Below are 144,179 nucleotides of genomic sequence, written 5' to 3'. Positions count from 1 at the left end.
ACCATTTTGTTTAGCAAAAGAATCCAGGGCAGAATCAAGCATTGCATTTGGTTGTCATGTCTCTTTGGTCTCCTTCTGTCTAGAATAGTTCTTCTGGCTTTCCATGATTTTCCTGGCCTCGGTTTACCTCACCTTATTTTGTAGAATGTCCCTCAATGCGCTTTGATGTTTTCTTGGGATTAGATTCAGGTTATGTGTCAGGTCATGCACACTGCCACAGAGGTGATGCTGTGTTTTTCTCACTGCATCCTCTCAGGAGGTTCCTGGTGTCAACTTGTCCCATACTAATGATGTTCCCTTTGGTCAATGGTCTAAGGTGGGGCATGCTAGGCTTCTCTTCTGTGAAGTTACTGTTTTCCCTTTGGAATTAATCAGGATTTGGGGGGAGTATTTTGAAACCATATAAATATCTCATTTTTTCTCAGAGGTTCAAATTATTAACTTGTTTGTTTATATCTGTATTGAAAAGATTTTCTGTTTTACTCAAAGGGCTATAATCCATCATCATCATTATAATTTTGAGGTTGAATCTGTGCCCAGTTTCAGTGTGGCCGATGGGAGCTCCTTTAGTGAGAGTCCTTTTGATATATCCCCATCATTCTATGAGCACTTCCTTGATTTCTGGCACGATGGAATGTACCAGAACATATCTCTACGTAGATACTTCCCTCATGCCACCCAATGTGGAATCTGAATCCCATGTTGGGTCACCACCTCTCCCTACACACACACACACAGACTCACTTCGTACCAGCTTTGACACCGGACACTTTGTTATTGGCTCCCATCCTCCAACCACAGAAGTCCACCATGCTCTGCCCCTCCCTAATGGCTAAGGACCAAATGTACAAGAAAGAGAAGAGCAAAAGCAAGAAGAACCTGGCTTAGAATTTTTGAAGTTCTATCAACAGAAATTTTGGGTATTCTTGCTGTATTAGTTTGCTAAGGTTGCCATAACAATGTACCACAGGATGGGTGGCTCAAACAACAGAAATTTATTTTCTTACAATTCTAGAAGTTTGAAGTCTAAGATCAAGGTGACCACAGGATTGGTTTTAATTCTGACATCTCTCTCCTAGGCTTATAGATGACTGTCTTCTCCCTGTGTCTTCACATGGTCTTCCCCTTGTGCATGTGTATATCTTAATTTCCTCTTCTTATAAGGACAACAATCATATTGGATTAGGGCCTACCCTAATGACCTCATTTTAACTTCATTGCCTTTTAAAGACCCTATCTCCAAATATAGTCCATTCTGAGGTATTGGGGGGCTAGTGACTTCAACCTATGAATTTGGGGGGATACCAGTCAGCCCACAAAACACGGTTAGCCAATTCCAAGATATTTTATGGCTTTTGATGATTTTATTAAATATTCTCTTCTATTTTAATTACATTTTAGATGATTATTGCTAGTATAGACAAATGTTTGATTTTAAAATGTTGACTAGCAACCCTTCTGGAACTTGGTTATTAAATCTAATTCTTTGTTGATTGTTTCCTTCACCATCAAACAATGATATATTTATCTCATTATCTGCCATCCCCTATCTCCAAGGGCTTTACTTCCCAAGGGCTGCCATTTCCTGGAGGTGTCCTCTCACCTTCATTATTTAGATTCCCATAGATAACTCTGTACAGCATGTATGTCTACCTACATAGTACGTATTCCTAGAGGAAGACACAAGGTCGAGAGTGGGATTTTTTTTTTAAAGATGGAACAGATTTAAATGGCTAAAGGAAAAAAAGCACTTGGTGAGAAAGAAATTGAAGATATATGAGAGGAAGGGGTGATTTGGTACACTGGAAATCTGGAACGGGATTTTAGTAGAGATAGCAGGATTAGCTTTGGAGAAGAAAAGAGAGGGAAGCGAAGGTGGATGGAGATGTGGAAGAAATAGGAGATTGGAATGTAGAGACACGTTGAAAACTCTCCTCTCTGATGGCTTTACCTTTAAAGACATCCATTTGAAGACAGGGGTGTTAGGCAGCACGAGGAGGTTGGATTTGGATGGAAGATTGAAGGACAATTGTACAGGTTTGTTTTAATCACAGTTTTTTTCTTTACCCACCATGATCTGCTATACATGTGTAACAGAGAGTAAACCACTCCCTGTTCTTACCCCTATGAAAACTGAGAGCAAGAGCTCTTGGCCAAGAATTTAGTCAAATCCCTTCCAGAAATTTCAGGATGTAAAAGAACACCCACTAAGAGCGACATGGCTCCTTTCTTATTCCTAGTGGTTATACTGTCTCTGAGAATTCATGTTCGTCTTTCAGTATGTGTGCATATCTGGGTCTAGCAGATCCAAAAATCACCCCCTGAAATTATTGGGAGAATGACTATTCATCCTGGAGCTACACCAAAGGGAAAACTTCAAAGTCAGCTCAGCTTAGTGAGACCGAGGCTGACACTTTTGAGTTACATAAGCAGTGGGTGTCTCTATTTTATCTGGTATCGAATTAAATATTAAATTGTATTGATTCACTTATTCATTTATTCACTCAAAAGATATCTAATGAGTACCTATTATGTTTTAGACACTGGGGACAAAAAGTGAAAAAGCAGGTGGAACTCCTTGTCCCATGGGGTTTCGAGTCCAGTACGTGAGATGCATTTGCTACAGGCTTATGTGGCTAGAAGAAATAGTTTTAGAATATCTTAACCTCGGTGCAGCCAGCTCACATTGGTTTAGCTACTACAACATGGGCTTTGAGCTATACATGTAACCCAATTAGTTCCCTTCTCTACTTCCCTTTTGAAAGGAGTAACTTGCCCTGAGTTCCTGCTATTTGACAAGCACTAAAACTACATTATTTTTTAGTCATTACAAAATCTTTAGCGTGGTTAACAGTATTCCCATTATACACATGAGGAAACTAAGGTGAGAAAGCTGAAGTAATTGTCCATAGTCATGCAGCTGGGAAAGACCTGGGATTTGAGTGTACAGATACAAAGCCCTGTCTTGATGAACCATATTGACTCCTCAAGGAAGCTTAGCATTACCCCGAAAGATTCTAGATTAAAAGAAAATATTCTTTAATGTCAGCTAACTTTCTGGTGCAATGAAAATGGTAGTTTCTGGGTATACTTCTATGACTTCGTCTTTTGCTACTAAATAAATTCATTTTTTTCTGATTCATATTTCATGAGCATCTGTGGTTTAAACCAACTAGAAATTCTTCGATTGGCTGTTGATCTCAGAACATATAATCCTGGTTAGTTCTTCAAATTTCTTGCCCCAAATCTAATCCCAAACCCCACTCTAAAACAAAACAAAACACAGCAGAAAACAAGTGTTTGCAGAATAACAATCTTAGAAGTCAACATAAATAATCAAAAGTTAAAGATGTTGGCTCTGCTGCCCAACTTTGGAACAATTTGAGCATTAAAAATAATGATAATAAAGGATTATTAGTGTGATATTGTGATTTATAGGAAACCAAATGCAAAAATGCAACACTTGATCCGTGATTGGATTGAGGGGGTGCTTTAAAATATATTTTTGGAACTGGAAAAATCTGGACCATATTTTAGATAATGCTATTTCACTAATGTTAAATTTTGTGGGTGTGATAATGAGATTGCGTTACACAGGAAAAGTCCTTATTCTTAGGAAATGTGCCAGGAAGTATCTAGAGTGAAGCATCAAATTGTTTGTAACTTACTTTCAAAAGGTTCGTTATGTATGCATGTGTGTAGATAGATAGATATATTAGAAAATCTTGAAAGTGCAAGAGGAAAAAAAAGCTAGAGATAGAGAAAGCAAATGTTAATAATTGTTAACCTAGGTGAAGAATCCACAGATTTCATCACTTTTTCTTTCAACTTGATTGTACATTTGAATAAATTCAGGAAAAATAAATGGGGGAAGAAAAGCAAAAGATGTTGGAATAGATGGTGTCTCCATTCCTTACCTTGCTGGCTTTTGGGAAACGCCAAGATCTGAAATAGCTCATCCTTAGAAGATGCAGTCCTGTCTGAAGCCTGGGTCAGGCCGACTGTTCTCACTGCAAACCCACATTGAGCATCTGGCCTTTACGTTTGGCACACTCAGGAGCTGACCGATGGGCCACTGGCTTCCCTGCTCCTTCCCCCAGCGCAGGACATTATGGCGATCACGTGCAGCTGGTTTTGATAGACCAGAGGATATGTGTGCATTGCTGAGAACAACTGAAGGGTGAGTCAGGGAAAGACTGGGAAGGAGATGAGGGGGCAGAGAGATGGGATGTTCGCAGCTGGGAAACTGCGACTCAGGGAATGTGTGGGAAATGTGGAGGACGGGAGTTTGGAAGAGGGCGAAGGAGCGGGGGCTTATCTAAAAACGCTTTAATACAAAAACAACAGGGGAAGGCTTATTTGGTCTTGTTTATTTACCTGCCACAGTCGCCCGCTGTGAAACAGGCAGGCGGCACCTGTCTCCTGCATTTCCTCATGCTGCAAGTGAACACAAACTTCCTTCATACTCTTTCATCGGAGCCCTCCTTTCCACGCAAACAGCTGGTCTTCTTTAAGTTAATGTGCCCAAAGGAAGGAACAGCGCCTTGTAGGCTAGAATGTGTGCGAAGTGAAATTGGAGGAGAGCAAGGTTAGAAATAGGAAGACCAGTTTGGAAGATTTCGTCGTCGTCCCAGTGACCACGATGGTGGCCCAGACCAGGGGGTTACAGAACCGACGGTGAGGTGGCAGCCGATTCTGAATGCACCCAAAGACAGAAGCCAGGAGTGTTTTAACATTGACGCCTGGCCTACAAACATTACTGGCCCTCCGATTTTCCTCGGCATTCCGTATCTCTGTGGGTTTTATTGTTTAATTGAAGGGCTTGGTTTCTTTGAGCCACAATGTAAGTTGGACTATTGACAAATGGCAAATCCATCCCTGATTCTGGAAATGCTATTCAAAGGGCAAGCCCTCCCGATAAGATTGGTCAGCAGTACTAAAGGAAGTTGGGTCCAGCTCTACGTTACACCTTTTCTAGGAATTCTTACTTCACACAGTGTGATGTCTGTCTCCTATGAACTCAAGGGCAGTCTTATCTACTGTAATAATATCATACTGACATGGGTACAGTATTTTACAATTGTTTTATACTGTTTGGGGAGGTCTTGTGTGACCCCTAGACTAGATTATGCTCCCTGTTCTATGTTCCCATGGTATCTTGTTCTTCTCCTTTTGTAGATTCTTGTTTAATTATCTTTCTTGTTAGATGGAAAAACTTTTGAGGAAAAGACGATGTCATACCCCTGGTTCCTAACACAGTGCCAGCTTCATTAAAGGTATTTGGTACATTCCTGCAACTGAATGAATCCGATGAAAAGTAACTCTTTAAATTTTAAAACAATTCTTACAAGATGAGTGTTATTGTCACTATTTTGTTAATAAGGGGAAGGAGCTGCTGAGATTATGGTCACAAAGCTAATTAGCGGAAGAACTAACTGGGAATGGTACCCAGACCTCAGCTCTTTCCACTGTGTTCTACCTGGAACCTAGAAGAAACATCCATTCATTTCAAGTGTCAACAGACACTTACTGATTATTTCCCACATGTCAGGCTTTACTGTGGGGACATATGTTCATGGGGGAGGGACATTCAAAAAAGAGTAAGATTTGCATTTAGATGCTGGAACCAAAAGCAGGGAAATGGACATGCAAATACATAATCGTGTTATAGTGTGGTAAGTGCCATAGGAGCTCCTAGAAGGAATGTCTTAACTGCCTGGGTGAAGGAGGGCTCAAATGGGTCCATTTGATATGAGTTTGATGAAAGGAAAAAAAAAAGTCTTTTTCTAGGAACAGGCAAGGAAGGCTGTTAAAGACTGATGGCTGACACCTCCAAAGCTGGATAACTTTATATCCTGTTCTGTTGCTGACTTTCCCATCCCAGCCAAGCCCCAGCAGCTGGCTTCAGGAAAGAAAGGAATCAGTCCCAGGAACCCAGGCTTGCTTCACTCAAAAGCAGTCAAAGCATTAGGAGGCCCACACTGTGGAGCCAAGTTGTACTGTAACAGCTCCTCTCCCTAGGCTACCATATACAGACTGAACTATCACCTGTATGAATGCAGTTTGTTGGATCTGGGCAACGCAGCTCAGCTCTCCCTATCACACACAGTGGCCCCAACATGTCATTTCAATCAACATATAAGATCTATTTTTGCTATAAATGAAAGAACACTGACAGTCATCTAACATGGAATAAAGTGAGAGCATTGGAGCAAGGGAAGACCACTAGTTTACTGGAGCCTGGAAGAAGTTGCCTCCTAACACTATAGCCAACTAGCCAGGACAGTCAACAGTCTTCTCACAGAGACATGGCAAAGAAGGGCAGCCAAGAGAGGAAGGTTATTGTCATACCATTTTAGGAATTTGGGGAAGAAGAGATATTATCATAAGCAGTTAAAGTGACAGGAAATTTTTAAGTAGGGAGATATGGTGATCATATTTGCATTTTAGAAAGATAATGGACAACAGTATGTATTTGAGGAACAGAGGACAGACACAGGGAGATTGTTTAGAGGGTTAATGAAAAAATACCAGTGAGAGATGATGAGGCATCTGTCTGGGTAATGAGAATGAAGAGGAGGAAATGGATTCAGAAACTATTTAGGAGATGGAGTCATCAAGACCTGGATGACTAATTGCATGTAGGGGGTGAGAAAATAGGAAGAGGAGAGGATGACTCCTGAGTTTCTGACTTGGGAAAGTGGTTGGATGGTGGTTGGAAGAAGAAAGAGAAAGAGAATATGTATGTGTAAGTGTGCATGTGTGTCTGTCTATCTGTCTGTCTGAAAAGAGAGTTCAGCTTTGCAATTGCTGAAGTGACTGACCATAGGTACAAGTTGGATATGTAGTCTGCAATCAGCAATTCAGAAAATTCCAGGCTGGAGGTAGTAATTTGAGAGTCACCAGAGTTTAATGGTGAGTAGGAGTGAATGAGGTAATCCAAGGAGACTATAGGAGGGAGAAGAGGGCTGGGGACCCAAACTTAGGAACATTAACATGTAAAGTTAGTTGGAAACAGTTGTCCATGAAGAAGACTGAGGAGTCAAGCCACACAAACTCTAAACTCTAAACACCACCGGGAACCTTAGATGTTTTAGCTCAGTTGAAATTGCATTTGGCTGCATATAACAGAAATCTGACTACAGTGAATTAATCAACTTATCCAGAAGGCCATCCAGGCAGGGCTTAATGCAGTCAGCAAGACTCATGCTCCTTCTAGCTCCTTTCGTCCTATGGTCATTAGGTGGCTGTTCCATACCAGCCATTAAGCCCTCATTCCAAGCAGGAAGAAAGGCAAGGACAAGGAGCAAAAGGCATATGCCAAGCCTCCCCCTTTTTATCAGAAAAGCAATAGTTTTCTGAGAAGTCCCATCTGTTAAACTAAAAACTGCAATTCATTGGCCAGGATGGGGGATATGAATATCTCACTGTGTGGGTACCTAGAGGAGATGGTGTTTTCTTTCTTTCTTTCTTTTCTTTCTTTCTTTCTTTCTTTCTTTCTTTCTTTCTTTCTTTCTTTCTCTTTCTTTCTTTCTTTCTTTCTTTCTTTCTTTCTTTTAAACTTTTTGTTTGGAAATCATCTCAAACTGACAGAAAACTTGCAAAAATAGTACAAAGAATTCCTGTTATACTTTTCACACCCAACTCCCAGATATTACCATTTACATTTACTTTATTGTTTTCTCTCTCTCCCATGCACATTTACTCCTACATATATCAGTGTATGTTTCCTGCAAATAAGGATCTTCCCTTACATAACCATAATACAGTGATCAAAATCAGAATATTTATATTGATAAAATGCCATTATTTAATCTACAGCTTTTGCCAATTGTCTCACTAATGTCCTTTATTGTAAATAAATTCATTTTTTTCTTTTTTTCTTTCTTTTTTTTAGTCTAGGAACTAATTCAAGATCACACATTGCATTGCACACTTTGCACACTGTTCTCATGATTTTTAAATCTGCTTTAATCTAGAAAGTTCTTCAAACTGTCTTTATGTCTCATGTCATTGACATTGTTGAAGAGCACAGGCCAATTACTTTGTAGGACATCATTTATTTGGATTTATCTGATGTCTTCTCATGATTCAAGCGATGTCTTTTTAGCTAGAATACTACAGAAGTAATATGGTGTCCTTCTCAGGGCATCATATCACGGGGTACGTAATTTGGTTTGTCCTATTACTAATGATAATTAGTAATTTTGATCACTTGGTTAAGGTGGTATGGTAGTATTGGTCAAATTTCCCTACTGCAAAGTCACCATTTTACCCTTTGAAATTAAATTAATAAGAATCTGTGGGAGGTGCTGACAGACTATATAAATATCATGTTTCTCATCAAACTTTCAGTTTTAGCATCCATTGATGATATTGCCTGAAATAATATGGTGATTGCAAAACGGTGATGTTCTAATTCTGTCATTCATTCTATAATTTATTAGTTTGCTTTTACCATATAGAACTTTGTTTCCTCCTCCATTCATTGTTTGTTTGTTTCAGTATGGACTCACAATTCCTACTCTATTCAACGGGTTATAATTCACTGCTATCATTATTTTGATGCTCAAATGGTTACAGACTGGCCATTAGGAGCTCCTTTAAGCTGACTTCTGTGTCCTTTCGACTTATCTCCATCATTCTTTGAGCACTTTTCTTGAGATGATTGATTTTAATAGAGCACGTGACCTCCTTGATCAAATCGGGCTTCTGTTAGTAAGAAACATAAGGAGAAATTAAGATTGTGTGCACAACCAGTTGCTCTACCACACCTTGCTCTTCACCAGCCAAGAGCAGGTGGCTTGAATCCAGGCTTACAGCCTTGCTTTGTTCTAACAAAACAACATTGTGCCCACATTCCAAAAAGAGCCTCGAGGCCATGTAGTTCCATCCATGCCTTTCCTCACTGTAATCTTTTATCACCATCCAAAGTGAGTGCTCCTAGAGCCAAGTCCCCTGTGTTGCACAACTCCTGGGGGTGCCATTCATATAGTAGACTATGGATGATGTACTAGAGAAGGGGCTGGCAAATTTTCTCTATAAAGAGCCAGATGGTCAATATTGTCAGCTGTGTGGGCCATTTGGTCTCTGTGGCCACTATTCAACTCTGCCACTGTAGTGTGAAAGCAGCCACAGATAAAACATAAATTAACTGGCATGGCCAGGATACAATAAAACTTTCTTTATGGATACTGACCTTGAGTTTCACATTATTTTCATGTATCATGAAATAGTCTTACTTCCAATTTAAAAATATCATTTAAAAGTATAAAAGCCATTCTTAGCTCGTGGGCTTTTCAAAAATAGGCAGCTGGCTAGATATGACCATAGTTTCCCACTTCCTGCCTTGCTCAGCCTGAGTTGTCATATATGGTGGCCCTGCCTCCAGCCAGGTCTCTTCTCCCTCCCCCTAATCTCCGGTCTGCCATCTTGCTCTGAGCTTTCTATCTTTTGCCCTCCTCTTTCTCAGGTCTTTTTTTTGTGCCTCAGAAACCCCAATCAATTGTAAACTTCCTTTCACCTTTAACCCCCTAGCTCCTTCCTTGCTTGATTTGCAAAGTAAATGTATTCCCTAAGGAACTTCCCTTGCTGAATTCTAGAAAGGATGCTATTTTCTCATGCCCCATAACCATGGGCATGGGAAGTGGTGTTGACATCCTCCACATTCCTTAATCCTATTTCTAAACCTTTACTCTTGCACCCTCTTGCAAAACCCCTTTCTCCTTTGAAGCTCTTATCATCAGGACTCTTTGAGCAATTAGCCAACACACATTGAGTGACATCTTCATAACCATTAGGAAATATGTACCATTCCTATCCCCATTTTGCAGAGAGGCACAGAGAGGTTGAAGTCACACAGCCAGTAAATGGCAGAGCCAGGATTCTAATGCAAGCAGTCTATGCTTGTTACCAAGATGGTATATGGCCTTTTCTGTATGATTATGTCCCATGTGGATAATTATTCTCCATCCTAGTTTCACTATCCATTATCAGTTAGGCACGTGGGCAGAAACATGCACCCTCAACTTGAGTCCTTTGGAGACGATTTAATAGGTGAACCATTTATAAAGGTATAAGGTGGTCTTTCTCAACCGTTTTTCATTACCATCTACTCTAAGGAGGAAATTTAAATTAATTTACTAATTAATTTTATTAATTAAATTAATTTAAATCAATTAATAAGACATCCAGTTCACTCTGACCCAATCCCCTCTTCTAGCTGTAAGTGGAAGTCTTTCTAACTGCAAACAGTGGGTGCCTCTGAGACAGGGAACTGGATGGCTGGAGGCGGGCAGGAGGATGACCTTTCCAGCTTTTGAATGTTGTACAATATGCTTATATCATCTAATTTTAAAATAAAATGTAACTTTAAAAACTGACCTAAAATGCAAATATGGTCATTCCTTCCCATGCTCAAAACACTTCAGTAGCCCATCTGCCACCAAGTTAAAATCCAAATTTGTTCACATGTCACCCAAGGCCCCTAGCATGTTTCTTTAGCCTCATCTCCACCACTTCTCATCTGAAAGCCTGTGTCCAGACATGTGAATTACTGAGAAGTGAATGCATTCCCTAAGCAACAATCTTCCTTTGCTTCCAGTTTGCCCATAATGCCATTTTGTATCAGTTCCCTATTTTTGTATACCTGCAGTTTCTACATCCTAGAATGCAAAGCCTCTCCCTCCTCTCTTCTTCCTGGTGAATTCTTCATTCTTCAAGATTCAATTAAAATAACTTCTCCAAATTCCTGTGAGATTCGCAGCAGACCTTCTCTGTGCCATGACGGCACAGTGTAGTGATGAAGAGTACAGGCTGTGATATAAGACTGTGGATTTAAATCCTGGATTTGCTACCTAGCAGTTGGTGACTTTGGGCAAGTTATTTAACCTTCGTGCTTCTGTTTCCTTATTTGTAAAATGGAGATTAGAGGAGTTCCTATCTTACAAGGAGAGTATTCATTTACCAAATATTTACCATCGATTGTGTATCAGAACAGACAAAAATTCTTGCTCTGGCAGAATTTATATTGGCTCTGAGAGCAGGGATTGGCAAATGACAGCCCTTGTGACAAATTTAGCCACGTGTTTTGTAAATAAAGTTTTATTGGAGCATGGCCACGCCCATTTGTTTCTGGATTGTCTACAGCCACTTCCATGCTACAGTGGTTGAGTTGAGTGGCTGCAACATAGATCACAGAGCCTGCAGAGCCAAAGAGATTTACTTGAAGAAGATACTTACCTTTAAGGAAAAGTTTGCTTGCCTCTGCTCTGGTAAGACTGAGCTCACACATGTAAAATGTTTAAAATTTTAAGACATTGACTGATACTTGGTAAGCACTCAGTAGATGCCTGCTTTATGATTATTATGACATACCCTTATGATAACACTTTATACTGGTACTCAGTAAAATTTTCTCTGAATAAATGAGTAAGCAGAGGTAAAAAGGAACCAGAAGCTGGGGTTATGGAAGCCACTTGAGGAAGAGTTTTAAGAAGGTGGAAGTGGTCAGCTATGTTAGGTGACAAATCAATACTGAAGAAAGACTGTCAGATTTGGCAATCAAATGAAGTGACCTAGCCAAGGAACAACTTGTGCGAAATGGTGAGGACAAAAGCTAGAGTATGGTGGATTTAGAAGAGAATGGAAATGAGGAAGAAAGTAGATTACATATTATATTTATAATGTGATAGCTATGTGACAGCAAGTATTGAGATAAAAATGAACACATTTGGTCTGCCACTTGAATTTTTAAAAATCTGCTAACCCAAAATGTCAAGTTTATTGAAATATTGAGTTATCTGATGGATTTTCTGCTTATCTTTGGGCTGTTTAGTGTTGGGTAAAATGTCAATGGTTAGAATTCAAGTCCAGAACTAACAGAACTTCAGGCTGAAATTTCAAGTCTAGAACCATTAAAAGATTTATGATGATGTTGATGATAAAGCAATGTTTGTTTCTTTTGTGATCTTAATCATTGGGTGATCTTAACTGGTTTGAAATGAAAATTTCCATGCAAACAACAGTATAAATTTGCCTGCAAAACATTTATTACAACTGAAAAAAAAACCTATACAAGCATATATTTTGTTCATTCCATAAACTTTTGCATGCATTATACATTCTGATAGATATAGATATGGGTGTATAGAAAGAACTTGGTTCATTTGGTCATTGCTTTCCCATCCCCTCCAGAAATTTATGATTTAGTTGGTGAAGAAAGCTAGTTGAGCAAATAGGGTCAATATTTGTTATGGACACTAAGGTAGAAGTTTGGATGGGTTACAGCACAGGCACAGAAGAATACAATATTTTCTATGAAACTGTTTTGCCATCTGTCACCTATTTGCCAACTTTTTTTATATCTACGAATGTGTACATTAAGACTAAAGAGAATGTTATCAAATCATAGCTGCTTTCTAGAAAACATGTATGAGACATTTAGGACTCTGAACACATGCATATTATTACTGAGGATTTTTTAGGGGTTTACAAAAGAGTATGTTTAATATTATCTTATTTTTATAAAATATACACTGTATAGGGGTGCCTGGGTGGCTCAGTGGGTTAATCATTCAACTCTTGATTTTGGCTCAGGTCATGATCTCAGGGTTGTGAGATCAAGCCCAGCATCAGGCCCCGTGCTGGGTTTAGAGCCTGCTTAAGATTCTCTCTCTCCCTCTCCCTCTGCCCTCTCCCCTCACATGTACATGAGCTCACTCACTCTCTCTTTCCCTCTCTCTCGAATAAATATATAAAATTTTAAAAAAATAAAAAATTATAAAATATACACTGTGTAACATTACATTAAAATATATACACATAGAGGAAAAGTCTATAAAGATACACATTGAAAATATTAACAGGTTATATCTGGGTGATGAGATTACTAGGATATTATTTTCTTCACTATGCTTTTTTAGACTTGAAATGTTTGTACAATGAACAGGGCTTACTTTTATAATCATGACTAACGGTGGAACAAAACCACTGAGCTTTAACCATCACATGTTATAAGCATACAACATTTGTACTTGCAAGCCTGCAGAGGCTAGAGGTTCTTATGTTTTTGTAAATTGTCCAATGTTTAGTTGTTACATGAATAGCAACAAAAATTTCTCAGTCTACAAATGTCAGCAGATAACATCTCAAAGAGATGTGTCTAGAAGTCAACTCTTTTGGTTAGTTCTCTTCTGCAAGATGGCAAACCAACCAAGTACCTGCCATTGAAATACTGGGATTTACTTAAAACAGGGTGAGTATACAGTGAGTGCATACTGCATGAATTACTTAGTTTGGCTTCAAGTAACAAGGCATTGGTAAAAAGTGGCTTAAGCAATAAAGATTTACTGTATCACATAACATGAAGTCCAGAAGTAGGTGGGTTCCAAATCTGGTTAACTTAGTAGCTCAGCAATCTCAGGATTCTGGGTCAGCTCTCCTTTGCCTTTGGTGGGTTTCTCCTTCTGGTTAGCACTGAACGTCACTGCCTCACCCAAGAACTTCTGAAGGCGGGAATAGGTGGGCATTCCCCCCTCACCCCATCTCTCTTTTTCCCAGGGATTCAAATATTTCCCAGAATTAAATTTCCCAAGCAGAAATCTTCCTACATTTTATTGGCTACACTGTGACAATCCAGTGTAAGGAAAAATAGGGTAAAAAAAAAAAACTATAGTTGAAAGAAAAAACCAGGGGCACCTGGGTGGCTCAGTCGTTAAGCGTCTGCCTTAGGCTCAGGGCGTGATCCTGGCTTTATGGGATCAAGCCCCACATCAGGCTCCTCCGCTGGGAGCCTGCTTCTTCCTCTCCCACTTCCCCTGCTTGTGTTCCCTCTCTCGCTGGCTGTCTCTCTCTGTCAAATGAATAAATAAAATCTTAAAAAAAAGAAAAAAAGAAAAAACCAGAGCCACCCCTAAACTAAGAATGGAGAGAGGGATTTCCATTATTTCCCTAGACCAACAGTGTCCAGTAGAATTTAATGTGAGCCACAATGTGAGATTATATATATACATTATATAAATATATAAATACATATATACATATATACATGAGTGTGTGTGTGTGTGTGTGTGTATATATATATATATATATATATATACATGTTTTCATTCCTGAGTAGACTTTGGAAAGCTAAGAACAAGTCTTCATTTTCTCTTTCATGAGTGAGCTACAACATTGATAAGCAAAATTGCTTCCCATGAGCATAATTAGAAGTGCCAAGGGTACATCTGGTAGGATTCCAATAAAGTTGCCTTAGTTATGGAACTTGGACTTTGAGCTCCTGAGTTATGGTTTTAGATATGATCCTGACTATCTGTGTGGTCTTAATGAAGTCACTTGGCTTATCTGGACTTATCTATCCCAGCTTCCTCATCTTAAAACAGGTGGTTCTTTAAAATATCCTTTGAACTGTAGTACTACAGGATTTTACACTGCTGTTCAACTGCGGACTTTCCCAGCCCCTTATCTGACACCAGCAAGTTGGGCCAGTGACACATGGAAAGTTATTCCAAAGGCTACTTTCTCTGATGCCACGGGGCAAAACATACTTTCAGAGGGAAAGAAAGAAGGCAAGCCATAGTGGCCTGTCACTCATTTACTCAGTAAGTATCACAGGACACCCACTATGTGCCACAGTGACTCTAGATTGAATAAGAGAGAATGAGAAGTAGTCTCCGCTGTCAGTGAGTTTACCATCTAGTGGGAAGGTAATATAGCTAGTAGATACACAATTGCATAATGTGCAAAGAAGCCTAGGACAGGAAGATGAGGCCGTACTTTGGAACACTGAGCCCCACTGAGGGGAGGTGACAGATCCTCCCCGGGGGAAGTGATACCCAAGGGAGGTCAGGTGGGAAAGAGGGCCAAAAACTTGGTTGGCCCTCCTGGTACTGTGGGAAATTGCCTGGCATACAGGGAATCTCACCCTACAATGTATTCGCTTTTCTTCTTTTCTCTGACATAGCGTTTTTCTATTCCTTTCTTCAATGTATTTGCCCAGATGTGTGTATACCTGGGATCAGGTGAGAGGGTAACAGAGAAACTCTTGCAGCGAACTCCCAGATTCTATTTCCAATCTTTCCACCACCTCCACTGCCATCACCTCCAGCACTGCCACCACCACTTCTCCCTTCATTGTCCCTCTCACCACCTCCATCATCACCAGCAGCAGCTGCACGACCACTTCTCAACACCTTCATCACCATCACCATCATCATCACCTGCAGTACCATGAGCACCACCTCTGCCACCAACAAAAAAGTATACAAGTAAGCCTTGCTTTAACTAATCCCAAAGCTGTGTATGAAGTCTGATTTAATATAATAAACAAATTAGGGGATGGTTATTTGCTTTTCCAAATTACTCAATCTGTGTCAAACTTAGTTAAGTTTCCCTGGTAGTTTTTAGTTGTGCTTTGGTTTACAAACATTTTAGTTGCCCAGATCTCTTTAGGAATATACTTATATTAAGAGGCAAGGCATATCAGAGACAGGATTTTCATGCTGAGAAAGAAGGACAAGCATCGTAAGTTCATAAGTTCTCTTTGTTCATTAAATTATGGAGAAGAGTTTTATAGCATGCACAAATCTAAACATTAGCAACTTTAGTTACTTGGTCATAAATCAGTGGCCTGAAAGGTGGAAGTTAATTCTATCAAGAGTACTCCTATATATAAATAGTAACCTAGGGGCACTTGGGTGGCTTGGTCGGTTAAGTGTCTGTCTTCAGCTCAGGTCATGATCCCGGGGTCCTGGGATTGAACCCCATGTTGGACTCCTGTTCAGTGGGGAGTCTGCTTCTCCCTCTCCCTTTGCCCCTCCTCCTACTTGTGCTCTCTCTCTCTCTTGTTCAAATAAATAAAATCTTTTAAAAATTAAAAAAATAGTAACCTATATATAAATATGATACGTAAAAATGTGATTCATATATTTATATACTTATACATGTATATTTTATATGTAGCATATATTTGTATGCACAAATATACAATATTTATAAATGTGATTAATACATATTATTATAAATATCCTAATATCCTTCCCTAATTGTGAAACTTGGGGTAGAGACCTAAGTAGGTTGTAAAATTATTACAAGTTCCTCTCATCCTTGTGTGCACATCCCTTACCATATGACTGTGCCACTCTTCTTATCAAGGAGAGTCTAGGAGGCCCTGGTGGCTCAGTTGGTTAAGCATCCGACTCTTGGTTTCGTCTCAGGTCATGATTTTAGGGTCCTGAGATCAAGTCCCACATCAACCTCTGTGCTGGGCCTGGAATCTGCTTAAGATTCTCTCCCTCTCCCTCTGCCCCTCCCTCTCTGCTTGCTTTCTCTCTCAAAAAAAAAAAAAAAAAAAAAAAAAAAAAGGAGTGTCTATTTCCCCACCCCTTGACTCTTGACTCTGGGTTAGCTGTGTGATTTCTTTGGCTAATGGGATATTAACAAATGTGATGCAAACAGAGGCTTGAAAAAGGCATGCACTTTGGGGTTTGCCCTCTCCTGCTGAATTGGGAACCCCGTTACCACTGCCATATGACCTAATCTGGGCTGGCCTGCTGGAGGATAATGGATCGTGGGGAGCAGAGATGAGCCAGTCCACCTCAGGCCCTAGTAGATCAACCAGCCCACCAATCACCAAGTATATTAGAGACCATCCTAGACCATCCAGCTCCAGCTGAGCGGGCCAAAGCCGAAAGAGCCACTGAGTCAACAGATCAGAGACTAGTGAGAAATAATAAAATGTTTATTGTTTTAAGCCACAAAATTTTGTGGTAGTTTGTGATACAACAAATCTAACTGATATAGGAATCATATATTACTGAGTTTTGTTTTCCTCTTTTCTCTGTCTCTCTTTATCCATTCCAAAAAACTTGGTAATATGGTTTATTAGAGACAGAGTTGCCACAAACATACGATTTTTCATTTTATTCCAATTCTAAAAGCTCTGATTTTTTAAAAAATTCTCTTTCATTATTAAACTTCCTTTCTCAGTTATGGTCTTCATAGAAGAAAGGGGGTGGAGAATAAAGTTAGGAAAAATGAGGCATGATGCTGGAAGTGAGGAAGCAGAAGATGTGAAAATTATGTGACGGTGGGATGGTGACATCAAAAAGAGAGGTTGCTACAATTCATACAGTGTTGATTAATTTCCTGGGTGAAGTTCATTCTATAAAATCAAAATCTCTATGAAACTCCCTGGCGTTGACCCCAGATGTCCCTATGTTAAATTGCAAACACACATTCTAAAATTCCCCTTCTGTTCCATTCCTTAGTTCCTCGCAATCTTTTTCACTATCCAAAATATGACTTTCTATTTTGGTAGTTAGAATTTTTTTGGCTGTAAGTGACAGAAGCCCAATTTGATCTTAAAAGTCCAGATCATCCTCAAGCTCCAGGCAAGATTGAATCCAGTTGCTCAAATGATGTCCCCAGGGAACTGTCTCTAGATTCTGCTCTCCTCTGTGCTGGCCTCACTGTACCCCTAAATTCCAGACGTATTTTGTAGGTTCCAAAGTTGAGTGGTGGCAACTGTCAGTGTGTCTCTCCATCTTGGGGGACCAAACCCTCCTCCCCTTCCCCACCTGTTACCCTAATCACATTAAAGGAGCTAAGATTCATCTGATTTCCCAATACAGAGTCTTGGGGCAGGAGACTGGGAATTGGTATCTTTCCTCCCCAAGAGGCCCAGGGCCCCTGATGCAAACTGCTGTGCCCAGTGACAAGTTCTGCCTACCTGAGGTAGGGCCATGATCCAGTCATAAAAGAGTCTTTCATGTAGAGGTCAAAACCACAAATGCTTATAGGAGCCAGAAGCCTGACAGATAAGGCAGCGGCCACCCAAAACAATCAACACAAAGCAGGAATTTGGCGCTCACAGTTGCCACCTCTTTGGAGTTTTTTCAGGAGCCAAAAATCTTGATTTTTTTTTTTTTTTGTGAAATATTCTGATTTTAAACTGTTAGCTTGATTTTTATTTATTTATTTTTTAAGCAGGCAAACAAAACTTGTCTGGGGCCTTATCTGGCCCAGGGGCTATCAGTTCCTGACTGTGGTTTTGTGCCCTAAATCCTAGGACAATGAATATCCACTCACCCCATATTTGCATAACTATGGCACCACCACACAGAACTGGGACTGACAAGGATCAGCTGCGAACCAGCTACAAAGGTTCCATGACTTCAGGACAGTTTAGCAGGACCTCTGTGGCCTCCCTGACCTGGCTCCTAGCCCTCTCTAGGGCTTGGCTTGTTACTCCAATACTCCCCCACAGTTTCACACCTCAAGGCCTTTGTGTTCACTAGGCTATTTCAGAGGCCCCTACTCCCAGTTATCTGATCACCACTCTCACCCTCCTTCAAGATCCAGCTCAAACATCCCTTCCTCCAAAGCCTTCCTTTCCTGGAGCTCTGGGTTCTCCACCGCTTACTCCATATTTTAGAGGGGTATCCCATTGCCCTAAAGTTTTCTTTACAGGCCTGTTGCCCCACCCGACCTAACCCCTAGAGGGCAGGACCCCGGGTTCATTCACCTCTGTATCCCCATTGCCTCACAGAGTACCCACACTTTGCGTGCAGATTGGAGGAATGGGCATACAATTTGAAAAATAATGAGCCTATTTATTGCCTTTCACACACCAGAAACTTTGGCAAAGAACTGGTAATTTTTACTTTGAGAAAATAAGTTGAAACCTGTTTAAGAGAAGGGGGAAAACCCTCTGCATACTTTCATTTTTAAAATGACCACATACTTGTGAAATATTTGTTGCAAGGAATAAGTTTTTATCCTTCCTCCGCTTTGGACACAGCTGAGTCTTCTAAGAGTTCTAGAACCAGAGAATGGTTAAACTGACTCGTTGCACTAGCCTTTCTCTCGAACCTCAAAGGTCCCCAGGGCTCTTACAGTGGGGGTGTCAGCGGCCTCAGAGGGGAGAGGGAACCAGCTCTTCCGAATGAAACAGCACTTCTAAAGAGGCAGCGGCCTATGTAGGAGAGGGAGCAGCCAGCAGCCACAGTCGAAGGACCCTTTGAATAATCCGCTCTGAAATTGACTTGAGGCTGGTAGAGGTGCAAACTGAAACTCCAGAGGCTAACCCTAAGCGGTTACATTTTCTCGACCAGAAGGTTTCCCAACCCTGTCGCTCATTCCTGCTTTCTCCCCCACCCCAACGCGCGCGCACACACACACATTTTGGTGGACCGCTGCACTTGACATTGAGCCTGTCTCCTACCTGAAGTGGGGCACCTCAGAAAGCAGCGAGGTTGGCGTTTCATTCATAATATATGACCTCAAGGGAGGAGGGAGGCAGGGCCAAGAGCCTTTCATCTCCGCTACTTAAAATCCCAGCAGCGCAGCAGAAAGGGAAAATGAGCTGGGAGTGAGCTGCATCGGGGCATGAAGTATGGCACGATAACGGTACGAGCGAGAGCGTCAGCGGCGCGCCCGCCGGCTATTTATACCATGTAGATTATGCAATCTGGCTCCAGCCATTCATGCCCCGACTGGGACGCCCCGCGCCGGGGGCGGGGGGCGGGGGGGGGCATCATTCCAGGGCGCCGGGTCAGTTTCTAAGTTTGCATCATCCCCTTTATTACGAGAGCTTGGGTTTCCATTCCTGCCGGCCGGTCTTGGGAGAGACAGCTGGGCTACTAACTCGCTTGACACACACTGGCACACACGACCGCTTACTTAAACATAATAAAGGCACCGGGACGCCGAGGCGCTGCCGAGCGGCGCGCAGGGCTGGGCTCCGGGCAGACCGGAAGGAACTGATAAACCGAGCGCTAATGATACCCGCTCCCTCCCCCGTCGGAAGTGTCCTCCGAGCGCCGGTCATTGAGAAATACCGTAGGGGCAGAATGGGGGTGAGGTGAGGACAGGCCTGCGCGCAACTGCGCGCGCCTTGCGGGGAGGAGAGAGAGGGCGCCGCGGCAGTGGGGGATTCTGTCGGCCTGGCCGGGCCGGGTCGCACGAACCTTAGGGCACAGCTTAGTCCTCCCCAAATCACCCCCGCTTGGCGCGCGCCCCTGTGGAAGCTATGGGGAGTGATTTATCAGACCCCACTCCCAACCGCACCTCGGGAAGATCTACACTCGCGGCCCCTACCGGACCCAAATGAGGTGAGAGGACGCAGAGAAGGGGCGAAGGACACGAAAGAGAGCCAATTGCCGAGAAAGATAAAATGTCCGCTTCTCCCCGCGCCCGTGCGGGGCGGTAGGGAGCGGGGGCCGCGGCCGGCCTCCGAGTGAAACCAGACCTGCGGATCTACTGAGCATGCCCATTCCATGGCCGCCGAGGGTCGCTCCGGTTCCGCGCTCCGGGCTTTCCAGGCGGCCGGCGGAAGGACCCGGGTGGGGGTGCTTCCCCCGCCCGGGACTCCGGCTCGACGAGTAGGCGGGGGTCCTGCTGGGGGCTCCGCTGGAGGTGCGTGAAGTTGTGAGAAGATCGACTCTACTTTTCAAGCTGTACGATCTCACTCCGAGTCGACACCCTTGAATCGATCCTGTTCAGAGCTGCCCGCCCCGTTTTACTGATTGTGGGGGAGAGACACGGATGTGGGTATTTAGCTCTTTCAGTAAGGCCATTAAATTAAAGCCTTAAATCCGTGAAAGCCGCTATTTTGCTAACAATTCAGTAGACTTTGATAACACCCTGATATTCAGATCAATAAACATATCCGAGTTATTCGCCCAATATCGCCATTTATTCTGTGGAGCTGCAGGAGTCGCAGTAATTGATGGGGAAGACCAAGTAGTGACCTGCTAAGAACATTTCCATTAAAAAGCCCCTTTTGGGTGATGAACGAGGCAGAAGAGAACTGGAAGGGTTTCTTGAAAGGAACATGAAGGAACGTGCGTGAAGGAGGGTGGCATTTAGTAATACAATTGGCTAGAGAGGGAAAGGGTTGCCATTCATCTATTTGCAGCGTGCTGCTTAACACAGTACGTTCTGTAGCCATTTATTCTTCCCAGCAACCCTATGTTGTGGGTATTATCCTGACACTACAGGTGTTGTACCAAAGGCTCAGAGAACATAAGGACCTGCTGGAATTTGACATCAGGACATCCAACGGGGGAGCTGGCGACTCCTGGACTTCAGAATGTTTTCCTTTGCTCCTCTGGCTGCCTGGTCTGCCATCTGGACCAGTCATTCACTGCTATTAGCAGGGAGCTGGATGAATGAGTGGTGATGACACCGATTGCCTACCTGCAGAAACTAATAATCATCTCATCTGCCACCTTGCCATTTGGGCACTCTGAAACTGGAGGGTGGAGCCATAGAGATGCCCATTGGGTGGATAATTTTGACATGGACAAATATCTGTTCCTAGAAGTTCAGGAATGACTTAGTGGGATCTCTTTCAGCACCTCCAGGAGAAAACCAATGACCAAAGGTGAGAGCTGGATAGATGACTTAGTCTTATGGGGATTTAGAAAACAATGAGATGCTCCTTTGTTCATTGCTTTCTCATAGACTCTCAATGGCCTCAAAACCTGAGAAAGACAAGATTGTCCTTGTTATCCCTGTTTTATAAAGAAACTGAAGAATTGTTAAAAGTCTCACTCAAGGTCTCAAGGCCGCTAGGAAAAAAATAAACCCAGGTGTTCCTCCCTTACCTAGTTCCCTTTTCAGCACTGCACACCAGCACTCAGCATCAAAGGTGGGTGAACCCCAATCCATGTCCACAAAGATCATGGTTGAAATAGGCATGAAGCCTAGAGTAAACCACTAGTTTCTCGATTCAAGGTGATACTGTTACTATCTTTGGAACACTTGTGGCTCTCCAAATGCGTACATATACCCTTTAGGTATACTACCTTTGAGGCATATATTTAATCTCTTAATTTGTTCAATGGCTGCTATTTGGTTAAAATCTCAGCATGTACTCTTGGCACATTCAGTAGGGTGGAAAAGTGTACTGTGCTTGGAGAGCAGGAAGGCGCAGGGACTGTACCTCTTGTTCTCTAGCAAGACCCCCTGAAGGAAATACTGAACAGCTATGTAATTTGTGGGAGCCACTGCAAAGGAAAAGTGTGGAGCCACTTGTTTCAACACTATAAAGAATCTCAGAACTGCAACAGCAGAACATCAAACCAAGTAAAGATCCCTGTGCAACTGCACAGGTTATATGCCAAGGAAGCCAGTCTTATCCATCGCCCAGACAGTGCTGCTTTGGAGAGCACGGGCCCACTCAGCCCCGTTGTCCTGGGGCCAAGACAAGAAAAATCATTTAAAGACAAAGGGTAGGAGGAGGAGGGATCCAGAAGCTCTCTGTCTCCTCATCTGTGCCAAAGCCCACTGGGCTGGTAACCTCTGGCCCAATAACTATGGCCTTTAAGGGCCTGGGACAAGGCCCATCCTACCAACATGCGAGAGGTTTACTAAATAATTTGGGCTCACCTTTTAACCGTGAGAAGTCCATCATTTCTACTGAAATGCAAACGTTTCTGGGCTGTGTTGGTTGGTTGTTTTTTTTTTTTTTAATGTACAAATAATGATTCCTCAAAAATGCCCACTCCGCTACCAAGACAAAAAAAGATCACAAGATTCAGGAGAAATTGAAAAGCCTCTGCCATTCAGAACCTTGGCAATAGCATCTGTGTAGTCGCCACCCTCCCGCTCCACTGCGGAAGGTAGTTGGGTCCTCTGAGCCCAAGCACCTCTCTGGGCCTCCCCTTAACTCCGCGTCTCCGCCCCCGCCCCCCACCATTTTTAATCCAGGGGTTTGGATGGAGGGAGGGAACCAAACTGGAGCCAGATGTGTGCGAGTCCCCGGCTCCCGCCTCCTCCCTCCTCCCCTCCTCCCCTCCTCTCGGGCTTCTTAAAACCCGGAGCGCAAGCGAAAAAGGATCCGGAGCCAGCCAGACGCCTCGCAAACAACTCCACTCCGCGGCTCCTCCGGGAGTGGAAGCCGGGAGGGAGGGGGAAAGGAAGCCGGGCATGCTCAGTAGGCGGGACAAAGTTTTTTTTTTTTTTCTCCTTTTTTTTTTTTTTTCTTTCGGTCGCAAGTAGGAAGCTTTTTGCACTCCACCACCTCTGGCCGCTGGGAAGACGTCATCGCTTCCGCCCTACTTCCTCCTCCTGTTGGCGGCGGTGAGAATCCAATATGGAGTAAATCGGTGGAGTCGAGAGATGGGGCTCGGACGGGGCGCCCTGCACCGCCTCCCAGGCGCACCTCCCCCGGCCGCCGACCGCTCCCCGGAACCGTGATTGGCCCGGCCCCCGGGGGCGACCCCGGACCGAGCCCCCACCCGCGGCTGGCCCTACTCTCCTCCTCCTCTCAGCAGTCCCCGCCGCTCCACGGCGCGCTTGTTTTTCTCCTCCTCTCCCCCACCGCCGTCCCCTGCCCAAATCTCTCCCCCTCTGGTCGCTGCCGAGCCCCCGGAGCCCTTCCTGCCGAGCCCCGGGCTCTGCGGTGTTCACTCCTCCCGCAGCTTGCCTTTGCACCCCTTCCCCAAACCTCACCCCGCGCTCCTATCGCCCTGCTTCCCCTTCTGCCTTCTGCGGCGCCCCTTCATCTCTCGCCGCTCCCCCTCCCCAACCAAATCAGGCGATCTCCGGAGATGTGAAGAAGGGGGGTGAGCGGACAGGAAGATGAAGGGAGCAAAGCTGCCCGCCGCGGGACAGGCGTCTAGGTGAACAGGAAAATGACCGAAGAAACACACCCGGACGAGTAAGTTTGGCCGCGGGGTGGGACGAGGGTGCCCCGCGGGGGCAACGTGGGGGACGGGACTGAGGACGCAGGCGGAGACGCTGCTTGGGTGAACTTGGCGTGGGGTGCAGCTACTAGCCGGCCTGTGGGCTTTGGGATGCGAGATTTCCCCCCTTGTTGGTTGAAGTGAGGAGGGGGCAAAGACTGCTGAGGGCCGGCGGGGGCGCGACTTGAGTCGGCGGGCTGGTGGCCGCGGCGGGGGCCAAGGGCGCGCGGGTGACCTCGGGGCGGTCCCCGCTCCCTCTCCTGGGACTCACAAACACCCCCTCCCCCCCGAAATCTTCTGCGGCCGGAGCGATAGACCTGATACCCCCGCTCCGGCTTCCTGGGGTCGGTGGGTTTTCACATAGTGACTTTGTGACTCCTGCCCCGCCGCTCGCCCCCCGATCCCTTAGGGAGCCCACTGGGGCCCAGGCTCCGCCATTTCGTTTTCTTGAATCGCTCTCATTTGCATACCACATTTTCATTCATAAAAAACACGATGGAGCGAGGGGAGGACTGGGCGCGGGCTGCGCGGGGGTCTGCGTGAGCCCGGATCCCTAGGCAGGTCGCTGTGCGGGAGCCGCCGGAGGGGTCCCGCGGCGCGTGTGAGCGTGTGTGCACGCGCTTTTGGGCTTGGGATAGGCGCCCCGCGGGATCGGGGCCTCTCGGGGGCGGATCCGAGTCGTGTGCTGCGGGGGCGGGCGGGAGCGTGCGGGGCAATGTGCTGCGGGCCGGTGTGTGTGTGCGTGTGTGTGTGTATGTATCTGTGTGCGCGTGTGTGTGCGCGCGTGCACAGGCATGCGTGCCTGGCCCGCGGGCCCGAGGGGAACAATGCTCGGGGCGCTCCGCTGGAGGGGCTCCCGGGCTGACCCGCCGCCCTCCGCGGGATGCGTGCTGTTTTCCAGCCCCGGGCCAAGGTGAGGCTCCCTGCCGCCTCGCGGTCGCGGAATTGGGTTTGGCTTTCTCCCACCCCCGCCCGAGGCGTTTCCAATCCCGGGAGAAGGGGAGGCAGGGCTCCTGGGCCCGGCGCCTGAGGTCGTCGGCTTCGGGTCCGAGTGGTCACCGCACGGCGTCTGCCTCCGCTGCTCAGTGGCTGCGCCCGCCACCAGCCACTTTTTTTTTTTTTTTTTTTGTGAATAAGACGCTCTCCTTTATTGTCACATGATATCCCTCCCCTCCTCCCCTGCACATTCATAAATCCGGAGCCTGCCTCGGCTCCTTTCATTCAGAGCTGCCATTAGCTAAGGTAGCAGTGGCGCTGGCTTGGGCTCAATGAGCCCGTCGGTAGCCGCGGGGATGCACCCTGGGGGAGGCCCAGAGAGCGTATCTGCGGGGTGGTGGGGGCTGCAGGTATCTGCTCAAGAGGCCCAGGGTCTTTTGCCCCTGCGAGCATTGATAGCCAGTGCAGAGAGGGGAAGTGACTCAGGGCTGGGTGACGGGGAGGGCTTTTCTTGGAGCAGGTGACAGAATGCTACTCTTAAGAATCTACTTCACTTTTTTTTTTTTTTAATGCCCCTTTATCCTTTGGCGTCTGCTGTTGCCAGGCTGGACGGGAGAGGGTGTTGAGAGGGTTGGTGTTTGGGAAAGGGAATTTCCTTCCTGTGGTCCCCGGGGATCTTTGACTGCAGTAACCCCTGGTCTGCCAGACACCCGCAGCTGGAGAGCATCCCGCCTGGTGTGCATGTCGCTGCCATCCCACCACCTGTGCTGGTCTTTTTAAACATTTTGCTTTGCCTTCATAGACTGAAACGGTAAAATGGGGGGAAAAAAGTTGCTCTTGTGGGGAAGAAATATGCTGCTGGGCCTTGCCCCCATTCGGACTTGACTGATAGACAAGTGTTTTTATAGGTCCTCCTTTGTCCTTGCACACACAAATAGCAGTAGTAGTGGGGAGGGATGGTTGCCTTGCTCTGGATTTAGGGATTCTTGTTGAAGATAGGTTCCACTTGCCCTGCCTTGGATTCCTTGGCTTCATCTCTTGGGAATACTGGCCCGGCCTCTCCCTTTCACCGAAGCATGTCAGCTTTGCATCCTACCCCATCTGATAGCGAAAGCAAAAGGATTTGGGGTGGGATCACCAGCAAGAAATGACTAGGTCTATGTCATGCTTTCAGAGCAGTTCAGCATGGAACTGGCCACCCCCACTGCTGTCAGAAGCCCCGTTGAGACAATAGGTATTTGAGGACAGGTTCTGGTTTCAGTTAGAGAATCAGAAAACTGTGGCGCCTTAGCCCAGTGCAGAAATGGCCTTCCCGGGATTACTTTTAATGTAATGACCTTGGCATGAGACATGAAATGCAAGCCCGTAAGAACTTGGGCTGCATGGGCTGTAAACTGCCATTTGTGGACACTGTCCATTATATTGTTCAAGTTCTTATGTAATGACCTATCTGAAAAATTCCTTTTAAATGTTAGTGCCTGGAAGAAGGTTTCTCTCTAGGTTGCAGAGCTTGCTGTGATTGCCTTTTTGTTGTTGGGGTTTTTTTTTTTTTTTGCAACCGCTGTCTGGAAGCTCAGAGCTAAAAGTATTGCTTGATTACAGTAGTCATAGTTGGCCTAGGCGTTTGCTAGATTTATTTAGCCCTCCTCTAGTATGAATTTTGATCTTTTATTTTCTTTTCTAATGGCTTTATGTTCGAGGTCCTACAGATACCTTTTGGAAGTAGACAGGGTGTGTTACAAATAAAGTGATTTGGTGACCTCAAATTAGGAGACCTATGGGAGAAATAGTTATGCCTTAGGTAAAATAGATTTTCTTTAGAGTCCATATATATTTAAGGTTTTTATTAAATGGTTCAGATATATAATAAATGTGTTTAGCATCAGAGTACAGTAAGTCATAATCTTGTAACTGGCAAAATTGTGCCTAATTAAAAAAAATAGTAAATGTTTTGTCTTCTCATGCTCTTTTCCATATCTATTTAAAACTTCTCTAATAAATATATGATAGTTTAGGAAAGCTTGTCTGCTTTTTTTGCTGGCTGCCCTAAAAAAGCTTCCATATAGATAATACTCTGACCCTTCTCCTCTGATCCCACTCCAACTACAAATGCGTGTTAAGATTTACAACTCTACAGATTTTTTAAATAATTTAATAGTAAAAAGCATCAACAAGCTATTGAAAATGATCTTTTGTACAAAAGAGTGGAAAAATTTTTTTGATTGTATGCATTTTTTCTGTATCTTTAAAGCATTTGATTATGGTCATGAATGATTTGGAAATTTGTTGACAAAATGAGGAAACCCTTCTCAAGTGAGCTTAATGCAGGAGACGTAGGCCTTCCATTTAGCTATTCTGTTCCTCTCATAAACTCTTCTCTGCAACACGTATCTTGCTGAGAATGGACTTGTAGCTTTGTCCTTAGTCATGTTTCTCCTAATGTTGAAAGATTGTCCATTACAAAAAAACTTAAATATTTTTGCTGAACCATTTCAAAGACATTAGACATCAGAATGTCTTATATCTAAATACTTGAGCTTACTTTCCAAAAGATGAGGTTGCTCTTCCAGGAAACCACAATACCATCATCACACTTTACAAAATTAAGAATCATTCCCTGTTTTCTTTAACATTTAGCCCAATTGACTGAAAAATGTCTTTTACAACTGTCATTTCAGCCAGGTGCCAATTAAAGATCCTGAGTTAAATGCATTTAACTTATACTTAAGACTCAAGGCTCAGCCATTTGCTCACTTTCTGATCTAAGGCAACTTACCTTTCACTTCGGTTTTATCTGAGTGAATAAAATGGGAGTGAATGTTAACCAATTTCATGGAGTTGCTGTGAAAATTAAATGAGCTATCCTATATAAAAGTTACTGTGAGCACCAAGCATAAATCAGGTGTCTGGTGTTGGCTCTTTGCAGGGCACTGGGATAGGTTTCTTATAGGCTCAGCTTCTTAATTTTCAAATAATCCTATGAAGAAGGAGTTACCCCCATTAATTTTACTGTTTTTTAAAGATTTTATTTACTTATTTATTTATTTATTTAGAGAGAGCGGGAGCACGCTGGCACAGGCAAGAGCAGTGGGGAGGGGCTGAGGGAGAGAATCTGAAGCAGGCTCCTCACTGAGTGCAGAGCCCAGTGCCATGCGGGGCTGTATCCCACCGCCCTGAAGTCACGACCCTGAGATCACGACCTGAGTTGAAATCAAGAGTCAGAGGCTTAACCGACTGAGCCACCCAGGTGCCCCAGAGTTACTCCATTTAACTGATGAAGAAGCTTAAATAAAGATGCTTGCCTAAGATAGCAAACATTTTTAAATAGCACTTTACTCATTTAGTCTTCTCAACAGTCCTCTGAGATAGATAGGGTATTATTACCTCCATTTATAGATGGGGAAGCTGAGGCCCAGAGAAGCTGAGTAACTTGTCCAAGGTCGTATCATTAGTAAATGAAGGAGCTAGGATTTGACTCAGTCTGGCGCAGGAGGGACTGTTTTCAACCACTGTGAGGTACCCTCTCAAAAGAGGACAGGCAGGCCAGCCTTAGTCATTCTGACTTCCGAGCTCACACTGTTTGTCAGTCATGCTGTCCTTAATTCTGAATTGATGATAGTCTGTCATTGCCGTGATTTTTTCCACTTCCTTTATCTTCCCTGAAATTGCTATGAGGCACATACTGAATTAAAGTGAATTTAAATAAACTTGAGCTTGAGAATTCTATGATACACCTTAACATAATAGGAGTGTGAATTCAGAGTTGGTTATTGGAGGTTAGCTGTACGTTCGTTGAAATAACAGTTTTTGGAAATTAGACCTGGTACAACAAATATTGATCCAGTTTCTTTGCATTAGCTTTAAAAAAGGGATGTTTCTACTCCACATGAATAGAATCCTTAAATGCATGGAGTTGGCTATGCAGAATTGGAATCTTGGTCCATTCTGGAAAGCAAGACAAAACAAAACACTTGGAAAGACCTTAACAAAATTGTAAGCAAGGACGTTGTCATTGTATAAAGTTAAGCACCTTACTGCAAGGCCGTACATCTTTCTAGGCGGTGGGCTTGCACTTCTCTCCATCTGCTAGGCTTGTTTCCATGAGGATTTAGCAAGTGCTCCCTCCTTTCTAGCTATGGCTCATCCCATCTGCTTTCCACTTCCTTTAACCAAATAAAATATATAAAAGTGCATCAGTACAAATATCAAAACTACTCTGCCTCGACAGTCTGCTTACTCACGCTCTTTATTCTGGAATTTTCTCTCTTCCTTCCCTGCAACAAGTGAATTTCTGCTCATTCCCCCTCCCACCAGTTCTGCGGCCATTCCTTTTATGAGGTCCTAGTCTTTCCTCCCCTCTGCTCTTCACGTCAAAACTGAGAACTGTTTATAGCATTTTTTCCCCCCATGCTGTATGGTATTTCTCATCGTTTAGAGTTGGGCTTATACCCAGCTAGATTCTTAACCAGAATATGAGCTTTTTGGATTTAGGATTACCTCTAATGCTTAATTTTCTAGTTGTTGGCCCAATACCATTGGGCACATTATGGATGCTTAATAAATGTCTGTTGAGTTAAAAAGTGGATTTAATTATTTTAAAGCGCTCTGTCCCTACCAACAAATGCAATAATTACAGTCGTTACATTTGGTTAACTTACAGTGTGTATAAGCCCCCTCTGAGAAACTCTGCATTCATGTGAAGCCCTTGGCACATTTTGTGGAACTTGGGTGCAGAACTATCTGGTAGTGATGATCTGTGATTGACAACTCCAAACCATTTTGATTCCAATCACTGTTGTGGGAGTTGGGAAGTGGAAGATCTTGAGTGCAATAAGCCAGGGCCTGTGTTTCTGCCTGTGCAGGAGAATCTCCGCGGAAATCATATTAACAATTTGCAGTAGCCACGGGGTTCTGATGGAGTCTCAACACTCGAAGTTGGAGACAGCGTGCTGATGAACACCAGTATTGGCATAGTTCCTGTATTACCGGGCTGAACACAAATACACGATCTGACAGCGAAACCCTCAGAAACTGAACAAGATGATAATAGAGGCAGAGCAGGAAGTTTTGGTGTGTGGGGTTTTTTTTTGTTTTTGTTTTTTTTGGCTTGTTTTCTCAAGCAAATTGGGCTGGTTTTCTTTCTTTGTTTTGAGACCCAGTCATATTGATAAACTCTTGTAAATGCTTCTTTTTCATCGATATGTAAGGCTAGGACATTGATGATTTTTTAAGGCATTTTCTAGGGCTTATCGTCGCTGGAGTAGAAGGAATATTTTGCACTGACGCACACAGTGCCCTGTGGAACAAAAAGCATTTTTTGTGTGCTCGCCGTGGGTGGGCATGAAGCCTTGTTAACTGCAGCTCAATATGTGTCTTATGTCATGGGAAGGAAGGCAGGCCAGGATCTTAGTAAAATACTTGGTAGTAACTGGCACAGGAGTTCACTAAATTAAGTAACAACTGTTTTATAACTAATCTCTCTGGTGAGCTTTGTTGGCGTTATGTTCACACGTGGCGTCCTGCACGCAAGATAGCAAATTGCACGCGTGTTATTCATGCTACTCTCAAAGGGTAGTTTAATATTTATTTAAAAACAAAATACCTGCTTTTGCGCTCCCTCAGAGCACAGAGGTGAAGAAATGGATTTTGACTTCATCCTAGCATTTAGAGCTGGCGATGGCAGGGATTAGAACTAGGGCAGCTTCTGAAATGTATGGCTTTGGCTCCTCTGTGTACCGATATAATGATTTTTAGAATCTGGTTGTTTTCATTCTTAGATATATTCCCTGTGGTCCATTCGTAAGTGCTTAAACTTAATTACCAGGTTAAGTTTTTAATTGTCTTTCCTAGTTCATCTGGTAAGGACATCTTTGTCTCTCTGTTTTCATTACTTACTTCTGTTATTTTTCTCCTTGCATTGCTTTGGCTCTGGCTTCCAGTATTGATTTTTCAGATAATCACTACTTATTTTGTATTTGCATCCCACCCTGAGAATGCACAAAGAAGGTTAGCCCTATCTGCCCTTCTAGGTTTTGGGAATAATAGCTTGTTACGCCTTATACTTGCAGTCTTGCAGAGTGCTGAGCCCATAGTAGGCTTTCTGCAAACGTTCTTTGATTGGTTAAAGCAAATATTTGTTAATTGAAAAATAATTTTACCTTATATCAAAATATGAACTATTAGTCTTACTGTACCTACATCCAAAAAGACTTTGGGGCTGCCTTTTCAAAATGTCCAGGAGGGGCAGGCTGCTGTGATGGTAGCAGAGGAAATGTGGGTTTTGGGGTCATACCGTGCTTCTGTGCTCTACTCACTAAGGGCCCCTGGCAGGTGTTTTAAGCCAGGAGTCCTGGGTTAATGTAAATGAAGCTCACTCTGCTATCTAATTCATCATAGGCTGTTAAAAAGTGGAAATGAAATCATGAAGGTAAAGCATTGCAGCACAGAGCCTGATAAATTGGAAATTCAGTGGGACTTACCCACCTCCAGTGTCTCATATCATGTGGCAAGGTATGATTTATTTTCAGAATTGACAAGGTGGAGGATATCCATTCGTAATATTTTACCTTCACAGCAACCTTTTGAGGCAAGGAACAATATTCTCACGTTATGCCTGTGAGAGCTGAAGTGACTTGCTCAAGGGGGTTTCTAGGAGGAGAATTAGAGCCTAGAAGTCATGTTCTGCTTTTTATTTGGCTTTCTGGTGCTGTGCTGGTAGGACTGAGAGTAGCACTTTAGTTTTGGTGCTGTAGTATCAGTAATGCCCTGCTGACTGTTGGCCCTTTTACTCAGTAATCCTAGTTGGCTGTCTTTTTGAGAGTTCATGTTTTTTTTTTTTTTTTAAGATTTTATTTATTTATTTGACAGAGAGAGACACAGCCAGTGAGAGAGGGAACACAAGCAAGGGGAGTGGGAGAGGAAGAAGCAGGCTCCCAGCGGAAGAGCCTGACGTAGGGCTCGATCCCATAACGCCGGGATCACGCCCTGAGCCGAAGGCAGACGCTTAACGACTGAGCCACCCAGGCGCCCCGAGAGTTCATGTCTCATGGAAGCTGGCCTCCTCTCTTACCGGCAGTGTACTTACCGATAGTAGTAGCATCCTTGGCTTTCTTGCCATTCCTGTCTGTGGTCCAGAAATCCTATCACCAATGTCATTCAGATTGTTTCTAAGAGTCAATAGGCTTGGTATGGGTTGGGTTGGTGGGGGAGGGCTGGCTGAAGTTTCCCTTAGGAGTGAGTTGGCTTATGACTTGTTTTGTCTCTTGCATGCTGTGTTGGTGTTTATGTTTTATATTTTCAGCCAAGAAATAAAGTGAATGTTAGATCAGGAGTTTAATTTAATCATCAGCATCCCAGTAATTTTACTCATTTTTACAGATCTTTTAAAGTTGCAAAGTGTGAATATAGTCTTAATATGGTAGTTAAATCTTTCTTCTTCACCTAATAGGTTAAATTGAATCTGTGATTTTTCTCAGACTCAAAATTCCAGAACAGGTCTGCTCTGCCAGGGTAGTATGTATTGGCTCAGTGTTACTTCTGGGCCTGAAGGCCTAATGGTTGCCTTTTCATTAATCTGTGTATAAACAGGTTTCAGATCCGGAGTCTGCTGTTTTTAAACTAGCTTTAAGGCCCTTTCCATCCATTCTTAGACGTCTTATTTATACTAAGGAGAATCAGGGGGGTACTAGATTACAGGTGTCCATTCAGAGCATAATAGACTTTGAATCTAAAGAACTTGACTTGAGAAGACACTTGGACCCTAGGGATGCCTGGGTGGCTCAGTCGTTTAAGCATCTGCCTTTGGCTCAGATCATATTCTCAGGGTCCTGAGATCGAGCCCCACCTTGGGCTCCACGCTCAGCAGGAAGTCTGCTTGTCCCTCTCCCTCTGCCTCTATTCCTACTTGTGATCTCTATCTCTCTTTTCTCTCTCTCAAATAAATAAATAAAATCTTAAAAAAAAAAAGCAGATACTTGGACTCTAATGCAAAGCCATGTATTAATTATTTTATTGGGTAAAATAAATACCCAGGGTGGTGAGGCTTGAGGAAAGAGAGCGACTAGCTGTTGAGTGCCAGTCACTTACTGTGTCTAATGCACCAGACACCGAATCTGCCAGACAGTACCAGCGCTGTGACTCAGAGAGAGTCTCTGGCCTTAGGGAGCTTGGGTTCTAGGGTGCTAGCCACTTGCATATGCCTTAGGGGTATGAGGACAGCATCATCCTGATGATTGACTCTCAGAGTTGTTTTTTCTTTCTTCTTGTTTCTGTAGGGTTCCTCCTAGGGCTGCAGGCATTGGAATTCCCAAATTTAGGGTCAGGGGAGCTCTTCATCTGGAGCATTCTGCCCTTCCCAGAATCCCCTAACAAGCTCTTCAAGTTATTTTGGGGGTGTGTGTGTGTTGAGTGTACACTCCCTTGTGCACTCACACATGGATGGAATATGTCAGACAGGCAAGGAGAAGATTCAGAGAGGTTAAGTATCTTGTCTGAGGTCACAGAGCAGTGTTTGTTATTTTTAGTCCAGGTCCTTTAATTTCAGATCCCATGTTTATAGAATATTAACGTGTCATAACTTTGTAGAGCTTTAGTTTTCTTATATAAGAAAACTGTGTTGTGCCTACAGCTTGATTTATATTACTGTTGAGCAAATGAAATTAGAACTCACTTCGAATCCTGAAAATACCTCAAAACTATGAGGTGACATTTCTTTCTGCATTCCTTTTCAGCTCTGTGAAGTAGGAAAGCAGTGCCCACAGAGGTGGCCTTTTCTGTACTGATACAAAGAGCAACTTTAGGGCGCCTGGGTGGCTCAGTCAGTTGGGCGTCTGCCTTAGGCTTGACTCGAGATCCCGGGGTCCTGGGCTCCAGGCCCTCCCACCCCCTCCCAGTCAGGCTCCCTGCTCAGTGGGGAGTCTGCTTCTCCCTCCCCCTCTCCCTGCTCCTATCTCTCTCTTGCTCACTCTTTTTCTCTCAGATAAATAAATAAAATCTTTAAAAGAGAAAAAGAGCAACTTTACAGATACCTCTTTGGGAAAAAGAACTAGCCACCGTATCCTTGAAAGTCTGAATGAGCGGGATGGATAACATTGCACACTATTCTGGACCTGTGTTTTAGCCTAGCTATTTTGAGAGGAGGATCAGAACTTGAACTTGAACTTGTATTGGGAGTCTTGCAAAGTGAGGATTCTGATTTAGTAAGGCCTCCGATTCTGCATTTTTAAAAAAGATTTATTTATTTGAGGGGGGGAGAGAGAGAGAGAGAGACAACACAAGTGGGAAGGGCAGAGGGAGAGGAAGAAAGAATCTCAAGTGGAATCCACACAGAGCACGGAGCCCAACTCGGGGCTCAGTCCCAGGACCCTGAGATCATGACCTGAGCTGAAACCAAGAGTCGGACACTTAACCCACTGTACCACCCAGGTGCCCTTTAGATTCTGCATTTTTAATAAACTCTCAGGTGCTGCTGATCGATGGATGACTATTTATGAGTAGCAAGGACCTCTCTATGGTTGTGATGGTAGTAAGCTCACAGCTGTCAGGTTTTTGTCTTCTAAGTCAGCTTCACATACTTGGCATTTGGAATCTGTTGAAGAAGCTCATCGGATGAGAACGTGGTGCTTATACATGGAGAGTTATCAAGCAGCCCCTTCTCCATCCCTGGCAGGGTTTCCAGCATTGAGATACAGCTTGACTTTAGATGGGAATGTGCTGGAAGAATTTTTTCTTATGGCTTAAAGTTCTTGGTGAATGCCAGGAAGCCCAAGAAATCCATCATTTAAAAAGAAACACAAAGTCCCAGAACTTTGTCAAGTCTACAGTCAGCTGGCATTCTGCACCTTCCAGACAAATCAGTCTTGTATAGAAAGCCTGCCGCCCTGGGAGGCAGGCGCACACAGCCCTAGAAGAAATCACAGGAAGTAATTAAACAGAGAAGGTCAGAGAAAGAGGAAGTGGTTGTGTTGTTTCTGATGCGAATAGCATTGTTGTTCCTGGGGATCCAGATGATGGTGTTTAAGTCTTCTGGAATGTGACTGCTTGGGGATTTGATTGTATTTAAATTGCAGCCCTTTCAGTTTATTCTTTTAGACAGCAATCTAGTTAGGAAATGAATTGCTTTTAGGTCTTATCAGGAATACCCACGTGCCTAAGCAGAAGTTTTAAGCAGGGAGTTGCTTATAGCTTGGCAAATTGCACCTAAATGAAATGAATGTCAAGACTATTAGAGGTTAATTTTAGGTGTCTGGAGTTCTCCTTAATTCTCCTGATTAAACACTTTAACATAATAGTTTCCTTAATTGGAATAATGATGGCATATTAGCATGCATATTAAACCATTTACCCAAATTTGAATAGGGTTAAAATGCAAATTATCCATCACTTGTCAGTGCTTACTCTTTAGAGATGATTCCTGGTGAGAGATGGAGAGAAGACTGGAATATGAATCTGGATGGGGCTTTCCACTTGAGGCAGCATTGCTAGGAAAACCAAGAATAGACCAGAGGACTGAAGTAAGTGAGAGACCCTTTGTTCCCCCAAAACAGTGGTACTAAAAATACCCCAACGCTTATGATAGTAAAACTGCAACATGGGGGCGGATGTGGTGGGAAATCTGAAATGAGCTGATGACCCTCTGGTTGTGTCTTCACTAGCCCGTCATGTTTTTCTTTGACAGGAAGGTGATGAGAGACTAAAGACCCCCCTCTTCCCTAGCATTTAGATACACCATCTGAAGTCTCCCAACTGAGTGTCTGAGAACCCACAAACACTCCCAAGTGTCTGTGAACCAAATACATAATGTCACCCATTCGTATCTGTTACTCTCTTTCAATGTACAGCTGCATTTATAGAATAATAAACCGTGATCTCAATAAAATACTACACAATTCACAGTGGATGTTTGTTGTATATTTTTCTTAACTCACAGTTACTAAATAAAACTAATCTCTAGGGAGGGGAACTGGTATCCGAATTTTCTCCCTTTGAGTCTTTACACTTAGAAAATTGGGAATCCTTGTAGCCCTCATTCTGGATGTAAGGATGTAAGTGTGGTCATTCTGTAGGGGATACATATGCTGGAAGGTGCAGATTGGTTGGAAGGTCTGAGGAAAGTAGGGGCCAAGTTTAGTTGGAGGAGGAGGAGTTGAAAATGAGTCAGGACATCTTCCCTAGAGACTTGGCATGATGTTGGGTCTTCTGATTAAAGGAAGGAGTGCTGGGGGCATGAGTCTTCTCGGTCCTCAGTTCTTGCCCTTTTTAGCTCCCACGGTCAGGATTGTCCGGTACCTGTGCTGTGCAGCTCTGGAGTGGATACCAAGCAGCAAAGAAGATGGCTACCTTGTTAACATGCGTATAGTGCCCTGGGAGTCCGGAAACTTAGATTTGCATTTCCTTCTTTGCCACTAGCCTGCTATACGACCTAAGATGTCGCACTTCTCTGGACTCTGCTTTCTCAACCCTAAAATAAAGGGGTTGAATAACATAACAATATTGAAGGACTCTCCTAGTTCCAGATACTACAGGGAGTTAATATTAAAAAAATTTATTCGTATTTATTTATAAGCATAATATTCTTTTTTTTTTAAATTGAAGCATAGCTGACACACAATGTTTCGTTAGTTTCACGTGTGCGACATAGTGATTCAACAACTCTGTACCTTATGCTATGCTCACCACGAGTGCAGCTACCATCTGCCGCCATACAACACCAATACAATACTATTGTCTGTATTCCTTACGTTGTACCATTCATCTCTGTGACTTACTCATTCTGTAACTGGAAGCCTGTACCTCCTATTCCTCTTCACCCTTTTGCCCATTCTCCTACCCCACCTCCTTCTGGCAACCACCATTTTGTTCTCTGTGTTTATGGATCTATTTCTGATTTGTTTATTTTGTTTTTTAGATTCCGCGCATGAGGGAAATCATTTGCTATTTGTCTTTCTCTGTCTGACTTATTTCACTTAGCATAATATGCTCTGGGTCTGTCCATGCTATTGCAGATGGCAAAATCTTCCTTTTTATGGCTGACTAATACTCCATGGTGTGTGTGTGTGTGTGTGTGTGTGTGTGTGTGTGTGTGTACCACATATTCTTTATCCGTTCATCTCTTGAATGAACACTTGAATTACTTCTATATCTTGGCTATTATAAATAATATTACAATGAATGTAGGAGTGTATGTATCTTTTTGAATTAGAGTTTTGTTTTCTTTGGGTAAATACCCAGTAGTGAAATGACTAGATTGTATGGTATTTCTGTTTTTAATTTTTATGAGGAAACTATACTGTTTTCTACATTAGTTGTACCAATTTACATTCCCCCAACAGTGCATGAGTGTTCCCTTTTTTCTACATCCTCGCTAATACTTGTTATTTCTTTTTCTTTTTCTTTTTTTTTTTTTTGGATACTAGCCATTCTGACAGATGTAAGGTGATATTGTGGTTTTAACTTGCCGGATGATTAGTGATGTTGAGCATCTTTTCATGTGTCTGTTGGCATAATATTATTTTTTATTTATTTTTTATCTTTTAAAGATTTTATTTATTTGACAGAGAGACAGCAAGCAAGAGAGGGAACACAAGCAGGTGGTGTGGGAGAGGAAGAAGTGGGCTCCCCGCAGAGCAGGGAACCCAATGTGGGGCTCGATCCCAGGACCCTGGGATCACGCCCTGAGCCCGAAGGTAGACACTTAAGGACTGAGCCACCCATGCGCCCCAGTATTCTTTTTTAAAACAGAGAAAAATACAAAGCAGAAATTAAAATACTTCTTGCTGCCGTAGTCAGGGAAGAGTTCACTTTCAGCAGGGTGGGTCTTGAAGGTTAGAGGACTCAGATAAGGATAGTGGTGGTACTTTGTGGGGAGGCACAGGTCAAGCCATATAGGGAGGAGGCATCTCTTGTCCAAAGGTTTCTTCCACAGGTGGGAAACTCCTCTACGTTTATGCTGGGGCAGCTCAGAGAAAGAGCTGGTTGAGTTGGCCGAGGCTAACTTTGGGAGGTTGTTGAGTGCCAGGCTAGCAAAGTAGGTACTTGGACATTTGTTCTTCAGGCAGGACAGAGCTGTTTAAAGTTGTGAAGCAGGGGGTGCCTGGGTGGCACAGCAGTTAAGCGTCTGCCTTCGGCTCAGGGCGTGATCCCGGCGTTATGGGATCGAGCACCACATCAGGCTCCTCCGCTATGAGCCTGCTTCTTCCTCTCCCACTCCCCCTGCTTGTGTTCCCTCTCTCGCTGGCCGTCTGTATCTCTGTCGAATAAATAGATAAAATCTTAAAATAAATAAATAAATAAAGTTGTGAAGCAGGGGCGCCTGGGTGGCGCAGTCGTTAAGCGTCTGCCTTCGGCTCAGGGTGTGATCCTGGCGTTATGGGATCGAGTCCCACATCGGGCTCCTCCGCTGTGAGCCTGCTTCTTCCTCTCCCACTCCCCCTGCTTGTGTTCCCTCTCTCGCTGGCTGTCTCTTTCACATAAATAAAATAAAATCTTAAAAAAAAAATAAAGTTGTGAAGCAAAGATGGTGTGGTATGTTGTTAAATTCAGATTAGTTAGAGAGTGCGGGCTAGGCTGGAGTCAAGGAGGTTGCTGATAATTGCTTCCCTGCCATACCTGGGCAGGACTTTTCTCTCTAGCCTTAATTAAATGCAGTAGGCATTGCTGTAAAATGTTTGGTTCCAAGGGGGGTGTCGTTCGCTTATTGGAAGATGGTCAAGTGTGCTGTGAAATTCAGAACATTACTTTGTAGATCAAATTTACAGTTTGGGAATCACTCAAGTAATAAGTGTTCTTTTGTTTGTTTTTAGTATTGTTACTTCTGCAGAAACCCAGCACTGATCTGTTGAAATTGCCCTTGTGAAGCACAGGATACGTTGCCCTTCCTCAGTAGAGTAAAATGGTTGCAACTATATCATGAAATTATAGAACTGAAAGGGCTCTTAGGAAAATACCATCTCAGCGCCCTTCTCGTACACATAAATTGCAGTCTGGAGAGGTCAAATGAGTATACTGGGGTCACCACGCTAGTCTGTGGTTTGGGATATGTCAGTGAGCAGATGTCATCTGGCCTTGGTTCCTTCCAGTCCTGTTTTGGGCACGATGTTAAACGTTCATGACAGTTGCTATCCTCAAGTTGCGGAATCCCCAGGAGACAGGATAAAGATGGTGGAAACAATCAGTTCGGGTTAACGTGGTCCGTGTAGACGGTGAACCATCAACATTGAACAGAGTGCAGGCCTTGGTCAGCTCTTGTGCAGTAGGTTGCAGTAGATGAGCTTGCCACATGCTCTCTCTGTGTGGCTCACCTGCAGGTGGCAGGTAGGGGTCCTGAGGTCTGGCTTCCAGGTGTTGCGTTTCAGGGACAAAGGGGTTGGGAGTAGAGACAGAGGAGGGCCTCTTTTCAGCTTGCCATTCTGGGAGAGAGGAGATGAGCCCTTAGATGAAAAATTGAAATACATGTGATGTTCCAAGTTTTCTGCACCTGGGCACCAGCAAAAAAGTTTTGAAACATTACCTCTGCTTGTTCTTCCTCCCCAGCTCCAGTGCCTTCTGTTCTCCCCATGTGTTTGCTTTTGATGTTAACTGCCAAGGCTGTGTGGTCATAGACAGCAGGAAGTAATATTTGATACGCAGGTCTCGTGGGGTGGGGGTAGGTGGATGCCAGGATGGGAAGGGTGGCGGTTTTGGCACATTAGTGTGAGAACACTGCCCGCTTCTAAGCCAACGGGTGTTGCTACAGCTAAGGAGGGAAAGGAAGAGTTGACCACCTGGTCATAGAAGAGCATTTTTTATGGTAGCTTTCTACTTCAGGTTTTCCTAAGCCCCATAGGTTGAACCCAGATAAAGTTGAGATTATCCTTTATACCAAACACAGGTAATGTTGTAGCCAAGGGCTTGTAGAAACCTAGCCTTGAGGAAGAATGAAAATGATCTCCAAACCAAGACACTATCCCCAAGAGCCGAAGGTCCCACAGACAGGCTGGAAGGACACACCCTACTTCGCCACAGTGACACTTGATCCATTTCCCATTCCTGGTTTGAAACTATAGTCTGAAGTCAGGACACCCCCTGGAATAACAAGATTCCTACTATTTGTGTAGGATAGAAAACTTGTATTTTTAAAAACTTTCTTTCTCTTGGGCTTCTATCCACCCCTCCCTTTTGTTTTTCTTGTTAATCCCCATCAGCGGGGCCATTCTTCTCACTTATAAAGTAAAAGGGTCCCCTGTGAGCCTGAAGATCCAGTGTGGAGTTCCAGGCTCCTGGTTCCAGTGCTTCTGGATCATCCAGATGATGTGGGTTGTTTGGATGGAAATGATGGGCCCCCTTCCCCATTCCTCTTATTCCACAATGAGCAGCACAACAGTGACCAGGAGAATTAGACAGGTGTGGTCCACCCATCATCCCTGGCATGCAACCTGAAACAGACCCCCCTCCCCGCAACTGTCCTAACAAGGATAAATTATCAGTATAACAAGAGGCCCTCAGGTGGAGCATGTCTGCGGTTGGTTTGGGATGCTGTTTAGGGTGCAGTGCCCTTCCACTTTACAGTCTTAACCTTTCTCATCTCTAGACAAATTGAATTAGAATTTCACCTCTACTCTGTGTGTCATTATTAAAGTAAATCGAGGAGGTTCTAATGTGCCTTAGACGAATCAGGATTTGTAAGAAGGGAAGAGGGGAATGCCCAACCAAACCGAGAGGGTTGTAACCAACCAAGATGGTATTTACTAGGGAAAATGTACTCTTTTTAAAGTGACAGATGTTAACTAGATTTATTGTGGTGATCATTTCACTGTATATACAAATATTGAATCATGTCATACGCCAGAAACTAACATAATGTTTTATGTCAATTATATCTAAAGAAAAAATTCAAAAGATCCTCTCCCACCTCCCCAGTTTGTCACTACTATTAATTTATCCTACTCTGCCAGTTTGGAGGCCACACACCTCCATATCTGTGAATGGGAATGGTCTGGGAAGTGTTCCTCCTTCTTTTCCTGTGCTTCCCTCTTGGTTCCAACTCATTTAAGTTGGATAACAAATAATCACTAAGGGAGGAAGATACCAAATTGATGTTTCACGTGAAGTGAGATCATAAGAGACAAAAAATAGCTTCTAATTGTTGATCCAAGAGGTCTTTTATTTAATAAAAAAATTCTAAAGCATATGAAAAATCACCTACAGCTGCCCAAAACTACGATTTTTTAAAATTATTTTTTAAAAAGGTGTTGCTAAAACTTTGAGAGCCCTTAACTTGGTGATATAACAGTTGCTTCTAGGATACATATTTAGCTATTTTAATAGTTGAAGTAGTAAATACAGGTTTTTTGTTTTGTTTTCTTTAGTGCCAGTTATTTTGCAGGAAACAAGAATAGTTCTTGCGTTTGATTTTTGATAAGCCTTTGTTAACGTGAGACTGGTATTTGCTCAAATTTAAAGGAAAACAGAGTTATAGAATCATATGCTTTTACCTAGAAATGCAAATACTTTGACTTAAAACAGATGTCTCTAATAAAAACTGATGCCAGGTTTTAAGATTGTAGCTTGTCAACCCAGAACTAGGAGAAAACGGGACACAGTCTTGTACAGCAGTGTAAATGTACTCAATGCCACTGAGCCATACCTTTAAAAATGGTCAGAATGGTAAATTTTATGTTATGTGTATTTTGCCACAATTAAAAAAAATCAAACCAAAAAAATGGGACTGAAGTCAACTTACGACTTAATAAGAGCTCCAGAAAAATGGCAGCTTGCGCACCACTGTCTGGGCCTGTGCACCTCGGACTCTGAATCTCCTATTTAGAACCCTCCTTTGTAGATTTCCCGTTGCCTGTCGATCCCTTAGTCCCTTACTTCTCTTCTGCTCCTCCTCTCAAAAACGCTCCCTTCACAGAAGTTTGAAGCAGACGAATTTGCGATTACTCCAGTGGCACGCAGTCGTGTGGCTCCTAAGCTTCCTGCAGTGGACTGCGTACGTGCATTTCCTTCTGTACTCATGTGTCTTGACAAGGGCTTGGAACCTCTGAGAAAGGGCCAAAGGTCCAGACAGCTTTGCAGGAGCGCTCCCACCACAGCTGGTCGTGATTTAGGGTGGCGGGGCGATGAGCGCCTCCCAGCCAGGGAGACCAGGGTTGAGGGACAGCCCATTCAGTAGTGACCAGGCAATACGGCCTTGGATAAGCGCTTCACGTCCAGAGAGCCTTGGAGCTTCTCAGGTAGAACGGGAATGCTGATTCGGATGTTGCGACAGCCACGTGGGATAATAATGCAAAGAACTGTACTAACACATGTATAAAACCCAAACAAGCCAGTCCGCCCTTCCTCCTTTCCCCTATTTGCTAAACGGGCGGGTGAAGTTAAGAATCGCTTAATTCAAACATGTGAGAATGAATGTGTGCGGTAGTGCACAGCTGTGAGAAAACAACCTGGTCCTTGAAAATGTCGGGCCCTTTTTTGGTGTTTTTAAGAGTCGATGTTTCTCTCTTTAAGTAGTTTTACTAGTAGCGTTTTGATGTAAATTAGATTGTTAACATTTCTAAGGTGGCGTGCCTCCAGAACAGGAATATTGGCAACTTTTTATACAGATTTCGTGAATTTTTCAGTAAAGGACACAGTAATTCTTACCCACAAGTACTCATTCTTGATTGTTGAAAATTTATACTCATTCATAAACTGTTTATAGATTTGACACTTGCTGGCCTTGGGAATACTTAAGTCACCACATCACCACATTTGATACTTAATTTGGTAATCTCTGTGTCCACCAGAAAAAACAAATGTTATAATGAGCTGCTGTGATAAGCTCTTGGGGATAAGGTTATTCATGGTCGAGGGCACAGTTGTCCATATGAAAGCACCCCCCCTTCCTCCCCCTCCCAGGATTGAAACACAGGATCCGAAGATCTTACCAATTCAGGGAGCTGAGAAGTATGCCCTGTTCCACCATGCTGGATGGCCCTTCAGTTTCTACTTGGACACTTCTGTGATAAGGACCCCACGTGCGCAGTGACTTGGGCATGCAGCTCTGATTGTCGCAGATTCTTCTATGGAACCACTGTCTACAGCAGCAACAACCGCTTCTCTTGTTCTGAGCGCCCTGCTGATACACGAAGGCAGTGCTTGCTCGCTTCTCCTGGCCAAGCATCATCCTGGTCTCCTTATCGGTGTTCAGGTTCAACCATCTCTCTCAAAATGGGGCCCAGGACTGGAGGTGCTTTTCCAGATGCAGCAGACTCTTAGACGTTGTGATAGTTGTCTCTCTTCGTGTAGTCTAGGGTGGTGGGGGGCCGTGGTCCGTATAAAGGCACCAGGCTGTTTGCATCGAAAATGTGTGCGGCTCATGCTGAGCCTGCACCCTCAATTCTTCTTTTAATGGATATGTTGGTCCCCTCAGCTGCTGTGGGCTTTAGAGGAGTAGACCTCTCTCCCTGTGACAGGGCAAAAAGGAGGCCCTCCTTGTGCCAGCCTGAGCACTTAGGTATCCTCTTGGCTCTTGGTGTGCTGGGCACAGATGGGGATGGGCATTCCCTCATTTCCCAGAGAACTCTCCACTTCTAGGTGAAGTACTCTATTTTGTATTCCCTGGATTGTATTCTTTGGCACGGATGCAGAAGGACAGGCAAGAAGGTGAATGCTCTGCTCATAGCATCGAAATCGGTGTTTCTCAAAGCTGGTCCTGGGCCACCTAGTCAGTCAGTAGTCTGCAGGGCTTGTTAAGAATGCGCAGGTCTGCAGCTCACCCAGACGTCCTGGATCAGCCTCTCTGAGGTATGGCCCAGGGAATCTGCATCTTTGAAAAGCTCCCCCAGGTGATTCCTCTGACTGCAAGCCAGGAGATCCACTTCCTAAACTGTAATTACATCCTTGATGTTCATTTTCGTAATTGTCCAACTACTGGGTACTCAGGAATCTTAAAGGCCACCTTTGAGCCTCACTCCAGCCACCCAGTGCTTTTAATAGTTCCTGAGTATGTGTTTACACAATCTGCATTTTATGAAGTCCATAAAGACATATTTACCCAACAAGTCACCGGCACTCCAAAGGTCAGTTTTCCTCAACTTCTGTGAAAGGTTCTTAACTCAAAGTCAATTAACACCAAGATAGACGCCAATTAAGCCAAGGAAGTGAGCTGTTCACGCCAGCATTCCATCGGTAACTTTTGTCCCCTGTTGTAGCTTTAGTTTTACAAGTCCCTTCATGCCAGTTACTTCATTTAACCTGTACGCCTGTCACCAGTTACAGCACACAGGTAAACGTGCCATTTGTCATGTCATCGTGTGGGAGTGCTGTTTAAAAGCATGTAATTTAAGTAACTATGAAATGATGCCATGTTAGCACTTTTGCAGCTGACCGAATCGCCCTCCCCATCGCAAGTGCTCGGGAAGAAGGGCAGGGCCCCTTGGGCTCCTGTAGTGTTGCTTTCAGAGCCTGTGGTCGAATGGGCCTTGCCTGGGTCCAGAGCTGGGATTTCCTCGTTTACAGAGAGTAATTCCTCAAAAGGATTGCGGGAACGTTAGTTGAGATAATGTGGATCACGTGCTTTGCACAGTGGCTGGTACGTGGAAAGCAGTCCGTTTAGAAATGGGTGTCTCCTGCAGCTGCTGCTGCTGATTGCAGCAAATCGACAACCCTGAGAGAGAACGAACCCTTCAAGTTAGCAGTAGCAGGAGGTCCGGAGCCTCCGTTGGCAGGTTTTTCCCAGTGAAGGCGCGGTGAAGCCTCAGGTCCTCCTGCGGCCGCTGGGACCCCATCCTGACGCCAGCGGGGCACCCCGCGCTGACAGCCGTTCCTCCGGGGAAAGGTAGGGAAGTGCAGCAGGCTCTTTCTGGTTTCACCGGAGACTCTGCGTGATATCTTTCAACCTAATTTCTTACCTGTAAAAGCCTCTTCCTTAGGAGGAAAAAGCTAGGTCCTCTTTTCAATTGATTTGGGAACAAGTTCTAGTTAGGTTAAGAACTGGGATGGGGGAGTACAAGCAGTGATGTGAAAAGATGCCCAAGAGCCCAGCATGGGCGGGGAGGAGGGACCGCCCATGTAGACTACTTGCAGGTTCTCTGGCATCAGCACATGAGTTAGGACCTCCCCCCCCCCCCGCATTTAAAATTATTATTAGTCTTCATCAGGAAACGAAATTCCCATTACTAGAAGTGAGACTGTTTACTCTTTTTTTAAATGATGACCAAGGTACGAATGGCTCCGAGCTGTGTTATAGGAAGGCAGTAGGGGCTTCTTGGTAAAAACCAGAGGGTTTAGACCAGTGCTGTCCAGTAGAAATACAACATGAGTCATGTAAGATGCTCTGGTGGCAGTTAAAAAAAAAAAAAAAAAAAAGCTGATATTAATTTTAATTCAACCCATCTAAATTATTTCAACATGTAATCAGTATTAAAAATTATTACTGGCATATTCTGCATTTTTGTTCTATCACAGTTTTGAAATGCAGCGTTTTCCACCTGCAGCACATCTGTGGACGAGCTGTTTGCAGGGGTTCGTGGCCATGTGGGGCCAATGCCTCCTGTGAGTTAGCGCACCTCTAGCCTAAAGCAGACCCAGGTGTGAACTCCACTCTTATCAGCCACGAGACCAGGGGTAAAGTACCTGAACCTTTCAAAGCCTCACATGTAAAAAAGGGACCACAGTACCTACTTTTCTGGGCTGTTCTCAGTATTAATTCAGATGATGTATGTACATAAATTGATGGGTCCGTGAAGAGGTGCTCTGTCGGTAGCATCTGTGAATTTTGAGATAACCAGTCTGTTGTGTAGGGTGTGGCTGAAAAGGGAAGGCTGCTGATGAAAGGCAGTACTAGGGGCAGTATTTCTGGGCCGAAGAAGAATTTCAAAAAATCTGACCAGTTGCTGGGCCTCTGGCCTTGCGTCCTGTGCACGAGCAGTGGCAGGGGTCTCTGGTTCTGGTCAGCGCGGTTGGCTTAGAGCTCTGTGACCAGTTCAGAGAAGAAAGTGTACGGGGAATCACTGTGGCGTCCTGACAACAGTCTCCGCCTCCGAGGCGGGGGAGCCGGGTTCAGATCCTGACTGCCCCTTATATTGCATTTTTTGTATTTCCGAACTTGGGCGTTTTCATCTCTCCAGTGGTACTAATGGTATGAGGCTTGTGAGGGTTCAGTGAGACACAGCACGTGACAGTCTGCTGCGGCGTCTGGCACCTCTGAGGCACCTAATACATGAGTGTGACTGGCATCCAGCAAGCAGTTTCATCTTGTCGAGGGGGCCTGAGGGCTGAACAGAAGGGAAGGATCATGCCCCTCTGGTACGCAGCTCGAAAGATGGAACCAGCAAGAGAGGAGAGGAGCCCCTATGACTGGTTTTGTGAGAGACTATCCAGCTATCTCTGGAGCTGAAAGCACACTGATTAATCGTGTCTAAGCCAAGGAATGGGCGTGGGGGGATCTAGGACTCCTCATCCGTTTGGTTCATTGAATCCTGAGATCCTCCTAGGCTGTGCCAAGGATTTGTGACTGTGCAGGCAGGGTTCCAGAGGGGACTCTGGCAAAGAAACAGGAAAGAGGGAGAAAGGGGGCATGGCCGGTGTGGGTGGCATACTGGGGAGTTACCCTCCACACGTGGGCTATGTCATAAACATTTTGATAACATTTTTTTTTCTGTCCCTTTTAGTCCTCCGGCTTTCAGTAATTTTTTGTGTGTTCTGGAGAGGAAAATGACTACTAGAGCATTGCACTTTCTTGTATTAGTAGTATTTTAAGACACTCCCAAGAGCCAGAGGGAGAAATATCCTCAAAATGGAATTCTGGGGTTACCTGTGCCCCAAAAGTGAAGCATGAGGGGGTACGGTGTCTTCAGAGGTACAAGGACAAGTGAGTCAGCCAGCCAGAGAGAATAAATACAAGTTCAGCTTTTGATTTAAACAAACCAGACACCAAAATCTAGATTTGCAAAGCACACGAATGCGGGTGTGTGTGGCAATCACTGTATGCAAAGACTCAGCCTAAAATTGCTTTAAATAGGCAGCACCCCCGCCCCCAGCCTTGGGCTGAGAGACACTTTGCAGGCTATGTATCCACCTCTGATTCACCAGCAGCTCTCTCGCATCTGTGGCCACATAGCAATAGATGAGAGCCCCCTCACACAGCGTCCTCACTTGGTGAGGATAATGTAAATGGCCCAAAGATTATCGTTTGATGGGTTTTCACTGCATACAGGGGTTTTCCTTGAATTCAGGTGTAGGTATTAATCATATTCTCCCCCCATCACCACTGCCGCACACATACAGATGGGTAGCCACTTCAAGTTTCTATTAAGAAATTGTGATTTGTGAGTTTTCTCATTGTTAGCTCACATTAGCTATGAGGTCCGAGACCGTCCGTGGTGGGACTTTTGAGCATGAATAAAGGAGCCGAGTGCCCCATTTGAGAAAGAGACTAAACTTGCCACTGCCCCAAGTAGTGTCCGGTCACTTGGACCAGAAGCTGATGTGAGCTGCCCAGGCAGGTGGCTTCCTGGAGAGCCCTGCCTCACTTGTGGGCGTGAGCTCAGGAAAGGTGGATCTTATCTCTAAGGAAGTGGTGGCTCCCTTTATCAGGCCATTCTGGCGGAACAGGTTTGCTCCCAACAAAGGAGAATTTGATGTTAACTATTTCTGGCCTGTCTCTCACCTGCAGCAAGGAGGGCTGATTTGCCTAGCCCAAAAAAGGTGAAATGACACACTGAAGTGTGTGTTGCTACCTGCCCCCAACTTTCCGTTCCCCCTTCCACAAGTCCTCCCCAGAGATTAAGAAGTCAGGACATTTCAGGTGTGGTTCACAGAGAGTATACTGCCCAGCTTCATTTCCACAACCATTTAGGCCCCTGTCACTGCCTCTCTAAAAGCTTCTTGTAGGCTTGGAGACAGATGGGTGTGCAGACAGAACATTGGGTCCCACCAACAAAAGTGGGCTCTTGGATATAAGGGAAGCAGGAAGAGGGCACATGGCTGGTAACATTTCAATTTATTGTTCTTGACCACCATGAAGAGAGAATAATAAGGGTGTACGAGGTTTAGAAAGTTTGTAGGTTTGGGTGGAGAGGACTAGGAAATCCTGTTTGATCACATTTTCTCTGGGGGTGCAAGTTCGGGGTTTTCTGCCTCTGGGATGGTGTTTGTGACTCTGGCATTCTGCCCGGGGCTGAGGCGCTTGCTGTCCTGACTTCAGGGCAGCCTTAGCAGCCCCAGGGAATGTCCCATCAACTCTCCGGCAGGAAGCACTGTGTTACAGATGAGGATCTGAGGCTCGGGAGTTCAAGCCGAGTCGCCCAATCACGTGGTGAGAGTGTCTGGTTGGCCTGGTGGTTTTCTCTTACCACAGGGATCATGCAAATGAGTGCCTGGAAGAAAGAGTTGTGGGCCTGCTGTCCATTGCAGGGGTCAGCTGGGGGAGATTTGGTAGGGAATTTGGAAGAGTTCCTGAAGGAAAGGGCAACAGTCACTCAGCAAAGAGGTCCTGGGTCTCCTCAAACAGGAATGCTGTTGGGGGGCTGGGGAGGAGGGTGGATGAGCCTGAGGACTTGTGGAGGAGCTCAGATGTAGCTGCTTAAATTAGTTCAAAGTGAGAAATGTAATTACTATACTTGCTCCAACCAAATGTCTGAACATTGTTATAAAATGAGGTGTAATCACAGAAGAGAAGATTGCAGTGCGGCATCACTCCCACCAAATCGCCTTTTGTGTTCTCGAGAGCCCCGTGGTGCTGATTAATCTTTGGGGGTATGTTGAAGTCCCATCAAGTCTAGGTGTGGGTATTGGATGTAACTCGGGGGGGGCTTTACATCCTGCTCCTTTGGACAGTCATTCACAGTTTGCATCCGTGACAAGTTTGTGATGAAGGAAAAAAGAATCACCATTAAACATTTCAGTAGAGTATTTGAGGCCAGAATAAGATCCAAGCAAGAGGAAAAACCGAGGAAGAGGTGTGGCACCTGGCCCTCGTTAACTGCTATTTGAATGATAAAAGGAAAGCTGGACTAGGTATTTTGGGTGATTCCCTGGACCAGTATTTTGTCCACCAAGCTGGAAGTACTGTAAGGAGGCAAACGGAGCCCCGATTCTGCCATTTGTTAGTCAGGTGACCTAAAGAAGCTGATAAACTCCAAGCCTTCTTAGTTTTCTCTTCTGGAAGATGGGCTGATGTATGCACAGTGCATGAGATAACACCAGGCACAGAAGCAAGCACGAAGGCTAAATATTAGCAAGCTGCCATTATTGTCATTCTTCTAATCATGTTTATAACATCTTGTTTCTGCCACACGTGTAACCAAAGAAAGTGAGGAACGCCAGGTCTGTTAGGGAGCACATGACTGGAACTAAGTGAGGTTGGTCCAACAGAGGTCCCTGCAGAGGTTTCCCGGGCCAGTTGTTGGGGAGAGAGGGATTTGTTTGGCAGAAGGAGAGGGTGATGTCCAAGCTGGGAAGGTGGTGCGTGGGGTGACTGAGCTGTGTGCATATATGAGAAATGGACACACAGTTTTGTAGACCCAAAATCCTGTACTCTTTGATACAGGTGGCTTCTCCGTGATGTTGTGTTCCCAAACTTGGGTCTGTTGACTCTTCAGCTCCCAGAGACCCCAGGGTCCACTCTGTGCACAGTAGGGTTTATTTAGTTCTGGGAAGTCAGGGCATTTGCCTGGTTGGTTCCTTGTGTGCAGTGCCCGGCATGATAGGAGCCCGGCAGCGTCTGCCGAATGAACAAATAGGGGAACAGTATGAACGACTGTCTACAGTAAATTACACGTGCCCCTTGAGAAAACTCCCTGAGAAAATTGCCATTACTAAGGCCGTGTGGCCACCCTATAAAGAGAGGAGAAAGACTTTTAAAACATTTGGTTTGGTCATAAACAAGTTGTAGAAACTTGTTTTTATACCCATTCACCATGCAGTTTATTAATATACTTAATATATGTGATTAATTTTGCAAGTATATTTGATTACAGATTTTAACTTCATTTGACAGGGTTGCCTCCCTCCACACAGTCCTTAAAACAATTAAGGAGAGCACTAGTAGCGTGAACATCCCTTTTTCAGAAACTGATCGTGTAGTTTGCTTCTGAAGTCGTGTTGGTATCACCTGATGATCGCAGCGCCGAACCAGTGTGGGGACGTCCAGGCCTCCTAGACCCGGGGCTTTGCTGTGTGTGCATCACCCAGGGGTTTGGCGAAACTTTGGGTTCCCAGTCAGCAGGTCTGGGGTGGAGGGGCTCAGGGTCTGTGTTTCTAGTAAGTTGTCCAGTGCCATTCCTGCTGCTCTCTCGGGACCATGCTTTGAGTAGCAGGACTTCTATTTGTAGTATTTTGAGTTTTTTCTTTGTGTTCTAAAGATGTCTAGCATATCTTCTTCTAAATGTTGACTTTTCTAGACTTAATCTCTTCTGGAAGTAGCTGTTTCCTTAGGAGGGCCGTTGTTTGGTTCGCCCATGGCTAATACAGGGCAGCCGAGTACAGCGGCTCCTAGAAGCTTGGATGTTGCAGGATTCCCTGTAAGCCTTTACTGAAGGCTGATGCTTTATATTTGGCTTTGGGCAATGTATTTGGGCTTTTGGATGTAAATCAAATGTTACTTGTTTCAGTGTTGGCAAAAGGTATGAATTGTACTGATAAAGTTTTGGGGCAGAAGTGTAAAATGCCCTGAATGTGGTAGATTCATTTCTGTTTCTCAGTTTTTGACCAAATGTACTCATCATTGTCTAACCTTTTTTAGTTGATACCGAATCACACTTTCTGGAGTCTTGGAAAATAAAAACGTTAGTTACAATTCTTTGTGTAGATGTACCATGCCTATTGATTTTAATAATTTCTGAATTTTTAGAGAATTTCTTCAGCTGCAGCTACTTAGTGGGATTCCATTACTCTAATTCAGGCAATAATGTAGGTGTGAATTTCACTTCCAGTTTGTCTTAAGATGCTGTGATTGTATAGTGATCTATGATAGGAATTACTGTTCATTCACTACTAAGGTTTTCACCCTCTTTGGTGTTGGGGGCTCAAACGTGCCCCTTCTCCTTTTCTCTCTCTACAGGCTTGCCTGAGTGGTATCTAGTCCCATGGCTTTGCATACCGTCTGTGTGCAGATGACTCACAGATTGATTTCTTCAGTCTGGTCATTCCCAGAACTCCAGATGTGTCTAAGTATCGCCACATGGATGTCTAGCATGCATCTAAACTTGAATGTCCAAAACAACTCCTGATCCCCGAAAAGTGGTTCGCCCACTCACCCAACCTTCCCTGTCTTGACAGATGACACCACCCTTCCCTCAGTGGTCCAGGTACCAGATCTCATGGTATCTTTGATCCCACTTTCCTCTACTGCCTGTTGCATCTAATTCATCAACAGAGTGGTTGTTCCTTCATGACAAAATAAAATTGTCCTTTTTTCCTCTTTGCAGTTACCTCTCTTGGTCAGGCTGCACCATCTCTCCCCTAAAGCATTATTGGAGTCCTCGGGCACTCTACCTCCCGCTTGTCCCCTGTATAATAACGTTTCCTGCAGAGTAGTCAAATGATCTTTACAGAAACCACATTGTTTCATGTCTCTTGTTCCCTGGGAACTTGTGACCTGCTTTACTAATCCCCAGAATCTTGCATCGGCCTGGATTGGTCATTCTCCTCATCCGATACCATTCTCTTGGAAGCAGGGTCTTTTCCTGTCTCAGGGTCTTTGTATTGGCCATTCCCTCTAACTAAAATGCTGTTCCTCCTGCCCTTTCCATCACTGGCTCCTTCCTCATAATTGTATCTGAGTTTAAATGTCAACTCCTCTGGGATGCCTTCCCTGCCTCTGGTCACCCTATTACATCATCAAGTTTTCAGTCTGTGCAGGATTTAATCACTGTCCGTTGAGTTACATGTTCATGGTCTGTCTCCCTATCCGTGAGCAGGAACCGCCTTTGTCTTTTCTCTAGTGTATAATAATGCTTAGAAAGTGCCTCAGTCGAGGTGCCTGTGTGGCTCAGTCGTTAAGCGTCTGCCTTTGGCTCAGATCATGATCTCAGCGTTCTAGGATGGAGCCCTGCATCGGGCTCCCTGCTCAGCGGGAAGCCTGCTTCTCCCTTTCCCACTCCCTCTGCTTGTGTTCCCTCTCTCGCTGCCTCTCTCTCTGTCAAATAAATAAATAAAAATCTTTAAAAAAAAAAAGAGTGCCTCAATATAGTAGAATCTTAAGTATTTGTTGACTTTATCTTGAATGCAAAGAACTTTAGAGTTCTACCAGCACCGGTGTTTATTTACTACTGTTGGGGCAACAAGTGAAATAGTAAAATAAACATAATCATTTCTAAAGATCTTTTTGCTTTGTTTTGTTGTAGTAAAAGAAATTTCCAGAGTATATCAGAAGGTAAGGTCTTGCAGCTACAGGTCTGCATAAGGCAACTGACCCTCCTAGTGATGTGAGTTCCTAGGAAACCAGTGTGCCTTTAGAATTACCTTGGGGAAAAATAAATTAACAGATGTTTGTGTGTTTTAATATTCTGAGTTGCAATTAATAATCTGTGGGTGAGGGGCGCCTGGGTGGCTCAGTTGGTTAGGCATCTGCCTTCAGCTCAGGCCATGATCCTGGGGTCCTGGGATCGAGCCCTGGGTTGGGCTCCCAGCTCTGTGGGGAGCCTGCATCTCTCTCTTTCCCTCTGCCTGTCGCTCCCCCTCCTTGTGTGCTCTCTTTCTCTGTCAAATAAATAAAATCTTAAAAAAAAAATCTGTGGGTGGTCTAAATGTTTGCATTTAGTTAATTAAAATATTGACCCACTGTTTTTGGCAAATACTTCTTGAGCTCTTGCTACTTGTAAGTTTTTATATTTGATGCTAGAAGGGGAAAAAATGGTAGGAGACATGGTGACTGACCTTGTAATTCTGCTTGTAAACATTTAGTTGTTGACTTCTGGTTAAACGTAGTAAATTGAACAAGTGTATATATCTCTGCTTCCTCCCAAAGCTCTAATAAAATGACATAGGGAATACAAACAATATAAACCCAGAAACCTCCCAGAGAGATATCAGCCAAATTTTGCAAGATGGAATGCCACTGCGTGAATGCTGATTTAGCAGAGTGGAGAAGGCTGAAACCAAACTGCGTGCCTGGGTGGGTGGTGCAAAATTGGGGGTGGGATAGATGGAAGTTTTTGCTACAGAATCCGAAAGGCAGTGTTTCCAGATGCAGTCCGAACCAAAAACAGGGAGTAAAACATTGCACCAGAGCAAGGGAGAACAAAAAAGAGAACACCATGAAATCGAGGGAATAGGGTCCAAGACAGAACAGAAACGAAGGAAAGAAGGCCCAGCAATGCCCCTATACATTTAGGCCCTAAGAGCAACCTATCTAGATGGTGAGGATGCAGGACAGCTGGTCCCGGAAGGGATGACACTAAAAGCAGAAATGCTTTTGATCCTATCAAGACAGTGTTCTCTAGCTCTGGTCCAGTTTGCAGATGAAATAGTCCTTGATATATAGAAAACTAAGCACAAGGCAGCCATTTTTCATGTAGGAATAAAAAGTTACAAAAAAATATAACTATTGAATTTTATAAGGTCAGCTCTAAATATATAATTATACCAGTGTATCACCAAATATTGATTTAATTAAAATGTCCTATAACTATTCAAGAAGGCATGAGGAGGAGAATCGTGGAAGAACCAGGGTGACGGAAGAGTGCTAAGCCTGAGAAAGCCAGTTAGGTAAGTGCTGTCATTGATGTCACAAGGGTTGTGCATCGGTGGCTTTGTTGGAAAAGTATTCATGCCTGTACCCTCTACCATGTTGGGCATAGGCCTGTCAGGGCCTGTTCCTTAAGAGGAAGTAACATGTCTAAAGAAGTCTAGCTAAGACTCCTGCCTTCAAACGGTTGGCAGTCCAGTTAGAAAGGCCAGAGTCGGGGTGCCTGGGTGGCTAAGTCGGCTGAGCATGCGACTCTTGGTTTCTGCCCAGGTTGTGATTTCGGCGTTGTGAGGTCAGGCTCTGCCCAGTGCAGAATTTTGCTTGAGACTCTCTCTGCCCCTGCCCCACTCTCCCAATCCGTGCTCACGTGCTCTCTCAAATAATTAAATAAGTCTTCAAAAAAAAAAAAAAAAAAGGCCAGGCCAGAGTCTTTGAATTAAATATAATCACATGTTACCTTGTATTGGGAGCAAAGGGCCAAAAAAGGTGACAAAAACATAGGAATTTGATGGAGGGAAATGGAAGATTATCTTGGTTTAGGCAGTTCAGAGAAGCTTCACAGAAGAGAAAGGAATCGAGCTTTGCCTTGATGGATTGGTAGGATTTAGGTATAAAGGAAAAGAGGTAGACCCAAGCGCACTCTGGTTGCCAGTGAGAAAAGGGGACCTTGTCATTTGTTCAGTATGATGGTTGTGAGGGCTGGGTTTATTGTTTGGCACTGTCATTGGCTGATTTCTGGCAGGACCGGTTCATCTTCAGGATTCTTATCAGTGTTGGGCTTCCGGCCAGGTCATAGAAGATCATATAAGCTGGTGATTGGGGGTGCCAAGATGTAATGTGCATCTGTTTCTCTATCAGAATTTTTCTACTTCAGTATTTCATTCAAAACAAAGAAAAGTCAAATCCTTTTCCTTTTTTCTTTTCTGATGGCCATGACTGAATTTTTCTTGCATGAACGGTTCTTGTGTTCTTATTTAAAAGAAGAATTTGGCATATGGCAGACCTCTTCAAGCTATCTTTAGTTGGTTGTGGGGTGTAAGTGATTAAGAATGCAGCTGTACTTGCTACCAACACATGCTTTTAAGGAGCGAACTGCTAAGCAGACAGGCCTGGTTAGAAGTTTAGAATAGCCTCTTGGGATCAAAGATCTAATTTTTCAAGTGTATGATATTCAGGATTCCCTCCCCTCATGACTGAAGCATTGAGGGGTGTTTGCGCCCAGAGGCAGCGTGACTTATTTGTTTAAAATGGCGGCCACTCTTGGCTCTGGAGAGGCAAGCCATGCTTCACTTGGAGTAGACAGGAGGAGGCTGACTTCACTTTACTTTGTATAGTTTGGCTTCGGTGCTCCTTAGGAATAAAACATTCTTTACTTCTCTAGTGTGTCCCAGGACAAATCCATCTCTGTCCTGTTGCTCAGTTACACTGTGGTGCTGGGTCCTTAGTCTTCAAAGCCTGGAACTCCCTCTTGCCTTTCCTCCAAAAATTTGTTCTTTCACTCGGCAAATATTTACCAACTTTCTGCCATATGCAGGACTGTGTGGAGAGCACAAAGATGAATCAGACATGGGGCCTGCCCATAAATGTTGCCAGTCAAATAGAGGACGTCTTGCAGTAGGGCGGCACATGGAAGCTTTTACCATGATATGCCCAAGAATAGTGCTGTGTGCTGTAGGTATTTGGAAGGGGAAGGAGATTAGTTAGATGGGCGGGTTTCAAGTAAGCCCTCATGGAGAGGGTGACGTTTGATTTGAGCCTTGAAGAACAGACTTAGCTCTGCAGAGAGGAGGTGTTTTAGGCAGAGGTATATAACATGTGAGCTACAAAGCAGGACGATGATGGAGAATTGGAAGAAAGAGTAATGGGTGCTTATTCAGCTCTCACGATACCCCAGGAGCCACTAGGCTGAGGTGTCATCCCGGTTATCCCATTTAATCGTCATGGCAGCTTTTTTCCAGCTACGAAAACAAAGGCCTGGAGCGTTTAAATAACTTACCCAAGGAAACTCATAAGTAGGAAATGAGTGGGGATTTGAACCCAAGACAGTCTGATTCCAAATTTCAAACTGTCGTCTTCTAAGATGGAGCAGGCATCAGCTTTAAGCAAAAGATCTTTTGAGGGGAAAAGAAGAGGTTGGAAAGGTGAAGTTCAGAAAAAAAGTGGCTTGGGGCAGGTGGAAGAAAGAACCTTGAATGCTGAGCTAATGACTCTTTAAGCAGCAGGGAGCCATTGAAGGCATTTAATGGGGTGTGTCGTGGCCACAGCAGGGCTTCCAACTCTAAGGCAAAAAGATCTGAGTTCATCACTCTATGCCAGACACTATGCTGGGTGCCTGATATCCCTAATGCCATTTAATGGTCCTGACAGCCCTATGATGCTGTGGGTGTCCCCTCCTACCCATAAGGAAACAGGGAAAGTGGAGAGTGGTTAAGTGACTTGCTAGCAGTGGAATAGAGCATGGGTGTGAGGTAGACTTGAGGTCTGAGGCAGAGAGACTGGTCCGGCCACTACAGGAGCCCATGAGAGACAGAGGTGATGCAGGCAGGGGAGGGAGCTGTGGGGGTGATGGGATGGGGATGCAACTAAACAAAGTGAGAGAGTCGGTGTGGCAGGTTTCTACTTCATCTTGTGGGGCACAGGTGCTGGAGAGAGCCCGAGGGCAGTGTGAGCAGAGGGAGCACGTCACCTTCCTTTCCAACCCCACAAAGGACATGAAGGGTCAGGTTGGGACAGTCTGCGCACAAGCGGGGCAGAGACCTCTGAGGCCTGACTTAGCGATGCCTGAGGTCCATGGGGATTAAAGGTGGGAAGAGAAGAGTGTGGAGGATGGGGAGCTGGGGCTTCGGACTTGCAGTGCTGACACTTGGATCAGAGGCTGGAAAGAACCCGGGATGGAAGGACGGAAGTCAAGGCGGGGCACGTGGATGGGCCGCCAAGGGGGATATCTCAGGAGGGGCTGGTAATAGAAATTGCTGACTGTGGCAAAGTCCTCGTCGTTGACATCTCTGTATTTGACACTTGCTGCTAGAGTCAACCCCAACGCGAAGCAGTCTCTCATCTTCCTTGTTCAGAAAAGGAATAAAAATCCTATGATTGGTATAAACTTGCCTAAGAAAAAGACATGGAAGCAGCATAATGTAAAAATGTAGTGCTTCAGAAATTATTTTTCAACTCCTATAAAGGGAAGAAACCCTGCTGGCTAGTAGCTGATCGTTGCGTCCTTTGGATTCTACCTTCTCTGAATCTCCCTCAGAACGGGCGTGGTGTGCCAGAAAATTGAGATCATAAGCAAGATACCTCATGGCTCCCAGCCTTCCTAGTATCAGAAACAGAAATGCACGGAGGTGTGGGACTGAGGTGCCCGCACGGAGGAAGGAGTCCTGTCCCCTTGAGTGTGTAGTACATGCTAGGAGAGGGGCAGAGGGGGTGCTTCTCTCTGTCGGTGAGTCAGGTGAATGTTTGATTGATTGTATGAAACAGTGATAAGAAATCAGTCTTAGATAGTGTGTGTTCCTCAGATTTGGCCCAGAGGCAGTTCTTGGTTTGGGGGCTTACTAAGGCTTCTTTGCAATAGAAGGTCCGATAAGCCCTTCTTCGTGTCCATTCATGACAGCCTCTAGGTTTCCATCAGACGAGGGGCCTGTGCAGGTGCCCACAGCCACCCGTATGTATGACCACCCTGTAAAAGTAGCACTCGCTGCCAGAAGCATCTGTATTTTAAAAGCAGGGATTTGGGGCGCCTGGGTGGCACAGTGGTTAAGCGCCTGCCTTTGGCTCAGGGCGTGATCCCAGCGTTATGGGATCGAGCCCCATATCAGGCTCCTCCGCTGTGAGCCTGCTTCTTCCTCTCCCACTCCCCCTGCTTGTGTTCCCTCTCTCGCTGGCTGTCTCTATCTCTGTCGAATAAATAAATAAAATCTTTAAAAAAAAAATAAAATAAAAGCAGGGATTTGTCTGTGGATTCATCTGTCCAAAATGTAATGATGTATAATTGCTTCGTTGTTGAACTGTGGTTGATCTGTTTCTAGGAGGAAATGAGAATTTAAATTGTTTACTGGCCTTTAAGATTTTTTTACATATGAGGAGACCTCTCTTCCATGGGTGCCTACGGCATAGGGAAAGCTTTGTTCCCAAGCAGAGGTCATTACTGATTGACATTCTCCAATTTTCTTCCCTGAGTACTTTTCACACATGATAAGTAGTCCTTACAACAATTTTTTCCTTGTGTGGTTTGAAACCCATTTTAGAGATGAAGAGCCTAGATTCAGAAGGTAAGGAGCTTGCTCAGGCTTCCCCAGATGGTAAATGCCAGAGCCGGGATTGGAACCCGGATTTCTCTGACTACACCCTGGCTTTCTGCTCTCCTTATCAGGAGTAGTCTGACAATCGGCAATGACAATTATTGAATGAATAAATGAATGAATTCTCCAAAAAAAAAAAAAAAAATAGTCTATATGCCCTGTAGTATGAGAGAATATTTGAGATAGATAGTTGGAGAAGTGGGCCACAGACCAGGAGACACCAAAAAAATTATCCTTCTGTCTGGTAAATCCCTTTATTATGTTTATGATTGCAAAGGGAAAGGAAAAAAAAACCAACAAACTGATTATTCAACCAACAGGGATAGGTAGAATTGCACTCTTTGGCTCTGGATTTGGGAAAGCAGGTAGGAGCCAGAGGAACAGGTTGGGAGAGGTGCCACATTTCCCACATGTCCCCACAACAGTCCTGCATCTTTCGTGCATTTGCGAAAGGTGGTGGAAGGCTTCGTTCAGCATTATTTTTGATATCATGCTGCCTTGTTTTTATCTCTGTAGCGATAACTTTGTGTAAGAAAAATACCTAGTTCCAGGATCTTTTGCCTTTTGAAAAGGAGGTGTAGAGATGTGTTTTACACTCTTGGCAGGCCCCTCACTCTTCCTTATTTCCTGATATTTAGTGGCAGAAGTAGAATCTGTTGGCCATTGAGGTCTGGGGCCAGAAGTGCCTGAAGGACCACAGTCCCATTATGACTGCTTCCATCCTTCATCCTATCTGCTCAGCTCCCAGCAACTCACCAAAACACTTAGGAAGACTAGGTAGGGCCTGGGGTGGGAAGAGGATCGCGTGTCCCTGGCATGTTCTGATTAATCCTGTTCATTGTCAAGTACAGCTTTTTAATGAGCTGATTCATTACTGAGAGTGGGTCTCATGCAAATCCCTGGTTTGTATCCTGTGGATTTAATTTCTCAACAATTTCCTCATTTCAACACAAGTCTATTGTACCATGGGTTTTATGATTTCCTTCGAATGTAGAGCCTCACCTCACATTTTATTTCAAAACTATGAGGTAAATAGAAAAGAAAAAGCTTAAAAAAATAAACCAGACAAACACATTGGTGGATATTTAACTTCCCTCTAAAGGAAGGATTGCCCACACATAAATGTATTGGAAGGAATTACAGAAGAATCACTGATAAGTTTCCAAGCTTCTGTTTGTGTGATACCATAGATAAATTTAACAGACAAATATGCACACGTGTGCGCGCGCACACACACACACACACACACACGTTTGCCGCGGTTGTGATTTATGTAGTTAATACAAAACTGTGGAAAGTTTGGGAAATGACCAAAAAAGACTCTAAGACAACCACTAGAAAAACAGACAACTTAATACTTTAAAAATGCCAAGCTAACTGGTTAAAAGAAAAAGAGAGTTGGCTAAACATGAAATAAAAAGTTAACCTCACACATTATTAAAGTAATGCAATGAATCGGTAACATTTTTCAATTGCTATTAACTATCAAATAGAAAAATTTTAAGTGCTGATAGGGCTTTGGTGAGGGGACATTTTTCATATACTGCTATTGGGAGTAGAATTTATGGTACTTTTTCTGGAAAGCAATTTGGTAATATATATGTTTTTTTAAGTTCATCTAGAACTTAATTTTTAATTTCTTCTAGAAATTTGAAGATCACAATCATATGAAAACACATTTATGGGAAGTGGTGTTTAAAGTTACAGGAGTTGAAAGTGTTGATAAGAGGGCATAGGGGAGTGGTTAAGCCACAGAGATCATCCACGTGACCAGAGAGTGTGCAGCCTCAGTATGTTCAAGGAATGATCACTAATCAGCATTGGCTGAAAACAGCATACAGAACTCTATCTACACATCGCCATCCAAATTTTGCCTAAAACATATGTGTCATGAAAGGACCAGAAGGAGCTACATCACACTCTTAGCACTGGTTGTGGTCATTTCTGAGCTGTGGTGTTACAGGCACTCTTGTGTTCTTTATTCTTTTATGTATATATTAAGGTGACCAGCTGTCCCACTTTGCCCGGCACTGCCCTGGTTTTAGCACCGAAAGTCCTACTGTGGACAGTTGGTCGCTCTAGTGTACATGGATGCATATTGAGATGAGTTTGTGCCATTTGGCAGGAAGGGCCAAAGATAAAGTGACAGGTGACAAGCTGATGGGGCCTGTGTAGGAGTCAAGCAGTAGATTTTCTGGTGATAAAATTCATATGGCTTATTTTAGAAAACCTAGGAAAAAGTAGATGTGCAAAAATTTAAATGGTGCTTACATGTGGCCAGTGTCGTTCTAAATGCTTTGGTGGTAAACATTCTTTAATCATTCCAGCCTGTGAAGTAAGTACTCTTAACACATCCGCATTTACAGAGGCATAGAGAAATCGGGTAATTCACACAGGGTCCCACAGCTCTTGACAGAGTCTGGATCTGCCTCAGACAGTCTGGGCTATCACCCACCACCTATATCTCTACAGACCACACCCCCTACCCCCTGCTCCAGCCACTTCCATCGCTGCCCCTCTTGACATTTGTGTCATTCTGGCCCATACCAGGCCACTGAGTTGGCCACACTCAACTTACTGCTGCTGTTCAATCCAGCCCCTGTCATGCCGGGACTGCCACTGACCTCAAACAGAGGAAACACCTTCCCTGTCCGGAGCTTGGGGTGGGGATTTCCATAGCAGAGTTGCTGGCCTCTGGTGATAGAGTTCTTTCAGTTTTGCCACATGATCTTGTGGCATAGGGCTGGGTCCAGGTGCAGCTTTAGTTATTTCTGGAAACACTTCTCCTTTTCCTTTACTTCGGTGAGTCTGGCTCTTCAGCTGTTCTCTTCTCTGACGGTGATTTCGGCCCTTCTGCCCAGACCATCAGACATTTCTGTAGGTGCTAGAATCTTCCATGATGGTTCTGGACTCTGTGCACATTTCCAGATGAGTCTGAACATAGGGATGGGGTGAAGTATATTAGGATATCCATCCTCCCTTTTGCTCAACTAAGACCCCAGTCACTGCATGTTGCTTTGTTAGCCATGGTGATCTCCAGGTGGTGGATCATAGGTCGTAGATTTTCTTTTTGCTTCTCTGTTTTAAACATTTCTTCGACAAATTTGCTTCACCATTCAGGTTTTTAAAATGTATTTCAGTTTTCCCTTATAATGCAGTTTTACGCCTGCAGAATTTCCAGGTCCTCCAAAATGCGTGCATGGCAAAGAGCGTCCTAACCCTCATTCAAGTTAGAGCAACTCCATTTCTTTACCAAAAAGAAATACCTTCAGCTATTGTCTGAACTTGTACCTTGCTGAGAACTTCGCCAGAGTTTCTGCTTAATTGTTTGTTTTGTCACATTAATGGAACAATGAGAGGGTACTGGCATTCTTCACCCATGATGTGGAAGCACAAAATCACATTTCTTTTTAGGTGTGTGGGGGGGAGGGGCAGGGCAGGGAATGTTTTTTGCCTTTACATTTTAGAAATGTTATTTGACAAATAATCAAGTTTATGGGGACTATGGTGTTTAGGCTAAAACAGAGTTTAAATTTGGACCTCATGCGTTATGTTTTCAAAGAACCTGTGTGTTTCTTTATACTCTTCCTTCCAAAAAGTTCAAAAGTATGAGTCACTCTCCTTCCCCTTAACACATTTTTTTGGGAGAGAAGAGGGAACTAATGTAGCAAAATTATCCTTTCTAAATTGTAAAAGTAGGGACGCCTGGGTGGCTCAGTCAGCTAAGCGTCTGCCTTCGGGTTAGGTCGTGGTCTCAGGGTCCTGGGATCAAGCCCCAGCGTAGGCTTCCTGCTCAGTGGGGAGTCTTCTTCCGCCTCTGCCCCTCGCATCCGCTCCTGCTTGCGCGCGCTCTCTCTCTCTCTCAAATGAATAAAATCTTTAAAAAAAATTGTAAAAGTAGAGTATCTTCAGAATTTTCAGTGTTCAGAGGAAAGACCATGCTTCCTAAGGCAAGATACTCCTTTAAAAAAAAAAGAGAGAGAGAGAGAGACACTCATATACCTTTGTATTGCTGTCTCTGAAAGGGTGATGAGGCATCTGCTGGGGTGAGAACAGGGGAGAATTACCAGGGGGATTCCTGACGCTGGGGTAGAGCCATAAAACAAAGGGCCTTTCATCCTCAAAGGGAAAAGGGATGGAGGCGTGAGAAGCTAGGGGGAAGGGGACAGGCTGGAACAGTCAAGTTTTCAGAGCCCCTGTGCCTACAGCTCCCTCCTCAGGGCCAGCATCTCTGAGGAGTTGTTAGAAATGCAGAATCAAGGAGGGCACATATTGCATGGCGCACTGGGTGTTATACGCAAATAATGAATCATGGAACACTACATCAAAAACTAAGGATATACTGTATGGTGACTAACATAATAAAAAATTATTATATAAAAAAAAAAAGAAATGCAGAATCTTCCTCGCCCCCCATGAATCAGAATCCGCTCCCCCAGATGATTCACCAGCACTTGCCTGTGGGTACTGGCTGAATTGGTGGCTTGTGTGGCTACCCAATAGAGCAGCTTACCTCTAAACCAAGGACAATGGGGGGAAGGTGGGCTAGGAGCTAAACTGAGAGAGATCATTTAATTTATAATGTATTCTAATATATAATATTATAATGTAATATATAAACTTATGATACTGGACAACATGCTCAGGGTGTGGGTTTTGTTTTGGGTACCAGGAAAGGACCAAGAACACAATAGGAGTGTGTGTGTGTTTGGGGGGTGAATTGTCTCCCTTTCCCCTGCTTTGGGGTTTTTTAGATCTTCAGGGTATTTGCTGAGTGCCTCACAGTCCAAGTATTTTTCTGTGATGTTAAAACCAGCTTCAACTTAAAAAAATTGCTCTTAAAGAACTAACTGTACGTGGGCAATGTTCGCTGAGTGAAATGTGGCCGGGCAGACAGGACTCTACAGTGAAGGTTGTGAAGGATACTCTCATGCCCAGGACTTCTGAAACAAAGTGTTCTAAACAGACAGAATGACCGCTGATGGTCCAAAACCTGAAATGTCCTCCCTGAGACACCCTGAGCCTGTTACTTGGTTTCTCGTCTTCTTTTGACTGGGAACAATACTGGAAGGATGGAGATCATCTGTTTCTGATAAATCCGGGATTCCATTCAGACCTTACTAGGGTTGCAGCACCGTTCTGGGTCTTGGGTAATCAGAGGTGACCTGGCATTTGTAAGGGGAAGCTGCACCCTAAATAGTAAGAGAGAATGCAGTAAACAGGAGAAGTGCAGACTGTCCGGACCCCTGCCAGCAAAGATGGGATGTGGAACAAGTGATCCAGCCCTACTCACGGACTCAGTAAACGGTGGCTGTTGCTATTGTTGTCGTTGGAACTGAATGGCCTGTTGGGGGGGAGGAATGTTCCTTGACTAAATTTGGGGGAGATCTTCTAATAGTAGAGTAGTAGAGGGCACAAAAAGTTAATGCCTGTGCTTTTTCTGATACGGTATCACCCCCCTCTTGGCCTCACCGTCTCCCATAAGCGTGATTAGTTGCCAATTGCTGGAAAAATCAACTTTGCCTGAATGTTTAGGAAGCTGTTTGGGATTTCCAATGTTTTTCTTCCTCTTAAATAATAATAAAGGCTCGCATTTCAGGGGTGGTGGTGGTCATGGTTCATCTCTTCTGCTCCCTACCTCATTCTGCTGCTTTGCTCAGAAAGAACTTCTGGGCTCACCAGCCTTTTCCCTGAAGAGGTCATCATTTCAAGGGACATGAGATCTCATTTAAAGTTTCTAGGTAGGAAAATCCAAGGTTCTTGCCTTTCTTCTACTCCCCAGTGGCAGTTGTTAGGGAATGAAACATTGATCACCCTCTTCCTCTCAGCTCTGTCCACCCCTATGTCAGGTGGAATAAGGCGAAAAGAAGGCAGTGCTGGCTCTCCTGTTTACCATCCTTCTTTCATGCCCCCCACGGTGCTGGCAGCGGCCAAGGAGGTGGTGAGATTTCTGCCACTGCGCCAGCTGGGCCACCTGTGAAGCCACTGCCAAAGTCAACATGTGCAGCCTTTGTGTCTGGCCAGTAGGTTTCATAATGGTGGTTAATGGGAGTTCCTGTTAAGACGCCCTCAAGCTCGTTGTGTAATTCTGTCTCTAGAGCGCCCGGGCATCTTCTCTTATGTAAAAGCAAGATCTTCAGGGAGCTTTAAAAATTTCTCCTCTAACTGATCACTTGGCAAGGTCCTAGGAGGCTCCGTGAGTGGCGATTAGAAGGAGGGAGAGCAGTAGTCCTAGTGGCCATTCAGTAGAAATTTATAGTAGTCCTCGTGTGTATACCAAGTTTTGTTCTGGAAAGGTGGGAAGGGAGGGCACACTAATGACTAAGCCGTGAACTCAGAGCCCTGGGACTGTTGGTCTAAGTCAGAGGTGCAGGAGAGACAGGTAAATAAATAACCATACTATAAATCAGGACCAGAGAGCTCAGGGGCAGGGGCGCGTGCATGGGCCACTTCGGATGGAGGCCGAGGAGGGGGATTAAGGAGGGCACTTGCTGTGATGAGCACTGGCTGCCTATGGAATTGTTGAATCCCTACATTGTACACCTGAAACGAGCATTACACTGTATGTTAACTAACTGGAAGTTCAATAAAAACAAACAAAAAGGTTGGAAGCCAATTTCCTTGTTTTGAAGTCGTCTTTGAGGGGAGGGATGAATTTCAGCGAGGGTGAAGAGAGCTGAGTAGGGTTCTTTTCGGGAGTGGTAGTGTCCTCTGCCTTCTGGGCTGGGTCACGAGGAGACCTGCAGAGGGGCCTGCCTGAGTTGTATAGCCTAAGGGCCTCACACTTCACCTTACACCCAGGGCCCCACCTTGCTTGGTTTAACGCTCTGCTGTTGCTGTCCTGAAATTCTTAATGTTTCTGTTTTTGCTTTGGCAGTGGGCCCTGCGAATCATGTCGTCAGTCCTGCCTCTGGAGGTGGGGCTGGAAGGGTGGGTTGATCTAGACTCCCAAGAGCTCTGTCAAGCTCTAGGAGCAGTGGGAGCCATGCGGGGTGTGGCAGCAGGGTTGTAGAGGAGAACCAGGGAGGCTGGCAGTCCGCGGAGGGAGGCTGGCCACGTCGTGCTAGAACAGACGGGGCAGATACCAGCAGCTACGGTTCGCACATCTGGTGGAGACGGGCCGCCTTCAGGCACTGGGGCCGAGAGTGGAGAGGGCTGTAGGAGATGGCTGAGGCGGCTAGCCGGGCCGGAGAGTCCACTGGCCAGCAGGAGTGCAGAGAAAGGGTTCCCTCGGCCCGTGGCAGCGAGGCAGATGCTTTGCGGGAGTGGGGTGAGGCCCTTTCCCAAAGACCCGGAAGTCTCCGGTGGGCCGGCGTGTGGAAACAGGCACCACCGCTGCTCAGCTGCAGATCAAGGTTTGTGTCAGTATCAAGAGCTTCACTAGAACAAATATTCGTCCAAAAATAAACTTCCTGTTCTTCCTGTTTTTATAACTTGCCTATTTCCTCCGAGTTTGAGGCTGGTCTCCAGTTCCGTGGGTTATTAATCTTCAGAGGATCAAGACCTCTATAGAAGTATTTCCTGTACATGTTTATCTACCCAGCCCTAAATTATTTTCTCCAAATGATAAGAGAACTTTTCCATACTGGTGTGTCAGACTTTTCCTTTGAGAGATTTCAGTGAGGCACCAGAGTGAGAAGGCCAAACCAGAAGGGTTTAATGCAGCACAGAGGAAAGCGGGCTGAGCGGCGGTGGGCGTCCGTGGCTGCCCTGCCTCGGCTCACCTCCTCCACACTACGGATGGCTCCTCTCTGGCCAGAGCCCTAGGAGATAGTGATTGCTGCAGAGGGCCTGATGGGGGGGAATTTTAAGAGCCCTACTGAATAACCACAGGGGAATAATAGCTCCAGAAATGCTTCTGCCCCTTTGAAGAATTTAAAATACCCGTCATTGGGCCATAATTTGTTCTTAAAACATCTTCCAGCTTTGCCCTTTGAAAGACAAGCGGATGAGAGTATATTTGGTGCTGATGACTGTGCACAAAGAAGAAGAGAAAGGCCATGTTGAAGCGTGGGCCAAGTTCAGACCCGGTAGGCAGACGGGCGTGGGTACGTAGGTGTGAGCGTTATCACTCACTGGCTCGGGAAGCCCACCTGCCTCTGGGAGACGATCTTTGGTTTCCTACGGCTCTGTACTTACAAATCTCAGGCTAGCATGCTGGTGAGTATTTTTTTAAATGTAAGTCTTCTTGTGTGACTCTTGCAGAGAGGCCGTGGGGACCGGGCTGCGTGGGTGGCGGCTTGTGCCGCAGTGGAACTTGGAGGGAAGCCAGCTGCCTTTTCCTGAGGCCTTCCGAGGTGGGGCAGGGATGTCCTATTTTGCACAGGGCACTGCCCCTCCCCCTTGGCGATCCAGGTGACTGGATTGAGAATTTCTGTGCCAGACCACGGCCCACTGCTCTCAGCCCACACTGTCCAACACTGTAACCCCTGGCCACCTGGGCTGTGGTGCACTCTGAATGAGGCTAGTGTGAACTGAGATGTGCCCTAAGTGTAAAATAACACATTGGATCTTGAAGACTTACAACAAGAAGAAGAATGTAATTTCTCATTAGTAAATCATTTTGATTACTTGTGGAAACGGAAATATTTTAGATACATCGCATTATGTCAACTGTATTATTCTAATTAGTTTTGCCCGTTTATTACTTTTTAAATGTGACTACTAGAAAAATTGTAATTGCACAGTGGGCTCACATTACATTTCTTTTTTTTTTTTTAAGATTTTATTTATTTATTTGACAGAGAGAGACAGCCAGCGAGAGAGGGAACACAAGCAGGGGGAGTGGAAGAGGAAGAAGCAGGCTCCTAGAGAAGCCTGATGTGGGGCTCGATCCCAGAACGCTGAGATCACGCCCTGAGCTGAAGGCAGACGCTTAACGACTGCGCCACCCAGGCGCCCCTCACATTACATTTCTATAGGACGGTGCTGCTAGTCTGTGTGGTGAGATCAGCTGCCAGTTGTGGCTTTGAAGGCAGTATATTCCCAGAGGCTGGGAGGGGAGGGGAGGCCCCTCTCCCTGGTGGCCTGGCTGAGGGGAGACCCAGCCCTAACCATAGACTGTCTAGGGCAGTGGGTTAGCCGCCTTCTAAGCAAAGAGTTAATAACTTCATAGGCAGCAGCAGGAATTTTTAAAAATCCTTTCAAATGCCCCCCTCCTGGCTTCATTTTTTTTCTTAGCCTGCTTTGCAGACCAGCCTCTTTCCTGGAAGCTTCCTTTCCTTGCTGCTCTGCCCCTCCCCCCCCCCTCCCCCCCCCCAGTTTAAAACTCCCCCTGTCAACATGGGACCTGCAGGGATGGTGTTGTCCATAGGATCTTACTGTTTTGTTTTATGCTCTTGTTTAGATTGTTACCTGTACCCAGGTCGGGCTCCAGTAGCTGTCACCCCAGGAACGACCCAGTTAGGCCAGAGAAGCTGCTATTTCAGACCGGTCCATCTCTCAGGAGTGGTGGATGTGAAGCTTAGGGAAGTCCTGCTCAGACAGGGGAAGCAGAACAGAACCACAGCTAACCTCCTAATGTCGGGGTGACATTTCAGGATAAGGGGGGGGTGGAATCCCACTGGTATTTGAAAGCCAGCATAGTTCCCTGTTGCAGGGAGGAGTTTCACGTTGACTTCACAAGGCCAGGAACCTGTTGGATTGTACAGTTATCATTTACCAAAGGCTCTTCCATGATGAAATTTCTCTGCTTGGGCACCTGTGCCCAGGGAGGGGGTTCTGTCCTCAGCCGTCACAGCAGCCCTGCACTAAGGGGCTCCATAGTCTTGACAAATTTTGTCCACACTTCTACCCATTGAATACTGAACTTTGCTGGAATAATCAACACGAGACCAGCATTTCTTAAGTGCCTGTTCTGTGCAGTATCTTTATTACATGTACAATAAATTGGCATCACAGATGCTAATAACTTACCCTAAAGTAGGAGCCATTGTTTCCCCTTTTGCAGATGGAGAAACTGAGTTTAGAAAGATGAGATAAGTTCCCTGAGATCTCATAGCTAGAAATCGATGGGGCAGGGAGGACAACTTGGGTTGTGGGACTCCAAGAGCTGAGGGCTTAACCAGAGGGCGTCACTCTGCGCTGCCCAGACCAGCCCGTGAACGCGTTGTTCCATTCTGCCCATGCATTTGTTTATCGACATGTGTGCTAGTGCAGGCTGGGACACGACACCAGGGAGGCTTTGATTCTGGGTTGTTGCAAAAGCAGAGCTAAAAGTTGAGTACTGTGAGTGTCTCAGAGCTTTGCTGTTTGGACACCCTCTCACATGGCTTTTAAAATGCTACGTGCCGGGGTGCCTGGGTGGTTAAGTTGGTTGGGTGTCTGCCTTCGGCTAGGGTCGTGGTCCCAGGATCCTGGGATCTAGCCCCATGTCTGACTCCCTGCTCAACAGGGAGTCCGCTTCTCCCTCTGCCCCTCCCTCCACTCGTGTTCGCTCTGTCTCTCTCTCTCTCAAATAAAGTCTTTTAAAAAATGCTGTGTGCTGCAGAACCTTCTCCCCACGTGGCTATTGCCTCCAGTGGAGGGTCTCGGGCTGCCTTGAAAGATGTTGTGTTGGTCTCTCCAAGGTACCTTGCGGTTTTATGTTAGTGCAGAAGGGCCACTCCATGGCTGGCTGGGTAATTTGGTGACGTTTGGAAATAAGCAAAGGGATTAAGAGCTGTATGCTCTGGAATCAGGCTGTTCCCTTTATCCTACCTCTCAATGGCTTCGTGGTTTGGGCTCTTTGCTCTCTGGGTGGCAGTCTCCTCAGTTGTAAAATGGGGATACTCGGTACCCGTCTCAGATAACTGCTGTGCAGATTAAAGAGGGCACACAAAGGCATAGTTACTTGGCACTTCAGGTAAATGTCAGTTAACATTTCACTGCGATATGTTCATTAATGCCATTTAATGCTGCATGATGGGTTAGAATCCTATACAAAATGTACCAGAAAATATGATCATGTGGCCTGAGTTTTTTGGTGTTCAAGGCAAACACATTAGAATTTATACCTTTGTATCTGAATGTGTGCCTTTGTACTTGAGTGTTGTATCTTTCAAAGCCATAACCTCCTCTCAGGAAGCAACATGCGTATCTTGATCTCCCAACTATTTGCTTGAAACATCTTCAGAAAGCTTTCCTTTTTGGAACTCTCAGATGAAAAAAAGACGGTTTGTATTAAGAATTTAAATTGTGAAAGTAGGGGTACCTGGGTGGCTCAGTCAGTTAAGTGACCTTCAGCTCAGGTAATAATCTCAGGGTCCTGGGATGGAGCCCCACATCGGGCTCCCTGCTCAGCGGGGAGCCTGCCTCTCCCTCTGCTCCCCCCCCCCGACTCGTGCACGTGCGCTCTCACTCTCTCCAATAAATAAATAAATAAAATCACTTAAAAATAATTAAATTGTGAAAGGAGATTTTAAGTTTGGAAATGGCCTTAAGCTCATTAGAGCTAAGTTTGGTTAATAAGTCGACAGTAAGCTTGGATGATAGATCTGCTATAAGTTAAAAAATGGTGTTTTAACTAAAAAGCAAGGGTTGGGTTTGTTTTGTTTCACATTTTAGTGGTTGGCTCATTTATCTTGAAGGCAGCCCCAGAAGAAGTGTTCCAGGCAGCTCTTGACTTGGGACAGCATGTTTGGAACACTAGTAGAGGCTGCAGAGCAAAAGCCTTAGAGGCAGGGGTCTGGGAGTGAGTAAATATGCCTTTGGGGCTTGTGTAGCTGCTAGTGGGGCCCGGAGCAGAAGGCTCCCTGCATCCAAGCAGTAAGAGACTAAAACCTGGCTTTGAATGTTGACTTGCCTTCCACATCTGTTTACCCTTTGTGATACACAGAATTCAAATCTGAACATGTCAGCGTGTGTCAAGGGAAGGCCCTCAGGTTGGTGTCCTCCACCAGGACTTTAAAGCTGGGCGTGGGAGAAGCCTTCCTCTTTCTTCTGTATTGCCATGGATGGCTGAGTGGCCGGAAAGCACCACTGAGCTGGCACTCACTGAGGGTGGAGGAAAATGCATGTCCCCATGGAAAATGATGGAAGAAAGTTCAAGAGTCTTGTATCTTGAGGCTCATGATGACTAATAGGTTCATCCAGAAGGGCTGGGCCTCCAGGCAACCTTTGGATTATTTCCTACAGGTGGAAATGAGAGGTGCCATGTTCAGTGTATCCTAAAGTTTATCTTGGCTGTGGAAAGAGCATAGGGCTTTAGACTTTGACTGGTTGAACTCCAGTGCTGCTCTCTATTGCTGGGTTGCTTCTGGTGTCATAACTAGAATTGCCCAGGCTTCATTTCCCTCGTCTGGAAAATTGGAACCCAGTTCCCCTTCAGGGGTGTTGTGAGAAAGGGTCATTAGAGTTGCATAGAGGAAGAGCCTCAGCAGATGCAGACCTTCCACTCTCCCAGGGCCCGGAGAATGACACCAGAATTAACCCCATTACCATGCAGAGGCCCACAGTCGTACATCAGAATATGTCACCTGCTGCAGGAAAATGTCCCCTGTCCTTTGTGAGGTGAGTCTTGTACTCCTCAAAGGAGAATTGCCAGTTCCTCTCTGCTTTGAATAAGGCCAGCTGTTTCGCACTCAGCAGCTGTAACAGATTAAGCTGCCTAAGACCCTTCCGCCTCTTAAAACGAAAGCTGCTCTATAGCTAACAGAGGCTAGCCTCAGCCAGATGCACACGGCACTTAATGCTCAGGTAAGTAAAAGGAAACAGCCGGTGGAATGCTAGACAGGAACTTGATATTGATTGCAGGTCATTTCTTGTTTGGATTTAAAGGAGACCCACCTTCAGGTTTTAATCTCTTTGCCAAGTCCCTAGTTTTTACTATAGTCCTAGTGTTGTCCCTTTTTTTGTTTTGTTTTGTTTTAAGATTTTATTTATTTATTTGACAGAGCGAGAGAGGGAACACAAGCAGGGGGAGTGGGAGAGGAAGCAGGCTCCCAGCGGAGCAGGGAGCCCGATGCGGGGCTCGATCCCAGGACCCTGGGATGAGGCCCTGAGCTGAAGGCAGACGCTTAACGACTGAGCCATCCAGGTGTCCCTCCTAGTGTCATCCTTGATTGTATTGATCATTCAGGGAAGCCTGGCCCAGATCCCTGATTTGGGGGCCCTGGTGAGACTGAGAACTAGGCCAGCAGGGTCACAGGCAGGCTCCCGCAGAGAGTGTGGTGGCCACTGAACTCTCACACTTAACCCCTGACTTTCCTTGAACCATCCTGTTAGGTTCCTGGAGCTCTGTTTCTCAATTTTTGCTGCCCATTAGAATTACCTGGGGAACGCTGAAAAATATGGAAATACAGGCTGTGCCCCCAAACAATTAAATTAGGTACCAGTGTTTAAAAGTGGGGGATGGGGGTCGGGACAAAACTCCCAGGTGGTTCCAGTGTGCAGCCAAGTTTGAAAGCAGTGCTTTAGGTGATGCGATGAAGTCTTAAGTACCATCCCCTCCTGAGTTGACTTGCTTTAGCGAGGTCATTAACTCTGTCTTCTACAAATTGTGTGGGGCCAGGGTGTCACCTCTAGGGGGTTGAACTGCATGTTGCAGTCAGCAGTGAGGGAGGTGTCCGTGGCATATAGCTGTTGTAACCACCTGTTGTCTTAGGAAACGTTTTACACAAAGGTAAAGAGAATAGTCTAGGGGATCCCATCCATACACTCATCACCCAGCAGCCATTCCTGTTTCCTTTGCCTCACCACACACACTTTTGGGGGAGGCGGGGGCGGGGTGGGCTGGAGTATTTTCAAGCAAATTCCAGACATCATTTCATCCATAAATACTTCAGTGTGCATCTCTAAGAGATAACGGTATTGGGGTTATTTTTTTGAAGCCCTTATCACACTGAAGAAAATGAACAGTAATTCTTTAATCTCATGTAATAGCAAATCCGTGTTCAGTTTTCTCCCTGTTTTTCACAAAAATGCACTTATACATTTGGTTTGTTCCAATTTGGGTCCAAACAAGTGTAATTCATTTTTAATAGTTTGACTTGCACGCGGGGTAATTAAACCGTCATTGTGCGCACACAGGTGGTGATGCATCCGCAGGTCTGATAAAAGGTGTAAACGGCATTCGGCTCATCTGATGTTTACGGGATGGTCTCTCTTTGCTCTTTACCTTCTTTAGCCCCTCTGGTGAGACCTTGACCTGTCAGGGAGGAAGTGCTCAGCCCTAGTCACGGCCACTTCTGTGCTGTTCTGCTTCTGCCTGAAGGCCTGGTCCCTTTGGTGAACTTAGAATAGAACCTCAGGCTGTTTGTAGAAAGAGAGTATGAGTCAACCCTGGACAGTTTTGAATTTCCTGTTCCTTTGCTGAAGACAGTGACTGGCAAGGGCTGGAACTGCCCCTTGGGCTCCTCTCTGGGCTCTGCTGAAGGGGTCCTGCCGTGCTGGTTCTCTCAGATTCACCTGAGACTTGTGCTCTGATGCAGCGATCAGCCAGCAGCTCAGCCCTGCTTTTTTAGGGTGCAGAAGGTTCTGTGAGGCTTCCCCTCCAGCTGGACTTCTGGGTTCAGGTTCAGATGATGACCAGGGGAGGAGAGGGTTACTTTCTGCCCTCTGAGGGCAGAAAGAAAGCTACCTCACCAGTCACCGTGTTGGCACAGTGTCTTCTCTTCTAAGAGCTAGAATGGTTAGAATTTCTTCAAGGGGCAGATGACTGGATGGCCCCTGGGATGAATGGGTGGCAAGTTTTGGGGAGAGCGAGCAGGAGAAAGAAGGATGGAGAATGGGCAACCTAAATAATTGAACTCTGGCTCCTTCCACAAATATCTGTTTGTGTGCCCACTCCATATGCATCATATCAAATCAGAATCTCATATTTCTGTAACTGTATTTTTTGCTTTAGAAGGGCTTTGTCTTGATTTCAGATGGATTTGCAGTTGCAAGGTTTTTATTCCTCCTTTCTCTGTACCATGGTCAGGTTAGTTACAGAGCAGTAAACAGGCGTCTTAATACATAAAGGCAGCTCTGATCTCTAAAGTTGTTCGCCACAGGATTGTTTCCAATAGCATAAGGTTCAGAAAAACCTAACCGTCCTTTAATAAGGGACTGGTTAAATCACAGTACATCTTTATGGTGGAATATTGTGCAGATGTGAAAAGGGAATGACTTAGTTCTGTGTTCCCATATGGAAAGATCCCCAGGAGATAAAAAGCAAGGTCCAGAACATGTGAATAATATATTTGTATAAATCCTGGAAGGATACACAGAAAACTTTTAAAAGATGGTTTTTATTGGTTTGTTGGGTAGGAAAGGAGAAGGACCAGGGCAGGTGGGATGTGGTGGAAGTATACCTTTTTTTTTTTTTTTTTAAGAGTTTATTTATTTATTTGAGAGAGAGAGAAAGAATGAGAACAAGTTGCGGGGGGAGAATGGGGAGGAGCAGAGAGAGAGAGGGAGAAGCAGCCCCTCCACCCCTGCTGAGCATGGAAGCCGACACAGCTTTCCATTCCAGGACCCAGGATCATGACCTGAGCCGAAGGCAGGTGCTTAACCGACTGAGCCACCCAGGTGCCCCAAGGGAGTATACCTTTTTATAGTTTGATTTATGAATCATGAATGTGTTACCTATGCAGAACAATTAAATTTATATCCTGCAGATAAGTTGATGGCTTATCATGCCCCAGCTAATCTTAGACAAGCTTCTGACCACTCCTTACCTGTACTTAAACACCTCAAGAATCTGGTGTGTTCTCAGATGGATCAGTGAGCCTATGACCAGCCCATGGAATGTGTGCCATATCTTTCCCATGATGCCCTGCTCAACAGCAGATTATAAATATTTGCTGCTTTTCTGAAGCCCATGGGCTTTCCCCCTTCCTCACCCTGAAATATGAACTGAGCTGACATCTGAAGTTTAACCAGAGAGAACAGGGAAGGTAGGCTGCTGTGTCCTCTAGCACGACTGGTTGCCCTGTGAGGAGGAGGAGGAGAAAGAGGTGGTGGTGGTGGTGGTGTAGGAGAAGCTGCAGGCCGGGGTAGGGGGACTGGGATGGCTTCCCTTCCCATCTCTTGTCTGTCTGCGCAGTCTTTTGTTTCTCCCTTGGCATCGCATGTGCCTTACTGTCTGTGTGTTTCTATTTATTCCCAGCTTCTACTGAGTGGTAGCAAAATCCCTTTGAGCTGAGCTCGTCCCACTCTGATAGCTAGGAATATTCTAAGGTTAAGACTTGCTCTTCACATTCGGCACATTCTTAGTATTAGGGACATTTGCTCTAGGGCTCACAGGAAACAAACAAATGGAATGCATAGAACAGTTTTCTCCCTCTTGAGTGGAGAAAGAGGGGCAGAGAGAATCTTTGGGGGCGACTTGAAGCAAAGAACATGGTTGGAGTGAACTTTGTTTAAAAATGTTCTGAAAGATGAAATTCAAGGACACTCAGGACCTATTCTTGGCTCTGCCACAAATGTACCTTCTGGGTTTTATTCCAGTTTGTGCATCTGGGGCTTACTCTTTGGTTTTGCGTCTATAAACTAGGTGGGACCTACATCCATTGTCCATTCTCATCACTATTTTGTTTTGGCATCTGGTAACTAATTTTAGTAAAACTTGAAGACCTTCTCTTCCTTGAATGAATACCACAGTGAGTGCTGTTCTAGGAGTGATTACTGATCGGGTTGAGGTTTGATCAGGGATTTGGTATCTCACATACAGGTCTTTTCCTCTTTCTAGTAGAGCTGTACACATGATGAAAATCGCATGTGGTCATGATTACCCTTGGCAGCTCTGTAGGAGGCCAAGCATACAGCCTTTCCCCTCTTCGTCCAGTCTTGGGAAGGATCACTGTATTTGTGATGGAGCACCAAATGAGGTAGTTGGCTAGCATTCAGTCCGTGTTGAAAGATGAGTGGGTTCTGCATCTTTAAATACCAGGGTCCTGTCAAGGGTAGCGACAGACCACACGTGGACAATCGGTCCCCAAATCTTGACCAACCCTAGGGTGCAAGTGTTCATTGAGAAGAGCCTCTTCTCTCTTTAAATGTACGCAGACTCTGGCTTCTGTTCTCCTGTTCAGTTGGAAGGTTGACTGTGCATATATGAGCTTCTGCTATAAGGCCTATTCACCGTTGCCACCACAGAGGGCCTGGTTCTTCTCTTGGTGAGGTACTTGGGATTCTCCCCTTTCCTCTCAGCAAGTTTTTTTTTTTTTTTTTTTTTAAAGATTTTATTTATTTATGTGACAGAGAGACAGCCAGCGAGAGAGGGAACACAGCAGGGGGAGTGAGAGAGGAAGAAGCAGGCTCCCAGCGGAGGAGCCCGATGTGGGACTCGATCCCAGAACGCCAGGATCACGCCCTGAGCCGAAGGCAGACGCTTTAACGACTGCGCTACCCAGGCGCCCCTCAGCAAGTTTTATTATGACTACTCTTAGGGGTTCCTGAGAGGGGGAAGATCCTTTGAACGGTGGCGCCCAAGTCAGTGATCTGTAAGCCTATCTGATCACTTTGCACTCTGTTGACCAGTGAGCCCTAACTCAGATTCATTGGCCCATTTTTAAAATTTGTTAGAATTAAATCCCTCTGCCTGCCACTCCCCCTGCTTGTGCTTGCTCTCTCTCCCTCTCTGACAAATAAAATCTTTAAAAAAAAAAAATGCTTATGGCAAAGTCTGAATCAGTTTTCAGAGTAATCAGTAGCTTCGTCTGCACTTCGGTGATTTATTTAGCCTGGCACCTGAGAATTGTAGTGCAGATAAATATTCTGGACACTGGCATCTACTTCTCTTGTCCTGGAATCATTTCTGATTTCCTTTCAGAAACTGAAAGCTAACAGTGTGACAGAATTGAGGGATGATTTTGGTTTTTGCTTGGGAGGTAACGTAGACTCAGTCAAAAGTCCCAAGCCCAGTTCTTGCGCCTACAGCTGAATTTGAACAAAGCCTTGGAAGCTGACCTTAGTTTCCTCATACGTCAGGTGTGATTGGCCTACAACTTGAACACTCTAAGGTTTGCTGAGGCTGCTCTTCTAGTTCTTTAGTTAATATCTAAGGTCCATAAGATGTGAAACCCATAAATTATTTGCCCCCCCAGGTGCTGAATCAAAGAACTAAAAAAATCATATTAAGCCTATACACAGTATCTTTTGTTTTTGTCAGAAATGAATAAATAGAAAAATAGAATTATTTTTGTAATGGGGGTTCAGAGAGTGACAAAGAATACATTAAATTGGTAAACATGTCTTACATCACTGTCGGTGCCTCTAATGCTCTTTCTACCACCTGGATATCATTTCAGGCGAATGTTTTCCTTTGCATTTTCTAAGTATTCTACAGTGAACTTAACTGCATTTAGTAATGAAGAAGAATAGACATTACAGAAGTTTGCTACTACTTTTCTGTCATTTCCTCCCATTTATATCTCTTTAAGCCAATAGAGGTTCATCTGTGTTTGTTGAATGAAACGAAAGAAACACTGGTCTACCAAGGGTTTACCATTTGTTAGACACTGAGTTACAAAAATGAAAAAACCCATCTTTTCTTAAGGGTCTCAAGTCCCATAGCAAAGGGGACATGCAAGTCACAACAAAAATGCTGTAAGTATGGCACTGATTGCCATGAAGACAGAGAAGAGAATGTACTAGACTCCATTTGCTACCTCCGGTCTCTGTCTGGGACAAAAGTCCTGTGAAATTGTAAGGCTCAGTGCTTGCATACGATACAGCCACAGCCAGTGTTGACATTAGCTACTGTTGTTGACCAATGTTGTTTGTAAGGAAAAGACAGTTCTAGCTTTGGGGTGAGATCCACATCCTTTGAAACTGGTGTGTTAGTTTAGGCTGGCCTCTTAGATCCAGGGTCAGAACATAGCTTTGCCCCCCAGTCTGTTGGTCTTGATCCACCAGCATTGCCAGCTTCTTTCCACTCCTCTCTCTTCTCTGTTCACTTGCATTAGTAGGCCGTTTTCTCACGTAGCTCTCAACAATCCATGCCTTGTAGAGTTCTTGGAGATTCAGGGGCGCCTGGGTGGCTCAGTCAGTTAAGCGTCTGCCTTCAGCTCAGGTCATGATCCCAGGGCCCTGGGAGCGAGCGAGCCCAGCATCCTCGCTCGGCAGGGAGTCTGCTTCTCCCTCTGCCTTTGCTGCTCCCTGCTTGTGTGCGCATGTTCTCCTCTCTGCCAAAATAAATAAGATCTTAAAAAAAAAAAATTCTGGAGGTTCAAAGACTGGACTAATTTAAGCCCTACATTTTCCAGACAAAGGAATTGAGGCACCAAGAAAAGTGACTCTGCCCAGAGGCATGTAACTGGTGGTAAAACCAGGCCCAAGCTACTGCCTCCCAACAGAATGAACTTGCAGGATGTCTAACTCCAGCAGTGTGTGCTATTTACATAGGTGAATAATTGAAGAGCACTGTTGAGAGTTCTCAGAAGAGATTTCCATTTCCACTACTGAGTATCTGTATAGCCATCTGACAGAAGTGGCTTCCGCAAGAAAGGTTTGTTGAGCTAGGAAGCTACCATTATCTTGGATAAGTTTTTTTTGTGACCAGCATTATGGTAAGTGGTAGATTTAAGACTTCCTAGAATTACACAGCCTTTGAGCAGCTTCAGGTCTAATTCTGTCCTGAAGTTAGGAAAACAAAAGAGTGGGCTGGCTAGGCCGATGGCAGATTGGGGTCCGGCACACTCAGTCTGTGATCCTCACGGTGCGAGTGTGTCTTGAAGAATGAGCTATCCAGCCTTAAGCAGATTTCAAACACAGACCTCACTGTTCAGCATGGCACATGTTAAATACACTCACTGGTCACCCATTGTCACCCATTGGGCATTCCCTATATTCCCTTTCCAGGTCTTGAGGCCCCTTCATCCCTTGAACTTAAAATTCCACACCCAGATGTAGGTTTGGTTTCTCTCTGCAGCCCATGTCTCTGAGGTCAGGCCCTCTTGCCCTGTTTGCTCCCCAGGCTTGAAGGGTTAACGTGGTCTTCTAATGGATACCTGGCCTCCAGCACGGCCATATCCACAGAACCCTGGATGCTCTTACCTTTCCTTGCTGATCAAGCCCTTGGCTCCTTTCCTGATTTTCCAGAGTGACTTTCCCATGTTTCTGATATAGTTTGGATTCCTTCTTCCACTTTTATCAGTCCTGCCATGTTTGTGTAACATCTTATGCTGGAGAAATTCAGACTCTCTAGACTAAATTGACCTAGTAGTTCAGCCCCTTGTTTTTACTCCACACAGGCCAGGCACAAAATTTGTGGGTGTGTTGATATAACCATATGGAATGCCCCACACCAAATGGGCACTGGGTGAATGTCAGTTCCCTTAACCTTTCCTTAAAGCAATCTTTCCAGATCCACGAGCCTAGCCCTAAAAGGTCCTCATATCATAGTGTCTCTTATCTTAAAAAAAAAAAAAAAATCTGGGGCGCCTGGGTAGCTCAGTTGGTCAAGCACCCATCTCTTGGTTTCAGTTCAGGTAATGATCTCAGGGTTGTCAGCGGTGGGCTCTGTGCTTATCGGGGAGTCTGCTTAAGATTCTCTTTCTCCCTTGCCACACCCCCACCCCTACTCTTGCACACATGTGTGTGTGTGCACTCTTTCTCTTTAAAAAAAAAAAAATCAGCTAAGTGTAATAGCTCACGTACATGTAATCAGTGTAGGTCTTCTGGCTCTGACCCAGCTCAACATCCCCAAAGTAACCATGAGCTTTGGAAAGAGCCTTGCTTTACCCCTGTGCCAGCCAGTTACACTTTAAGGAACGCGGCTGAAAACTGGTTTGGTCTCAAGTGAGACTTGTTATGTGTACGTCTCCGAAATCCTGCTCCCAGTAGGTAACAGTAGAAGTCATCTACGTCCTCCTTCCGTTTCTTGAACAGCCCCAGCCCTTAGCATCCACGTTGGTATTTAACGTATATAGTTTTCTTTTGGATCGACTTTGTAAAAATGTTCATTTTTGCCAGTAAGGCAGCAAGTGGCCACCAGAAAGGCTGTGTATCTAAGTACACCTCCGATTTAATCTCTATCCAAACAGCTGGCTAAAACTTTTTTTTTATATCTGTATAAGAGAGCTAACTGAAGGCAGTTAGAATGGTTTCTTTTGTTCAGATTTCCTCTCCCAGAGACGAGTCCCCGGACTCCCTTCACCTGCATTATCCATTAATGCAATGGGTTCATTTTCCCCAAATAAACAAGCTTTCCTGCCAAAGAAAACAGGCAGCGTGATTGGGTGCGGGGACCTGCCTTGGGACCTGCATCTAAGGCGTGTTCTTCGTTTTTCAGGGTTGTCCTCAGTCTCTTTACTGGACTCTTGTTGGCAATGATGATGTTATGGCAACCCTCGTTTCTGAAGGCCCCTCAAGTTGTATTAATCCCACCCGTGGCTGTCCGACCCTCTTGAAAGCATCCTTCGTTTCTGTTGCTCAGTTTCCTGAATGCATCTTCCAGATCATCTTTCACCTCTTGCTTCAAGCTCTGGGGACACATGTGGTTTTGACATAATGTACAGATGTGACTTGGGGGAGGGGAGGCATGGCTGTGGGCTCACACACATCAGCTGGGCTCTGAAACAGGGAGGTCTTCCTCTTTGAGTGGGCCAGTCAGGAAGGAGTGGAGGTGGAAAGGTCCACAGGCAGCCTCAGGCCCTCTAGATAGCCTTGCTGGCCCTGAGACGGAGCACTGCGGTACGTATGTGTTTTGCATTGTAAGGAAAGCATGAGCCTCAGCTCTTACGGACCAAATCACCATAAATAACGCCTGTGTGTCTGGTTTCTAAACTGAGACATTAAACAGAATAAAGGACCAATGACCAAAACTTCTATAGGGGAAAGACCCAATTCTTTATCCGCTAAATTGTTAATGACCAGGGGTTGGCAAGCTTTTTCTTTAAAGGTCTAGTTAGTAAATATTTTCGGCTTTGGGAACCATGGGGTTTCTGTTACAGCTGCTCAGCTCTGCCTTTGTGGCTGTAAAGCAGCCCCGGACGATACATAAACAGACCCGTGTTTAGTGGCGGGCCCTTATTTGCCCGCCCCTGCCAGTCTAAATTTATAAAACTTAGAAATATCCTCATCATTGTTTGCATAAATTAATGAGTGCTCTGTATGTGGCCAGGCCCTGCTAAGTACTAGTTGTGAGTGATCACACTTATCCCATTCAGAACAATTCTGTGAGGTTATTAATTTTATACCCATTTTACCGATAAAGGAGCAGAAGCTTAGAGAATAAGGGCCAGGCTGGATTTTGAACCAAGACAGCTTGACTCCAATTTCCTGATCTTTTACCACAGTACAGCCTGTGGATTACATCTTAATATCCACATTTACCTTTGGATCTTGACATTAGCCAGTATTTGGACTTCAGCCTCTCCCCATCCCACCTAAAAAGCCCAAAATATGTAGACAGATTATTGCTGAAAACTCTTGTACAAATTAGTACATGGCAAAAATTTAAAATGAGTCCATTAGCAAGTTATAATATATTGAAAGCCATGTTGTGCTATGCTTCCCAGCTAGTTTCGCTTCTTAGATACCCAAGGACCATGGGAGCTGAGTATTTTATAAATGCCTGGGGCTCTCAGGCCAGAGGCATCCAGGCTGGTTTCCAGGTTCCAAGACGTAGTGCTCTGAAAATGTGGAGGTAGAGCTGGTCCTGGAGCAAGCTACTGCTCATTGGGGTGGCCTCACCCAGGGCCATTCGCCTCTTAACACCAGCACTGACATGAGCTCTTAACCCACTATACACATGGATGCAGGCTCCTCAGTTTCCCCTGATGGTGTGCCAGTCTAGTGTGGTCCAGGGAGACTGGATAGTGCATACAAGTTGTTTGCTGACCAGTGTTGGTCATTGGCATGCAAGTCTACCAAATAGAAATGTTCATTAAAGATGGCAGATGCCAACTTTGGATGCCTTTTGTTGTTAAAATAGATAAGGTGTGTTCTGAAGAAAGCTAAAAAGAGTAAAATGATCAGGGGGAAGAAAAACCATATCCTGTCACCTACAGCAGTGTTTCCCAAAGTGCTTCTTCTGCTTGTAAGGATGGTAATGGGGAAGGAGGTTCCTGTGGTCAAATAAACTTATGAAATGCAAGACTAAACAAACAGTATTCTCAAGGATATAGTTTGTAGGTTTCCCAAAATGTTTGTTTGGTTGTTTTGTTTTCGGATTCTTTTATAAAATTGTTTACAAGGAACACCCTTAATCTTAACCCAGAGGCCTTTCCTAATGTTGACATTTTGGTAAATTTCCTTTATGGTCCAAGATTTTTTTTTTTAATGGGTGAGGTGGAAGCAGCAACAACTATGGTGGTCACTAAATCTGAAACAAATCTTTTTTTAAAAAACAAGGGTTACGTATTTTCTTTCTTTTGTGTGTTTAACTTTATTTGAAGTATTGCATTGTCATAGATAAGTTGTAAGAATAGTATGAAGGACTCTTTTTTAATGTGTTACCTCTACTAAATGGGCAAAGTTTTTTGTTTAAGATTTTATTTATTTATTTGAGAGAGAGAGAGAGAGAGAGAATGCGTGCGTGCCTGTGTATGCATGTGCGTGGTTGGGGAGGGGCAGAGGGAGAGAATCTTGAGCAGACTGTGCTAAGCAGGGAACCCAACGTGGGGCTTGATCTCACAACCCTGAGATCATGACCTGAGTCGAAACCAGGAGATAGATGCTTAACTGACTGAGCCACCCAGGTGCCTCTGAGGGACTCTTCGATATCCAGTTCCCCATTTGTTAACATTTTACCATAATTGCTGTATTCTCATTCTGTGTGTGTGTGTGTGTGTGTGTGTGTATACATTACTGCCATTACTTTTATATATTTTTTAAAGATTTTATTTATTTGACAGAGAGAAAGCACATGTGGGGGGAGCAGCAAGCAGAGGGAGAGAGAGAAGCAGGCTTCCTGCTGAGCAGGGAGCCCCATGTGGGGCTGGATCCCAGGATCTTGGGATCATGACCTGAGCCGAAGGTAGACCCTTAACCGACTGAGCCACCAGGCACTCCTAGTTTTGTATTTTTGAGTAAATTTGAGTTATACATTCTTTAATGAACTCTAAACTTATTTCTTGAAGATACTTGCAGAAATTCAAGTTAGCCTAGAAGTTTATGAATGCCCCCATTTCTACCTGTTGCATTCAGGCAAATCATGCTCTGCAAGTGTGTGAAAGGTTTTCATTAAGTTGCAAGGGGACATTTTGATAAGCCTATAGTTTGCAGTCTTTAAGAGGAAAGCATTTGTCAGAGCCCAGGAAGGCTTCAGCTCAGGCCCACACACAGTCCTAACCAGTTTGAATTCGTGAGGTTGTCACTTGATGTTCTGTGGGGACCATCACAACCATTTGTTACATGTTTTCAGTCCACTTGGGCAGTGTCCTTTGAGGTTTGGCCTTGACTGAGGTGGGAGCTGAGGTGGGAGTCTTGACCTGACACACCCTCCTATCGTTTAGTTTCAGAAAGAAAGGGAGCAGTCCAGAGGTCCTAGGTTTTCATAGGACATCTGTATTTTAAGTGTCCTGTGGTGACTTGTCACACTTTCAGAACATATCAACAAGGACAATTTTTTTCAACAACATCTAGTTTCAATAGTGGTTTTGTTTAACATACATTGGAGCTTCCGTATCTGGGTTTTTTCCAGGCATGAAATCAAAGCTGTCTTCCTCCCTCAGATGGTTTAAGTAACCCAATTTGAGCATAAAGTGAGTTGAGCAAACACTGCTACCTTACAAAGAGATGTGTTGGTGTAAGGGGACTATGGATGTGACTTACATAACCTCTCATGGAGTGTTTCCAAAACCATATAAGGAAGCTGGAAATAGTAACCTCTCCCTTGTAATGTCAACATTGAGCTCACGAACGAGGCTGGGGCTTGTGTCCTCAAAGGAAACATGAGGAACAGCCACCAGATAGTCTTGGGAGGAGAGAGCCCCAGGCATTTGTTCATTGGGTGGATGCAGCCCTCGACAGTGGCCTTTGGCCACGTGTGTCATACCTTCAGGCTGGAAACTCCCACACCCATGGTGACCAGGTTGCACTGTGTGAATGGTGCCCATTCACATGTACGATAGGTTCTTATCTAACTAGAAAAGTGCCTTGTTTGGGTACAAATTAGACTTGTAGGGACTGGAAAAAACTTTCTTTAATTTTTAAATGTTATCATGAAAATCTTTAGATACTCAAGAGAGAATAATATAGCCGGTCCCCATATTACTTACCACACAGATACAGCAATGATCAAGATTTTACCACATTTCCTTACCCCCCCTTTGGTAAGCTATTCATAACATCGCAGATATCACATCATTTCATCCCTTACATACTTTCTCTAAGAAGTAGACATTTTTCAAATACAGTGCCACTCTCCCACTTGACAGAATTAACCAAAATTTTGAGGTGTAGTTTTTACAAAGCTCCTGCAGCTAGGTTCTCTTACAACCTAAGAATCAACAGGGTCCGTGCCTATACTAATTCGCTGATATCTTAAAAGAGTGGTGGGGGGGCGGGGGGTGGTCCTTGCTCTCAGCTCTGAATCAGATTGTTTGGATTGGAGATGGGGGCGGGTAAGCAATTTGCACTTGTGGTTCTACCACTGTAATCTCAGGTATTGAGCTGTGCCATTTGCTTCCTGGGCATTTCATAGTATCATCAATGATTGATAATCATAACTTACAGGAATTTTTTTAAACAATATTTTAATTGGAAAAAGCATCTGTCAGCTGTCAGGCTTCCAGCTTCCACTTTTGAGAAGCAGGATGTTGAATGTGAGTAATGACACAACAGGCCTATAAAATGCGGACTAACCCTCAGATGACTCATCCAGTACGATGCAGTATATTTGTCAAGGAGACTGAATCATATATGGGGGAAACCACTTTTCAAGCAGCCAGCTGGTTCTCAGGTCCGCAAGAGACAATCCATTTTTATCGGAAGCTTTATAGTAGCAATAATGCTAATCGCCAGCACCTGGGCTCTACAATGTAGCGGAAATGGCATCACCAGGCGGGTATGTGCTTACTGTTTACATGAACTTTATTTTCTCCTTGTTCTCTTCTGCCTAACCTTTCTGATAATTTAATATTTTTTAAGGGAGGAAAAAAAATTATTCTAATTGGAAGGAACTGAAGTGTTTGCGTGTGTGTGTGTGTGTGTGTGTGTGCGTGCGCTCACATGCAAGGACAGATAGGTTACCACTGGTCTTTGGATGGACAGAGCTCTTGTCCACTCATCTCCCTCTGAGAAAACAAATTTCTCCTTAGATATTCAGGTAAACTCATCCCTTTTATTAAGCCCTGAGTTTAAAAGACACTGCCTAGGAAACCACTTTTGCAGAGATGGTATATCTTTTGGGTGGGTAGCATAAAACTTGAATAAATAGAAAGAAAAAGAAGGAAAGAAAGAGCAGAGGTGGGCTAAAGGATATGGTCTAATAGTAACTATTGTATTTATGATGTTGGATTTATTTTCAATATTGTGATTTTTTCTTATCCCCCAAGATACACGACTTAATGTAAGAAAGCTTTAGTCCCCTACTGAGTGAATATGTCTAATTTTTGCAAATCATAATTTGCTCATACTGAAATCATGCGTTAACTTTTCTAGGTGGGAGAAAGAGTAGTGGGGGTTTGGTAACAACATTTAATTATAGCTTTCACATGATCTGAAGGATTGTTCTGCATAATTGGGAGGCTGTGTCGCCTGTCTGACCTTCTCTCTTTCTTCACTCACTAAATTTAAACAATGCCGGACTCGTTGAAGGCACAGATCTTGTTTATTTGAGTATATTAAACATTCCTCTGTGTGTTGACAGTCCGTTCGGTGTCTCCTCATATTTTTAAAAAATACTTTTTGTGTCCTACTTGTTAGGGACAGATGCTATAGTTAGTTTATAGGAGTACTATTTATGATTATCTAGTCTGTCTGTCCGGAATGGCTGGGTCGGGACCTATAACACAACTGCCCACAAATTTGCTTAAGACTGAGCATTTGTGGAACAGCTCCATCTTTGGTGGTATATTGTGTTATCACTCAGAGAGCATTAAGCAGATCTAGGCTTACCGAGCTGGAAATTTGGGCAGTCTTTGTTTCTCTTCCCCTTTCTTGTAAAGCCCATAATCATGACTTGTTTTCCTTGAGGGACGTGTATTCTAAACTGTTAAATGTCTCAAATTGACCTATTTAAATACATTCAGAAATTCCGAGAATACGGAAAGCCAGCATGAGGAGAGTTTGTTTCTGTTCTGTCGATGAAGAGGTACACTTTTTTTAGGATGGCCAGTTTGTTTTCGAAGACAGGACCATCTCCAAATTTCATTAATTTTGCATTCTATAAATGAAAGCCACCTGTTATGCTGTAACATGCTAATTATGGTAGAGGACAATAATGAAGAAGAACAGTATTTGAAATATGTGGGGGTTTTGCTAAGAATTTTCCTGCCCACATCTGTAGTGCTTATTTTTATATGCGTATGTGTATACATGCTTGTATAGTGCGTATTTAATAATAGCATTTGGTGGTATTAAAAAATTCTTCAGATTCAAAGTAAGGCTTTTTATGCCTTCTCATTAACTTTTTTTAAGTTGTAGAAGAAAAGCGACTTTAAAAATGTTAGCTTGAACCTGAATTTGTTTCTCATAGATGGGGTTCTCTCGTTGCTTTGATGGACGCCATAGATTCAAATTTCACTTTGTCAGAAGTTATCAGAAAAATAATGTGATTTAGGGGCGCCTGGGTAGCGCAGTCGTTAAAGCGCCTTCGGCTCAGGGCGTGATCCCGGCGTTCTGGGATCGAGCCCCACATCGGGCTCCTCTGCTGGGAGCCTGCTTCTTCCTCTCCCACTCCCCCTGCTTGTGTTCCCTCTCTCGCTGGCTGTCTCTCTGTCAAATAAATAAATAAAATCTTTAAAAAAAAAAGAAAGAAAAAGAATGTGACTTAAAGATGTGAATTAAAGGCAGAATAGCTCATTTGCTCTGATTGCACTGAAATCTTAGGTTCTGTTTTATCATATTTTTCCCCTTAGAGGCCTACAGAAAGTGGTTAAAGGCCCGTGTATAAAAACATTTCGTCTGACGTTCTTGACGTATTGGCATTCTCAGTGAAAATGTCTTGCTTTCCCTGTGATTTGTGTGGAAAGAGATTCAGGTCCTGTCCAGATCATTTTAGGGCAGCATAGATTTTCATTCAGCTTTGGTTTCATTACCCACTCAGCATCCTGATGACTGCAGTTTGGCAGTGACAGTCACCCCTGGCATTGTGGCCACTGCTCTCAGAGGCCCCTGTGCTGTTAAGCACCATGAGCTGTTGGTCCAGAGTGACCACGTGCTTTTTAGATTCCTTCTTTACCTTTTGAGGGAAAAGGAATACAGAGCCACGGCCTGTACCAAGGGTTTCGGATCATTCAGCTTGGAAGCAGTCAGTAGGTATTGAGTGAGCTGCTGCCTGTCCAGAGCTATGTGCTGGGTGGTGTTAAATTAAAAAAATGCGTGTTATCTGGGCCCAGCCCTGTCCTGGCTCTCATTCCCTCTTCAGGCTTTTCTTTTATTCATAGATTTACTGGAGTCTGTCATCTGGAGCAGCTAATTGCTCTGCGTAGAAGCACCTTTTAGCTACTCCCTCCTGGCTCTTCAGAATCTAACACTTCTTAGATGGCTATCGAGAAAACTGGCCCACTAAAAAAATTCATTTGTTAGTTTTGGAGGCCGTGTTTTTCGAGCCAAGTAGAGTGACAGCCTCAGACAAAGGATTTATTTATTTACTTTTTTTTTTTTTTTTTTTTTTTTTGCTTTCTTCCTTGAGAAGCGTGGCGGTCAGGGAGAGCATTTGAACCCTCAGAGCTTAGGGCATCTGGAGTATTTTATTGGAACAGATAGTAAACATCAAGGACATTTTTTTCCATATCTTTGAGAGTTGAAGACCCCTCCCCTCTTTAGCATCTATTAAAATTATACTTAAGGACTCAGAGCTATGATTAATTCAGTAACCATTTAATAAAAACATTGTTATTTAAAATCACCGTAGATGGGGGCACTTGGCTGGCTCAGTCAGAAGAGCTTGGGACTCTTGATCTCAGTGACATGAGTTTGAGCCCCATGTTGGGTGTAGAGATTACTAAAAATACATACATAAATAAAATCACTATAGATAACCAATATTTTAAAAACACTTATTTGTGTTTAGAGAGACCTGTTCTGTGAGTTTATAATCTTTTCTTGCTGTACAGGTGGGTGATCTATGGATGAGTGGTGATAGCTGCAGCCCCCAAGGGGAGAGCTGGACCTGTCCATTGCCTCTTGTCCGCTGCCCACTGTTCTGCTGTTACACTGTCCTCCCCATGTCCGAGGTTGTAGGGAGGACATCCTGCCTGCATAGTGGGTGGGGATTAATAGCACTTGTAGGTAGGTCTTGTATCATTATCTGGAAATAACAGTTTTCTTGTTGTAGCTCAAAAAAGCCAGAGACAAGCACAGAATAGCCCTCTTAGGACATAAACCCCACTATTAAGGACACATAAATGGGATGAATGACCACGGTCTTATTCAAACCAGCATGAACTTTTCTTAGTCCTGAGCATTCTTCAGGTATAAATTTGCTGACGGCTTGTGTGCATTGACATCTGTGCCCAGACTGTCTTTAGGGTATATGTGGGACAATTATGAAAGCCATGCGCGTTCCCAGTTGGATTCTTAATCGCCAACATTTCTTTGTAATTACTGATCACCGTAGAGAAGGCGAATGCTTGAGAACCAGGCTGGCACTTCAGCCCTTCCTGAAAGAGCTTTTGGCTTACATGATAACTCTACCTTCCTTGCCTCACACTCTGAGAGCAGCACAGGGAGTTAGCTACACTGTCTTCAGAGAGCTCCGTGTGCAAGGAACTGCAGCAAGATACTACCTCTTTCCAGATTTCAACCCGAGAGATGACTTCTAGTTTTCAGTGTGAATTCATGGCGTTGTAAAGATTTTTCGCGTTGGTGATGTCCAAGCTGGGTTTGGCCTTTTTTGTGGTTTTCTTTTAAACACATGTTCCTTGTACCCATCCAGTGAAAGAGATGGGTTGCCTGCCCTTGCTCTAGCCCCATGAGGCCTGCTATTTGACTGGGCCTCTTGAATTCCATGAAATGGAGCGCAGACAGCATGTGTCATAAAGGCTGCTTGGGAAGGGTGAAGAGCAAAATTAGTGCCTGTGGGTGGGCATGTGTTCTCATCACATCGCCAAAGAACTGCAATGTGCAAAATCTGGCAGGAACTTGTTCCAAAGAAAAATAAAACAGCCCCTTTTTTCCTGCTTTGAGAAATATTAAAAAAACATCGCTAACCCTCATGTTGAAGAAATGGAACTGTTAGAAAATCTTTGTGATTGTGTGTGTGTGTTTTAATAAAAATCTTAGAAATAGAGGTTAGTAAAAAGGGACTAATCATATGAAATATTTTTAGGGATTCTGTCACTTATATTGTCAACATCATAAGCCTTCTATTTGCATGTAATTGGTTAAGGTGAGGGGAATTTGTTAGAGCTAACAATTAGGGGAAAGACTATTACATTTAACTTTCTTCTGTCCTTTCATGTGATTTTGTAAGAAAAGCCATTTTTTTTTAATCTCAGTAAAACCAATTACAAAGGAAATGTTTGCGTTTTTCATATATGTGATTTGCCTTGTATCCGAAAGAACAAAGCGTAGGCCACATTTGCATTTATATTTGAGGCATGAGATCTTCCTTTTATAGTTACTTTCTGAAGGTCTTGCAAATGTGTTCATTGTTTCTCATAGCGTAGAAGAATATTTCATAGCTTCAAGCGTGCTCACGATGTTTAGTTTGCACAGTGGACATACGCTGACTTGATAATTGGGGGCGAGTTTTGTGGGTTATTGATGTTGTTTTGTTTTTAAGGATTTTATTTTTCAGTTGTCTCTACACCCAACATGGGGCTCAAACTTAACCCCGCCATCAAGAGTCACATGCTGTCCTGACTGAGCCAGCCGGGTGCCCCTGTTTTGTTTTGTTTTGTTTTTTAAGTGGCAATGTTTACTTCTTAAAGGTGACAGAAACTTCCTTAGCCAAAGCCCCATATTCCTGCATTTGGGGTCCTCCCCCTTGAGTATATTTATTTCAAGTGTCCTCTTTTTGTTTCTCAAATTTGTCTTTTTTTTTTAATCATGGCCAAATAAATAAATTAATTAAATAGACCATCTTAGCCATTTTTGAGTATATAGTCCATTTGTGTCCATTATGTGCACTTTGTCGTACAACCAATCTCCAGAATTTTTTCATCTTGCAAAACTGAAACTATAGCCATTAAATACTCCCCATTTCTCCCTGGTCTAGGATCACCATTCTGCTTTCTGTTTCTATGAATTTGACTACTTTAGAAAGTGGAATCACACAGTATTTGTAATTTTGTGACTGGCTTATTTCACTTAGTGTAATATCCTCATGGTTCAACCACGTTGTAGCAAATGGCAGGATTTCTCTCTCTCTCTCTTTTTTTTTAAACTTGAAAAATATTGTATGTAGATATACTACATTTTCTTTATCCACTTATCCCTTGATGGACATTTAGGTTCTTTCGCTTCTTGGCTGTTGTGAGTACTGCTGCAGTGAACATAGATGTGAAATTAATTGCCTTTTGAGATAGGAATTGACTTTCAAGAAATGTTAGAGTTAATCCTCTAAATGCAAACACATAAGAAAAAGTGTCCTTGTGCCATATCACCTGATGTTTATCCAGGCTTTTCATTCTGCCCAAGAGTTTCCATATGCCAAGTTACTCACTGTAGGAAATTGCTGGGTAGGTGGCAATTTTTGGTTGCGTATCCACAGTGCCTTCAGGGATCGTGACTTTCCTAGAGGTGAGCTTAGTCCTGGGAGGTGGCTAAAGCACACTGGTGAATGGGGAGTTCCTCTTCAATGACATTAAGATAGGGGGCCCTTTTCTTTTCCTTCCAATATTAAATGGCAGCCAACAGTGACAGCATGACTTCAGGGTAGTGTAATTACATCTGCTTGGCCCTCCAGGCTGCCACCGTGTCAGTAAAGCTTTCTGGGTGGTTGGCCGTGGTCACTTGGTTGCCCTGCCTCAGGCAGTGGTCGTTGGCCACCACTGGATGCATGACCTACCGCCTGGTTGGGCTCCCTGGAGCAAGCATGTTGGTAATGGTCAGGAAAGCCTCCAAAGGTCTCAATTATCTGTGAAGGTCGTGAGTCTTGAAATAAAACAGCTTCCAGTGCTTCCACAAGCTGGTAGACTTGGTCGTGTGGGGGTAGCTCTAGAGTTCCCTGGAAGTTCTTTTTGGAATGAAACTAGAATACCGTCCCATAAATGAAATAATATTTTAAGCCTATTGTGTTAAACTGCGAGCAAGCGTGGTGGCTGGTTGGCCTACACATCCTCCTTATTGCTCTGTTCTCTGACGGCAGGAGAGTAACTTCCTAGAAGCACATGAACTGAGTGGATGGCTGTTTTGTAATAACTCGGAAGGAAATTGCCCTGGTAGGTCAGATCCTGTCTCTGTTGTGGTGAAGAACTAGTCAAGAATCTGCTGCCGAGCGATTATCCTGTGATCCCGAAGCTTGTTTTGTCTTTCTTGATTGTTCACCCACAGTCCTGCCACCGTAGAAGGAAACAACCGTTTCCTCAGTAACGCTTAATTTGGGATTCCTAACCTGTAGCGCTGATACTGATACCGTTGTTATATTTGCATTTAAACCAGTCACTGTGAGTTTGGTTAATTTAAGCAAGCTTTCCTTTTGGTTTGTCTGCTTGCTGTTTAAGTGAAAAGATTTCTCAACCTTACTAGCGGGTGATCATCAGGTTGGCCCTTTTTAGGCTGGTCAAGGTCCACGGGTCCCAGACGAAGCCTAAGTCAGTTTAGGGGTTCCTCCTTGCTTACACCACCTCCCTCACCCCACGTCAGATAGGAACACTCTCAGCCAGAGCTGAACAGAACTGGCTGTTCCCACTGAAGGTGGGCAACAAGGCTTCTGTTAAGGAGACCCTCAGTGAGCAGTCAAAGCCATTTGGGCATGTAACTGTGAGTCATGTATTTTAGGGCTTGATTAGGCTTTCATGGACTGGTTTGGGAATCCTGATGCTTTTACCATTTAATGTTTTTTTTTTCTGTAGGGAAAAATACATTCCAGTTTCAAAAAACTGATTTACAAGAAAACTTTTAGACCAGAACTCATTCGTGACATTGAAGGAGCCTGAACCAAACGTGAACCTTGAGATGCTCCGAGTTGCTGTAGTCAAAGGACTGTAGTATATGTCTCTCCCCATTTTTAAGTTAGGCAGTTGCTTCATTACCCTTTCCTAACATTTTTTTCCTTTGTCTTTGAAGGTAATGAGGACTTGGTACTGCGCATCGGTCTTAAGTCAGTTCATTAAAGCATACAGGATGAACTGTTTGGGAGAAAGGGAGCAGCACACCCCTGTTCTCTTCTTTGCCTGCATTTGGTCTGTAAATATGTCTTGGGGATTTTCTTCCATGTGGCTAAAGAGAATCTCACATTTGTGGATGGGTAAACCCAGCTAGACGGCTACATTGTGCCTGTTTTAGTCAAACTTCTTAAGAAACTTATTAAAACTCAATTTTCATCATTTTCTTGTTTTTTAGAAATACTTTGATAGACTTGTTTTGCTCCTGAGAACCTTAAAATTGCATAATGATACTTGTACCAAGAGAACATATCTGTTAGTTTGTTGTGGTTTCAGGTCTTTGTAGTTTCGAGGGTTTTATTTTCTCCCCCAAGTCAAAATATGTTTTCGTTTGTGTTTTACCACTGCAGGTTTTCTGATCTGCTTTTGTAGAGTATTTGGGTGGCTTAAGTTTGCTAAGCCCTCTGGCACAGCTGAAGGACTTTAAGTCCCTCCCCACTTTTTTTCCCCCCACAAAGTTAAAAGAGGGGGCCAAGGTTGAAAAGGGTCCTCAGAGGTTAGTGGACCCTACCTCTCGTTTTACATATGAAGAAACAGACTCACTTTCAGATCATAGAGTCTGGGTGCCTCACCCAAGAGGTTGGAAGAGATGTGTGTGCAGCAGAGGTCACGTCTGCTGACTTAGGAAACTAGCTGTACTGACGGATCTGAAAATGAAGATGGCCTCTACTGCTGGAAGGGTTGGGTAGGATTTCCCAGCCCCTCGCCCCAGCTCTGCCATTTTGTTCACATGGCTGTGTTATTAGTGATACCTCATTTCTCCTTAGGAGTCCTTGACAATCAGTTACCTATACATGAAACTTGAAGAGACCAATGAGAAGAACTTATATCCTCTAGATCACCTACGTCTGATATGGGAAACCTTTGCCACAACGTAGGAACCTTTTAAAAAAAAAATTGTGGGGGGTGGTGTCGGTTGTTTACCGATCTTAGTCCTTAATCTGCCCCCAATGCCAGTGACCTTGAACAATTCCCTTCTCCTGTCTGGATTACAGTTTTTCTAAGCGAGGGGTCTAGAGTAGATAGTTTCTACTTTTTTTTTTTTTTCTAGCTTAAGAGATGTGTATCTAACTTGTTTGTGTGGCTCTTCACAAGTCCTGATTGAAGACCTGAACGCCATTTGCAGGCCCCACCTGTATCCCAGTCTTTACCTGGGAAAGGAAGGGGTCCAGAATTCTTCAGTGAGAACAGATGCTTCGCATGTGCTTTGTTTCTTTGTGTGTTAAGCTTTTCATCCCTGTTGGAGGAGGTGGGGGAAGCCTAGAAAACGGGAACAAACGAACTGGTAATTCCTGCCGTCTGAAGGGGCATCTGTGTCCAGGAGATCTGTCGGGAACAGAAGCAGGGAGGCTCTTAAAATCTGCTCAGCCTATTGCTGGCTCAACGTGCGGACTTAACTTTCCTCCTTGTGGGCTGCATTATCACCTTCTTTGTGTGAAAGTAGGTTTCATTAAGGACGGGCTCGTAAAGGATTTTGTAGGTTTAGAATTTGGTATTAATATAGTTTGGTGAAGTAATTTCCTGACCTTTTCACCATGGTTTGCTTTAAGGTGGGCAGTGGGGGAGTGGCAGGTAAAAAAATGGGAAATGTGACCTGGACTGCGTGACCAGTAAGCTGACAATGGTACCATTATCAGCATCTTCTAGATTTAGTGTTGATCTCCATTTCGGGTAGTATAGCACTGTAAATTTTCTCTCGCGTCTTCTTTATGGAAGTCTTCATTTGTTGAGAAAAATTGAAAGAAGCATACAGTCAACACTCACGAGCTCCTGTCTGCAACTAACATCTTACTGTTCCCGCTCTATCGTCCCGGGATCTGTGTGGCCATCCCTGTCTCCATCCAAGACACCATGTTATTTTTTGTGTATTTCAGAATAGGTGTAGATATTAGTGCGTTTCTCCCTGAAAACATCTTAGCATGTGGGATCATTGGGTACCCTCTTCCTTTGTTTTCTCCAATTCAGTGAGAAAGAAAGCAAAGATATTCTGAGAAGGTCAGACTTGGAAGTTCAAGGGCTACAATTTAAAGACCTGAATTGGAGATTATTAACTTTAAACAGCTCCCTTTGCCATGTGTGTTTTGAAGTACCAGTTTTTCTATTACATGTATACTTTAATGTGGTGAGAGTTAATTTTCTTTAGTAAACTAACATTTCCATTAGTTGGTCTTTGGGGGTTTAAATGTGGATCGTAAATACCATTTTTGGAAGGGTGTGTAAAACAGAGGGAAAGTCAAAGAAAATGATTGCTTTTGGAGTAAAAAGTGGGAGAAGAAGAAAGGGTTCTTCAGGGGTGGGTTATTTTGTTTGTTTTAAGCTGGTAATCCTTTGATGTTGATTAATGATGAACTCCACTGAACTCTGGGCTCAGCAAAGCAGCCAACAATAAAAGCAGAATCATAACCCTAGATGCAGACTTCGGCCTCTCTCCTCCCAGGCCTCCTAACCCCCGCTTCACATTGTGTGATCACCCTGAAACTCAGCCCTTCGGGACAGAGCCATTCCAGTCTGCGAGAAGTAGATTCCTTCTATTTCGGTTTGAATAAATTTTAAATGGTTTACCCATGTCCAAGTTGTCCTGCTCTGGTGATTTTTGACAAAAGCTCAGAGATCTTCAGTAGATGCCTTGAACGTTAATAAACTGTTGTGATAAAAATCTTACCCTCATTTGCTGAAATGATTTGTCTATACCTAAAATTCCCATGTTAACGTTGAGAGAATCTGTGCAGAATGTGGGGATAGAATTAATATTAAGATAAAATGCACATATACATGTATATGTTTGTCTTGTTTCTTTGGTAACTAGCTACTGCAGATATGATTCCTTTCGCAGGCATACAGGTTAAAGGGACGAGGAGCGGAGGCAGACTGGCGATGTGTCCAGTTGGGTTTGGAAGCCTTGTTTGGTATAGATATGCCTTGAAAGCAAGAGTCTAAATGTGAGTTGATCCCCCTTGTGCTAATATAATCCTCACTTGTGATAGGGCAGAGAATCACTCGATGCTGGGTTTCACAATAGAAATCTTTTCCAAAAAGTTTTTATAACTTTGTTGAATGCAGCAGAATTGTAATTTTTTTTTAAATTTAAAAATTGTATTACATTTACTTTTTTGTTGTTGGAGTTTAATTTTCTGGAAACCAGTGTTTTAAAACTCAGAAAGTTTAAACTGTATTCCACAGCCCGCTGTTAAGGTAATTAATTACCCACTGTATAGCTACTTGACAGATAAGGAAGGATACATAGGTCCCAAGTGGTTGACCAGGAATCCCACCTAGGATTTAAAGGCTCATGCCCAGGGATCTCCAGTTCCCTAATTTCCCCCAGGGTGGAAATAGGATTTCTGCTATTAGTAGGGATTAGAGCAAGTAGTTTTCAAATTTCAAGAAAAATGATTACTTTCTTCACCAGTTGTGCACCCCCCACAGTAAACTACCAAGCCTGTCCTGTCCCATTGCTTCAGGCTTGAGCTCAGCGGGGCCTTTTTTCTAGCTGTGTGCATTACTCAGCTCAAGAGGGACTTGCTCAGGAAAGTTATATTGACATAAGGAGAGTTGCCAAAGAGCCATTTAATACAACTTCCAAAATTGCCTTTTCGGGTGCTGAAGTTAAGATTTAATTCAAACACTTCATTGTCCAGGTTTAAAACAGCCCAGTGTTACGATTTTAGGTTGTATATTAGCAGAACAGCCCTCGTGCCTTATCTTTATCATGCCCCTGTCGTAAGTGACTCCTCGTCATGAATATTAGTTAGATATTTAGTATTCTTGTGGCTGCTGAATATAACTGCTGAATTTAAATGTTGGTAGGAAAAGTTTTGTTGTTGCTTAAAAAAAAAAAAAAAACAAACTAAGCTCCATCTCCAAGACATTTGCTATATTACATAAATAAAATAAAAAGGTTTTTACAGAAGAAAAAAAAACCTGAGAGCAGTAGAAGTAGAATCCAGCTGAATCACTCTTTTCCTGTGGAGGATTCATGCATGTTCAAACTACAGGCATTAAAAGTTAGAGGTGAAATGAAAAATATCATTTTGAGCACAGTACGGTGGAGTGGGTTTAATATAACTTTGTAAACCTTGCTGAGAAGGAAACTCGAAAAGGTAATTGCTAGCATGCCCACGCACTGCCATGGGCGTCACCGCCTTCTGTTCACGGACCACGAAGGTTTGCCCCTAGAATTGGGGCTCACGCTGAGGTGGGGGCCCAGAGGCTCTGACCCACCTTGGCCGGCTGTTGATTTTGCTGGCCCGGCGGAACTGTCTGCAGTGCTCCCAGGCTGCAGGGATGTCAGAGGACCCCCGAGTGCCTCTGGTATTTCCTCAACTATTTCCTCAAAGGCCTTGTTAAGCCACTGTAAAGCTCATGGGTCTAATGTCCAGTCCTGATCTTTGTTCCTTTTTGTCTTTGCTTCATTTCCTTTTCTTGGCCATTATGGGTCACAGGACGCAGCAGCAAAGAAAGAGGGAGCAGAATGGTGAATGGCACACTGCCCGGTACCCTCCACTTGGGCCAGCCCTGCAGAACGTCCCATGCCTGAGGACATCTACAGGGCAGGTGCCTTGGCCCCATGCGAGAGAGAATGTGCCAGAATGTTTGGTGTACGTGCTGCTCTGGCTCTTAGGGCCGGAAAGTGTAAAGTAGCACTTGAGATTAGAAAACGTGTCTGTTTCCAGAGCATTGTAACTTAAAGGAAGATATTAGAGACGCACGTAGCAAGCTAAGTCGGCACTCTGTGTTAAATAAGGTATGGGTCTTTCTTTTGAATCATAGAATCACTAGCTTATAAACTACGAGTTTGTGGTAGTTTTTCTAAAGGAGTATGTTTGTATTAAGATTTCAATAGGAAAATAAAAACAGTAGTGGCCGTATCTAATTAACTTGTGAGGATTGGTTTTAAAATTACAAAATATATAATCATTCCTGTTTCACACACCCAGTCTTGCTGGCAGTGTCCTTCACAATAATGGAGAAAGCAACCCTTTCTATTATGTGCAGTAGAAAATGGTGTGTGGGTGAGTGGGTCTATTTATATGCCTCAGGGTAGCTAGGTAGCATAAACAACAAAGAGGCTGGGTTTGTGCGTGGCATTTGAGGGTGAGAATGGACATGCTCCTTACGTCCCCCTCCGGGTGAGGGGAGGACTTGGACATGGAAGGCTCCGGTGACCCTACACTACAGCAGAACGCACTGGCTTGTGATGCAAGATGAAAGTGGGGATTCCTGACATTTTCTCCTACCCTCTGTCATGGATTCTGAGCCCAGCACACAGTAAAGGAAGAGAACCTATTCACACCCCCTCTGGGGCTCCCACAGGACCCCAGGCTTTGAGCCTATATTGGTTCCTTGTCAGAATCATTGTAAGACAAGCACCCACTACGACCATCACCTTTTTGGGTACCACCTGTATGTATTGGGGTTCCATTCCTGGAAACTGATTACATACCATTTTTAAAGTACCTAAATTGACCATGAAGCTAAAACTGAGAGCAGCTCTGTTGTAACCGTCTCAGGGAATTACTGTGCAAAGGCGAGATGAGCTGTGGCCTTTCCGAAAAGCAGGAGCACAATGAAGAGTTCCTCTCTCGGTACATCTAGTCAGGAGCAGACTGCTTCGACACCATGAGTTCAAAGTCATGGTGTTGGTACTGTTCAGGTACGTGGGTTCTTTTACTAGCAGATACTGGGGTAGGGCAGCCCCCAGGATGACTGTCCATCCAGTGTACTGCGTGGCCGATTTCACGGATGGTCAGTAACCGTAGGGAAGGCTTTTTCTTAAGTGATCGTAGCCCACTGTTCAGCTTCCCCAGCTCCAGCATCCTGCAAATCAGTTCTCTTTATGAAGCAAACGTTTAACGTTCAGAGAATTCCTTCTGTGCTTCGTAGTGTCTGCTCATCAGCATTTGAGAGGAAAGCTGGTGCCTTTGCCAGAATTGGCTGCTGCCAGATCGGGCATCTTTAGTGGGCCCTTCTTGCCACTGTTTTCTGTAATGGCCTAACGGTACATACTACACATTTCGGTAGACATTAAGTGGGCAGAGCGGGCGGCCTACCTTTAGTGGCCGGCACAGAGCTGAAAATCATGTTACCACCATGCATAGAATATCTACATCATGTATGACTCCCTTGCCTCTAATTTTGGAGTATAGGAATTTTTAAGACCAGAGCCGTCCACTTTTAAAGAAATTAAGTAGTTGATACTTAATGAAATAACCACTCATGAAACCACCACCTGCTTAAATAGAATATGACCAATATCTGGCTTCTGTACAGATACTTGATACACATATATAATCAATGAAATCAAAGAGGCTTTGTAAGTCTGTAGGCACAAGGATGACTGGGGGTGGGGTGTGGGATATGATGACAGTAAAGAGTGTGCCCGGCTCTCCTGGAGGACTTGTGTTATATTTGGGCCCAGGTGGCCACTGTGCCGGGTGGGGTGGAAGAGGGAGCCTGAGAGGCTGGGATCTTGGCTAATCCCTCTCAAGGTCTAGTGAAGTACAGAAGGGTGGAAAGAAGAGCGGAAAGGAAGCAAGCAGCGATATTTAGCAGAATGGAGAGAGAAAGGAGCCCTGTAATCAGATGAGGCGGGGCCCTGAGGAGGGGGCCGGGAAGTTTGTGTGGGGGATGTAAAAGTTCCAGTCTCCATCCCCGGAGCCCAGGGGGGAAGGGCAAGAGCACAGGGCCAGTTCACAGATAGCAGATGGAATTATTTTCCTCTACAGGTGTGCCTGAAAGGTAGGCTCAAACCAGGTTTTTATAAATCTGACTTGTGTTGGTAATTGCTGGAGGTCTGTTTGGGATTTTCTTCTGTTGTCAAGGGCCTGACAGCCTCCCTGCTACTCTGCTCTCTGCCAGCTGAAAAGAGGCCGGCCATCTGGAAACCCAATCCTTAGTGGCCAGAGGAGCTGTTCTTTAAAGGACCTGTTTTGTAATCAGAGTCGGACCTTCAGCAAAAATAATTATGATGCCTACAACTTACCAAACTTCTCTGTATCAAGTACTTGACCTCTAGCACGGCTTTTAACCCTCAGGACATCCCAGCAGGGTAGATCCCCTCTGGTTTTGGCAGATGAGGAAATCTGAAGATCCACAAGAGGATTCTTCAGCTACTGAGGTCAGAGCGCTGCTGAGCCTGTCTGGCTCTGAATGACACTTACCAACCGGGCTGCCTCCTCACCATTTTCTGCAGTTTCTTTGTTTACTTCCTTTACTTCTGTAACGTGGTCCAGACAGGGCCTGCTTTGAATCTGGAAGAGAACTTAGAACATAAAAGCCAAAGATCCAAACCCTGCTGTGCCCCCTTGGAATCACTACCCCCAAGTAAAAATCTAGTTTTGAAATTGTTCCTACTCTCCTCCCCATCCTGCCATAGGATGTCACCTCCCTCTTTTGCACATTGAGTGATCACAGAACAAGTCTCATTTTTATAGATAAGCCCACGTGTTCGGAATGCAAAGCTTTTTCCTTAAAGAAACCACATTTAAATGGCAGGTCTCCAGTTGAATTCATAGAAGCCACTTTTTTACTCCTAATGCACTGAAAGAATGTGATATTATTGGGGGGGGGTAGTCAAATCCCATATGTAATGACATTGAGGCTTTGGGGGCAGTTTAGCTCAAGTTCAGACATTAGGGCTCCATTCAGTTGGTGATCAGATCTGCATGTGAAGCTTTACCGGGTCCGAATGAGTTACACCAGTTTAGAAGTTGCTGCTTGCAGAAGCATTTTAAGTTTTGTTATTTTTGACAATAATAGCATTTTTTGAATTTCTTCTGAAGCCTACCCAGCACCATTTTCCTTGTGCAAATTAAAAAACTATCCTGCCCTTGCCCTTCCTGTCCCATCCTCCCCCAAACAAACCCAACATCTGGCTTAGACGTGTTGTTTAATTCTTTCCAGAAAGAGACAGAGGGAAGGTGGGAAGGGAGTTTTCCTCCCGTATACCTTTTTGGTAGTAGAGTACACTGTCGTTTCTGCTCTGGGTGGGGTGACAGGCCGAGTAACATAAATACACCACAGATAGGAAGCGGTTGGCCTGCGGCCATGCAGCTGGATTATCCAGACATCCTTCACAGCTTTGAGTGCAACACTTTATCCCCCTGCCTTGTTTTAAATAGCCAGATGCCTCAGTGAATGCTGGCTTGATGGGGTTGTTGCCAGAGGAGATGTGGGGAGTTCTGCTCCCCCGCCCCTAGCACACACACCCCATCACAGAGGAGTCCGTGCTCTTGGGAAGGGGCATAGGAGGAATTAGGGCAAGAAGGCGGATGTGGCAGACTGCAAGCAGAGACCAAAATTAGCAGCCCCTGTAGTCTAGAAGCCAAGGGGTGGGGTATTTTTAAAAATCTTCAATAAATGAATACTTTTTGGAAGTGAGTTTATGGCATCATCATAAGTCTTGCAAACTTCCCTTTTTCGTGTTTACTTAATTCCCTCAATGGAAGGGAGAAGAGCAGACAGCTGCAACACAAAAAAAGGAAAAAGCATGTTCTAACAAGAGGTGTGTAGAGTTTCAGTTATTCACCTTGGCCATTTCCTATGGGATGAACCCATTGTACACTCAAAGAAGATCTGAGAAAGCTGTGCTTCATGCTGGAGAGTTACAAATCCTGGGGGCCGAGTGGGACATGGCGGAGAAACGTATCTTCTCAACCTCTCTGTGTGTAACTAATCTAAACAAATGTTATCAAATGTTCCTGATCTCCGTGATCTAAAGGAATATGGGTTTGAATCATGAGATGACTGGATTAATGATAGAAACCGTGGGATTATTAGATTTAGTTTTCTTGTTAATGAAATCTTTATCCTATCCTAAGCTATTGTGGCTCATAAGCAAATGCGTGTTGAACGCTTTATTTTTTTCTCAGAGATTTTGTTAGCTCTAAGTAACTTTTTAAAAACCTGTTTATAAATATCATGTATTTAACCCATTAATGCTGCAGCCCACCACATGTAAAACACTGCTGTAGGTTCTAGGGATGTCGCAGTGAACAAAAAGGGCAAAGGCCCTGCTTCTATGGAGTTTACATTCTAGTTGGGAAAAGTGGGCAAATACGCCAGGTGTTGTTTTAGTAGCATGTAGAAAGATAAAGAAGGATGAGAAGATTTAAGAAGATTGGAGGGTGCTACTTTATATAAAGTGGACAGAGAATCTTCTCTGATGAAATAACCTTGGGCAGAGACCTGAGAAATAAGGAAATGAACTGAGTTAGTGTGGGGGGAGAGAAGGGGGAATAGCAAGTGCAAGGGCCCTGAGGTCATAGTGTGCTTAATGTGGAGGACAGGGGTAATGGGACTGAAGTAGAATAAGCAAGGAGGAGAGTGATAAGGGCTTAAGTTTCATTTTTACTAAATGTAGGAGGCTTATTAGATGCCTTGTTTGAATAGAGTATCATAATCTGACTCACCTTTGTATTTTCTTAGAAAGTTGGGCGAGTGTGGAAGTAGGAAGGCCCGTTAGGAGACGGTTGCAGTAGTCTGAGAGGTGATGGCTGTGTCGGTGGAGGGTGATAGAAAGTGGATTCTGGCTATATTTCGAAGGGAGAACCAGTAGGATAAAAAGGTATTGAGAATTAAGAGTTCAGTCTGAAACATGCTGATTGAGATGGCTATCAGACGCCCGGGGAGAGAAATCACATAGGCAGTTGATTTTAGTGATCTGAAGCTCAGGGAAGAGGTCTGGGTAGACATGTGAATTTGGGCACTATGAGCACCTCGAAGAATGTTAAGTGGAGTTGTTGGCCCTGGCTTGGTTATGGGTGGTTTTCGCCATCGTTAAAGGAGGAGAGGCAGAGTGTCCTGGTACAGAGTAGTAGGCATGCTAGTGGGCACAGGTGCAAGACCCCTTCTGGCTTTGCCTCTCTTCCCAGGGAAATTCAGGCAAGCTCATCCGTCATCTGAGAGAGACAGGGTGGGTGGGCCCGTGAAATAATCTTCTTGGGGACGGATCGGGGAAATGTAGCAGCATGCTGGGGGCTGCCTACAAGCCCATTTGAGGTTAGTGACTTTAAAACTAGACCTATGAACAAAGTCCTGTTCAACGGCCTGGGTGGGGCATGGAGTTAAGGAGGTGGTAGAATTTCACCAGGGTTGGGGTTTCACCGGGCATCACGGTGAAGAAAGAGAGGGCAACGTGTTATGTTTTTGTACAAAAGCGTGTCGTGATAGACTGTGGAGCTTAAGTTGAGTAGTGAATCAAGTGAGAACATGAAGGATGGGGGGAGGGGGTCAGAGCGATAGATGGTTGGTCCCATTGGGGTGAAAACTTGTAGGAATGTGGAGGGAGCGAGCTGCAAAGTTGGGAAGTGGCAGCTGGAGAGCAGGCTTCTTAGAATTGAGGTGAAGGAGGTGGTGCAGATATTAGTAATGGCGAAGGGCCATATGCACCCCAATGTTCATAGCAGCAGTGTCCACAATAGCTAAATCGTGGAAGGAGCCGAGATGCCCTGCAACAGATGACTGGATTAAGAAGTTGTGGTCCATATACAATGGAATATTACTCAGCAATCAGAAAGAACAAGTTCTCAACATTTGCTACAACATGGACGGCACTGGAGGAGATAATGCTAAGTGAAATAAGTCAAGCAGAGAAAGACAACTATCATATGATTTCTCTCATCTATGGAACATAAGAACTAGAATGATCAGTAGGGGAAGAAAGGGATAAAGAAAGGGGGGGTAATCAGAAGGGGGAATGAAACATGAGAGACTATGGACTATGAGAAACAAACTGAGGGCTACAGAGGGGAGGGGGGTGGGGGAAAGGGATAGACCGGTGATGGGTAGTAAGGAGGGCACATATTGCATGGTGCACTGGGTGTTATACACAACTAATGAATCATCGAGCCTTACATCGAAAACCGGGGATGTACTGTATGGTGACTAACATAATATAATAAAAAATCATTATTAAAAAAAAATAAATTAAAAAAAAAAGATATTAGTAATGGCAAGGTCACGGGTGTGACCTAGGTGGGGTACCTAAGGTTGGGTGTAAGACAAGGACATTGGGGAAGAGTCCCAGAAACTGAGAGGCCAGGGAATTGCACGGATCCTCTGTGTGAATAAGGGAATTACCAAGTATTACAGTGGGGATCATCGCGGAGAGATGGAGGGACAGTGGGCCCATTTGCCCGTGTCTTCCAGGAGTAAGGGAAGGGATGGAGCCCAGAGGTCTGTAGAAGATTGAAGAGGAGGGTGGTGGTGGCATGGTCAGGCTTGGGAGCTTCAGAGAAACTGGAGCGCGTGCCAGTAGCCTTCGGCAGAGGTGACTACCTTGTCCCACATCGAGGCTCAGCAAGGAGGGCTGCAGGAGAGCGAGAGTGGCCCTGTGTCAGTGAGCCCCAGAAGCCCCGCCCCAGGACACATTTCCATCCAGGTTCAGAAAGCGAAAACAGCAGTCAAAATCACAGAGACAGAAAGTAGAAGGGTGATCGCAGGGGCTGGGCAGAGGGGAGAACCGCAGGGGCGGGGGTAGTGTTTAATGGGTATGGAGTTTCGGTCTGGGAACATGAAAAAGGTCCCGACATGGATGGTGGTGAGAGTTGTAGAGCAGTGTCCGCGTACTTAGTGCCACAGAATTGTATGGTTAAAATGGTACATGTTATCGCCTATGTATTTTACCAGTTTTCAAAATGAGAGGAATGATCTGAGGAAGGGATGAGGAAGTAAGAGGGAGCAGGGGGACACCATGGAGGGGAGTAGAAGTTGAGCCACAGGGAGTCATGGAAAATCCGGGTGAATGCGTTGAGCAGGTGTGTAGGGGAGAGGGACTGTCTAAATGGTCTCTGGTGGACTGGAGATGGCATGGGCCGGACTCTGGCTAGAGTGAGGAAAGGGGGGGGCTCCTCTCTGACTCCCAAGGAAAGAGGGGGTTCTGTGTTACTCTACATCTTTGTTTCTCTAGAATCTGGCACAGCGCCTGGCCTGTAGAAGATGAGAATATATGTTTGAATGAGTAAAAAATGAATTCTATCCAAAGAAAGAAAACAGCAAATGAGAATTCAAATGGCCTTGCTGAAAAACCCAAATACGTTTCCCCAAAAGTGATGAAGAATGAAAAGAGCTAGAGTTGGTCTCTGGAGAAGAAAGAGGATTTTTGGCAAATGTGCAAAAGAACTTATTGCGAAATTGAAGTTTAGACTGGAAAAAATAAAATCATAAACAGAAGGCTACACATGTGTAAAGGGTATTGGAACTGAAATCTTTTCCCACCTACATACACGATTGCATGGTGAATTTGCGATTTGGAAGGGAATTATCCTGTTCTTGTGCTAAATCAGAAGATTCTTAGCTTTATAAAATGTTAAGCCTAGGTCATTCATTCATTGTGAACTAAGTTTTAAGGGTTGAAACTGTAATATCCTCTAAAGTTCATAGGTTTGTCTTTCCTAACTTAGAGATAACAAATTACAGCAATTAGCTCATTCACTTTTTTTTATTAATACTTACACCCAGGAACTAGAGAATGTCATGCCTGCATACATCTTCAAAGACAAAAATATTTTTAAATTACTGGGTATCGTTTTTAAAAATGTACTTTTGCAGTGTATTTAGTTTAAGTGTTTTGTTTTTTTCTCCCTCAAATTTGAGAAGTGCCACCTTTTAAGGTTGCTGCCAGGCATAGATTTTCTTTTGATGAGTCTAGAAAAGTGCCGGCTGGTGGTCGTCTTGCATTATGAAACGTGTCCTGCAGCTACCAGACCATTGTCATGCCCCGTTCTTCTTGTTGTCGTTTTAGTGACAGCTATATTGTGCGTGTCAAGGCTGTGGTTATGACCAGAGATGACTCCAGCGGGGGATGGTTCCCACAGGAAGGAGGCGGGATCAGTCGCGTGGGGGTCTGTAAGGTCATGCACCCCGAAGGCAATGGACGAAGCGGCTTTCTCATCCATGGTGAACGACAGAAAGACAAACTGGTAATGGCAGACATGCAACGCATGGGTTAAATCAGCAATGACCGATTTCTTTATTGTTTAATCGTAGCCCTCTTCTCATAGGTTTGGTTATTGTTGTTGTTGTTGTTGTTGTTTTTCCCTCCCCTTATTTCTCTGACTTCACACTGTTATGAAAGCTTCAGAAGTTAGAACTCTGGAGCTGACGCCAAATGCCAAACGTAATCCTGGCTTCCCAGCGAAGGCACTTCTACCCCGCACAGTATACCACAGGTGCTCAGAAGTCGTGTACTCGGCTGGCTTGTTGGCGTCCTTGATTAACCAAGCTGTCTTTCTGTCACTGGAACAAGATACTCAAAACAAAAGCGTGTTCTTTGTTTTGAATCACACGGTAGTAAGCTGTGAAGTCGGGGTTTTTTAAAAAATGTAGGGTTTGTTCATGGGGCATGGAGGGTAAAAGGTCAGGGTTTGGAGGGTAGAAGGTCAAATGCAAAGGCACCATGTCACCTGATGTGTAGTTTCTTGTAACTACTGTTTATCTAAAAGATACTGTAGCTTTTGTTTCAGACACTAATGAATAAAACGTGTTTGGAAAAAGTAGTGGTTATCACACGTCTGTAATAATCCTACATGCTTATTAAATACGGACTTTGGAGAGTGATCATTATTGTTTTACGAGTGGAGCACTGGTAGTTTGTAACGTATACTTTCATGAATGAACTTGGATGTCTAGTTCTGAGTTAGGAAGGAATCTGAGATGAAGAAAAATTGAACGTTCCAACCTGTTTTTAATTGATGGCCTTGAGCCTGGAAGAACATCGCTCCTCTCTGTCCTGATTATGGAGTAAATACGCAAAAGCCAACCGTTGCTTCAATATGTGCAGGATCGTGTTGGATCTCAACAGAGAAAAATAGAAAGACACCACAGGAATTGTCGGTGTTAAATTTGAGATCCTTAACAGTGAGTGTGTCTGTTGAGTTTTATGAGTTAAATGTACAAATTTAATCTTCTTTTGCAGCCACTTCTTACTGTTTAAAAAAGTCACCAAACAGATAAGACAGAACAATTTGTAAATGTTATATATAGATTAACAGAAATGCTATTTTCACACTTGATTCATTTCCAAAAATGCAATGAATGAAAGTTTGAAGGGAGAACATAGCTCATTTTAAGAAGGGTGTCCATTCAGGAAATTCCCTACATATTAGTCAAATAATCAAAACATTCTTATTTACAAGATAATCACAATAAAGGCGGTGTAACCACACTACCAATAAAAAGTAAAATAACTACCATTTAGCTAATGTCTACCATGTGCTAAGTACAGTGCTAGCCCTTTAGTTAGTCACATCACTGTGTCCTTTCAGTAGTCTGTATAATTATAACTGAAAAAATGAAGAGTCAGAAAGACTCCTCAGTGACCCATCTGGAGGGCCTGGAACCAGTGTTTGATACCCTGTTACTCTGCATATTTTTATGTTTACATAGCTCTGACCAGAGTTTGTCAACAACTTTGTATCTCATTTGCTTTGCCTTAACATTCTTGTAAGAAATTTTCCACATTGCTGGTATCAGGTTGATGTAACATTATTGATGATCTCCTTAGGGTTATTGTAAGTGTTAAGGTTCTTTCCCTTCCCCATCCCCCCCCCCATGACCTACCTGCATTTCCACATTTACTATTTTCTTGGAATAATTTAGGGGTCAGATTTTTATGACTTCGGATACTTGTACAAAGAACTGCTACCAGCGTGTATGAGAATTTCCTTTAACACATGGGGGAGTCCTAGATTTTTAAGTCTCTACCAGTTTGACAGAGTAACAGTGGTATCATGTTATTGACTACTAATGGTATCAATGTTTTTCTGTTTGTTAAACAGCTATAACTGTAAATTATCTGTCAGTGTCCTTTGCTTATTTATCTATTGGGGGCCTTATTTTTCTCCTTGCTATGCATGCCCTCTTACATAAGAAAGATATTAATCTTCATCTGCATATTTACTGCAAATACCCTTATGATTTGTTGCTTGCCTTTTTATTTTAGTTAGTGTTCTTTTTCTAGCAAAAGTTGATAGAATATTTTGTCACTTCTTCCCTTTTTTTATTATTTTTGTGTTAGCAAATTATCTTGCCTGAGCAGTTAAATCTTTTTAGATCTCTTTTTTCTTAGCATTTTCACGGTTTGTCGTAGACCATGTCAACCTAACATCCCCTTTAGATTGTCTCATCCAGCCCCTTCATTTTAGAAATATATTTATAAACTTGTATCTTACCACTGACTTGTGCATAATAATTGTAAACTTTTACCATTTTGGTCAGGGCCCTTTATGTCAATAACCTCAGTTAAATTCCTGCAACATTCTGAAAGAGGAAGATACTTTTATCTCCACTTTGCAGTGGGGAAGCTCAGTGCTCCAAGGAGTGATCCATTTCCTCGGTCTAGGCACGTGGTCATTAGCAGAGCCAGCATTGGAAACCATTTCATTGTGAGGCCAAAACCTGGTCCCCTCACACTAACTCCTGCAAGGTAATAGGGCAGTCCTGGTTGTGGACCAGCTTCTGTTATTTGTTGCTATTGCACAAGGATTACGTGCCTTGTCCCCTCGTCGTCTCCCCCCCCAACCCCTATCGTGTTTCTCAGTCACTCTGTTTCTCTTCCTGTCCCCTCTATATTCTGTGACTCTACACTTCTAGACTTTTATATGCCCTTGAACTGAAATCACACACCCATATGCCCAGTTGTGCTTCTCCGTCTCCCCACCCCTCACCCTCTGGGAAATTCTGGACTCTTCTACTCAGTGGTACTTAACCCTCATCCCCCCTGCCCTGTCCCACAGTACACACCCACCCACACCCACACACACCCTTTGGAGATATGGTGACTCCTCCTTTGGCCTCCAAGCTTCCATAATGCAGCACTCCTGCCCCACTGTGGGGTATGAACCCACGTGGGAGCCTACAGATGGGGTAGGTTGTTGAAGGACCCCCTCTCTAAATGGTGGACTGGTGAGGAGAGGGTGGAGATCATTTTTGGATGGATATATCAGAGTTGCTAGTATTCCAGCTAGGACCAGACATGCTTTTTCTGATAGAAACAGTGTTATCACTCGTTTTTCCGATGTAGTACAGCTCTAGAATTTAGCACATTGGTTCTTGTGATTCTTTGAATTAGATGTTGAAGCCTGTGAACAGAGCTACCATTGTTTCTGTGGGGAAGGTCTGTCCCAGACATCCATTCAGAAATTATTTGGATAGTTTTTTTTAAGTTGGGGACAATTAAGTTTTCCTGAGAAATTATATGTAAATGTAAAATGTCTGAGTTGAATCATTTTAGATAAACTAGAGAAGTTGACTCCTTAAATCCCATGAGAAACCACCCTACGAAGATGAATCCCATACTCTGAAAGGTTGGTCATTTCGTTCATTGTACACGTGCAGGTCTGTGAGCACACGTGCACGCTTGGTGGAGTTCCAGCTGCTAGAGCTCTCTGGCAGTTTGGCAGGATTTTCACTTTAAGTGCACATACTTTTTAACCTGGCAGCTTCATATTTAAACCCCATCCTAATAGTGATAGGCTTGCACACAAAGATTTAAGGAAAGCAATGGTTCTCAAACATTTTTGGTCTCAGGAGCCCTTTACACTCTAAAAACGTATTGAGGACCCCAAAAGGCTTTTGTTTTATGAGTTACAGCTACTTATTTTTACTGTATTAGAAATTAAAACTGAAATTTTAAAAATTATTTATGACAAGTCGCTATATAACTATTTTCCAGAATAAAAAGTCATTGGAGAAAAGAGTGGCATTGCTTTATATTTTTGCAAATCTCTTTAATATCTGGCTTAATAGAAAATAGCTGGATTCTAATATCTACTCCTCCTCTCAAGCTGTTGCTGTTTGTTGTTTTGGTTGAAGTGTATGAGGAAGATCCAGCTTCACACAGATAAGTAGTTCCAAAAGGGAGAACGGTATTAATAGCCCTTTCAGGTAATTGTAGATGTACTTGGGTACCACCCCGAAACTCGGCTTGCAGTAGTTTCTGAAATGGGTGATCCGAGTCCACATGAATGAACTTTTCATACTCTGTTACATTAAAATCTGCTTTTTATCTTTCACTTTAAGTGGACCTTTTACTCAATCCTGATTTTTTAACATCATGTCACTTGAAAAGTAATGGTTTACCAAGGTCAGCAGATCTTCCAAATGTTGATACATGTAATTCTGCAGTATCAAAAAAAAATCACATTTCTTAACATCACTACTAACATCATTAAAAAAGTTGTTAAGTATTGGGATGCTGTCCAAAATTCTGATTTCACTGGAAAGTTCAGATTTTATTATTGGCAACCAATACCTCCAGTTGTTTTTCCTTGAAGTGACAGGCTCGCTGTGTTCATTTTCAAGAAAGTATCTGCCAAATCCCGGGTCTGAATAACCATAGTTCATCTGTCGGTTGTTCTTTCAAGTAAACCTGGTGATCCGTGGGAAAGGCAGTTGTTCAAGTCACGACTGAAAGTGGCACAAGCCCTTTTCCCTGATACCGTCGTCGTTCTTCCATACGCAGCAGAAGCGACCAGGCTGTCAGAGATGCGCCTTCCTCTCCATCTCTGCGTCTGTGCCAAGCCCACCTTCCTTCCCATACTTCAGCCAGAGCCACGAATCACAGCAGGGGGAAGGCAGAAGCAGACCGAGAGTCCGTGATGTGCGCTTGTCATTTCACCACACGGGGTAAAAGCTGTGTGTTCAGGGGTCAAGACTTAATACCTGTTGACTGCTTCGTCAAGGACAGTCCGACATAAATCTGGCCTTTTCCACTTGGCCCGTGTGGCCGTGGTGCGTCTGGCGGTCGGCGCAGTTCGGTGCCGGCTCGCTGCCTCCGTGCGTGGCACAGCGCACAGCACCGCGGGTTTACTCACTGTGCCTTCTGCACCCTCGCCACAAATGCCAACACCATGAAAAGGCAAAAACCGTCTTACTTTGTGAAAACAGTTTTGCCATCGTGGACCCCCTGAAGCGAGGACGGGGTGGAGAGGGAGGGCTCCTAAAAGCTCGCAGAACAAAATTTGAGATCGTGTATAAAGATGTTCATTGCAGCACTGTCGCTACAAGCGACTGATGAGAAATAACCTGAACGCCCAGTAGTGCAGAGAACGGCTGAGTAATGCTAACGTATCCGTACTGAGCCATGAAACGGAACTTCTTACTTTCCTGTGTCTATGTCTAAGACATGTGTTCTCAAGCAAAATAAAAGGCAAGTTGCGGAGCCAGTTACAGGTGTGGCCACGTTTAAACACTCACCCACAAGCTTAGGTGCATATAGAAAGAAGCTGCAGGAAGGGACCTGGCTCTGTGTCCCCCGTCCTGACAGTGGCTGACTCTGGAAATGGAGAAGCACTGAGGGTGGGGAAGGAGAGATGAGCCAGAACAGAGCCTTTGTGTATTTGTGTAGCTTCCTTAAATCTTTGGCAATAGGTATTTCTGGTGTAGATTCTTTTAAAGCTTCTAACGAGAATATTTAATCACCTTTTTTCTCCCCATGCATCCCATTTTAAAAGATCATCTTTTTAAAGCCTGTCTCAAGTTTTAAGTTAATGCTAGACTTCAGTAGAGGGTTTATACCTGTTTGATTTTTGTCATTAAACTTAGCTATGTAATGATGTTGTTTTGTTTACTAGGACATGAAAAGATGGTACCCGATCCCCTTCTCCTTGCTTATCTTAGGTGGCTGAACTTTTCTAAGAATTTTATAACTTCTCCAAGAAAATTTACCGTTGAGAGAATCTTAAACTTGGAAAAACATCAACCAAAGACTAATTTTTTCACCCTAAAAACATGGAGAGGGGCGCCTGGCTTGTTCAGTTGCTACATCACGAGACTCTTGATCTCAGGGTCATGAGTTCGAGCCCCACGTTGAGGTAGAGTTTACTTTAAAAAAAAATGGAGGAACTGGAAGTCTTTGTTTTTACGAAAAAGTTTATTTTGAGACTTTGAATTGAGACTATTAAATTCTAAAATAGATAACATTTGTTGGTTAAAGCCTTGGTTATTTGGATTTCCCCAATTTGGAATGGGGCTGGGCTGACATTTAATCGTTGTACTATTCTTAGAGAAAAATGGCCATAATAAGCAATTTAATCATAAATAGAACTGTATGAGGGGACCGTTGTCGTCTTTCAATACAATGGAATAAAGTGAACTGTTGGCGACCTCCATTTGATATACCAATGTGACTATTATACTCATCTGTTTATTAAGTCAGAGACCATTTATTAGGCAGTACTTAAATTCTGTTTGCTTAGATTTATTCTTGAAACTTGTACGCATTTAAAGTTATTCTCTAATTTGAATTTATACTAATTTAGGCAAGGCTTTACTCTTTCCCTTCGCTTAGTCTAAAATTCATAAGATCTTATTTTGTTGAATGTGGAGCTTTGCCAGAACCAGATCGAAGTTATCAAAACTTAGCAAAATCATCTTGGTATACCTAATAAAGCTGCAGGAATAAATACTGTCGCTATTTTGGAGGTTTTTTATGAATAAAGAATGACGTTTACATTCACGTGGTAGCAGGTGCTTCTTGGATTGTGCGATCTTAAACCCTGGTATCGTTATCAACAACAGCACTGCTAGACATGCAGTGATTTTATAATACATCTTGATCTTCTGCGGCCTGGTTAGGGGCTCAAGGCTAATGCCCTTGAAACTGTTAGAAGATACTGTGAAATCAAGTACCAAATTGTGAAGGTCACAGGAAGAACTGGAGTAAATAAAAGAGTAAAATGTGATGGTGGGAGTATCCTGGGCAATGAATGTGATCCTGTTAAGTTTCTCAGTCAGTGTTTTGCAAGCACATTGGTGTCTGTGTTATTTCCATTTTAAAGGTAATAAGATCAACGGTCTGAAACAGTCAACTCCCAAGTCACAGTGTAGTAAAAGGCATTTCTGGGACTAGATCACCAGAAACTTGGAGATAGTTCAAATAATCCAGATAAAAGTTTAATAGATCAGGGTGGGAGCAACTGAAATGAGGTTGATCTAGAAGGCGTTGGAGTAAACATGAAGCGGACCTGGTGGTCAGTAATACAGGAGATAGGGAAGCAGAGGAGACAGAGACAACCACGGAGATTTTGACCTGGAGAGCGTGAACAGGGAAGGGTCAGCATTGCTAGATATGGGAAGTTGGCAGAAATTTGAAAACAGGTTAATTTTTTCAGCATGTTGCATGTGAGGTGACAGGTAAACACCCATTAGGACAGAGGAGGAAAGATTGAGAGCCATTAAAACAAAGGCCCTGACATAGAAGCATTAAACCTGAAACGGAGCAAAGCCCTAAGACCTGGGCCCTCAGCATAGTACCCACCCCCACCCAGCAGGAGCGGGAGGAATGAAAATGACTGAGAACCAGGATGGTTAGTACAGTGAGGATCACCAAAGGCGAACGGGGCAGGGTCAACAAAGAACAGATGGTCCATGAGGCAAGCAAAGGCTTCTTTCAAGATAGCGAGACTCGCAGATACGAGAAGGCAGGAATGAAGGGTTTTCATTAGTTGCCAGCAATGATGGATGGTTCCTAGTTCAGTTTTTGGTAACCAGACACCATCACGACTCCTTCACAAGTAACCAGCCTGTGTGTTTCAATCCTTTAGGTGGTATTGGAATGCTATGTAAGAAAGGACTTGGTCTACACCAAAGCCAACCCAACCTTTCATCATTGGAAGGTCGACAATAGGAAGTTTGGACTTACTTTCCAAAGCCCTGCTGATGCTCGAGCCTTTGACAGGGGAGTGAGGAAAGCAATCGAGGACCTTATAGAAGGTATCGCATCTTGTCCTTGCATTCTTAGGGGGACAGTGGGAATGCTCTGAGGTCTTTTTTATTGCAGTTGTCTGCCATCCTGTATTTGTGGTTTATTAGGGAGAGGCCTAGGGGCTAGGTGAGTAGATGCCAGAACTTCAAGAACATCCACAGAGAACAATTACCAAGTGACTGCAGGGGAAAAGGAAATCAGTTTCAGAGTAAGGGGTGATCCCAGTTGATTTTTAGACTCTGCTCTGAAAAGAGAAGTTCTGGACTTCCATGTCAATGACGTTTTGACAGATTTCACCTTCCTCTGACTAGTGAAATGGCTTTGGTCTGATCCGTGTTGGCTCAGAAATGGAGAATGGATTCTAATGGGCCCAGAAAGTGCCAGGCCTTCCCAATGCCTTCCTGTAATGAGAACCCAGAGTGTTTGCACGGAAAAGGAAGGGGATCTGTGACTCCTGGAGCCCTAGTTCAGGTTAGGCCTTAAGTCTATGGGTGAGTGGATAGTAGACATTGTGTTGCATTTGTGGCCTAGAAGGCTCTTGGGCAGTCAGTTCTCATGGGCTTTTCTAGAGTCCACACATGCAAACACACAAGTTCTTTACTTCACATTCAGTTATCCATTCAGAGAGTTAAAGGTGCCATGGCCTGGGCCCTGTGAGGAAAGAAAGAATCAAGCAAGGCATGTGAAAGCCAAATTTAGAATTTGGGGAGATTAATTACATAAGAATGTGTGCTGCATTTGTTTGAGAATTAAAGCGTTCTGAGGTCATTTTCTTCTTTGTGGATTTGGAGGGAGAGCAAAAAGCAAATCTTACGAAGAAGACTCGCTCATCAGTAGTAAGACAATTCTAGCTTAGACCATGAGTCTGTTCACTCCCAACCGTGTGATGGCCAAAAAAGTGGTAAACACTGGTGTTCACATTATGGGTCTGACATAAGGTGGCAAATGTTTAAAATGTTATTAAACATAGCTTTTAAATGTTCCGAGAAAACAGCTCCTATGTTATTGATAGACGTGTGCAGTACGTCCACTTACGGAAGCTACACACACATTTGACTCTCTTACTTGTAACTTTTTTCTCTGTGTGTGCTCTACCTAGCTGTTTTCTGTCAAATTTTTCTCAAACGTCAATTGACTGGAAAAATTGAACTAGTAGAGGAAACTCCTGGAAGATCAGTGGTAATTGTGCAGAGGACTTCTTTTTTCTCCTACTATCGCTCGTTAGAAATTGAAACAGTTCTCATTCCTTTCTGAGCAACTCTTTTAATTTCAGTTTTATGGACTAGCAAAATATTTTCTAAACGCACATTTTTAAAGACCTAACCAAGAAAAGGCGAGAGAGAAGAAATTTCCCTGTTGGTATACCTATCACGTATGCAGATTTACAGATTTAAATATGTTTTTCCTTTTGGCCATTAACAATGTCCATTAAGTTGGCCCACACAGTATTGGGTACTGTTAGGGGAAAAGGAAGAAGTTTGTGGATCTGCATACCAGAAGGAAGAAAGAGATGAACACGTAAATAAATCGAACCCGAAATGCCCGGATCATTCCCTGATGGAATAAGCTGGGTTTTGGGGCATGAGCCCAAATCTTGGCCTGCAGAGACAGAAAACTCACTGGTGCCCCAATATTGCAAGAGAAAACCTCTTTGGGTGGGTGTTAGCCTAGAGGGCAGCTCCCCCAGTCTGGGTTTTTGAGTCCAGTGTCTGCATTTCAGAACAAGAGGTAACCGTACAAGCCATTTAGACAAACCCTCTTGTTGGCAGATGAAAAGACTGGAAAGTAAGTCCAGTTTACACGGAGGTTGTGGCAGGTCTCCCCGGGGGGACCGCTGGGGGAGGCTGGTTGTGGTGCCTGTGCTTCCGAGTCGTGGGCAGGCCTCCCGGCCCCTCTGAGGTGCCTCTGTGGGTGCTTGTTTTCTAGCGGCCAGGGAAGAAGTTTGAGGGATTAATTGAGAACAACAGTAGGCAGATTTAATTTAGGGAACATCTAGCTAGAGTCAATTAGAGGAGTAAATTAAAAACATTTAATTCCCAGGTTATGTATTTCTGATGACTCACATTCAAAAGGAATGGAATGTGGTTTTATTAAAGTACGTTTTTTACATGATTGGCTTTGACTTATCATCTTTGGAAATGTGTTTTATTACATTTTTTTTTTTTATCTTTTTAGGCTCAACCACATCATCTTCCACCATCCATAATGAAGCTGAGCTTGGCGATGATGACGTTTTTACAGTAAGTTCCCTTTGCCCTTTGCTTTCCAGGTTAGTTGGTGACTAATCGGAGAGAGGTTCTGTTTAAGGCTGTGAGAGAGACCGCACAGTTTGGCATTGGCTGTCGCTGTTGGGATGTCAGAGGGAGAGCGCTCCCCGATCTGTCCAAGGTTCTCATACGGTCTTCCCTCAGATCCAGGGTGACCAGCTCTCTGGCTTGCCTGGGACTGTCCTAGTTTTAACACCCAGAGTCCCCCATAGTCTGCAAGACACCTCAAGCCGAGGCAGACCGGGACACCTGGTCAGCCTACTTGGAGTCTTCTGTTAAGCCCTCCCTAGCATCCGGGGGGAAGCCAGAATAAGCCTTTCTGATGAGTAATTAAACATCTGACAAGAAAGGGCTTGGATAGTTTGACACAGCTTGAGTTAATGGGATATAGCTGGAGACCAAACGATTTCTCAGCTTGCTTCTTCATTGAAGTCCTGTGCTTCTAGAAGTTAGTTAACAAATAGTCCATTGCAATCCTGCTGTGTGCTTGGTGCGGCGAGGAAGCCGTAGGGCAGCATTTTCCAACTCTTGGCCTTGACCCACAGTAAGAAGTGCTTTTACATTGTAACCTATCACTCACACACACACACACACACACACACACACAGACACACACATCCGGAGACACCTGAAACCAGATCATACTTCATGTTCTGCAGTCTGATTTTTTTTCTCTTCCGTTTCATTTTCTTCTACTTTTTATTACGAGACTTTTAAAGCACCACGGGAAAATTGAGAGGACACACAGTGAAAACCTAGATTCAGCAGTTGGAACATTTTCCCCCGTTTGCTTTATCTGTGCATGTGTGTATGCACGCACACATGTGGTTTTGGTGTTGGTTTTTGCCAGTCCAGTTGAAAGTAAGTCACCTCAGTGCTGTAATTCTTTTACTACTTCAGCATGCATCTCCAAGAAATGAGGCGTTCTCTTACAAAGCACACCATCATTACTATACCTAGGAAAATTAATAGGAATTTTGTAATAATCATCTGATAGTTCCGCACTAGTTCCTGACTTATCCCAAGAGTATCTTTCATAAGCTATTTTTATTTCATACTTTTAAATATTGGCTGCAGCCCTTTCAACGTGTTTCCCAGCGCACTCATCATGGAACCAGTGATTTGAAAAATGTGACTTTGGGAATACAGAGGTGTGTAAACCATGCCTCGAGCCCTCACGGAGATAACAGGATGGTTTGGATTGACCCGTGGAAGGGTGCCGACTGTGTAAAGTATTCTAGTTCAGGGTACTCTACGGAGGGGAGAGCGGGGAGATCTAGGGGTCAGAGAAGACCTCTGGGAGGTGAGGCTGACCTGTTCCTCAGTGGCCTTTGAACCCAGCTCAGGGAGGGGCTTCAAAGCTGGGCAGCACGGGCGAAGGCAGAAGCAGGGATGTGCGTGGCAAGTCGCCTGAGGGCTGCGGATCCCAACCTGACGTGAACAGAGCGTGCGTAGGGGTGTCAGGAAGTGAATTCAGTTGTCTTTCCATTGAGAGGCTGGTGTGATGTGGCTCTGAACAGGCTTCCTATAGTGCTCCGAGCAGATCCTCTCAACAGTTGGCATGTTGCTTACATCTGTTCCTTTGTCACGTTTTTCGAGAGACAAACAACAGCAGGCGGGTTAAAAGGTGGCTTCCTGTGCTCCAGAGAAAAACTGTCATTCGCAGCTGCTTCCCAGCTACCTGCCAGAAGTGATTTATAGAATCGTCAGAGGGCAAGAGGGAAAGGGGTGATGGAAGCCAGCATCCCTCCTGGTTTTGTCCTTTAATCCACAGGGGCTCGGCTTGCTGCTCTAGGGTAGTGCCGAATGCCCAAAAGGAAGTGTGGAAACAGCTGGGCTGTCTCACCGGAGAAGGAGCTCCACTTAATTGCATTCCAGGCAGGCCCTGATACCTGTTTGCCTTTGTTCCATTTGTTTACAAACAAGGGGCTATTAACAGTAGCACCTCCCTTCCCCAGGGCAGGCCTCGTCCTTAGGCCTTTGACTATTAGAAGTCATCCCATGTAAGGCTGTAAGGTAAGGTCGGGGAGGGTCATCAGGGACTTACTCACTAGGTACAGGAGGTGTCTGAAAGCTGGAGCCCAGGAAGGGAGCGGGCGGCCTTGACTCCTCTATAGTCCGCAGCTTCCCAAAGCTCGTTGTATTCTAAAACTTTCATTGATAGGACAGATATTTAGAACTGGGAACTCATTTAGTATAGAGTATAAATGGCAAGAAGACCTTTTAACCAACTTATGGATGGAACAGAATTATGAGGGTTTTCTGGGAGAAGAGCATGTGTATGGTTCTTTTTTTTTTCTTTTAATTTTATTTTATTTTAAAGATTTATTTATTTATTTATTTATTTATTTATTTATTTATTTATTTGACAGAGAGAGAGCACACAAGCAGGGGGAGTGGGAGAGGGAGAAGCAGGCTTCCCCCTGAGCAGGGAGCCCAACCCCAGGACCCTGGGATCATGACCTGAGCTGAGGGCAGACACCTAAATGACTAAGCCACCCAGCTGCCCAAGTTATGCATTTTAAAAAGTATTATTGGGGAGGGTGTTGATGACATTTCCACTGTTAATTCTCACAAAATGAATTTACTAAAGCTTACCACATTTGGCATGTGTATGGTTCTAACTTGAGGAACCAGGAGTATATCTTTACCACTAGAGCCAGGGGTTTCCCTCTGCTTCAGGGGATTCCGCGGGGCTAGAAGGAACATAGAACACTGTGGACAGTATGTTGATGCATGTTCTACGTTGGGAAATAAAGTGGAGGAAGAGACACCCCAACTCACCAAGCATGGGCTGTCCCTGCTCACACTTCCCCAGCTCTCCTGCTTATCCCCCAAACCAGCTTGTCCTCCTAACTTCTCAGGATTGTGAAATCATGCTGTAATTCCTCGGAGGAAAATTAGTGTCCTGCTTGGCACGTGCATACACACACACACCCTGCCCACGCACCTCTGGCCACTTGCCAGTGCCATTGCCCCGTCAGTGTTCCCGTGCCTCTGCATCCCCTTCCACTGCCGCCAGCCTGCTGTGTGTCCACACCCTTCCTGCCAGAGCCACCAGCACAGACTCCCGATGAGCAACTGTCCTGATTTTCTGAGTTTGGGCTGTTGATTTTCATGTGTCCTAATATTGCTCCCTCCCATCGGTCGCAGTCGTTTTGTCTCCTTTGAAATTCCAGAGCACTCTGTGGATGATTTCTGTCTTGCCATTTGAAAGCCTGCCCTTTTTCTGTTTTTAAATTTTTTATTTGCTGAATGAATGAATCTTTAATTAGAAGCAGGACACTCACCACTATAGTCTCAACGACCCTATAAAGCTTTGCTCTAAAGGTGCGCAGTAAACGGGTGGTCTGAACCCCAGATACAGTGTGTAACAGTCGTAGGTTTGCATATTTTATTCATTTGCTGTATTGTTATCCTGGGGGGGGCACGCAGATTTGGGTGATTTTGAGGGATGCTTGGTAGCTTCGTGTCCTGTTTTTCTAGCTGTGTTTTCTGCTGAGTCTACAAACAGGAGCTGAGCTCCAACCATTGTCACTCACTGGAAGCTTTTGACTGCTCCTGCGGCTTCTTGCCCTCCCGTTAATTCTCCCCCATTGCAACCCAGTCTCCTCGTGGCCCCTCTGCTCATGGGGACCTCAGTTACAGTGCCCGGCTCAGGTGAACACAAATACCTACATGGCAAGGCTGTGCCTGGCGTTAAATATGTAGGTATGAGGCTGAGCCATTTGGTAAAATTTGGAAGGTGAGTAATGCAAAAAAAAAATAAAGCAATGACAACAGAAAAGGTTAGCGTTCTAACAGGTTTTTTGGCATTGCTAAGAGTTGGCACATTCTTGTTGGCTCCTCTGTCTGACAGCTTTTAGTTTCTTTCATTTCAGGGCTGGGGAGACTTGGACAGAATGGAAAGACCGTCAAGCCTGTTCCCTCAGTTATGCTCCTGTCTTACAGAGCAGACCTGTGCTTTGGCATATCTTGTGGAGGAGGCCCATTGTCAGCCTGAGATAGGAACAGTTTAGCTCTGTGGATAAACTGATCTGGTTTGCTCCCCAACTTAGGGTTCAGAGCCTGCAAGAAAAGGGAGGTGGGGGGAGAAGAGGAGAAGTAGAAAAAATGGACCGTATAGAACTAGAACGGCTCTAGGTTTTATGGCCGTTTAATGAAGAATTTTCCCAAATCCTGTTCCGTAGGGTTGGGTCCATTAAAACCCAGTGGTTTAATAACTGCCGCCAAAGTCTAAAATCATTTTTTAATTGTTATTAGCATCTACATAGGTAGACCAGAATAATTTTAATACGGCCTTGGGAGAACGCGGCTGCAGTGTGTATGTACACATACTTCTAGAGCGGGCCAATCCAGAATCTGCGGTCAAGTGTTGTCCCTGCTTCAGCTGTCATTGTGCTGAGTGCTTGGATTCTGGCTCTAAAGCTTGGGGATTAGGAGAAGTATTTGCTTTATAGACAGATCCTTGGGGGTGTATAAAATAGCTAAGTCTTCATCTTCCATAATAAGAAGTCCTGAAATAATATCTAAATCTGCAAATCGGGAACAGTAGTAGCATATAACCACATAGCATTGGAAACGATGGAGAAAAGCACAAGAACTGGAAGTGTGTTTTTCTCTGGTGCACGAGCAGATGGGGAGGGGCAAAACCGCCCGCCGTTGGAGATATGAAATGGTAATACGTGCGTTGAGTTTCTTAAAACAAGGAGTGCCAGGGTTTTCTCAGAAGAGGGGCCAGGGGGTCAAGGGAGAAGGCTGAATCGAGAAACACCTGAATTCCAGCGAATCTGGTCCTCCCCATCAGGCATTTAAAGACATAAAGAGACACAACAGACGTTGAGGTCTGCGGTTGGAGGTGCGCTTCTTCCCGCTGTTTTCTCCGCCTGGTGCTAGGAAGCAGTAGGTGCACCGTGCAGATAATTAGCTGGAAATGTTTGGCTTGCAGGGAGGCGAGGCTAGCTGTAGACATGCCAACTCCTTAGAATTACAGGTCTTAGAATTGGAAGGGATTTTGAGTTCCTATCACATGAGCCAGCCTGCTTCCTCTGGCAAATGAAGTAGGATTCGCCTGGTTTTATAGCTTTGGTTGTGGAAGCAGGTCAGGGTCTCCTGGGGGACTCGCCGGAGATCGCAGGGCTTGCTCATGGTGCAGGAGCCGTGAACACCCTCCCCTGCCTTTCCAGCTCACCATGGCTATTTTTTTCCTCTTCTGTTGAATGATGATATTTTTGATATTTCAGCTGTTCTGTTTTTTTTTAAAGATTTTATTTATTTATTCGAAAGAGAGAGACAGCCAGTGAGAGAGGGAACACAAGCAGGGGGAGTGGGAGAGGAAGAAGCAGGCTCCTAGCGGAGAAGCCTGATGTGGGACTCGATCCCATAACGCTGGGATCACGCCCTGAGCCGAAGGCAGACTCTTAACGACTGCACCACCCAGGCGCCCCTCAGCTGTTCTATTTTTTAGACAACAACCAAATGCAGGCATTATATTTTAGGGTTCTCTGGGACCCAAATTGGAAAGGGGAGAGAAAAGAGGATAAATATATGAGCTGTGCCCTGTGTGGCCCATTCATGTGACAGATTTGGGGTCTTCTGAGCGCATGTTGCAGCCCAGAGGTCCCCAGAATAGCAACTCAAAGCCTGACCATAGCAAAGCCTCCCCTATGTAAGGTTTTGTTTTTTCCCTGCCTTCTAGGTTTTTACTACCACCACCTAAGTATTGTTTCTGCATTCAGGCAGCTCTTCTCAGTAGCAATTCCTAGTTAAGCCCTAGAGCCTGAAGGCATCCATCCTGTGTAATGAGATCACCGCTCCCTTGCGCACCCAGAATGGTATTAACCTATGTACCATCCTTTGCCGAATTGAGAAGAATGATCCACATCATTTTGCGTGGGTCTAAATTCTCACCTAGAAGCCAGCCGAAGACTGGTATTTGGATTACGTTTGGCATTTCGTCATACTCCAGGCAGGCAGCCCTCCTTGACAGAGGAAAAATGTCATGTCTTTTACCACACCGTCTGCTTCCAGCCATGTTTTGCCTAGACTGGAAAACGTGGTCCTTCCTCGTGCCCTATGCTTGAACCCTTGACATCCTGTTTACTACAAGCTGCATTTTATTACTTTCTGGCTGTTCAGAGCAGTTGTCCCTAATGACACCCCAGGCGCTGCCCATCCACCCCAGGTGTTCTGTAGACCGAGGCCACAGCAAGTGTTTGAAGTTCGGAGAAGCAGTGTGTTTTGTCCTGGATGGGCTCTCGAGTATTTGCATGTTGTGCTTGTTTTCATTCTTGATTGAAGGAGGAAAACCGTGAATTCGTTGCATTTTGTAATTACCAAGGTTTCGTTTGATGGGAAGGAGTGTAGCACATTTCCCTTCTCTTGAAGTTCTTTCCACTTATTCCATCCCAATAGACGTTAAAACTGAAGACAAATCTAATTAATTCTGCAATAAAGAGGGTTCGTTTACTGATTTTCTAAGAAGTGGTGGGTGACCCCGAGTATGCAGAGTTTGGAAGCCAGGGAGAGGCCTGCGTTCCAGACTTGGTTTTGCTAGTAGTGAACTGATCGCTGATCGTCTGGACTCAGAACCTCGTGAAGGTGAATGTATTTCCTCCGGGCCTCTGTTTGCTGGCCCAGGGGAGAGGGAAGGAAGGCGCCGTGCTGTGGGGCTGCCCCTGGCACCCAGCCCTGCGCTTTCACATACGTGACCGCACGTGGGCCTCACAGCCACCCTGTGAGCCACGTATTGGCACTTCCCTGTCTGCAGATAAAATCACCGAGGCTCCCTACCCTGAATGCAAACTTCACATCTGCCTGCCGCCTTTCAGAGAGTTTTGAGAAAAGGAAGTATTTATTCAGTAAGTTTCAGTAAATGTTACTTATTAGATATGCCAGATTCCCTTCATTGCAAAGAAGCTTCCAAAATGACGGCCCCTTCAACGAGTGCCTGGGCTCAAAACTACTTCAGTGGAGGTCTGAGGTTCCCCGGGGTCCCTGCTGGAAAGCCCCCGTCCTTTTTAGATAATCAGTGGCTCAAAAATGTTTTCTGTTGTCTGTGCCTTCGCAGTCAAAGGGCTGGGCAGAGTGGGATGGGGAGAGGCTACGGAAAAGAGAAAATAGGTTCAAAATATAAGCTACTTCTGCAAAGTTTAGCCAGTGAAGCTAATCTATGGTGGCTGATGAAGAAAAGCAAAAAAATGTGGTGGGAGGGGCAGCCGCATGCTTTGTGGCCGACACCAGGAAGCGGCGTCCCCTAACTGCTGCTGGCTGACACCCAGCACTGCACAGGGTGGCTGGAAGGTCTCGGAAGATGGGTGGGAGCTGCTTTATCTTCTAAATGACAATAATTACCAAGCTCACATTGCACAGTAAGGGGAGGATCTTTTTATTCGATGCGGAATACCTACAGTGGCTAAATTAAAGCAATTAATACGTCTAAGGCTCAAACAAAAGCTCTGGAATGCTCTCAGTTTCAGGAAGCCCAAAGGCATTTAGCTAGCCCTCCCACCTGTGTGAGTCTTCATTTACATGCGTCTCACCTTGTCTTGAGCTGCGGCTGGCAGGATGATTCTTTCCATTTTACTCCTTCAGAGGGAGCGCATATTCAGGTAACCCCGCCTTCCTGCTCCCACCCCCTCCGCCCGTCCAGTGAAGCCAAGCTGTGGCTGTATCAGAGTCCTTTCCTTTCACAGCAAAATTTCACCTAACTTCAGAATTTAGAAACCTAACACTTTTTTTTTTCAATGAGTGGGCATTTTGTTTTTGTTGTTTTCTTCACAATGAAAGAATGCCCACTTTATCCTCTGGGTCCCAGAGAGCAGAATGTCCTGGAGTCTAAGGACAAAGTCGTCTCTTTCCCCTGCTCCTGCAGCCGCCTCTTAGACCCACACTGCATGCTGTCTGGGGCCATGCAAGAGCCCGTGCCCGGCTGATTTCTTGCCTTTTTGAAAGCGGAAACCTGGAACCTCTGTAGGCCCTTAGGACGGGGGAGGCAGTGCTACCTGTTCCCAAAGACCTGTCGACAGCATAGATGACCACTTCCTGCTTGCTGAAGGACAAAGGGGTGGCCACAGGTCTGTGGGTCTAGCAGGTTCCCAGGGGAAGGCGTGCTCCCGAAGAGGTAGAAACAACAGCTTGTCAAGCCACCCGGGCCAGGAGCTTTCCGAGGCACTCAGCTATCCAGTTTACCGTCTTCCGAGAAGCAGGAGTTTCGTGTCATCAGTCTCGTTGCCCAGCCCAAGGCTGAGATGAATGGTATACATTTATGTTTAGTGTATGTACATACTTAAAATGAGAAGCCCTTGCAATGGAAAGAAGGTCGAATATTGCGTCGGTTGCATCAGCTGTTGAGATCTATTTTGGTGGTGGATTGCAGTAAAAATAATACAAATTGTGGTCATAACTACTAGGTAGCCTCCTTTAAAAATGTAAAGTAGCAGCGGCATCTACCGACAAGGCAGGAATTCGGCTTCATCCATCTGAAGGAATCCTGTGGCCCTCGAATCAGTGAGGCAACAGTCCTGGTCAACCCCCTTGGACCTCTCATGTTCTTTACACGTTCCCGCTCATAGCTCCTGCAGACCGTGGAGTCACGGGATGCTTCCCCCTTGTTTTACACGCGAGGAAACTGAGGCCCTGGGAAGTTAAACAGCTTGTCCAAGACACCTGGCCTAACCTGGCCTGGAGTCAGTTCTCTTTATACAGTGCAGTTGGTGCTTAACAGGGCTGTGTGATTTCTAGGTGCGACGGTCTGGCTCCTTAAACATTTCTTACCTTCGTTTTTCTAGGCCTTATTTAAAACATGTGGGCCTCTTAACCTCCTGATGTGGTTGCTCCTTGCGCTTGGCTCCCTACACCGTGTGTTTTCTTCTATCACTTCGTGTGTTCCTTGGGACACAGGGATGATGAAATGACTATCCTTTTTTGCCTTCCTGAAGGTGGGGTTCGTCTCATTGGTCTCCGTCCCCAAGATGGAGGAAATTGCCAGTTGCGAACCTCCTCACAGTCGCAGATACAGAGGAGGACACTCCAGGTGCCTCTTAAGTAGTTCCAGGCGCCCTTGAGAGAACAGCCCGGGCACATCTTTCCTCTCCCTTAAGCAGTGTGTGCCCGCTGCCACCGCCACCACCACCACCACCACCATCTTTGTCATCCTTTTGAAAAAAACAAAGATTTAGCAGGAAAACCCAGGGGGAGCCAAAGACGTGCACAAGCCTTGAAAACACTTGTTTCGCTTTGAAATGCAGAGTCTGACCCACCCTGAATGCCCCCAAAAGCCCTTGGGCAACAGCCAGGATTCCTCCCTGGACGGGTAATTTAAGCAAAGGGCCTCCTCCGCTGCTCTGGCTTCTTGGTGCTTTCCCTCCTCCCTTCCTAGAGCTTCCTTTGGTCAGAGGTTGGCCTTCCAAATGAAGAAGGCTCTTTGCGGACCCAGGATGTGCACACAGATGTGTGTGCTTCAAGAACTAAGAGGGAAACCCAAGGAAAGGGAAGAGTAGCCAAGGTGCCAAGAGTAAGAAATGCTGTCTTATAAAACGTGCCCGTGCAGTAGGAGGGAGCCAGCCACAGGTTTAGCGGGAGACATTCTACTCTCCTTTCCCCCGTTCATTCCGGTTTCCACCCAAACCAGGCAGCCTCAGCTCAGGATCTTTTGCTCTTTGGATTGTGATTTATTGTGAGATATCGTCACATTAAAGTCAGTTATTCAAAAGAAAAGTCTGTATCAACTTTTAAAGCTCTGGTGTGTTTCTCTCATCCGTTGTTAAATTCTGGGGAATGACAAGAAATCTCTGAACTCTCGAAATAAGTACTATTTATGTCTGCAGAGTCTGGCCCTTGGAAGCTTGCTCTTTTTGAAGAATTTTATTAGATGTTCCCTGGTAAACTTGAACCTCTTTGTCTCTTCCTCTGAGCCTTGGTCTGGGTTGTCCACCCATCTAGGCTGGAAGCCACGTGGCCTCGCCCCTGCTGCATCACCGTGTGTGTCTTGAGCCCACATTCCACAAAGCACCCAGCCCAGACCCGGAAACCTTCCAGGAAAGGAATGAGTGCCACGATCCAAGTGGATTCGATCAGGCCACTCATGTCTCTATTTTCTTGATTTTCAGGTTGGCAGTGCCCACTCATTCATCGTAGTACCCTCTGACCCTCGCTCCCACCCTCCCCTCGTCCCTTTTCTCACCCTCCTGTTCTGTCGAGGTTTCTCCTTACCAAAGTCTTGTGTCGGCATTCTGCCCTGTTAGAAGGCTTCGGCGCCAGACCACACAAAGCTTATTACACCTTTGAACAAAGTCACACAACCTTTAACTGGAGGATGATTCCCATCCAGTCTTCCTGAGCTGAGACCTTGTTATTTAGCATTAGAACACTCCGTCACATTTCTGTTTTCGGTGCCTCCTGTTCGGCTGCAAACTTCTTCGTCGGACATCCTTTGAATAATGGGCATGGACACTGAGTCAGAGTCCAACCCAGGGCCAGAGGCAAGATCTTTCGGAGGCGACATCTGCAGGTGGCAGTGGTTCTGCTCCGCCGGGTCACGTTCCACAGGAGCTCCCGCAGGTCAGCAGCAGTGCCGGCCCTCGCTGTCCACAGGGGGCGGCGCCGAGGCTCGCTGTCCCTGGATGTGGGGAGGCCTGTTGATGCAGCCTCTGCTTCTGTGCTGCTTGAGCTCAAACCCACAACAGAGACAGCCCCTGGGGAGCACAGGGAGTTTAAAACACGGACAGAGTCTTTTCGAGTTGAAGGGGACACTGTCAGATTGGTCAGTTGGTAGGTGTCATTGGCTTGTGCATGCAAATAACAGACGGTCAGGAATCTTGCTTGTAAGAGAGCGTGTGTATAGCTTAGGTGGGCTGCTTTTCTCCAGCGTTGTGGAACCATAAGCAGAGTTACGGGAGAGTCGGTTCCCCAGTGCATGTGGATGGGGCGCCTGGCTGGCTCAGTCTCTGGAGCATAAGACTCTGATCTCGGGATCATGAGTTTGAGCCCCACGCTGGGCATAGAGATTACTTGATTAAAAGAAAAAAAGGTACATGTAGATAAAAGAAGGTTCCCCCCCTTGTTTCTAGGAGGTGCCCTGATAGTACACAGCTTTTGTTCGTAGGTCACACTCCCTGCTTGGCAGCTCTGTCCGATGCTCAGATGGGGACTGAGCCTCGGCTGTAGCGGAGCCTCTCTCCTGTGCTCTCCGTGCCGGAGTCCAGGCTGTAGCGGAGCCTCTCTCCTGTGCTCTCCGTGCCGGAGTCCAGGCTGTAGCGGAGCCTCTCTCCTGTGCTCTCCGTGCCGGAGTCCAGGCTGTAGTGGAGCCTCTCTCCTGTGCTCTCCTTGCCGGAGTCCAGGCTGTAGCGGAGCCTCTCTCCTGTGCTCTCCTTGCCGGAGTCCAGGCTGTAGCGGAGCCTCTCTCCTGTGCTCTCCTTGCCGGAGTCCAGGCTGTAGCGGAGCCTCTCTCCTGTGCTCTCCTTGCCGGAGTCCAGGCTGTAGCGGAGCCTCTCTCCTGTGCTCTCCTTGCCGGAGTCCAGGCTGTAGCGGAGCCTCTCTCCTGTGCTCTCCGTGCCGGAGTCCAGGCTGTAGCGGAGCCTCTCTCCTGTGCTCTCCTTGCCGGAGTCCAGGCGTGGGCTTCAGCTCTGCCTGCGGGAGGCCGTGAACTATGGACACGCTTCAGGGCTTTCTGGCCTTCTTGCTCCCTGTACAAATTCGTCATTAGATGAGGACATATGGAAAGGCTCTTCTCCATCTCACATTCTCTGATAGTGTCCCGGAAGCTCTGCGCTCAATGGCGCAGTGGGAAGCGGCTGCTGGGGGTTAGGGAGGTCGGATGGGTGCATCAGAGGTGGCATTGCTGGTGGCTGCTGAACACGGGGAAAACACGGGTGTGCCTCATTGCTCAGAATGACTTTCTACACATTGTTAACCTGGACATAGGTCACAGACACCAGGGTGGAGGAGGCTGAACAGATGACTAACACGGAGGCGACCGTGATGTGGAGTGCGTATGACAATGCTCAGTACGCAGGTAGCTTCTAACCCGAGAGAGGACGATCACGTGGGGTGCTGCTTAAGAATTTAACCCTTGAGATTTGAATCACGCTGAAGGGCCCCCACCTCCTCATTCAGGAAATATTTATTGAGATCTTCAGAAACCTTTGTATCATGACACATCATCCCCTTATCTCCTGGCTTGCCTAAAGCAGGGTGCACCTTTTTACTCGCAGAGGTCGTGCTCGTGTTGATCTCAGCAAAACCCCTCTCAGAGCGGCCTCGGGAAGGGTTCGTGGGAGCCAGAAGGGCAGCGCCGTGTGTGGGCGCCCCGCGGGCCGTGTGATCAGGGCTGCATTTCAGTCCAGCTCTGCAGTGGCTGCCTGCCCTGGTCGGCAGGACCCCGCGTGGCTCTGAGTCTGTCGTGCTGTGTGTGACACACCGTAGCCGGGGCCTGGACTTGCACGCACCGAGACGGATCTACAGTCCCCGTGGGTTAAAAGAGGGAGGCAGTCAGTACCCCTGAAGACGTGAGGAGAGCATGGGGGAGAGTGGGGGAAGACAGGACCAAGTCTGGGAGAAAGAATTCTTGTGTGTCAGTTTGGTTTCTTTCAGTTACTGGGATTTGGGGAGTAAATAGCAATTCTTCCCTGAGTTCTGAAGTACTGAGGGGAAGAAAAAAAGGTCGGAGACCTGTTACGAGTGGTGACGTACGTCCTGGCCCCCGTCTGTGGAAAGCGGGCGGCTCGGGTGGGGACCCCACAATCCGACCGAGCTCTCCCGCCCAAGCACAGGGGCGCTGATCTCCTCAGCCGCCCACGGTGGGCCGGGCCCTTGGCCTCCAGGTGGACCGCACTGTCCCCAGAGTGGATGCCAGCATGTGCTCTTTGCCAGTCGGGTGGCTCCCAAGAGGCTGGGGAGAGAAGTAGCAGACCGCGTGCCCGGTTCCACTGCGCTGCTGTGGACACGAGTAAGCGCCGGACAGGCAGGAGCGCGCTGCGGGCGGGACTGCCACCGAGGGGGCAGAAGGGAGGGCAGAGTGCGCCCCGCTGGGGAACCCCACGCGTTCTGGCGGAAGTCACCAAGGGCATTCGCTCACACCGTGGGGACGGCCTAAGGTAGATCAAGGTTTAGGCTTGACGAGATCCAGAAGCTCGAATGGCATGGGGGGGGGCTGCCTTCTCCTGGTTTTGCTGCACTTCCTCCTCAGAAGGGTCTGTCCTTGTGTCCTCACCAGGGTCCCTTCGATCTTAATTCATAGATAAAGATAGCATTTTTTCTGACCTCTCCGTAAAAAATCTCCGTATTACGTCAGAGAGGACCGTGAGTCCGCATCTGAATTAGTCACTCTGGATTGAGGGATCAGACACAGCGTCAGCTCTGCATCAGTTGGACCAAACAGGATTAGAGGGAAAACATCTGAAGGGTTGGGTCTCCAAAGAGGTGCTGCACACATCCACCAAGTTTTAAAAATTAACGGTAGTTAAGTTGCACATGGGTATCTTTGTCTTAAATACTGGTCCCGTTTTTCTGGGCATGTAATAGTTTTTAAGTTGGGGGTGAGGGTATAAAAACAATTTTCATAAGTTTGTTTTAACCTTGCCCCCAAAAAGATATAGGATGCTAACAAAAAACATGTAAAATAAAGAGATAAATAAGCAAATGAGGCAAGGGGAAAAGGAGCTTGAGAAGCAAGCGCCAAGGAGGAATTCCTTGATATTTTCCAGAAATAGGACACCTAGGTACAAGAAAAACCTTTTCATTGATTTGGGAGAGAAAAGGATCTGGGCTCTAAGGAGCCAGGGGAGGAGGGGGTTCTGAGGATTCCTGGCTTTCAAGGTGGTGTCCACAGTCCATCCCAGTGTCTGATCACCTTCCAGAGACACTGTCAGAGCCTCCAATCTGAACCCATCGCCTCTCCTGGGAGAGTAGCTCTGCACTCCCCGCCGACGGACAGGGGCCTTCATTCTCTGTGCAGTCCTCCCCCTCCCTTCCCCCCCAGCATATAGTGACCCCCAAGGCTTGCCTTCAACCCAAAGATTACAAAATCTCCTCCGGGAGAGCCAGTGCCCACGATACCCTTGAGGTATCCTTATTTCTGAGACTTTCCCAGGCTGAGGTTAGCTCCACACAGAAATGTGTGGGTTTGATTTTTGCCTATTTGCATCTCCGCTGCTCACCAGAGTCCCATGCAACCAGGGCTACAGATGAGGTGTCCGTTCTTGATCAAACTGGGATGTACTCACAGGAGGCCTGATGTCGCGAGCCCTTTCCCCCAAAGCCTGGTGACTGCTCCCACATTTGAAAAAACAAACCCAACTTTCCAGGGCCGGGTGGCTGGCTTTCTCTGCCCTTTGAGCCAGCCACATCATGTTTAGACAATCTGGCCCTTTAGGGGTCCTTCTGCCTCCCACAGCCAAGATAAACTCCAGATTTCGGGAAGTCCAGTAAGACACCACAAGTGGGGGTAGACGGCGTGTTCGGTTTGGGTATGTGGGTTTGGTTTTTGTTTTTGTTTTAATTAACTCTTGGTTCCTCCCTCTACACAGACAGCTACAGACAGTTCTTCTAATTCCTCCCAGAAGAGGGAACAACCTACTCGGACAATCTCCTCTCCCACATCCTGTGAGCACCGGAGGATTTATACCCTGGGCCACCTCCACGACTCCTACCCCACGGACCACTATCACCTCGAACAGGTGAGCAGCCGTCTGGTTCCTCCGAGAGCACGGGGTGGGCGGCTCCTGATTCTGGAGCAGTCCCCTTCCCCTTCCACATGGCCTGAAGCTCAAGCCCAGGCCTCCTCTCTTCTCTGTATTGACGGAGAGGTGGCTCATCCTTAGTTTTCTGCGTGCCAGACCCTGTCTAAACCTTTCCTGTGCTTAGTCTTGTCAAATCCTCACAGATTACCCCACGAGGCAGGTCCTCGGCATCCCCAGTTTATAGAGGAGAAGGCTTAGGGCTCTTGATGGAGCAAGTTACAGGTGCAGGCGTGTGCTGACCCCGCGTGCTACGCTGCCTCCTGAGTTCCTCTGTGCAGAGGGCTTCCTGGCTTGGTGTGAAAGCCCAGAGCCAGGATCAGGACTAAAGAATGCTGTCCGCTTGGCTCGGGCACCCTGGCATCGCAGGCTGCAGGCCCAGGCTTGCTTGGGGAGATGGAGCTGGAGTCTGAAATTCAGTAATTCAACAAATATTTACCGAGTGGCTGTTTTGTGGGGCAGGTTCCCAAACTGTGGGACGTGGACTGGTGCCCATGGAGGGTGATGTGGCCACTGATGTGCTTTGAAAAGAAAAAAACAGGGCAGTGAGGGTTTGTTGTTGTTGTTGTTTTCAACATAAAGCTAGAGTTATAGAACTCTAAAAAATCTTGTGCTTCCTAATATTTTGGCATTAAAATGTTCTTTTTAAAAATCACTGTATGGTAGCTTTAGATGGGAATTGACCTTTTGACTCTCCTTACTTTGCAAAATAATTAGCAAAGCCTATTCTGCTCCCAGGATTTGTTTTGATTTATAGAAGATTGTGGTTTTCCAAAGTCTGTTAAACTGTCAGGAATCTAATAGGAATTAGGCAATGTGTGTGAGACGTGGCCCCTGCGCTCAAGGAGCTCCCAGTCTGTGAGAGTGATGGATAGATTTCATGACCAGGTGATAAATTCTAGGACCTGCCATTAGAATGGCAATAATGGCGACAGGTGTTAGCCACACCTGTGTGACTGGTTCTGTGTGCACCATGTGTCTTTCTCTTCATTGTCCTGACAGCCATGTGCTGTTTGATAAATTCCAGAGTCTGAATTTTACTCCAGTGGGTTCACTCAGAGCCATGTTCCTTACCCCTTAAAAAGCCTTCATCCCCAGAGGACCTCAGAGGTGGAAAATCTCTCTCTCTGCCACACAGAGAGTGCCTGGGTCGGGCAGGCGTACCTGTGTCTATCCTAAGTCCGGATTTGGTGCCGGCCACCCTGGACAGGGCCTCGCTGCAAGCCATAGCAGGACTGGCTGCTGGCTGCGGAGGTGACTCTCTTGCCTCTAGGAGAATGCGAGGTGGGGTGGGTTTGGAAGGCGGGGGGTGGGGCTCTGGGTCTGGCCTGCCTGAGCTCCCATTCCAGCCTGAGCTCCCATTCCAGCCTGCCCCTCGCCATCTGTGAGATCCTGGCAGGATTCAGACTCCAGGCAGTCAGCCTCCGGATCTGCACTCCTCCCCTTTCTGCATCTTCCCAACCAGATGACAGGATACCCCTGTATCCTAGCTCCTCGCATCCATTTTGCTTTCTTGAACATGACCCACAGTGCAGATTGCATTTTCTGTTGCGGCCCAGTATGCAGCTCTCGCATACACACAGATACCCACCTAGGCCACCTGTACAAGGGGCCGCGAGCTCCCGTACTTTTCTATTTCACCGGCAAAAAAGCCGATCTTGGAAAAGGGAACGTGTTGTACAGAAATGGGTGAAACTAGTCTAAGCCGTCAGAAGTCAGGACTGCGGTCACCGCCTCCTCGGTGGAGGAGGTGAATGAAGGGAGGTGGGCAGGGGCCTCTCAGGTCCTGCTGCTCCCTCTGGGTGGGTTGTGTTCAGCTTCCAAGAATTCAGAGGGCCGTTTTACAGTCTGTGCGGGAGTACCTCCACGAAAGGATTTCCGACCCAGGGGTGGGTTAAAATCACAGCTTGGACCAAGGAGATGTCCAGTAATTCCAGGATGGGTCCGTTTTTTTGTTTTTTGTTTTTCAAGAAATGCCTCGGTCAAGGCCAAAGGTACACAGTGGAGGAGTTTGTTTGTTTTTGCCGCTGCTATAAAATGCTGTGTCCTTTCTCCCGGGGCAGCCGATGCCGAGGCCCTACCGCCAGGTGAGCTTCCCCGACGACGACGAGGAGATCGTGCGCATCAACCCGAGGGAGAAGATCTGGCTGACGGGCTACGAGGACTACCGGCATGCGCCCGTGCGGGGCAAGTCCCCGGACACGTCGGACGACGCCGACTCGTACGTGCGCTTCGCCAAGGGCGACGTCCCCAAGCACGACTACAATTACCCGTACGTGGACTCCTCGGACTTTGGCCTCGGCGAGGACCCCAAAGGGCGCGGGGGCGGCGTGATCAAGACCCAGCCGTCCCGGGGCAAGTCCCGGCGGCGGAAGGAGGACGGCGAGCGCTCCCGGTGCGAGTACTGTAGGGACATGTTCAACCACGAGGAGAACCGGAGGGGCCACTGTCAGGACGCGCCCGACTCCGTGAGAACTTGCATCCGCCGCGTGAGCTGTATGTGGTGTGCGGACAGCATGCTCTATCACTGTATGTCGGACCCCGAGGGGGACTACACAGACCCGTGCTCGTGCGACACTAGCGACGAGAAGTTTTGCCTCCGGTGGATGGCTCTTATTGCCTTGTCGTTCCTGGCCCCCTGTATGTGCTGTTACCTGCCCCTTCGGGCCTGCTACCACTGCGGAGTGATGTGCAGGTGCTGCGGCGGGAAGCACAAAGCGGCCGTGTGACTCCGTTGCCTCCTTTCCCTCCTCCTCCTCCCACAGCCACAAGGGAGCTTGTGTCTCCGACATACTCTCACCTTCCTCCCTGCTCCCTGGTACCTTGAGGCGCTATTCCAGCCTGGGGAGCCCGCCTGGTGGACTCTGCACTTCCCCCCGCCCCCCAGCCACCCACTCTGCATCAGCCACACACCCAGACACACACGCACGCACACAGTGTTCGAAGGAAAGGCACCTCCGCGCAGACACTCGTGTATTATTAACAATCTGTAATCAATCTAACTGTCTTATACACGCGTTGATTTCATGTCTTTCCTACCCGCCTCTTCTTCCAGTGCAAAGGCGCCTGTAGTCGGAACTGCTGGTTTGGGGTGGGGTTTGTCGTTGGTTTTTCCGAGACCCTCTTTCTCTTGGCTCGGCTTGCGGGTTCCTGCGGATAGGTAGTGTCAGAAAGATGAAACCCCACCAGAAGTATTTGAACCTGCAGTCAGATTATGTCTAGGAGGTGAGCTAGTTAACAAACTTCTACCACAAAACAAGATCGCTTTTAACTTTTGTAAAGCTAAATTTCCCAAGTAAGCTGCAGTTTCTGTCTGGAGCCCATCATTTTCTGTTCCCTCCCCCCAAAATCTGTCAGTTATTTACGGATGCAAAACATTCACCCATAAAATGACTGAGAATTGAGCCTTAACTTCAGATTAACTTGTGTGAATCAGGAAAATTCCTTAAACCGCATTGCATCCTCATGGACCAGGGCTAGAAAAGGGGGATTTCAGGTCTCTCTGATCCTCCCCGGTAACCCCTTAAATAGAACTTTTTAAAATTGTGTCACCACCACTTCTAAAAATTTAGGAATATTTATTAGAAGAAAACACTAAGACATTGTGCTCATTGTTTTGCGAACGAAATAGTCTAGTCAGACACACACACACACACACACACACACACACGTTCTCCAAAGAGTTCCATGAGAAACACTGAGGTTGTGGTAAATAAAATTAGAGGAGCTTCCTTCCACCCCCCCACTGGCTATTTTCTGTGGTGGTGGGGGGGGTAACATTTTAAATATCCTTAATCTGAAGAGTGGTGGGTTTCATTTTGTTTGTGGGTTTCTGTTTTTGTTTTCATTCTGGACTGAATTTCACATCACCAAATTCTTCGTTCGTACTTGAGGGAAGAAAACAAGGCCATATGTAAAAACCCTTCCAATGCCGAAGTGTCTTTCTCCTGCATCTCCAATCCCAGACTTGCCAGTTCGGGTGCACAGATGGTTAGGTCAGCAGTCTGGGTCTGCCTGTCGCCTTGCCATGTAGGAGGCTTCTGATTAGCTGGAAAAGAGTATTTTTCTAATATATTGCAAGGAGTAGCCAAATCTTGTTGCAGAAAGAAAAAAGTGAAGAGTGGTACCTAGCATAGTACAATCAGAACATCATGGAGACCGTGGGGTACAGGCTTGTCAAGGCTGGCTGTTCTTCCCGCCATGATCTTCCTGTGGTAATTGCCAGCTGAGGGCATGGCCTGCTCTCTGTATCTCCACTTTCCCCATCCCTTCTCTATTGCACACAGGACAGCAGTCTTCAAGGAAAGGGACTTTTTTCCAGTCTGCCAATCATATTGGGAAAGTGCTAGCCATGCTTACCTTCATGGAACGTTTTTCAGCTCTTCCGAGCGCCCATCACACTTCTTTAGTCAGATCATCGGTGTAAATACTCCGTGTGCTTATGAGTTAGTTGGTAGATGTTTTCGTTTGTTGGAGTGACTGGTTTGGGCCTTCCGGCCTGGAAAAGGAGCAGACAGCTGTCAGTCTGGTGATGGAAGACAAGAGAACTGCTTCCCAGCCTGGAGAACATGTAGAAAACCTCCAGCCAGCCTCCAGACCCTGTTGAGAGACCAGCCCCCTCTCCCACCCAGCCCCCCATCCTGAGGCATTTCCTCAGGGCCTTTCTCAAGGTCTCTCCTCTCTACAAAGCACAACACTAATGTAGGTTTGTTAGACCTCAGTTCAAGTGCCCCTATTTATTTCACTAGGAACACACATCCTGCCGCGTTTTGTTTGTAGTCCCCATTCACTTATTTACCCCCTGTCCTTCTTTTCCACCCCGTTGAAGAGTTGTGCTTGTGAATCTTACTCCGCCTCTACGTTTTGGTCTGTGAAGGCAGCAAGCGGTTAAGGGCACAAGAATAGCCATGGGGACATTGATGTAAATACGTCTCTAATTGCCACACTGCAGCTGAACAGTGTGTAGTATTTTCCCAGTCAGCTTTGCCATACTGACGTCAATCATTTGAGAGAAATTATTCAGATTTTATTTTTGTATCTGTGGTAACAAAACATTAACCAAAAGATTTATTTGGAAGCTTCCTCTGACCAACCCCCCAAGCTATTTGCTCACATTAACAAATTAAAGTGCCTGAAGCATAATTCATTCTTTACCTGTATACTAAAACCCTGTTGTATTGATTTTTTTATAAGCCTTTTTACCTATGTGTAAAAAATATATATACAAGTGTATGATGTACATTTTAGTTAACTTTTTTTTATGTTTTCTAATATGTATGACCAATGTAGCCATTGCTTTACAACGTACCGTGTAAATATAAACACATCCTATCAGATCGTTGACTTTGGGGTATTTGTCTCGGCACACGCGAGAGTTCTCGCAGAGGATGGGAAGGGGCTTCCTTTGGAGCAGGACGCGTGGACACTGGTCTGTTTTTGTGAGGCCCTTCCCGGCTGCAGTTATGTCATATTCCCGAGGGGAGACTGCAGCTCCTTGGGCTTGGATGCCTCAAGCGAAAGGAATGCTCTATGTCACAGCCCCGGGAACACCCCCGAGCCCCAGGCCTGGCTTCCCCCACGCGTGCTCCTCAGAGGGAACAGCTGTACTTCCTCCGAGTTGTTTTCCACCAATTCCTGCTGAACCTCGGGTGGGTGGGTTTGTGTGGAGTTTAGGAGACAGTTTCTCACAGAAAACAATTGTTAACACTGCAAGACCCTTGGTCTCCTCAGAGTGGTTATGTTTCAGTGACATTTTGCCCGCTTTCCCTTCCACATGGGCTTTTTGGATGCTCAAAAGTTACAGTGGCAATCCCTGGGAGGAAGTAAAGTGTGGGGTCTTTTAAGGGTCACAGAGGAAAGTTTCAGCTCCTCTCTAGAGAACCGAGCAGGGGCCTTAAAAAGACATGTAGAGGGGCCCTCCGTCTTTTACCTCTAACAAGCCACTGGCGAAGGTAAAAAACAATAGAAGATGCTGGAAGTTGGAAAGCAAGAGGAGAGAAACAAGCCATAAAGGTTAGTAACTAAGAGATGATCGGAGAACACAAAAACTGTTCAGAGTAGGAAGGAGATAAAGATTATAGTGGGGTCAAGAGCCAACATGGAAGAAGTAAAGACATCCAATGGAAAACATGTTTTCAAGAAATTTGGTGAGCCCTGGTCCTTTCCCGGCCTCGCTCTCATACCTCTGTTCACCTCCCTTTTGGGGCTTGAAAAGGGGTCACCAGTCAAGAGCCTTGCTCAGTCCTCCCTGCGTTCTTGGGCCCATCAGGCTGCCTCAGGATTAGCTGGTCACCTGGTGCCCCGTGTGCTTAGCCAGGAGCCGGGAGCGCTGCACACGTCATCTCCTTTAAACCTCTGCCGAGAAGAGGGATCGTTTCCACTCAGGTGAGAGAAAGCAGGCATAAAGTGCATTCGTTCATTCATGTGGTTGGACATCTCCGCCATCATTAGCCATTAACCCTCGGGCGAGTGACTTCACCTCTCGGAGCTTTGGTTTTTTCAGGTAGAGCAAGTGGACTACCACCTGTCCTCGGCACATTGGGAAGGTCGAAGGCTATGCTGTGGTTACAGTGCAGTACACAGGAGGCGCTTCGAAATGCTAGTCCTGTCCTCAGTTCCTCCCGTATTCTGGAAACATCAGCAACTGGAGAGGACAACCTCTTGAAGCACAAGAGGCCAAAGTCATTTCGGCTATTTTGTGAGTATTTAGACCTACCGCTTATACGTTGAGATTTCTTTTTCTTAACCTCTCTGCAGTTCTAAGTTCAGTTTGGATTCCTTGCTGGCCCACGTGCTGGCTGCAGAAGTGTCCGAGGCTGACTGGATTCCTCCGGGACCAATGCATGCAACTTGCCAGCAAGTCCGGGGCCTCTGTCTGAGCAGTTCTTCTCAGAGGGCTGGATCTGGCTCAGCCTGTTTGACCAGGATTGGAGCACAGGGTCTTGCGGACCGCTGCTGGCTTAAACCTTCCAGCCCTCTTTGGTGGCCTTGACCCCTGCATGTCAGTGTCCTCCTCTCCTGGGCCTCTGCTCCTCCCTGCTGCTCCCCACCTCACATCCCCAACAGTGGGCAACCCCCCACCCCCGCCCTGGAAAAGCAGGACACCTTCCCAGATGAAAAATGTTGGAAGAATTCTGTTCTACGAGGACTCCTAGGGTGGTTTGTTACTCTAATGTAGCTTTCGAGCAGGCAGCCCCTCCACGGGAATGAGGGGCCAGGGCTCGTAAAACTGTGCCAGCTGCTTGCGGGCATTCTTCCTGCAGGCCTCGGACTTCTGATTCGTGGGACGAGATGGTTAGAAATGCCGCACTTTGTCTAGGCCTGAACCAGATGTGTGGAATGAAGGGAGATGGCCCTGGTGACATCTTGCATGACCAGACCCTAGTTATCACCTAGCAGATTAGGGCCCACTGGTCTTCTCAGCAAGTAGTCGCCTCAGGGCAAGCTGGCCACCTAAAGGGCAGTGTTGGTGGGGGTGGAGCCGGGACAGAGCGAGTAGCAGGAAGTACGCTCCCTATTTACTGAAGAGGAATAAAACCAGTTATGTAATAGTCATGCCTGGTCCTCTTCTCCCATCTTCTGTCTCTTCTCTCATTTTCCAAAATTAAAAATTGAGGGGGGGTGCTCTGATTATAGAAGTAGCATACATAGTCATTATAAAAATGTCATATACTACAGAAATATAAAAATGGGAGTCTGCTTGTGTTAGATTGCTAGGGCTGCCATAACAAAGTCCAGACTGGGTAGCTTAAACAACAGAAATGCATTGTCTCCGTTACGGAGGCTAGAAGTCCAAACGCAAGATGTGAGGGAAAGATCTGTTCCAGGCTTTTACATGGGCTTATAAATGGCCACCTTCTTCCTACGTCTGTTCATATCATCTTCCCTCTGTATATGTCTGTGTAGAAAATTTCCCCTTTTTATAAGGATGTCAGTCACACTGGATTAAAAGCCCACCCTAAAGACCTAATTTTTAAATTTGATTACCTTTATAAAGACTCAGTTCTCCAAATAAGATCAAATTCTGAGGTACTACGGCTTAGAACGCCATTATTAATGTGGGGGAGACCGTGCAACCCGTAACACTCTCCTGTCCCACCAAAAGTAAGCACTGTATGTTTTTCTGGACTTTTCTATGCATTTGTACATAGATGTGTGTGAGTATATATTGTTTTTACTTAAAAATATGTCCTCAGCCGCTCTTTTAATTGGAAAACTTAGTCCATTTATGTATTATTGATAGGTATGTGCTCATTGCCATTCTGTTGTTTTCTGGCAGTTTTGTAGTTCCTGTACCTCTCTTTCTTTGTGCTTTCCTGCTTTCCTGCTTTCCTGCTTTCTTCCTTTGTGGTTTGATGCTTTTCTGCAGTGGTACACTCACATCCCTTTCTCTTTTTCGTATCTACTGTAGGTGTTTGCTTTGTGGTTACCGTGAAGCTTCCATAGGACAACTTAAAAGAACAGTCAATTTTGAGTTGATAACGGCTTGAGTTTGAATGCATCCTAACGCTCTACATTTTTACTCCCTGCACTACACTTTGTTTTTAATATATTTTACATCTTTTTATCTTGTGTATCCTTTAATTAGTTCTTTTTACTACTTTTGTTTTTATCCTTTGTGCTCGCTTTATAAGTGATTGACCCACCACCCTTACAACATCACCGTATTCTAAATTTCACTGTATATTTACCTTTACCAGCGAGATTTATACTTTCCATATGTTTTCCTGTTACTTACTAGCATGCTTTCCTTTCAGCCTAAAGACATCCCTCTAGGGGCACCTGGCTGGCTCAGTCGGAAGAACACGTGATTCTTGATCTTGGGGTCGTGGATTCAAGCCCCACATTGGGTGTAGAGATTACTAAAGAAATAAACTTAAAAAAGACTTCCTTTTAACATTTCTGGTAAGGCCTGTTGAGTGGCGATGAACTCCTTTAGTTTTTGCTTCTCTAGAAACTTATTTCTCCTTCGATTCTGAATAACAACCTTGCTGGGTAGAGAATTCTTGGTTGGAAGTTTTTTTCTCCCAGCACTTTGAATATATCATGCCAATCTCTTCTGGCCGGCAAATTTCTGCTGAAAAATCTGATTTTTTTTTTTTTATCAAGTTTCCCTTGTATATATTGAGTTGTTTTTCTCTTGCTGCTTTAAAGATTCCTTGTCTTTAACTTTTGGCATTTTAATTATAATATGTCTCTACAGACCCCACTATATGCTGCCTGTAAGAGAATCACTTCAGATGTAAGGACTCAAAGATGGAAAGTGGAAGGATGGAAAAAGATATTCTATGCTAAGGAAACCAAAGGAGGGCTGTATACCTATACTTATGTCAGCCAAAACAGACTTTAAATAGACTACAATAAGAGATGGAGAAGGGCATTACATAATGATGAAAGGGTCAGTCCGACAAGAGGATATAACATTTGTAAATATTTATGCATCCAACATAGAAGCACTTAAATATATAAAGGAAATATTAACACACCTTAAGAAAGAAATAAGCAGCAACAGAATAATAGTATGGGGCTTTAATAGCCCACTTTCATCAGTGGATAGTTCATCCAGGCAGAAAATCAGTATGGAGACAGTGGCCTTCAATGACACGTTATGCCAGATGGACCTAACAGATATATACAGAACATTCCATCCAAAGCAACAGAATACATGTTATTCTCAAGCACACAGAACATTCTCTAGGGTAATCATGTTAGACCACAAAACAGGGCTTAATAAATTTAAGAAGAGTGAAATCCTATCACAATCATATTTTCTAATCACAATGGTATGAAACTGGAAATCAATTACAAGGAGAAGACTGGAAAATTCACAAAGACGTGGAGATTTAAAAACATGCTACGGAACAAACAATCAAAGAAAAAAATCAAAACAGAAATTAAAAAATACCTTGGGAGAAATGAAAATGGAAACACAACATGCCAAAATCTATAAAATGCTGCAAAAGCTATTCTGAGAGGGAAGTTCACAGTGATAAATGCATACATTAATAAATAAGATTGTTCTCAAATTAAAAACCCTACTTTATACGTCAGGATACTAGAAAAAGAATAAACTCAGCCCAAAGTTAGTAGGGGAAGGAAATAGCAAATATCAGAGTAGAAATGGATGAAAAGGAGACTAAAAAGACAGTAGAGAAGACCAGTGAAACTTAAGCTCTGATTCTTTGAAGAAATAAACAAGATTGGTAAATCTTTAGACTCACCAAGAAAAAAGAGAGGACTCCAATGAATAGAAGCAAATGAAAGAGGGGGCGCCTGGGGCTCAGTGGGTTAAGCAGCCGACTCTTGATTTCAGCTCAGGTCTTGATCTCAGCTACCAAGCTACTAGCTACCAAGAGTGAATATACAAGCTACCAAGACTGAATCAAGAAGAAGTAGAAAATTGAACAGATTGATTACCAGCAAAGAGACTGAATTAGTAACCACAAACCTCCCAACAACCAAAAGTCCAGGACCAGAGAGGGCCTCACTGGTGAATTCTACCAAAATTTAAAGAAGAATTAATACCAATCCTTGTCAAACTCTTCCAAAGAACAGAAGAGGAGGGAACACTTCCAAACTCATTTTATGAGGCCAGCATCACCCTGATAGGAAAACCTGACAAGGACACCACAAGAAAAGAACATTACAGGACAATATCCCTGGTGAACACAGATGCAAAATTTTTCAACAAAATATAACAAACTAAACTCAGCAAAACATTAGATCATAAATCATGATAAAGTGGAATTTATTCCAGATATGCAAGGATGGTTCAATATCCATAAATCAATCGACAGGACATACCACAGTAGCAACATGAAGGATAAAAATCATATGATCATCTCAATAGATGCAGAAAGAGCAATGGACAAAATTCAACATCCATTTATGATAAAAATGCTCAACAAGGTAGGTATAGAGGGAATGTACCTCAATAAAATACGGGTCATAATGACAAATCTGCTAACATCATACTTGGTGGTGAAAAGCTGAAAGTATGGTATTGGCATAAAAATACACACAGATCAATGTAGCAGAATAAGGACCCTGGAAATAAACCCACTTACATATGGCCAATTAATATACAACAAAGGAGCCGGGAGTGTAAATGGGGCTGGGAACAATGGACAGCCACATGCAAAAGAATAAACCGCAGCGCTATCTTATAGCATACACGAAAATTAACTCAAAATGGATTAAGACTTGAATGTAAGACCTGAAACAATAAAACTGGAAAACTAGGCAGCAAGTTCCGGACCTGCATCTTGGTGGTGACTGTTTGGATTTGACACCAAAAGTCAAGGCAACACACGCAAAAATAAACAAGCGGCACTGCATCAAACTAAAAGCCTCTGCCAGGGAAGGAGCCCATCACAAAATGAAAGGCAACCTACTGAATGGGAGAAAATATTTACAAATCGTATCTGATAAGGGGTCCTTCTAGTTCCTGCTTTAGCCAGTTCCATTGAGGCCATATCTATTTTTTCTTTAAGAGAGGGAGAAAGAGATAGGGGCAGGGGAAGGATGTAGAGACAATCTTTTTTTTTTTTTTTTTAATGATTTTTTATTATATTATGTTAGTCACCAAACAATACATCCCCGGTTTCCGATGTAAGGCTCGATGATGCATTAGTTGTGTATAACACCCAGTGAACCATGCAATACGTGCCCTCCTTACTACCCATCACCGGTCTATCCCATTCCCCCAACCCCCTCCCCTCTGAGGCCCTCAGTTTGTTTCTCATAGTCCATAGTCTCTCATGTTTCATTCCCCCTTCTGATGACCCCCCCCCCTTTCTTTATCCCTTTCTTCCCCTACCGATCATCCTAGTTCTTATGTTCCATAGGTGAGAGAAATCATATGATAGTTGTCTTTCTCTGCTTGACTTATTTCACTTAGCATTATCTCCTCCAGTGCCGTCCATGTTGTAGCAAATGTTGAGAACTCGTTCTTTCTGATAGCTGAGTAATATTCCATTGTACATATGGACCACAACTTCTTAATCCAGTCACCTGTTGAAGGGCATCTCGGCTCCTTCCACGATTTAGCTATTGTGGACATTGCTGCTATGAACATTGGGGTGCATATGGCCCTTCTCTTCACTACGTCTGTATCTTTGGGGTAAACACCCAGTAGTGCAATGGCTGGATCATAGGGTAGCTCAATTTTTAACTTTTTAAGGGACCTCCACACTGTTTTCCAGAGTGGCTGTACCAACTTGCATTCCCACCAACAATGTAGGAGGGATCCCCTTTCTCCACATCCTCTCCAACAATTGTTGTTTCTTGCCTTGTCTATTTTTGCCATTCTAACTGGCGTAAGGTGGTATCTCAGTGTGGTTTTGATTTGAATTTCCTTGATGGCTAATGATTCTGAACATTTTTTCATGTGTCTGTTAGCCATTTGTATGTCTTCATCGGAAAAGTGTCTGTTCATATCTTCTGCCCATTTGTTGATTTATTTGTTTCTCGTGTATTGAGTTTGAGAAGTTCTTTGTAGATCTTGGATACCAGTCCTTTATCTGTAGTGTCATTTGCAAATATATTCTCCCATTCCATGGGCTGCCTCTTAGTTTTTCTGACTGTTTCCTTGGCTGTGCAGAAACTTTTAATCTTGATGAAGTCCCATAAATTCATTTTATCTTTTGTTTCTCTTGCCTTTGGGGATGTATCATGAAAAAGGTTGCTTTGGCCGATGTCGTAGAGGTTGCTGCCTATGTCCTCCTCTAGAATTTTGATGGATTCCTGTCTCACATCGAGGTCTTTCATCCATTTGGAGTTTATTTTTGTGTATGGTGTGAGATAGTGGTCAAGTTTCATTCTTTTGCATGTAGCTGTCCAATTTTCCCAGCACCATTTATTGAAGAGACTGTCTTTTTCCCACCGGATGTTTTTTCCTGCTTTATCAAAGATTAGTTGCCCAAAGAGCCGAGAGTCCATTTCTGGGTTCTCTATTCTGTTCCATTGGTCTATGTGTCTGTTTTTGTGCCAGTACCATGCTGTCTTTGTGATCACAGCTTTGTAGTACAGCTCGAAATCCGGCATTGTGATGCCCCCAGCTTTGTTTTTCCTTTTTAACAGTTCCTTGGAGATTCGGGGCCTTTTCTGTTTCCATACAAATTTAAGGACTATTTGTTCCAGTTCTTTGAAAAATGTCCTCGGTATTTTGATCGGGATAGCATTGAAAGTGTAGATTGCTCTGTAGAGACAATCTTAAGCAGGTTCCATGCCCAACGTGGAGCCTGACTCAGGGCTCAGTCCCATGACCCCAAGATCATGACCTGAGCCGAAATCAAGAGTCAGACACTAAACTGAGCCACCCAGGCGCCCTGAGGCCATATCTTCTTGCATCTTCCCAAAGACAAGGGCAGCGGTTGTCTAAGATTAGAATCTGTTTCTTACAGAACAGTAATGTTCAGAGAGAGGTGCTGCCCCAAGTCTTGAGGGCGGTTCTTCTCTCCTTCAGGTTCTCCTCTCTTTTCATTGCCTTGTTGGTATTCACACGGAGAGCGCTCTCCCGGGCTCAGCCTTGGCCGTCAGACAAGGTAAATGCAGCATGCTCAGCCTCCCACTTGGGTGCTGGCAGCTTCCTCTGTGGCTCTGAGTCTGCTTAGCTGAGGTGTTCGTGCCTGCTGAGCATTCTCTGGGATATTTCTGAACCAGCCAACGTGGTTTCTTCTGCTCTGCTCTTGGGCTCTCTGATGAGACTGGGGAATCCAGGGTAACTTACAGACCTTTGAGCAGCCACTCCCCGCCCCCTTCCCTTCTCTCCCCACTGAGGACACTTCCTCTAGCAAGTCAACATCTGAAGATGATGATGCCTTAGCCATTCTTCTTTCACTGTGGTGTGTGCTGGAAACGACAGTGATTGTTGCTTTGGAGAAAGGCAGAAGAGGAAGAGGAAACGAGGCTGTGTCTGACCTGGAAGATACTTCCTGCCTGCCCAGGTGGAAGATTATCACTGACAAAACTCTTTCTTTCCCTTTCGGGGGCTGCCTGTCCTATTCTCGTTCAGAGGGGCCAACACAAATGGCATGAAATCCAAGAATGTTCTTCTGAACGCATCCCAATGGACAATGCGGTTAGTGAAAATTCTGCCTGGATCTTGGCTCATGGCCCCAGTGTGGTCAGAGGGCTGTTGCCAGTTTTCATGTTTGTGTGGGCTTTCTGGGAGTTGTGGGCAATGCTGCAAGGGGTATCAGGTGTGTCTGGTCTGCTTCTGTGCTCACCTGGGAGCCTTTGGAATGAATATCTGTGGCTTGATGCAAAAACCATCCCACGTTTTTCATTTTTTGGTCAAGCCTGGGTAATAACTACCTCTGTCTCATGCTTGCCATGCTCCATTAGTAACTATGGTTGCCTTTTGAGTGTCTTCCAAAGAAGCCTTCCCCTGCCAAGGGAGAGAAAACTGATCATGTCTGCCCAGCCCTGAAAGCTGACATTGTAGGCCATCACAAAACCACCCTGTGCGGTGTGCAGCGAAGGAGAAAGGGCAAGAAAAAAAGAAACGTGGGACCCCAGGCTGCGGTCCCGTTCTGAGTCTACCTTCTGGGGCCAGGAGGCTGTGGTAGGGTTCCTGCGTGCTGCTTTTGAATGAACGTCCTTGCTTCCTTGCTGGCTCGATGTGACAAGCAGAAGCCACTCTGAAGATGCCTTGCCCCAACGGAGCCCAGTTATTTACATAGTGGCCTTTCATTCTGTGAACAGAGCGTGTGCCTCTGCAAATATTTTTGGCCTTCCCTCATGCCTGTGGGCCCCTAAGTGCCATTCCCCAGCTTTTAAATTTGTTTTGCATACAGCAAGCCGCCCAAGAGGGAGGCCTGACTCAGAGCACAGGGGGCCCAGCCGTCTGCCGCCCCCACCTCCTACTGCTGCAGACCTAGAGGGGAAGGAAGTGGTGGGGTTTACAGCTGGTGTTTTGGGTTTAGAAAAAAAGAGAGAAAAGAATTTTAAAAAAAATACCTCGCACATGTAAAATGACACTAAAAGTAAGTACATATGCAGTATTTGGGGACGAGAGAAATTCGTGCTTTGTATGATTCATCATTCCTCTTGGTGACAGTGAAGCAGGTCTGCATGCAGCCTCTGGTATTTGGGGAGCTTGTTCCAAACGCTCTGATAAGGGCAGGAAGGCCCAGGTTCCTTGCCCCTTCCTCAGAAGGAGGGTCGTGTCTGGGTTCTGTTAAGGCAGCATGGTGTTCGCTTCCCTCTCCTCTCCTATGACTTGGCACAGAGATTCTCATTTTCCCATCAAAAACTGGGTCAGCGGCCTCCCGGGTGCAGGGGACCAGGGTGTGGAGAGAGGAGAAAGCCATACTTCCCCGAGTCTGACTTGAGCCTCGAAATATGCAGTGACAGATCGAGATGGGAGGGTCCTGCCCAGCGCTGCCTCCCCGCAGGTGCGTGGGCTCCCTGGAGGCGGGGCGAGCCGGCAGCCAGGAACACGCAGTCTTTCTAGGATTAGGCTTTTACAAGTTCCCAAAACACGGAGTGCTGCTTCTAGGCTGACACATACCTTGGCAGGGGCAACGGGGCTTCTGCCCAGAGCT

The 144,179-nt window shown here is 45.0% G+C and overlaps 1 protein-coding gene across 2 annotated transcripts; it reads left to right on the top strand.

Moving 5' to 3' along the window:
* The first annotated feature begins 22,998 nt into the window (after nucleotides 1-22,998).
* SPRED2 (sprouty related EVH1 domain containing 2) lies at nucleotides 22,999-133,965 on the top strand. Of its 2 annotated transcripts, XM_057309403.1 has the most exons (7): nucleotides 22,999-23,088; nucleotides 23,546-23,668; nucleotides 103,668-103,845; nucleotides 111,469-111,637; nucleotides 113,805-113,869; nucleotides 128,422-128,571; nucleotides 130,695-133,965. In XM_057309403.1, the coding sequence occupies exons 2-7, from the start codon at nucleotides 23,643-23,645 to the stop codon at nucleotides 131,358-131,360; spliced, it is 1,254 nt and encodes a 417-aa protein (XP_057165386.1). In that variant the 5' UTR covers nucleotides 22,999-23,088; nucleotides 23,546-23,642; the 3' UTR covers nucleotides 131,361-133,965. The 2 variants fall into 2 exon arrangements, with proteins under 2 accessions (XP_057165386.1, XP_026340240.1); XM_026484455.4 differs by having other exon boundaries at nucleotides 23,082-23,668.
* The last annotated feature ends 10,214 nt before the right edge of the window (nucleotides 133,966-144,179 follow it).

Source organism: Ursus arctos, unplaced genomic scaffold (assembly GCF_023065955.2).
Source record: "Ursus arctos isolate Adak ecotype North America unplaced genomic scaffold, UrsArc2.0 scaffold_8, whole genome shotgun sequence".
Classification (NCBI taxonomy): domain Eukaryota; kingdom Metazoa; phylum Chordata; class Mammalia; order Carnivora; family Ursidae; genus Ursus; species Ursus arctos.
This window is presented reverse-complemented; position numbering and strand designations above follow the sequence as displayed.

Coding starts and splice junctions, on each gene's coding strand:
- SPRED2 (XM_057309403.1), top strand. CDS start 23,643: ATGACCGAAGAAACACACCCGGACGA. Junction 23,669..103,667: donor GAAGAAACACACCCGGACGA/GTAAGTTTGGCC, acceptor TTGTCGTTTTAG/TGACAGCTATATTGTGCGTG. Junction 103,846..111,468: donor AACGACAGAAAGACAAACTG/GTAATGGCAGAC, acceptor TCAATCCTTTAG/GTGGTATTGGAATGCTATGT.